This window comes from Rhinolophus hipposideros, assembly GCF_964194185.1.
Source record: "Rhinolophus hipposideros genome assembly, chromosome: 18".
Classification (NCBI taxonomy): Eukaryota; Metazoa; Chordata; class Mammalia; order Chiroptera; family Rhinolophidae; genus Rhinolophus; species Rhinolophus hipposideros.
Genome location: NC_138064.1, coordinates 4,633,171 through 4,775,789, shown reverse-complemented (window position 1 = coordinate 4,775,789; position 142,619 = coordinate 4,633,171). Strand labels below are relative to the sequence as shown.

Below are 142,619 nucleotides of genomic sequence, written 5' to 3'. Positions count from 1 at the left end.
TCTTTTTCATTCAAAGCCTTCCTTTTTCTCAACTGCTTTTGACGAGTCCTTGCCAACCACATTTACGTTGTAAAATCCCTCCCTGGAACTATGTCTCCTAACCCAAAGCACCATGAAAAATCTCAGATGACGTCATGTTTGGGACAACACATGCCCCGCACAGCTTAGGAGGGTTCCACAGAGCAGCTGGTTCACAATCTTACATTAGATGCTGAGGAAGTTGTAGGGAACATTCCGTCCAGGAAAGGAGCGGTGACAGACCAAGGCATGTATTTCAGCAAAGTGCAGCCTGACTGCAAAGCCTGCTTCTGGCAGTTAGTCCTGACTTGCTGTGACTTAACAATAGTAGAGTATCTTTGATTCATGGGCACATTTTACACCGTGCTTTAGGCAGATGTGAATGTGCACATGGCTACGCACCACTTTCTACACCGGAATAAACTACCCATTGCTTCTTTTTCTAGGAGGCATACCATGCTGTGCTGAACAGGGCCACACATTTCTGCAGGACATGAAAATTCCACAGTAGGTACTCATTACCGTGTCATTGGACTGCCTTTCCCCACAACAAATACCGCCAATTTTGTTTATGAGGCTGGTTGGGAAGGTAGCCATCGGCTCAAAGATTTTGGCTCATTAAGCCACAGTAAAGCAACCAAAAAAAAAATCATAAGCAATGGGGAATAAAAACAATTTCTAAGTCCAGCCAAAAAGAGGCTGGGAAAGCGATAGGGTAGAACGATTTTTCTCATCATGATGGATCTATTTACTTCTTATGCAGGCATTTCATGGTTTAAGGAATCAACAACTAATCTGTGAGAAATAGTCCTTGAATTCTAGAGTTATCAAACCCTGTCCTAAATATATGGCAGAGAGTGTAGCATGGTAAAGGGGGCTTGTAGTAAAAACAACATCAAGGGCACGTGGCTTTTAGTGAGAAACAAATGAAACTGTGAATGGCAAATAATATTGCAAACTTTCAACTGTTCTACCAATGTTACTTTAATTATCATCTTCTTTGTCTCATGGCTCCAACCCAGATGTTAGTATTTACCCAGCAGGGGTTCTATGTATTAGTCTGATATAATTATTAGGTTCCAGGGACCCCTGGGTTATTAGTCCCAAAGGTGCTGTCTTGGCCAGATGGCACAGGATTGTTACAGTTCTACTCAGTGGGAGAATCAGGGAGTCATCCAGTCATGCTACCCATTTGTGTGGGCAGAAAGTTGTTTAACTTGAACCCAGCATTAACAATCAAAGCTATCTCTCTGGAACACCTTTTTCAAAAAACCTAGTAATCCTCTAAGATTATTAAATGGTAACAAGAGACGGAGAATTTAGGAAGTGTTCCTTTGGTAAACTCTGTCCTCTGATCCATGTTGCTCATTGGTGACAATAGTTGAATATATCATGGTGCCAGATTATTACAGATTTTGAATCTCCATGTAGTCACTGGCCACGTGTTGACTTGTTTGCTGATCCAGGAACATTACCTTGTGGTACACAAAGTAGCCAGTAGAATTATTTTCTTCTCTATTACATAGAATTTCAGAATCTCTTCATGAATAAGATACTTGAACTGCTGAATAACAGCTGGATGAGTTGCCCACTGCTCTGGAACAAAGTACTCCAACCTGTAAAGATTGAAAAGAATCTGAGCACAGCTCTGGCTCAAAGCTCTCAGGAGGTTGCAATCAAGCCATCGACTGTGGTTGTGCTCTTATCCGATAGACGCACTGCTGATCGTGCTGGCTTCGCTCCAAGCTCAGTCACATGGTCACCTTGCCAGTGGGCTTTGCCACAGGGTTGCCTCATGACATGGCAACTGCCTTTACATAGGGCCAATGATGAGAGAGAGAGAGAGAGACCTCAGACAGAAGCTGGTTTTTTAATATAAAAATCTCAAAAGTAACACGTTATCACTTCTGCCATATTCTATTCATTTGAAGTGAGCCAATGGGTCCAGCCTACACTCCAGGGGAGGAGAATACACAACTATCAGACCGTGGGATCATTAGCGATCACCAGAGGGGCCTCCTACGACAATGGCATTGGAGTTTTATAGTTTTGAAATAATTGTTTGGCAGATGATCTTAAATAATAATTAAAATAAATCAATGTGTTTTTACACAGTGGTTAATATTGGATATTTGTTCATGAAATGAGGCTCTTTGAGGTTAGGCATCTGCTGAGCTCTGAGAAGGTGCTTGATGTTAGGTTAAGTTTTATGATCGGCTTCCTGGCACTGAGCCTGTAAAATCTACATACTATTTCTTGTAGGCTCAGTATATTTCATCTAGTAAATTCTCTTTCAGTAAATTGAGTAATAAACTAATTTATACTTCTCTCATTTTTTTTTAAATGAAAGTTTTAAAATGGTGAGAATTTCGGTTTAGTTTATACTTGGCATGACTGAGCTAAACTTATGTACACATCCTAAACCATAAGATAAGTTTGTGTGTGTGTGTGTGTGTGTGTTCATGACTTTAATCTCTAGGAATTTATATCAATTAGCAGAAAATGTGCTATAATAAAACCAACCACTATCATTTTCTTTTTGCCCAAAGAACTTTATTTGCTATTTCTTCAGTGCAGGTCTGCTGACAATGAATCTTCTCAGATTTTAGTTTATCTGATATTTCCTGTGAGTAAAGCAATCGACCTTGACAGTTTTTTCTTTCCATACTTTAAAGCTATTGCTCCAGTCTCTTCTGGTTTGCGTGGTTTCTGCTGAGAAGTTTGCTGTGATTCTTACCTTTTCTCTGTGTACATAACACTTCATAGTTTGTCTCAGTGTGGTTTTCTTCGTGTATATATTCTGCTTGGAGTTTGTAGAAATTCTTGGATCTGTAGGTTTGTAGTTTCATCAAATTCGTAAAAAGTTTTGGCCATTATATCTGCAAATATCACCCTCACCCCCTTTCTTCTAGGACTCCAATTAACACACATATGTGTTAGAATCCTTGATATTGCTCACAATTACGGATGCTGTATGTTAGCTTTTTTCTCTAGGCTCCCTGGATATTTTTCTATTGCTATGCAACAAATTACCATAAACCTTTAGGCTTTTAAAAAAAACCACCCATTTATTAACTTGCTGTTCTACAGGTCAGACGTCTGGCACAGCCTGTGTAGACCTTCTCCTCACGAATCCACAAGGCTGAAATTACGGTGCTGACTGAGGATGAAATTCTCATCTGAGGTTCAGCGTCTTCTTCCAAGCTCAGTGGTTGGTGACCGTTTATTTCCTTATTGCATGGGCGCCGCCATTGTCAAGCCAGTGCTTTGACTATTTCTCTTGCTTTTGATCCCTGACTGTCTCCATGATCAGTCAGAGAAACTCACTGCTTTCAAAGGGGGCATGTACTTAGGTTATGCCCACCTGGGTAGGCCCCCTTTCTTAACAGCATCTGTGTCATGAAACATCACGTAATCATTAGAGTGAAATCCATCACATTCACAGTCCTGTGGATTGTGTGGGAAATATACACCATGGACACAAGACCTTAGGTGAACATCTTGGGATTCTGCCCACCGCAGATAGTTCACTGCTATTCTTCAAGGTCAGGGATATTTTCTTCTGCAGCATTATACTTGTTATTAATCCCATCTAGGGGATCAATAGACATTGTGTTTTTCATCTCTAAAAATCCCATTTGGGTCTTTTCAATGTTTTCTGTTTCTCCCTTCATAGTGGTCATGTTTTCCTCTGCTGTTTTGGATATAGAACATATTTATAATAACTGTCTCAACATCTTTGCTCATTCCATCGTGTTTTTCATTTCTAGTTCTGGGTTTGTTTGGTTTTTTTTTTAAATCAGAATTTCTCCAGGTTATAAATAATATTCCCTGCTTCTTTGCATTCATGGTAATTTATTATTGGATCCTAAACATTATGAATTTTACATTTTTGAACACTTGATTTTGTTGTATTCCTTTCAATAGTGTTGGATTTTGTTCTGGCATGCGGGTAAGTTACTTGAAATCAGCTGGACCCTTTCAACTTTGCCCTTTAAGCTTTGTCAGGCAGGTTTAGAGCTGCCTTCATTAAAGGGATAATTTAGTCCTATTGCTCAGTTTGCACACATTTGAGGGTTCTACCCAGACCCTCATGTATTCCAAATCATTTCGGCTCAGGCTCATCCCACACAAACCATCCCCAGCCCTGTGTGAGCTCTGAGAAGTGAATTGTCATGCTTTCTCATTTCCAGTGGTTCCTTTGCTTTCACACACAAAGAGTAGTACTCAGCCAAATACTTGAGAGTATTCCTCTGCAGATCTCCAGTACTTCCTGTCTCTCTCTCTCTCTCTCTCAGCAGATGCCACCTTTCTGGTAATTTGCCTTGAAAATTCGACTTGCCTTATTCAATATCTGCTTCTCAACTCAGCAAGACTTCTGGGGTCTGTATGGGTTTCCCACTCTTTGTACTGCAGCCTGGGAACTACCTCCAGGCAGCAGACTGATACCATCGTGGGGCTGACTGTTTATTTCCTTTCCTTTCAGAGATCACGGACCTGCTCTACCTGTTCTCCAACATGTGAAAGGAGTTGTTTCAGACATTTTGTCCATTTTTATTGTTTAAGATGAGAGAATAAATATGGTCCCTGTTACTCCATCTTGACGGGTGAAACAAAAATAAATATACAATGGTCCTTTTAAGAACCTTTATGAATATAAAAATAATCTTCATTTTAAGTCTAATTGACTGTGATCAGTCCACCTCTCAAATTTAAATCAAGTGTTAAGTATTAGGGTGCAGTTGCTTTCTACTTCTTAAATAGAAAAGGGTTCACATGGAAAGAGGGATTATAGGAGGTTTTCAAAAGTAGAAAAAGTGCCAAGGAAAGCGTGGAAGAAGATACCTTGTCAGGGGACGTGTTGGACTGGCGGGCTTCATTGATTCAGCAAGTATTCCTTCAACAACCATTTTTGCCAAGTCCTTGTCACCCTGGCTTTCCCACAGGCTGGAGCCAGCTAAGGAGCAGGTGCAGCTAAGAGCAGCTGGAAACTTTTGATTACCAGGTGTTCCCCTGTGCCCAGGAGCTGCTGTGGCTGCCTCCCTCTTCTAGTCCATTGGACGCCATTTTCAAGTGTCAGCACCATCCTTACATTCAGGCAAGACGGCTCCGTCCTGAGCTCTGTGCTTTAGACACCTGCAGTTCACAAACACAGAAAGCATACATTTATCGAAGAATGCACAAGGTCCTCTCTCACTGGGACCCACAGCATGGCTGTGGTGTAGGGTAGCGTGTGACTCACACATCTCCTCTCAGGCCGACAACTGCTCGGGGCCCAGGGAAACATGCATATGCATCTTTTGCCCCAAAGTCCTTTAAAACAACAGGTGACAGCATCTGAATGCCTTAAAGGTCAGTGTCTCTTAACCACTGCAGACGCTGGACATGGACATGGCTTTGGCATGAGGATTTGAGTAGCGGAAGTGTTCAGTAAAGAGAAGACAAATGAATTGTCGAATGCCTCCTTTCCTATAACTGGAATGCAACAGATTCTCACACCATGAAATACCATTGATCAGTGGCACCAAGAGTCTGCGGTCTTGCTTCTACTCATGTTCCCATCTGTGGTGACAGAGCACCGTGTTCACAACAATTGCATATGGTGGCCGAAGAAGAGCGGGCTATAGGAATTCACATTGTTTTTACATTTGTATGTACGTGGGCCTAGATGCAACAAGAGTGAAACACGATCCCCGTTCTTTATGCTGTCAACTCGGCAGACACCAAACGCCAGAACCGGTTTGGGTTTTGCAGGAAGCAGACGCCAAGACAGAGTCAGAGGGCAAGAGATTCCTCTGTGAAATGCCTGCGAAAGGTACAGGGAAGAGGGAACAGAAGTGGACGCGAGACGCCTCCGACCACAAAGGGGTCCAACCTTGTGAAAGGAGAGAGGAAAGGAAGGAAGTTTGGACCGCCGATACAGCTAGGAGAAACTCCCGAGCGGCCCACTGGGAATTGAGGCACACAGACGGCCAGTAGAAGGGTCTCGTGTGGAGCCCACGTCCCCTGCCTGGCAGCCCCTGACTGAGAGCCTGCGGGGCAGGCACAGCCTAAGCTCGAACACAGGCAAAGGGGCAGGCGCTGTAGCCAGAGGCCGCAGACAAATGTGTGCTTCGTGGTCACTGTTCCTTTTGGAGGGAGGGAGTTCTGAGGGGCTCGCTCACATGGCAGATAAACGTTGTGAGTAATTTTATTGTTATAAAAAATGTAATGATATTTAGTAATATTTTCAAACAATGAAATTATCATCTTACTTGCATCATTCTGATTTAAACTGTTGATAATCATGCTACAACATGGACGAACCCTGAGGACATCATTCTACTGGAAATAAGTCAGTCACCAAAAGACAAGTGCCGCATTATTCTACTTACCCAAGGCCCCTAGAACGGTCCAACTCTTAGAAACGGAAAGTACGGAGATGGTTGCCAAGGGCTGGGGGAACGGGAAAGCGGGAGCTGTTCAGTGCGTGTACAGTCTCGGTTTTGCCAGATGAAAACGTTCTAGAGAGCTGTTGTACAAGGTGCATATAATCAGCTGTGTTATACTGTACACTTAAAAACAGTTAAGATGGTAAATTTTATATTGTGCTTTCTACCACCATAAACACATTTTGATAATCATTCATTATAACTAGGGTTTTGCCTTTTCATTGTAATAGAACATTTTGAAACAAGAATAAAGAATCATTTGCAGTTTTACTCTGTCCCTAGGCCCCACAAACACTAAGGCCGGCCAAGCTTCCTTTTCTTTCGCACCTAGACCTCTCGGCCCTACGTGTAGCTATCTCAGCCTAACGGCCTGTTTTTCAGCTCACTTTGTGCAGAAATGTGATTCTGAACTCTGACTTGTCCCCTGATGATTTAAAACAGTTCCAGAACCGTTTCCCCTGGCCTGAGCTGGATCAAATGGCCAGAGGGAGGGGTGAAGGCACAGAGCGCGGAGACCGGTGCAGTATTTGCTGTAAATGCAGCCAAGATGAAAACCAGTGATGGACAGTGGGCATTATGAGGCAGAAAAAGTCCATCCTCTTCAGAGGAAATTGAACAGTGAGCTTGATTACAGCCCATAACTGCCATATCTGGACTTGCTATTTGTCTTAAAGAGAAAAATCACATAACTGACCCACTCTTTTTTTTTTTTTTTTTTTTTTTTTTTTTTAAGGAGGGCGCAGCTCACAGTGGCCCATACGGGGATCGAACCGGCAACCTTGGTGCTACCAGCACAGTGCTCTAACCAACTAAGCCAACCAGCCACCCATGACCTAGTCTTAAGACACAGTTTCAGCTGTCACTTTAAGAAGTCAAACAGAACACTGCACGCCTGGAAATATTAACTGGCAACCTTGAACTCATTCTCAGGATTTTCATGCCATCAGAACTGGCTCTGTTAAGCTGTTTTCAAAAGGCTAAATGCCTGGCAGGAGATGCAGGTATTGGGGGAAATTCTAGAATCGCATATATCAGAGCTAACTGGTTGTGTCCAGAAAGTGCTGTTGTGGGAAGCATTGAACTGTTAGGTTATTGTGCGAATGGGTGCAAAGTAACAGGCCTTGCTGGGTAGCTTGTAGATGGCAGCGCTGACAAGCTGTCGGTTACGGAATAGTTACTGGACCTCTCTGTGCCTTGGGCTCCTCATTCATCGCAAGAAGGGCTAATAATATTTCTTATCTCATTAGACGACTGGGATCATTAAATGAGGTCATGCATGGGAATCAAATACTAGAACAGGGCCTGGCACATACTAAGCATTCAACAAACATTGTTTACAATTATTGTTTCTCTGTCTGTGTGTCTTTGCTCCCCTGCATGGGTTGATTACCCTTCAGCTTAGCTGGCTGCCTGGCAAAATGTGCTTGGTAGGCAAGTGTTGAGTGGATCAGTTGAAGCTCATTACCACTACAAGTTATTGACATACAACCGCGAAGGGCTCCTGTGATAATGGTGGGGGGCCATCGCGGCACCAAACGACCAGCATGAGATTTGGGTGGCTGCTCTGTTTTCAATCACTGCCATAAATCTACCACGCAGGTTTTGAAATGATTCTTCTAAGCAGCACAGGAGTTTATTTTTCATGCCTGCTCTTGAAATAAGCTACAGATGCTATAAAAAATGAAGAGAAGAAGTGGGAGGCAAGAGTTCTTAGATGAATGTGAGATTTAAGGTATTACTCACCAAACACTTTGGGTCTTGTTTTCTTATATTTCAAAATTGTATCCCACAGGCCTCAGTTATGACATCCTGAAGTTGGTTGAGGGGCTGATGAGAAAAGCAAATGGTTCTTGCCCTCTGGCACTGCAGGGTCTCCAATCTGCTTTGTCCACCATTCACCCCAAAGCCAAGGAGCCCTGGAACCAGAAACCCCATATCCCGTTGGAATTCTGAATTGGTGCTATCAACTGGGGATTTGGGGGCATTGAAAAGAACTTGAAATCATCAAATCAAATTCTATTTGACCTGTTTAGGTTTGCTGAGATTTCTTTCTTCCATTCTAGCCAACCTCAGTATGTACTTGAAGCTGGAATCCCTCCCATTCCCTTCCCCGTCAGGAATCAATTCTGAACATTTTTGTTTGTTTGTTTGTTTGTTTTTGTTTTGTTTTGTTTTGTTTGTTTGCCTTGAGATGCAGACCTAGGAGAACAAGACCTAAGATATGCAATCACATCCTCTCCTGCTTCTCAGCCCACCTTCCAGTTCCAGTTCCATGTCTGAGGAATTATTCCCTCCTTCACGCTGGGCATCTCAAAGGAGAGGTATCTATTCAGAAAGGAATGCCCTGACCCAGTAGGTCTGAAGCTCACCATCGCCCATGGTGATCCTATAGGAGTCATGTTGACATAAGGGATCCTAAGACAAAACGCTCCACCCTTTATCACTCACACAGCGGCTGGTGTGCTGTCTGGAGACTCCCATGATGGCTGCCACCAGGAAGCAGGTCACAGCTCTCAAAATGGATCCCTTTGGTCTCTTTCAGACTCAACATCCGGGGTTCCTTCCACTTGCGCCTTTGTCGGGGCTCTGAATGTCCTGCCTCTTCTGTTTACAATTCTTATATGACTTTTGGGCCACATGCCTCTGAAAGTGATGTCCCTGCAACGACCTATTTGACTCCAGGTATGGTGTGACAGGTCCAGGTAGGTAAGTGATAACCAGGGAAGCAGATTACTTCCACTTAAGAAGCTTCTGGAGAAAACCTAGACTTTACTCAATAAATACTGTTGTCGTCTCTTAGGATGGGTAAATGTCCAAGCTGTCATTTTACTCTTTCCTGCTTTGAAATTCCAGGGAGAACTTGATGTGTCCCCGCTCTTACCCTCTGATCTTAATGAAAAGGTTTCTCCACCTGAAATCCTACCTAAGAATCCAAACACCTCCAGGCTGCGTATCAGCCTGCTGATAGCTAGCAGACAGTTTTCGTCCATTGGCTACAGACGTTCAAACTTACGTAACCAGCATATGGAATGAGCAGTCCTCCGACACACATTTGGATTTTCTTTTCTGGCTCTGTGGGCATTTGGGGCACATGCCATCTGTTTCTGGTCTCTTTCAGCCACGACAACAGTCTTATTTTCAGGTATTGGAAACTCTAGTCCTGATTAAGTCAAAAGGTTCCCTGGTATCCCTGTGCCCACCCTCTGCGCTCAGCCCAGGCCTTACCTGCAGCCACCCAGAGCAGCTGTGGGAGGGTCTGTCCTTTCCCTCCCCTACTCCCCACCTCTGTCTCCTCTAGAGGAAGGAGGACAGAAAGCGAACAGTCTACCCATTGACTTAGCTGGCGCCGTTGGCAGTTCTCTCCTGGTTAGCAACAGCCCTTTGTTCTAGAGGAGATCCAAACGCAGAGCTTTCTCCCCTAACACCTTTCTGAGGACACCCCCTCCCCTCCATCCCACCAGGGGCCTCCTGGATCATATGTTCTGGCCCCAGTATTGTGCTGTCTGTCTGCTTTCTTATGCCTCACCCAGGTCCTGTTCCAAGGTCCTCACCTGGGTTCTCCTCATCCTAACAGGCATCCTGGGGATTCCCATGGGCACCCTGGGGGGGGGGGGTCTCATGAAGACGATGATCCACTGTGATGTCTATGGGGCTATGGGAAACCAGCTCCTTGTCCGCCGTTGGTAGAGGTGCTGCCTGCTGTCCCCATACTTCTCTTTTTGCTCATGCCAGTTCCCCAGCTCATGCCCTTTCAGATAAGAATCAAGCGCCAATTTCTCTGTTCTTCCAATTCTGGGGGACGCATGTCAAGCCTTCTTTGGTGTCATGGCAGTCCCTTCACGGGCCTCTCCTGCCCCTAAAACATCTAATTATGTGGGCTGTTGTTTCCTTCAGTCAAGTTCTCTTTGGTCAGCCTCCTCACTATTAATAGCAATTCTTCATTGAGCTGTACTCTTCATATTTTTGTCGTTTTCTGCATGTATGCTAAACTTCAATAAAAACATTTATTTAAACATTTTAACATTAGCCTTGCACTGACAGCTCCATCTCATCTTAGCTTCAAGTTGCTTAGCCGCAACTTCGGACAAGTTTAAGAATACTCGCATGCATGCAGGGGCATCGTGACCTGAGTGAGGTCCTAACACAGGGTTTCTATAAAGCAGTGGTGAGCTTACTCCTGTGACCCGGGGTGCATTTGCAATCACCATTAACCAGAAGAAGGAGGCAACGTCTGTGTAACCTGAGGGGTCTAACAGAGGAATCAGAAGTTTTCCAGGGCTGCAAGCTGCCTGGGAAAGAACTCTAGCAGCTAAGAGGCTCTTAATTTGATAATGAGAATAGTCTTGTTTTGTAACTTCAGACTTGTTGAACAGGTTCTTAAAAACTGACGTATTTATGAACTCTTTTGCTGAAATCCAGAAGAGTCAGTTGGACTGAAGAGTGAGCTAGGTGACTGAAAGAGACCAGAAACAGAAGACAAATTACATATATGTGTGTGTGTGTGTGTGTGTGTGTGTATATATATATATATATATATATGTATATATATATATATATATATGCCTTACTACTTAAATACTGTACTCAAAATAGTGAGTGATATCTCACACCTTTTTTATCTCGCCTCTCATTAATCATTGCTTCAGAGAAGTGTCTTTTCTCAATAGAAATCAAAACTTCCCTTTGTGGAGATGATTCTGTATTTCCAGATATTAGCAGTTGTCCTAGCAGTTGTTCTGCAAACACTGTAGTCTGACTGTTCTGGGTACCAGTGGTGCTACCCTGCTTTGGTTGGACGTCTCTGCCTTAACTCAGAACAACTGTTTTTATCTCATTAGATGACCTTGAAAGTCAAGCCGCGTCCTTGTTGTCTTTGGGTGTCTCTTTTTGAAGCTCTCTGTTAAAGAAGACGACCTTTTGCTAAGCAGTGCCTAGTTGAGCATGAGGAGTAACAGCTGTGCTTGGTGAGATAAGCAACTTCTGCGAACAGTGACCCTTAGTCATCATTAAGGGCTTTACAAGGAGGTAAAAATCACCACTTGAAGTTAAAAATATATTAACCAAATTTGCAGACCACTCATTTTAGTGTATTATATTACTGTGCATTCCAAAAGGAAGCAAGACACAGTCTAATGGCTTATAGAGGAGAAAATAAGAAGTTGCTCATAGATGGAAGTTTTTGTTTTTGTTTTTGTTTTTTAGGGGGGAGTTGTGTTTTGTTTTCTTTTGTTTTGTTTTGATGTGTTACAAATTGGATTTCACTCACAGGGACAAATCTCTCTTGTAATCTCGGAGGCATTGTTTTTTAAAAAATGCACAGGTACTTTCTACACAATAGTGATGACAGTTAATCAGCATGCATCGAAATCCCTTTGTCTAAGGTTCTGGCTCCAAAGTCTTGAACAGACAGAAGCCCAGAATGAACTGTGTGATACATTTCAGAAAGCGGAAATTAGTTTGACAATCGATACAGTTCTGGCCCAGAAGGGAATAAGCAGTGGAGGGCTGCACTCTGTCAGGCTGTTGCAGAAACTTCCAGATTGCATGAAGTTGTTCTGCCAAGAAAGTCTTCCCCAGGAAATGTCTCTAATCACTTCCTTGGGAATAATCTGGCTGCTGATTCAACACACACTTCTTTCAACGAAGAGCAAAAGACACACAGCAAGCTAAGCCATAGAGCAGAAAACGCAATGTGTTCCAACTCCTCTGGTGAGCACTGAATGTCTGTGTGTCCCCCTCAAATCTAGATGTTGAAGCCCTCATCCCCAGTGTGATGGTCTTTAGAGTGGGGTCTTTGGGAGGAAACCAGGTCACAAGGATGAGGCCCTCATGAGTGGGATTAGTGCCCTGAGAAAAGAAATGCTGTTTTTGCACCCATTGAGATGGTCAGGTGATTTCCATCCTTAATTGTGTTACTGTGACGTAACACATGTGTGGATTTGTGTTTGCTGAACCATCCTTGTATCCCAGGGCTGAATCCCACTTCATCATGGTGTCTGATCCTTTTCTATGCTGTTGCATTTTGTTTGCTGGTATTTTGTTGAGACTTTTGCATTTGGCTGGCACCGTGGTCTTGGACTTCCCAGCCTCCAGAATTGTGGGAGACAAACCTGATCTAGTTCTGACCAATGAAATATATCAGCTGGAGGAAATATTTTCCTCCCTGATGAGGGCCAAAGCTGCAGGGGCAGAGTTAAGAGTTACATCTACCTCCTCAGCCCTCCCTGCTGATGGAGCTATTGTGTGAGGTGGGGCTGCCTGGGAGCTGGCAGCCCTCTGGTAACCATGACGTGGTAATTCTGTGGAATTAACTGAGCTGCTGACCATCCCCAGAAGAGCCTCGCTCTGAACTTCTTGTTCTTTGTGGTTGAATATTCTTTCACTTAGAGCTGGATGCCTTTCAGCCGCTACAGATTGTCTGGTCTGGGTTGGAGGTAATGCTTCTTCACACGGCTTCCTGAGAGGCTATGATAACAGGCCATGCTGCCTTCTGTATTCATTCTCTTAATTGCTACTTTGATTGCTCAGTGACTTAAGAGCCCTGAGTATTATGGCTCAGTAAGTCTCAGGGATGTGTAAAAGCAGCCTGTATTCCCAACCCAAACCCAGCCTCTCAAAGTGTGGTTTGAGTGGCACCAAAACCCTCCACACCAAGATATAAAATAAGATAAAATAATTTCCTTACATCCTGCTTTCAGGTCTGAAATTCTATCGGTAGAGATTAATTTTCCCAGAGTCTTCAAGAGTTCTTCCTTAAATTACATACGGTCAGCCCTCTACATCCACAGGTCCCACATCTGTGGATTCAACCAATTGTGGATCGAAAGTATTTTTTAAAAAGTTACATTGTTGCTGACGTACACTATGTACTTAGGCCTCCAATGTTGCATATGTACTGAACACGTACAGACTTTTTTTCTTGTCTTAACTCCCTAAACAGCATAGTATCATAACTGTTTACATACCACTCACATTGTGTTAGGTCACAAGAAATCAAGAGTCGATTTCAAGTATATTGGAGGATGTATGTAGGTTCTGTGTAAATACTCCGTTTTATAAAGGAGACTTGAGCGTCATAGGATTTTGGTATTCCCAGAGAGTCCTGGACCCAATCCCACAAGGATACCAAGGGACAACTGTACTTTCTTGAGCAGAGACTGACATCCTATACTCGGATGAAATGGAGAACTGTAAGGTGGGGACAAAAGGAACAGAACCGTGACGTCTATGAGTTGTTAGGAATCTGTGCGATCCCCTAGCTTCACACCTTTATTTTGTAGATGAAAAACAGTGTGCACAGAGAGGCTCACACTCTACCCAGAGAAAGCCCACCTTTGAGCCAGAACCCTGCTTTCCAGACTCCAGCCCAGCAGATTTTATACTCTGTGCCACCCCCCAATGAAGTGTGTGAACTGCAGAATTGGAATGCCTGGAGGAACTGGGTTATAATGTTTCCATCGGGGCCTGGAGCCTGTGGGCTGGAAGCTTCATTTGAATAGTAAGTATACCTTTGGCAGTTGTGGCGGGGCTGGGGTGAGCAGCATGAAGCGGGTACTGACGGACCCTGGAGGGACCAGACGCCTGGCCCTGGCTCAGCGCTTTGCTGAAGTCTAAGCCTGCTCTTACGCTCTACACATCGGAATGGGCGGTTCCTTCTCTCACTCTTCCCACCTCCACCCTTACTTACCTGGTAGACCAAATGCGTGTTTGTTTCTCATAAACAACCCATTTAACATTTTGACATTTGTTAGTCCATTTAATAAACGTTGTTACATGCTATATTTACAATAGCATCACATTCTTTAAAGAAATCTATTTCTGAGATTTATAAAACCAGTCACTGCAGAGACTGTATTTCTGTGAATTCTTCAAATAAAAGTATTTCTTAAAGTGTTAGGTTAAATTATGGAGACATAGTCTCATATTTTTTGTCGCGTATTAGGGATCCATAAAGAAATGCAAGCAGCATTTGAAGAAATTCCAACTTTTTATTAAAGAGCAACAATTTGTTGCAGTGCCCACAGTAGTCAGTCTCTGCTTTAGACATGCAGCTTCTAAATATATTCTTTCAAAAGAGCCACATTCGTAACTATTAGTTTTTATTAGTTTCAGGTGTACAAAACCATGTAATAGTTAGACATTTACACCCCTCACAAGGTGCTAACCCCCCCCCCAATCTATTACCCCTGTGACATCGTATACAGCTGTCACAATTCCATTGACTCTGTTCCCTGTGCTGTGCTCCACACCCTGGGACCACATATATATTAAATTATAGTTGACATTCATTGTTATCCAGCTTCTCCTTCAGGTGAGCAGTGCAGTGGGCAGGCACCTACACCGTCCCTGAAGTGGTCTCCCTAATGAGACAAGTGCCCATCTGACACCCTACAAAATCTTTACAACATTATTGATTATAGTTCCCAAACTGTCTTTCGTATCCCCGTGGCAATCTTGTGCTTACCAATTTGTGCTTTCTAATCCCCTCTCCTTCTCCCTCATCGTACTCATTTTTGTTGTTATTTTTGCAGACAGCTATCCAGTGCTTCCATCTCAGACATTCCTAAAACCATAAATCTTGCAGTGGTTTCTGTTTCTCTTGCCTTCTACTGGCTAAGTTGAGACCTTCCTAAGAAACATACCTCTGAATCTCTCCTGCTCATTTCTAGGTCCATTTAGCCAAAGTCTCCTTAACAATTGAAGGGGTTCAGAAGAGGCCTTCCCAAGATGTGACACTTGGGCATGGGAATTATTTTGAGCTGAAGGCATTTGAGACCTTGCAGACGCACAAGAAATGTTTACCTCTCCTTTCAAGAATGTAAATTAGGGACTTTTCCCATAATAAGAGTTATCACCAGAAAGAACTCTTTATGACTCTTTATACAGTAGGGCAAATTTCTAGTTACTGAATATCTGCTCTTCTTCCCATCCTGCAGTGACCCTCTTCCACTCTAAAGCCCCAGGAGCCTCACGTCATCCTTGGCTCAGGATGTCACATACCCCTCATCTGCCCTTTCTGTCCCTGAACCGCTCCTGTTTGGGGGGCTCCCATACATACACCTGTAATTAAATTTGTTTATTTTCTCTTGTTAATCTGTCTCATGTCGATTTGATTTTTAGCCCAACAGGAAGAACCTAAAGGGTAGAGGAAGGTTCTGCCTCTCCCACACAACCTTTATGCCAAAGATTTAAAAAAATCTAGCTTTAGATCCCTGCTTCCCATCAAGATATCTACGACCTTAGGGCTCCAGCTCATGAGATCCAACCATTCTCAAACATCTTTTGTGCTTCTTCCCTGCATCCTATGATTAGCACCTTATTATATACTGTACTATTCCCAAATTGTCTCTACTGCATAATTTAGTAGCTATATCAGCATGTAAATATAAGCTGTGTCATTCTGTTTGGGTTATTAATCGGTTGGTGTTTGTCTTGTTTGCCCAATTCTGTGGGCCTTCAACCTCATTGCCTGGATTCAGAAGAGGCCTCAGACATGGAAGCTAAGCCCTCACACATCCCCTGGACCTTGATGGGGTGATGCGGGGGCCTCATTCTTGCTGTGCCCCTGGCATTCCTGGGCACCCTCCGGTCGACCCGCAGTGGTCAAGATGGAGCACACACACGTGGGTAAGGTCAGCCCTTCCCGGGTGGGCCCAGTGGTGGAGCGTGAAGCACTCACAGTCTCAGCCCTGTGACCCCCCATCCTCCTGCTGGTGGTGAACTCGAGCTGATGTTATTTAGGTTCCACAACCACAGACCCCACTGCTCTGTCCTCTCTTCCATGGAATTCTCCCAAGTCTGGAGTTCTGGGGTCGGCTCTGGAGGGAATGCTGCTCTTGGATTTCTACTTTCCCATTTACATATAACTTGAAATCTGTATTGTTCTCTGTCTCCTAGTTATTTTGAAGGTTCAGAATTTCTCTCTCTCTCCCTCCTATCCTCCCTCTGTTTATAAATTTGTACTTTTTTTCCCCAAGTTGAGGGTGTGCGCATGGATTTTAATTTGGGTGGCTGGCATTATTATCTTATGGGACAACTGCAGAAGTTCTCTTCTGGGATTTTGTTCTTGTGGTGTTTTCTTAGTGAGGTATAAACAAGACAATCAGCTGAATGGGAGGAGAAACGAGAAGGTGTAAATAGCTATCTGGGGGGCTGGAGACAGATGGACGGACAGGCAGTATGACTGCCTAAAAGCAGGAAGGTGCCCCTGTGGTTTGTGGTAATAAATGTACAGTAAGACCAGTCAGCATGACCACGGGCTTTTCTCCATCCATGTTCAGCTGCATCCTGTTGTGGTTTTACCAACTGAGCACAAAGAAATGTGCAGAGAGGTAGGAGGGAAACTTGAAAGCCCTCCCGTGTCATACAAATGAAGACTTGAGGCTCATAACACCAGCATGGGCCAGGGAGCTGTGTCCTACACAACTAGACTGAGAAACAACGGCTTGAACCGGCATGGGGGTGGAGGGAGGCAGAAGAAGGGAGGAAAAGTATTTTAATTGAATTGTTTTGGGTTTTTTTGTTGAGTTGCACAGGTTCGTTATATATTTTGAATACTAGCCCCTTATCAGAAGTGTTGTTTGCAAAAATCTTCTCCCATGCGTTGGTTGTCTCTTTGTTTTGTCGATGGTTTCTTTTGCTGTGCAGAACCTTTGTAGTTTGATATAGTCCCATTCATTTACTTTAGCTTTTACTTTCCTTGCTTTTGAGGTCAAATTCATAAACTGCTCTTTGAACCCAAGGTCCATAAGTTTAGTACCTATGCTTTCTTCTATGCAGTTTATTGTGTCAGGTCTTATGTTTAGGTCTTTGATCCATTTTCAGTTAATTTTGGTACATGGTGACAGATAGCATATGATTGCTCACGTATCTGATTGGCAAAACTCAAGACATTTGAAAATAGCCTCTGTTGGGGGAGGCTGTGCAGAAATAGGGACTGTCATCATTGTTGAGAGTATAAAATGGTAGCCTCTCTGAAGGGTACTTTGGAATTAACTAACAAGTTTACCTTTGCAGTCACCTGTTCACTTAGCAATTCTACCTTTAAGAACCTCTAGAAATTCAAAATAATATTCATTGCAATATTATTTTTAATAGCAAAAGATTATAAACAATCCAAATATCCATCGATAGGGGACTTGTTATATAAAATAAACTAGAAGACAGGGTAGCTGTTAAAAAAAAAAAAGGAAAAGAGGAACTCTTTAAAAATGAGATTCAGAACCAAAGGTTAGCTAGATAAAAGATATGTATAGAATACTATCTTTTGTGTAGGAAAGGAGGAGAGAGACAATGTTTGCTTACTTTTGCCAAAAACTAAAGCCTTGGGAGGATAAATCAAAAATGGTTTCCTAGAAAAGGCAGGAAACAGGGCTGGGGAGCTAGAGGTGCAGGTGATATTTTTCTAAATATACTGAGTAATGTAAATATCCTACAAATTAATAAAAATAATAACATTAAAATAAAATGAAAAAGGAAAAAGAAAAACGAACCCTCCCAGTGGAGACTAATAAATTTCCACTGAGTAGCAGCAGATGGAGAGACCTGTGCCCCTTTTCGTTGCCCCCACTCGTGAGCTTCCTCAGTAACTAACACCTGCTTTTCACGCCCAAACTGGGGGACGGCGTGCAGTTTGCACAGCTTGCCCTGCTTCTGTTTGTCTCTTGTCTGTCTGTCTGTCTTCCCTGCTGCACAGTCAGCTCCACGGGGCAGGGATCTTGATTTGTTGTGTTTGCTGATACGTCCAAACAGCCTACAGTAAACAGCGTCTGTCACAGTGTAGTTGCCGAAACGGATGGAACTCCTTGAGAGGCGAGGAAGCCACTTTTTGTGTGTACGTATCGTTATGCCCTGCAGCTTGTACAGGGCTAGCACCGGAATTGCTTAACACATATTTTTTGTATGAGCTCAGATTTTTTTTTGTAGCACAACTCCAACTCCATTTCTGTCCTAACTGTCATTTAGTCACGTCTGGCCAACAGCCCCGGCCCCTGCTGCTGGGACTTTATCTGAAGCTGGCAGTCCCTGGCAGCTAAGACGTTGGCCCAGCTCCTGCTATGCTGCATGTGGCCCAAACTACCAAAGGTGTACTCTCCTTTCTCGTGCGTGGTACTTCCGGCCGAGCTGCTGTGTTGATGTTTCAGAGGTAGCTCTCTCCCTTTCTTTCTAGTCAGCCTATATGACAAGCGGTGGTAGTTTGAATTCAGGGAGGAATAAATCTCTCTTAAAGATGGCAATCTACAGATGAAGAAATTTCTTTCAGTAGGTCGGATTTAATAACCTAGATAGATAGGCCTGACTCTCACTAAGAATAGCATCAAGCTTCCCACATTCCTCTCCTCATTTCATTCTCTCCACAACATCCTCTGCAAGGCTTCAGTTTGGAGCCCACTCCTTTAAAAGTTTTGCCCTGGGAGTGAGACACGTGGATTTGACTCTTTGTTCAGACTACTTACGAACTCACGTTCCTGGGACTCAGTTTCCACAATTTCACGAACATCTCTTTCCAAGTCGTTGGAAACACTGCCTGACGTATGCCACACCCTTAGTACAGCTCCAGTTCTTCACTGAACGGTGCCAGTAATACAAATAGGATTACTATTCCTGTTAAAAATTGCAGGAAAAAAAGACTGGAAGAAATATACCAAAAAGAGGACAGTTGAGTCATTGCCGTGGGGCAGTAAGATGGGTGTGCTTTTTATCTTGGTGATTTCAAGTTTCCTGTCATGTTAAATGATTATGCAGTAGTTTTATAATCAGAAACTATTAAGAAAAATTATAATTTGTAGAACCCTTAATAGTTAAAAAATTATCTGTTCTCCATGATTCTGTCCTGTTTCTCAATAATTCACAACAAAAATCAAACTAAATAGCAGAAGTTGTGTTGATTCATTGCATTAACAGCCAGGAAAATTAATATGACCTAGGCCCTGGGAAGAAAAAAAAAAATCAGCCTGCAAACAGATAGGAATAAGAAGGAACACCGAGGACTTGATCTCAGCACAAAAGTTGAAGTGAGAACCTTTCGCACCTGGTGAGCAGATGGCAAGTCTCTCAGGGTGCCAAGAGGGAGCGCCTGGAGAAGGGGGCGTGGCTCCACAGGGCGCCCGTGTGTGGCCCAGAGAGCAGAGTGGGGGCCTTGCTCCTGTCTCTGCTGAGAAGGCATCCTCTCCAATACCCTTCCGGAAGGTCAAGCGTGGAGCCGCCAGCAAGAAGCACCCGCGCTGCCGCCGCCGTGGGTGGTCCGTGCCGAGGGCCACCCACAGCCAAGATGTGTGTTCAGTCTGCCATGGATGGATGGGTTTGAACCCCTGGGTGACGCAGACTCCCCTGGGGGAGTTATCAGAGACTAGAACCCAAAAGGGAAGGAGTGGCATAAATGGTGACTGCTCCTCTTTGGACCTGCCAGCCGCTCCCACCTCCTGTCACCTGCAGGGCTGTGGTCAGGGTGGCAAGAGAAGGAACACTGGGGACAGAGGAGGCATTTGTGTACACTCAGCCCTCACGCCTGAGACTTCTAACCACTCTGCATTTCACAACTGGGGAAACAGGAAGTGGGGGCTTAGAAGGTAACATGGGGCAGCAGCGGTATTCTCAAAACTGAAGTGTTTTTGCCAGTACAGGTTCCCCTGTGAATGAAGACGCTGAAGTGCATTTCTCGTGTGGCTTCTTCTAAAAGGCGAAAGATTTACACGATCTGAAGAGAAACCAGAGTACACTGTGGCTTCTTCTAGAGTGTTGACCAGCTCTAGAACCCAGGACATCTGCCGTCTGTCACAGAGCCCTGCAGCCTGAAAATCAGAGCACACCATTCACTGCACAGAGCAAGGGTTAATTAGTGACCAAAAGTGGTACTTATTGTGGGGAGAATTTATTAATATAACAGTGAATAAACGGCAGGCCATTTTTATAACTCTGGCAGAGCTCTCAGGTAGCACCGATAAGATTGGGAAATAGTGGCCTTCTGGAAAACACATCCAAGGTTTTTTTCTTGGCTTCACTTTCATCCATTTCCACTGTGAACAGTTCTTTTGGTTGCTTCCTCCTCTCATTGAACTCTTTTTCAAAAAGGACCAGAGCAACGTTTCCAGAAAGCAAGTTAGCACCTTCTTCTGCTCAGGGCATCCCCTGATTTCCAGATGGAAACTTCCAGGTGTCAGTAAGAGCACCTGCCCTTAGGGGTAGTTCAGGAAGCTCCTGCCCAGAGAAGGAAAATAACCAGTTGGATCAGTGGGTGAGAGAAGAGAGCGAAAATAAGGCTGAGACAAAGAGAAGGTCAACTGTAAGTGGGTCAGGAGATCGGAGTGGAGTGGACAAGCCTGCCCTGGAATGCTCTGCTGGGAGGCCTGCCGCTGAGGGTTTCAGTCCCCGCCCACCCAGGAGCAGGATGACTCAGCGTTTCCTGTTAGTATGAAGGCCAACCCAGAGGCCCTAGCAAGGCTGACTGCTGTTAAAAGGTGCTGTGCTCCTTCTGGCGCCTGGCTCCTCCTAGGTCTCTTAGGAAAAGTTGGTTCTGGAAGGGCTGTGTAATTCATCCCAGTGTTTAATGCTCTTTTATTACTTTTCTACACTTAGGCCAACAGCCTGAACTGGTCAGGCTTTGGGCTGACGCCAACTGCTTTGTTTGGTCACACTGTCACCTAATAAGAAGGAAGCATTACTGGTGGTCACTAGGTGCCGACATTGTGTGGAGAACTTTATAGGGACTCCCTTTTCATTCTCAGACGCAGGACACAAGGTAGATATTATCTCCCTCTGCAGATGAGAAAACTGAGACAGAGAGATGTTAATGAAATTGCTCAAGGACCAAGAATCTAACTCAGGCCTTTTCACGTCCACGTCCATGCTCTTAATCTGTACCCTCTACTGCCCAGCAGAGACTATAAATGGTTCATTGAGCTGAAACAAAAATCAGAAGGTGATCATATACAGGAGAAAATTAAAAGCAAACCAAGAATGTGATGAGAAGGGAAGGGTAGAGGGAGGAGAGCCTGTGCTGTTGGTAGAAAATCAAAGTGGTAAAACCACGAGCCCTTTTTTACCTTGTTAAGATGGGCGTGTTTTGTTATCTCCATTGGCCATGTATGCATTCCATGGATTCATTATTTAGGCCAGTATTCTTCCAGCCCCCAGGGGACAGCTGTGTCTTCAGTGTGACTGGAGAGGGATTTATCATCCTATCACCACATCTCCTACCCTCTCTGAAAATTTCACTGTTAAAGTAACTGGGTAGGACAGCAAAGCTGGGGCATTGTCTTCAGGTAATGTTACAATGCACACATTGTCCTGAAAGTCAGACTCCATGAAGGCAGGGATTCTGTCTTGTCTGCCGCCATGTTAGCTATGGGAATGTACAAAGAGATCTTATGTATTGAATTAAGAATGTGCAAATAAATGGATTAAAGAGGTGAACAGGAGGCAGTGTCCTTTGAATCCTTTGTTGATATTCCTGTCTAGCTGATTCATTGACTTCGCAAAGTAGAGAATGGGGAGGAATGGGTCACAGGTAATATTTTGGGGGGATGTGCTTGGGTAGAATGAGGGGAGGGAACGTTTGGAGCGTGGGGCTCTGTAGTGAAGACCCTGGAGACCTGCTGGGTAGTGTGAATTTCACCATCCACCTTCCTCTCCACTTCAAGATCAAAGTCTCCGTCCTGTCCTCTTATCCTTCCTCAATTTCAGGACAGATGTCCTTCTGTAACAAGGATAAAATCTCTCATTTGGGGCCTGCTCGAGCAATGTTGATATTTCTCTCACCTTCAGACAAACACAAGTGTTCCTCCTTCAGGAAAAACAAAACAAACAAATGCAAAACCTGATTTGACTCTGAAGTTCTTTCTAGTCATCACCCTATTTCTCTTCTTCCACTTACTGTTAAATGTTTTTAAATGGTCTGCACTTAATCTTCATTTGTCCACTACCCAATAACTCTCCATCCCTTGAAATGTGGCTTCTGCTTCTACTGCTTTACTAAAACCTTCATTCATTCTCATTCTCTCTCTCTCTCTCTCTCTCTCTCTCTCTCTCTCTCTCTCTCTCTCTCTCTCTCTCTCTGTAGAAAACAAACAGAACAGAACATTTTACATCAGACCACTAGTGATGGCTGGTATTTCTTTCCCCTTCTTCCTTTCATGAATAAAACTCTCTAGAGTTGAAGCTGGTCATATGGAATCCCAAGTAGAGACTACATTTCCCAACCTCTTTTGCAGCTGGCTGTGGACATCTGGCCAGGAGCTGGGGCAACTTCCTGCTTCCCTAAAAGTCACTGCTTGTTCTGTCCTTCCTCTTTGGTTCTTGCTGTTGATTACAAGCAGCCTTGGAAATTGATGGTCAAGCTGGCAGGGCTGGCATGCCAGCCCAAGGACTGATCACCTCTGGATCTTTACATGAGAGAATAAACCTTGACTGTATTTTAATCATTCTATTTTAGGGTGTCTTGTTATATCAGCTTACCATGTACCCTAATAATCTCCCTCATTTTTTATTAAGTGTAGAAACCCCATAACTTAACGATAAGTAGAAAGATGACACAATTCCTGTTCGTCCTTCTGTTTTCCATTGATGATTCTCTGTTGCCTGTGCCTCACTGCCTTCTTTCTCCCACCTACCATCTTGGGCAGAGCCCAGAACTAAGTTCTCTACTCTCTTGTCTCTCTATACTTTGTCACAGAGACTGACTCAGACAGTGATTGATTTAGTCATTGCTTTGTGCATTCATTAAAGAATATCTAGTGAAGACCGACATTCTGCTCAGTGCTAGGGGTACAAAAAGTAATCCGACGTGGCTGCTGCTGCCAAAGGGATCACAGGCTGGAGAGGCGAGGGAACGGCAGACATAGACGAATCATTTAGCATGGTGTGCTGAGTACCTGGATGGAGCCCCGCATGTGGGATTGCAGGCAGAGGAGCACACTGCGCCCAGCATGGTGGTGGAGGGGTGGGGATTGATGAAGGCCTCCAGGAGAAGGTGAGGCTGGTAAAGGAAGGTTGAAAGGAGGGGGAATGCGGAAAAAGGGAGGAGATTCCCAGCTAAGAGGAGAGCCAGGAACTAAAACCTGGAAGTGAAACCTTTCCAGGTGTTTGTAAGGACCTACAGACAATGTGGTGTTGCTACTGTGAAAAGTGGAGAGCTGAGGATGGAGAGGTACAAAGGGTAAGCTCATGAAGACTTTGCTTGTCATGCGAAGGAGGCTTGGGGCTTTCTCTTGATGAAGGTTTAATGACCTGTACTCAATAGAAATGTGAAATTGTAGATCTACCTTTTAGATAAAGTATTTGTGGTAGTTGGCTAAAGGATAGATTTCTGGGAGGTCAACAAAAGTGGACACGGGGAACCAGTTAGGAGGCTATTTGCAATGTAGTAGGTGAGAGGTGGTGACGGCTCCCTCCAAGGTATTGGCATGAAGAATGGAGAGTGAAAAAAGAAAGAAATTTGAGAAATATTTAGAAAATAAAATGGGCTTAATATGGTGACTGAAGAGGAAACAAGGAAGGATTAAAGATGACTCCTTGGGTTTCTAGCCTGGGAGGCTGGGTACATGGGAATGACAGTATTGATGGCTTTAGCTGTCACTTACCCATGAGGTAGCTTATTATGAAGGCTAAGGAAGCTTAACTGTGGGCCCTCTTCCTTGCACGGGCCTATTCAAAGGCTCTGGATGGGCCGTAGCAATTTGTATTCTTAACTCTGTATTCTTTCTCTTAAAGAGGGCCCATCCCCTCTTGAAGCTGGTATTAGCTTCAGACACACAAAACCTGAATCCAGCCCCGCCCACCCCCTTTCAATTAATTCACTCTTCTCACCGCTAGATTAATCTTCCTACAAAGAAAGAAACATTGCCAGCATGTCAATCCTCCCTCTAAAGCTATTGTCATCATGTCAACGGCCTTTTACCAACTTGACAATTTTACCTGGGGATGGTTTTTGCCTCCTCTCTCTAAAATCATCTCCCGACAAATGTTTACAGTTTTAGAAAGATAACTTTGATCTGTCCGTCAAAGAGCAGGAAGGTCACTTACAAATGTCCATAGTCTTTGGCCCTCGGAGACCTATCTATTATACTAACTGGTAGGTGCCATTAATCTGTCCGACTTTCTTGTTTACTACCAAGCTTCCTGCTTTGTTTTCATACCAAGGATGTCTTTTCTACTTGAAACACTGGTCTCATCTCAGACTTGGCCATTCAGTGAGGACTGGTGTTTAGGATGTCTCGTACCTATGGAAGCCTCTGGCATAAGCACACATTATCACTCTTTATTGTGGTTATGATGTGCGTCCAACATGTGATTACGCTTTAAAATTCTGTTTTTGAAAATGCTGAGTCAAAGGCAATCTGTACTCTAAACTGTTCATTCTGGGCTATAAGCCTCTGACCATTAGTTATTCAATAGTTCCAATATCTGGGAGAAAGTAAGCCGTCACCTGCAGGCAGGTACAGAGCTGTCCTGGGCCATTCTCTCATCTGAAAGAAGAGTTGTCTTCATTGCCGTTTTCTGCATTGCCACCTGCTAAATTACTTCTGAGGATGTTTCTGCTATCTGAGCAGCTGGTACTCCGTGTATGAAAAATCTAATTTCACTTCCTAAGCTTTTCCCCCCCTAAGCTTTTCCCCCATAATGTCCCTTCTGCTTCAACAGATTCTCACTCAGACACAATAAACTGGGACTCCTAACATCAATTTATGAGTTTAGCAATCTCAATAAACGAGGCAGTCTTACCGTGTTCTTTTTTCTTTAGGGATAAGGCCGTTCTTGCATTTTCTATAAAAACACATACTGTATGGCCACATGTGATAAAAATTGCAGCTTGGTTAAATTTTCCTCTAGTTGTTGTTGTTGTTGTTGTCGTTAAATGATAACTTATGGAGAATAATTACATGCATAAAATAAAGATAGAATATTACCTACCATTAGAAGACAGTTCTGAGGCATAGAGCACAGTGCTGATATTTCAGACCAGATCTTTCTCATCTCCCTTCTCAGCTTCTTCGTACTTCTTCAGTCTCTCCATCTGTCTATTGTATGTGCACAGGTACAAGTTAGAGGTGTGGTGAGCTTGATAGCACCTGCAGAGCCCCAAGGACTTACCTTGATAGAGAGATTTGGGTCTTCCCACCACAATTCTACAGAAGGAGCTATGCGCTAAGGAAAGCAAAAAAGTATCATCCTAAGCAACATAGAACAGACGCAACCTGGGGCAGGTGGAGAGGAATTGGGGAGTCCAGTTGTTCTTTGGGAAAATACCACTTTCTGCACCATCATTCTCTTTTGCTAGCTCAAGCCCGCTGGCCTTTGTGGTGCTTTGGGGATTCAGGAATGGGCGTGTGGGTGCCTGGGGCCAAGCAGACAGGGGAGCCTGGCGACAGCCCGGGGAGCAGGGTTAGGAGACCGTGAGAGGGGACCTGCTGCCAGCCGAGCAGTCCACCTGGCTGCTCACTGGAGACAGGCAGCGGCCACACAGGTGTATGGAGCAGCCAGCTGTGCTTGAGGACTCTTGGAAGAACCTGGGAGAAGACCTTGGTCAAAGATGAACTCCCCTATTGTCACGCGTGAGCTCTCACCTTGTTGCCCAGGGAAGCCTGGAGCAGTCTTCAACCCAATCAACACTGATGAGCCCATGGCCAGAACGGGGCCAACTTCCCACGCCCTTCCACACACACTCACTCCTAACAGCTTTCAATGTGTCACTTCCCGGGAGGGGACGACAGGAAGGTACCCTACACAAAGGGAGCAAGAAAAACGTCCGAGACGCGCGTCACCTCTTTGGGGCTTGGTGTCCGCAGAAGTGGCCCTGGGCACTCACGTAGCGGGTGTCCGAGATAGAGGACAGTCTTGGCTGCCCTTTCAGCATCGTGCTCTTCAGCTAATTGAAACCAATGCCCCCTCCCCACCCCCAAAGGCCAGTGGCGGTGGGAGGGCCATTGCTCAGAGCTCCTTCAGCTCAGCGTTTTCCATAATGAATCCTTGAGCTGGATGGAACTTGTGAGGTTCATTTATTCTTTCTTTCCTTTCTCCCTCTTTGGTCATTCTTCTGCTCCCCTCCCCCCTCCCTGCTGTCCTTTCTTTCCTTCTTGCATCCCTGGTCCTAGGAAGTTTTCCACTCATTATTTTTCAAGCAGTGTTGCTGCTGCTCTCAGTGTCTCGTGTTCCCTGCTGTGGCCACAAATCGCCATCAATAATGTCTCACTCAGGCAGCTGAACAAGCCTGAGGCTAAGCCTGAAGTTTACTGCGTAGAGCTTTTTGCCTAGAAATGGTTATATGAAGACGCAGAACACTGTTTTAATTATATGTCCTATTATGTGTTTTGAGTTAAGAATCTCGGTGTATAAATGTGTGAGAACAAAATTCAAATTGATCATTCAGCATATCAGCCCTGCTCTTCCACCTCTTTGATCAGTCGAGCTCCAATAGCACCTGTGGAGTGTACTTTCTGCTCAAGGAGAACAGGGACACACATCCATTTGGAATGTGTTAGGTGAGATCACCTGGCAGCCAGGTTCCAGATGAGGTGTAATCATTTATTTTTAGACTCACAGCTGTGACTTCTCCTCCCCGCACCCAGCCCTCATCTCCGCACGGCCCTCCTCCCCATCTTGGTGGCATCGTGGGAGGGTGGCGTCCAGGGCAGCAGGAAACGCCCTGGCTCTGACCTCGTCATCTGTGTTTTATACCATCTGTATTGCAGATAATGGTCAGCAGGGCTAACGCTCTGTCTAAATTGGTGGGAGCCAAAGGGCCACAGTTATGGAAAGGAAAGGGCCTTCCAAGTAGCCTGTCTGTTCATTAGGATCCTTTTAAGTGTCCGTCACATGACAACTCCAGTCACCAGAGGTCTCAGATTCTTGCAAAGCAAGCGCTTCCACGTTTTTCTGTCCTTGACGTGGACACGGTCGTTCCCAAATATGGATCCATTTTGGTGTCCTCCACATCCTAAGTGCTCAATACCAGTTCCTGAACAAACAAGTGGTTCTTGCTGCCTAGAATAGCGCCATGTCGGAGGTGTGAACGCCATTGAATAGCAGACAGCACTAGTCATGAGCCCAGCCATTTAGCTGTGTCCTCCTACTGCCTACCTGTAATTACATGATGAATGCGTGGGGGTGGAGACGCAGCGTTCGTTGCCTGCTGTTTTCCGTATCGATTTATTTGACGATCTGAAATTAGTCATGTGTCTTACTACGTCCCGGTACGGTGGCTGTGACTGGCATTTTATGTACCTTCTTGGTAATGCTTGCGATAGTGCTGTAAGGAATTCCTTTCGTATTCATTCGTTGGTCTAGTCACCACTTGCCGGGCTCTATGTTGAGATGCTAAGGACAGGACAGTGAATGAAACAGCCAAGATCCTGAGCTCCCTGGTGCATAGAAGCTGAGGCTGAGAGAAGTCACTTGTGGTGAGGGGGTGCACCAAGGGGCAGTCTAGGACCTGAGTCAGCTTCCAAAAGTCGTGCCGCCTCCGCAAGCGGTGATCGTTAGAAAGACACTGCCACGTGCCGGTCCTTCACCACTTGGCTCACTGCTGAAGGCTAAGGCCCTTGCTCACGACCTTGCAACCAGTGGACGGCAGGGCCACCATCTGGACACAGGTCGGCCAGGCTCCAGAGCCCACTCTGCTTCCACTTCACTGTGCGCTGCCCCCGCAGGCCTGAGAAGGCACCGGGCAGCAGCAGAGGAAATAAAACACGATTCAGTACACAGCGGAATGCAGCGACGCCACAAGAGTGGACACAAGGGCTCTGGGCTAGAGGAGGGATACCTTCAGTCCTTGGACTCCTGAACGCAGAGGACGAGGCCAAGTGCTCTATTTGACAGGGTGTCAGCTTCCCAGTGGGAAACGATTCGCTAGTCTGAGTACAAACAGTAAACACAAGTTACATTATTTTACTTCCTGTTTTTTCCCTAACAAACGCATTGCTTGTATTTGAGTGGCCGACTGGGTGTAGCCCTGGAAGACACATTTCAGTTTCAGAGATGTTAAATTGTTAAACACTGTGGCCCTTAGAATCGATTAAATACAGTGTAGTTTTGTTTTGTTTTTTAAGTAAGAGTATATCTTGGTCTCTGTTCAATGGACTTTAAGTAGAGGAAGCACTAACGAGTCACAGTGTGTCTTGACTTCCTTGGGGGTCCCCGAGGCTACTGTGTGTTACACAGAGGTGCCCAGCTGGGCGGGTGAGGTGAGGTTGAAGTCTGGTCTGCATTTTCCATGCCAAACACGGCTGCCCGTGGTGGGACTGCCCTCTCTCGCGAGGAAGGGCGTCTTGGCGCCTTTTCACATTTTGTGGGAGTTAGAAAAGATTCTCTGTGGTCGGACCATGACCCTGGGTCCCGCAGTGACAAGGTGCTTCAGCAGTCGGGCGGGGGGGGGGCACGGTGTGCTGCTATCACATTCTAATAGACACATTGTAATATGGGATAAAATTAAATAATTTCAACTGTCAAATATACATTTTCGCATATAAGTTAGGGGTTTCACAGACCACCTACATCTCTTGTTTGGACCTCAGATTAGCACACTCATGACTAATCAGTGTACAGAGTGATTGACAAAGAATTGACAAACGTAACATGTGTTTATAACATTTGTTTATAACAAGTATAAACCCGGGGCCAAAACCTAATACTTTCCCTATGGCTGGACACTTAAAAGGGCACCCACAGTCTGGCACACACAGCGTCGTGTGTGTACTTGGTCACCAAGTGGTCCATTTTGGATGGGTTCAACTCTTTATGAATCACCCTGTATCATTTAACCTCTTCCTCTGCAAAGGTTTAAATGCCAACTCGGCAGTCCTCACTTTGGGTGAAGACGCATTTATCAGGGCTCACTTTGCAAGGTGCCTTTCATATTAGGTTAACGACTAACAGGGTAATACTTTATAGGATGACAATAATTTTACTCTAAATTCCAACGAGTGGTGGCGGCATGACCTCCCCACTACAACACCTCCTTAAGATCAGATCCACCTTATAAACTGCGTCCAATCCAGAGCATCCCTGAAAGGTTAGAGTTGTCAGAGGACCCATGATATTCTGAGCTCCTCCAGGGTTCACGCTCATAGAACGTGAGGTTTCCCAGAACAAGGCGTCCTTATTAAAATAGAGAGAGGCTCTACCTGGTTCCGTCGTTAGACCAGCCAGTGGACAACTGCAAAACATGCATCTGACAATTGGCTCATTGTCACTAGCTAGGGGCCGTCTTCCACTTCACAGACTATGCCATGAAACTGGCATGTTCAGTGTTTATTTTTCTGGGCAATTGTCATCTTTAAGAAGTATTTCTTTGGAGGGTTTGCTGAGAGGAAGACTGGCTCTGGCTTTTACAATGAGCAGATGAAATCTGCAGGTAGAGGGGGTGGGGGTGCCCTGGTCCACTGGGTGACAACGCCACGTGGTCTGACTAGAACCACCTCCATGGGCTCCACCAGCAAATGGAAACTAAGGTGGTCATTAACAGCGGTACACTGACCCGGTCAGTTTAGACAACAGCTCTTCCTAAAGCTATAACTGAGTCACTGTCATGAACACCCATTCGTGAATGTGTCATTACTTTTGAAATGTTTTATTCCTTTGATGCTCTAACAGTGTTTCCCCCCCCAAAGGTATTAAATGGTGACTAGTTAAAATAGAACATATTTTCTTAATGTTTTGCTTTGTGAAAAAAAAAAGGGGGGAACATTTATTCAAAGACACACGTTTTAACCATGAATGACAGCTGAACGCAGGAAATGCAGCATGAGCTCGCCAGGGCGCACAGCAAGTATTGTGCTTCGCCACCCAGAGCAGGGATAAAAGTGACTGCAGGGCGTGTGTGGGTCTAAGTGCTGTTCACGAGCAGTGATTCCGTGCATGGCAGCTTTCCTTGCCTTACACACAGATGATTCATAAATATGTGTTGACATTACTCATAACAAATATTTGCTACATGACTCACCTGTGTCAATCGTGGAGGGGAGCAGCTAGGATTCAAAGATGAAGAAGGCAGAGCACCTGTGTGCCGTGTCCTGGGTGATCAGTGCCTCATAAAAGAGGCAAAGGGTACCACGGGGGCACGGAGCAGGGAGGGGTCAGTGGTGGCTACGGGACGGCCACGCAGCCTGAAAATATCGGCATGGTCATTTATCCTGTATTGTGATATATAATACCAACAAGCCATGTTTTATGCCTTTGCCTATGTTTCTAGACTTGGTGGCCAACTGTAAACGGGTCAGGAAGGATTTTACAGGAAAAGGTGCTTGGTTTGGGTATTGACCGTCAAAAGATGCCCAGCAGGTTGGAGGAAAGGGCCTGGAAGGACATTCCTGGTTGGTGGAGATGTCCGTTGGGGGAACTGCAAGCGATCTCACTTAGGCTGCTTAGATGTACAGAAGATGAAGTGGAATCCTGGGTATGAGCCAATTTAAGAGGCTTTGTAAACCATGCGGCAGAGTATGGATTTTATACTGCAAGCAACTAGGAACCCATGGAGGCAGAAACGTAGTCGTTCAGTCAGAAAGTGTTCATGGAATGTCTACTGCTTTTCAGGCCCACTAGGCACCGAGCTACAAAGATGAATTAGACACAAGGATCTCAAAGCCCAGCAAAGAGAAATACAAACAAAAGTGAGTGCAATGGAAGTCATAGGTTTTCTGTGCTGATAACAATGGCTTACATTCCTTGAGTACCATATGCCTGTCACGTGCTATGTGCTAGCATGTGTTGCCTGATGTAAGTCTCCCAATAATGCTAAGAAGCACCATTGAGTAGTGCCATTTTATGGAAGAGAAAACTGAGGTACAGAGACGCAGTAACTTACCTCTGTTGTGGTGGAGCTAGGATTCACATCCTGACAGTCACATTCCACAAAATGCCCTTTTTAGCACTCAGGGCAATGCTGCTGCCCCGTGGCAGAAATCTCTCCAGAGCACTAGGGACCACCCTGGCGAGGACGATCCATTCTGCAGGGACAGAGCTGAGGTTTAGAAAGTCCTCCTGGAGACAGCGATGGGATTTGTCTTACAGAAGATCACTCTGACAGCTTGGAGCTGGGCCAGACTGGAAGGGAAAAGGTGAGGTAGGAGGCTGAGTAATGGTAGTATCCGCGGGAATGAGGGCAGAGCACGGAGTCCTCTCTCACATTTCAGATGTGACATGGTTTAGCGTGCTGGCTAAGGCTCGATTTCTGACTTGGATGTCAACATGGACGGCAGAGCCATTAATCGGAACGCATAATGTAAAGGAGAGACAGGTCATGGTCGAGGAAGGGAGAGAAGGTCTATTTAGTTTGTTAAACTCCAAAGAGTCTATGGGCCAGCGCATGTCAGTAAGTCAGTGATGGGATATAGGGTTCTGGAGTTTAGGGGGAACGTCAAAACTAGAGATTGTGTTGAGTGTCATCTTTGAAGATTTAAAAACTAATACATTAGTTAGTTGATTGTATCTCTCTAAGTGTCAAAATAACAATTGATTCCATCCAAAAAAAAAACACAGAAAACCTGGGTCAAATATAACGTGGATAATACCACAAAAAAAGCAAATAGTGAAGCTGGCAAAACGTACGACCTCATGGTAAAGAAAGCATGCAGGCAGGTATTCTAGCTTACAGGGCTGAGAAAAAGCTATTGTGCACTGTGCACAGCTTTTGGGGAGATACTGGGGATGGGGAGAGAGTGGATGATGACAGAAGAGGTAAAACTTGGGAGAACAGGGTGGGAAAAGGACGTTTCTGAATATGGTCTTAAGCGGTTGGTTCGCTTCCTTATTTGAGAGTTCCTGGATCAGCCTGGGGCTTCTTAAAATGCATCCTAAGAAACAGAACCAGAAGACAAAGCCAAATTTGTTTCAATGGACACATAAATGGAAATAATAGGAGACTAGAAGATACCACCTTCCTTCAGAAAAAAGACTCGGCTATGGAAATCAAGCCAACAAATAAATAACTTTCAAAGAAATGACAGTCATGACGTATATGTTTAGAATCAAATTAACCCTTTTATCTTGTGGGTATAGTACATTTTCCTCCCTCCGTCTTGGGAATATAGAGACGGCACCATTGCTCCCCATCAGCAGTCCTTGTTTGGAAGGAGAACTACCACTCATGAATTATGGGCCTTAGCATGATGGAAGACAGCCACTGGGCATTCCATTGACAGAAAAATGGATTCTTACCATTGAAACATGTTTCAGTTACAAAAATTCTGATGCCAATTAACAACAAACAACCCGATAAAGACCATACATTAGAAATGCCAACAATGGAGAAAGAAAAGGGGACTGAAAAAAATGCCCACAAGCACTCATACACAATAATAGTGGGTGTGGAAGGAAGGAAATTCTCCAAATAGAGTTTTCACACGGTGTCCTTGGCCAGAATTGTGTGGAGGCGGCATGAGGTGGGCAGTGGACTGTTGGTACAGTCTGCACAAAACAGCAGATGTGACAGCTCTGAGGATTCAGAGACATTTTCTTTCCTGGAACATATGGGACTTTTAAGGGTTGTAGGGGAATAGTTGGGGGATTATTTTTACTCAACTCACTTTTGAACACGTATGAGAATGTTAGAAATTGCCAAATGCTACCATCGTTTTAAAGGGATTGTTAAATATAACAGCATCTGTTGGGATGCTTTCAGCCCCAAGTCACAGAAACCTCCAGTAAAAATTGACTTAAATATTCAAGGCCTCTATTAATTCACTTGATGAGTAGTCTAGAGGTGGTAGGTGGTGCAGGTTGGTTAATTATGTGACTCAAAAATATCATCCAGGTTCCCTACCATTCTCTTCTGTCATTCCTGGTGTGCTAGCTGTATTTGCCCTCATGGTCATATCCAGAGAAAGCAAAAGACCATCTCTTCATTTGTGGTTCTCTTGGGAAGCAGAAATCTTTCAGCAAAACCTCTCATTGGCTAGAATTGTGGGGCATGGCCAGGACTAAACCAACCATGTGTAAGAGGAAGCAAGTATGGGATCAGTCATAACCCCACCCCTGGAGCTGGGTCTTGGTCCAGCTTTCCTTGAAGCACATGGTCACTCAAAGGAGACTGGAAATCTGGATGAAATTGGGCTTCTGTGAATGAGGAAGTAGGAGAGTCAGATGGATTTGGGGCAGGCACTCAGTGGTGTTTGTTATAAATTAATTACAAATGCTTTTATCAATGGAATGAAAAAATGTTTACTAAGTGTATCTTAATAAATTTTTCAGTCTTTTAGCAATGCATTCGATGGCCAATTTTCTCTCTTATTTTTAATAAAATGATAATGATTTTAGAACTATTTAATATAAATATTTCAATGTGATAAACCTGGTATGGTCGGTTCAGTTTGGCTTAGGTTTTTAAAGTGTCTTTTCAGAATTTGTTTGGCTGGGATTGTTTGCAATAAATATCACCGATGATGACTAAAATTTGGCAGTTCACTCATTTTCCATAATTTAGAAAAATGCTAACATGCCTCCAAAGTTGGATAATCTGTTCCTTCTTCCTACTGCCTTTCATGTAAAAGATAGGCTTTACAAATCCCAGCTCCCTGGACAATTTCTTGGGTCTCCAACAGATGCTAGACTCAAGGAAACAGGGGAGTACCGACAAGAAATGATCAGCTATTTCTTACTCTGGCTTGTAAGAAATACAAACTGACTGGACCAAACGTAAGCCTAATGAAAGAGTTTATTTGTACAATTCAGGGGTGTCCTTTGGAACCCCTAAGGCAGGACTTCAGTGGAGTCTTAGGAAGTTCTGCTACCTTGAAGTAAAAGCCCATCAGGAACCAGGCAGTTCTAGCTCTCGCCTCTGCTTCTCTCCACAGTCCTGTCTCATTCTTTTCTCTCTGCAAACTGGCTTTCTTGTTTTTGCGTGTCTGTGGTGGGCAGACGATAGCCACTTTTTATTCTTTTACATGACATCTCCTCTGCTCAAAAGACTAGTTCAGACGCTGATTGTCTCTCCGTTCTAATTCTGGATTCCCAGGAGAGAGAATCTGATTTATAAATGAGTAAACTCCGGCTTAGACTAAGTATCTCGCACAAGGCCACCAATGAGGAAGTGGTCGAGAAGGCGTTTTGAGTTGAAGTCTGTCTGAATCTAGAACCTGGTGACCTTCCAGCACAATGTGTGGTCACCAATGAGATTTTGAGGAGCAATGCTGGATGCCTTGTTGGTGTAGTCCGGTCTCATCCTCGTAGGGAAGCCTGATGTGGGAGTCAGTTTGGTTCTTCCTCTCACCCACTCTATCCATCCCCAACCAAAAGATCTTCCCTTGCTGACTGATGTCTAAAATTCCATCATTTCTTTCTTTGGCTTAACACAAGGAGTATCACATTATTTTAGAGCACCTTACAAGTTATAAAGACCTTCACGTAATGATCTCATTTTATTTTTACGACACAGTACAGTGACATAGTAGGGCAGGGGTTATTCACTCATACTTACAGATCAGGAAATGCAGGTTCACAGAGCCAAGATGACTTGCTCCACAAAGAACTGGGTATCTCGGGGAACCTGTGGATTAGTCACTTAGGGTCACTTGCCAGGAGGACACAAGAATCATTCCCAAGGGCACTGAGAAGGCCGGACAGCCACGGGCCTCTTGGTGCTAAGCTTTCTTGCTGGACTGGGCACTTCGTGAGGCCAGATACCCTGTTCTCATTCCGCTTTTAGTTTTCAAGGCCTAGCACAGGACTTGGTCCACAGCAGATACTTGATAAATGTTGAAGGAATATGAGACAATCCAATATTGGAATGACCTGCCTTGAAAAGTTCTGTGATTCCTGACCGAGTTGAAGAAAAGAGATAAACATCTTTTTGCCAATATTAAAGGCTAATATTTATTGAGTACTATGTGCTGAGTGCTGGGCTAAGTATTCCACGTGTATTATTTCACCTGTTCTTCACTCCAACCCCATGAAATAGATTCTATTACTGTCCTCACTGAAACCAAGGCACAGAGGTGAAGGGACTAGGTCAAGAATCCATTACAATTGGTGAGGCCGAGACATGCACCTTGGAAAATGGAGTTAGAGATCTGGGTCTTAGTCATGTTGTCACAGGGTTTCCTGGATGAGACAGGAGTTTGGAGTAGATGGCCTCCCAAGTCTCTTTCAGCTCTAAGATTCTCTGGTTATTTGGCCAGAAGATTGCCGCCACCACACAGCAAGCTGAGAAAGAGAACGGTTGTAGGATGGATGGAGGGTAGAAGGATCGGTAAAGAACAAGTTGATTTTGATTATGTTTGTTATGAAGTGTCAGAGGATATCCAGATGAAAAGGTCCAGTGATAGTCTCTGTCTTCAAAGAAAAGAGAATTCATGTGTGGGCTGTTGCCATGAGAAGCTTTTCCAACACAATACATCATGAAGCTCATTGTCGGGCTGTGCTTATTCTGGTACTCAGAGCTCACATACACTTCTAACACGGCCTCGTGCTGGCTTATTGGCAATCCCGCAATGTCGTGAGATAAGCAACAGTCTCTTTGTAGAAAACAACTGAACATTACTCTGTTGTCTTTTATTTGTCAGAAATTTCATTAGCGAACGTGTATGCAATTTCAAAACTAGAAATGACAAAGAAATGTCTCCTGTACAACAAAAAGGCACACAAAATATATTTTAAGACTTAAAGAATTCTAACTAAATCTGCCACTATATACTTTCTTAGAAGAAACAAACCAACAGGGATCTCAAGTATAGCATGTGGCATTATCACCAATCTTGGCAATAAAACAAAATTTGCAAACATGTTAAGAAAGCAAAGTAAGCTAAAACGGAATAAGTGATAATCCATTTTTTAAAGCTATTTGATGAAATCACATTGCTATTTGATAACACAGTTCTGCTACAGCCTTAGGAATATTGAAGACATCTAAGTCTGACAAACAAGTAGGCAGTCAACAGCACTAGAGGTCAAGGGACACTAACAAATAGGGAAACAAGGCCAGATTTTGCCCAGATGGGCTGGTCCTAGCAGGAGCACACACAGAACCCAGGACTCCTGGGAACAAGCAGTCATGTTCCATATGGCCGAGGGCAGCCAGGGACAACTTTGGAATCAGGTAAACCTGGGTTGTAATCACAGACTCACTGTTTACCGACAGTATGAGCTTGAGGAAGTTGCAAAACTGCTGAGCCCATTTCTTCATCCTTTCTTTCATAGAGGTGTTGTGAGGAGGACGTGAGATGTGTGGAAAGAACTGAGAATTAAGTGTTCATACACACACTCACACACATACACACACACAAGGGCGGGAGGAAACATTTAGAGGTGATGGATATGTTTATGACATTAGTTGTAGTGATGGTTTTACAGGTATATGCTCACCTCTAAACTCACAAGTTACATAGCTGTTCCTATGTCAATCATACCTCAATAAAGTGGGTTTTAAAAAAGAAACAGAATAATCTAGAACAGTGCCAGTGACAGAACAGACTTTCAATAATTCTCATTCTCCCCCCAACCTTAGTTTCTTTGCCTTTAAGAAAACTGCTCAAATACAGAGGAAATATACTCCCTCTGAACGAAACAATTAGCCTCCCGGAGCCACAGTGGACAGACGTATGGATTGTTCCATCCTGAAGGGAGGGCTGGGGGAATTCCAGCCCACTACACTCATTGAGCTGGGTGCCCTGGTCTCTCTGTGCCACATGTGCTTGTAAAGCCTGGCGTCTGATTCAGAGATGACAAACTGGGACTTTGCCCACTCAGCGTCTGATGGGGAAACAGACACGTAATCAAGATGTGCAGTACTGATCTGGGGAAGGCGCACAAGAGAGAGACACCTAAATCAGACGGGGCAAGGCTTGGGTGTTCAGGGTCTGTGACCTAAAGGATGAGGGGAAACCATAGAGGAGGGTGTGCCCGGCGGAGGAGTGACATTCGTTATTTACCCATTTATTTATTCAGTTAGAATGACTTGAGAATCTACTGTGTTCCAGCACTGAAGATACAGCAGCGAAAAAGCAATCTTGCTTTCTTATAATTCTAACATCCTAATAGAGCAGAGACATTACTAATTGAACTAGAAAAATATCAGGTAAATGTGCTTCAGGAAAGTAGTATAGGTGGGTGGTGGGGGTGGGTGGGTAAGGGGGCTACATTAGAGCCGAGCGTGGGGGAGGCCTCATCAGGAACATGTCACCAGCTGAGACCTGAATGGCACTTGGGGGAAGCTCAGGAGATGATCTCATCAGGAAGAGGAAGGAGCCGGTACAAAGTCTTAGGGGGAATGTCTTTTGACTAGGCAAAGACGACTGGAGTGCCTGAAATGCAGTGGATGAGAAGAGGCACAGGAGATGAGAGGGAGAGTGAGGCAGGTACCAAAGCTGTGCGAGGCCCAGAGCTTGAGCATGAAACTCGGAGGCCTAGGGTTCCACCTGGCAGAAGGGAGGGAACTGAATTGTCCCGGTGATGAGCGTGAGAGGCAGGAAGCAGAGTACGACGAGTCTTAGACGAGGATCTGGGAGACATTCACTTCTGCTTACTGCTATGCCAACAATCCCAAGGAAGCCACGACCCAAGTAGTTCATAGAAATCCTTTCATGTTTATGTCTTCCAGGGAGGTTCCAATACCAAGTCGTATCTGTGTTACTTGTCTTTGAACCAAAGTCCTCAATAAACAGACCCCATGAGAGGTTAGAACTCTTCTCACGTGTGTCCACAAATTCAGATTCATGTAAAACCTTTTTGCAACATTGGAATGTACTTACCATGAGGGCAATAACCGTTAGGCGGAATGTCAATCTGAGTAGGTTCCACGTGGCAGACACTGCTAGCTGCCTGCCTTATTCCCCTGGTCTTCCTTCCATCTTCTCCACCTCAGATTTGATTATCGGGGAGCTTAACTACAAATATTTGTCTTCTAGACTCCTGGTGCTAGGAATCACCATGTGACAAAAGTGTGGCCAATGTGTTGTGGGCAGAAGTCCCTGGGGAAGGTGTTCTTTCCTGAATAAAAAGGCAAAGTCTGGCTGGGACCCCTTTTCACCTGTTCCGCTTTCCTTCAGGGATTTCTAGTTATTTGGTGACTCACTTATTGTTGTCAGGAGCCTTCTAATTTCTTTATCTCTGATGCAAAACCTGACCACCATGTAAAGAGGTCTATGCAGGTTAGCTCAGTGGGTTAGAGAGGGGAGCTAATAACACCAACGCTGCCGGTTTGATCCCTGCATGGGCCACTGTGAGCTGCGCCCTCCTTACAAAAAATAAAAATAAAAAAATACACAGACAGGCAATAAAAATTATTTAAAAAAAGAAGAGGTCTATGGCTAAATCTTTCTGGTATCTGTACTGATCAGTTCAACTGCCGACATTAAAATACAGTAAGATGATGTTATCAGAAGCACCCCTCAGAGTTCATTAAACTGAAAGTAACACTCATGTATGTAGTATTGTTCCCTCTTCATGACCCAGAAAAATCTAGTCAACAACTATTTCTTAAACATTCATTTAACGTATACTGTCTGTAATTACAAAGATAGCTTATACTCCTTTATTCCATGAGTGGAGAGGTAATGAAAACAAGGTTCTTATTCTTGGGGACCTAACCATTTCATGAGGTGACAGATGTGTTTACAAGGGAATGTGTCTGATTTCGCAGGGTGAAGCCTGCCTCTCGACGGCTGTGACTGGATGAAGAGAAATGGAGTGTGGCCCAAATGCAGGCAAACACGAGTTCCAAGGCCCAGAAGCCCGCCAGGAAGCCTGGATAATGATGCTCACAGAATAACAAAATTGTTACCTAAGCTGTTTCTGAATGATAAAGAGCCTGGGATGATAAAGGGTTATAGTCTCATCCTCCTCCCACCTGGGGTCATCTCACTCAATGGGAGCCAAGGCCACGGGCCTCAGATTCACAGCCATCTGAAGGGGTGGTACAGGGGAACAGGTACAGGCCGTGCCCACCAACCTGCATCTTTATCTACTTTACTTCCTCGGTGTAGTTGACTTGCCCTTTGAAAAGCATTGTGGGGACAGAGCCAGGAGAGCAGTTTCCAGGCTCTCGGCCTCACATAGAAAGGTGCTGGCTCAGGTAGTAAATGGCCATCAGCTGTGACTGGATGGCCATCAGCTGTGGCTAGTTGGCCGTCAGCTGTAACCCGTGAGCCATTGGCCACTAATATAACTGCCGTGGCTACGCTAGCAGAAAAATGGGGGGCTAGCAAGAAGATGGTGGCTGACAAACACAGATTGCAGTCAGCAAGGGGTTGGTTAGTTGGCAGAGAAGAGGCCGGTGGATTGCAGATCATGTGGCTCCTGCTTTCTGTGTCTCCAACCCAGCCGCCAGCGAGACTATAGTGGTGTGACTCCCCTACCTATGGCTCTGTGGGTGTTCCTTTTTGGCCTCACCATGTCCTGCGTTCTTGTGAGGGAAGTGGGACCAGAGACTCTACAGGACACACTGCATAACATATGGCGCTGTGAGTAAGGTACGGTGCCGGCCAAAGCTCCCCAAAGGGCGGTGGAGCAGTTTGTGCGTATGAACACTCAGTCTCAGGAAGACCAGGAGGAGCAGCTGCCAGAGAGCTGGACCCCGTGGAGGGGTGGGAAGACGTGGACGGTTCTCCAACCAGCAGAGGCCGGAGAAAGCGAAGGTTGTTGGGGCCCTGTGCGCTGGGAAGGGCTTGCTGAGGCCCTCACCCCCAGGTTGGGGAGGACTAGGAGCCCTCGCCCTGCGGAGAGGACACACATTGTGAGCCTAACGCACAGCCCTGGCAAATGACTGTGGACTATGGGGAATGGGCTCCATCCCTAATTTGATGGACGGCTTGACTGTTTGTTTGGGATCATACCACCATGTAGTGGAACGAACTGGTGGATGTTTGCTTTTGTGTTTTGACCGACCGCCATCAAGAATATGTAAGCCCCTTGACTGTGAGTCGCTGTTGTTCCAACACGGTACCCTGAGAGGCCCAGAGAGAGTGGCAGTGCCCTGAGAGCCCTGGCTGTGCCCAGGAAGTCTGGCTGTGCCCAGAGTGGTGGTGCCCTGAGAGGCCTGGCTGTGTCCAGGAAGTCTGGCTGTGCCCAGAGTGGTGGTGCCCTGAGAGGCCTGGCTGTGTTCAGAAGTCTGGCTGTGCCCAGAGGGAATGGCAGTGTCCAGGATATTGCATTCACCTCCAGGCTCCTTGCACAGGGCCCCTCGCAGAAGACACTTGTCACGTAGATTGTGAGGCGAGAACCTATAGGAGTGGAGTGTGGGGACAGAGCCAGGAGTGCAGTTTCCAGGCTCTCGGCCTCACATGGAAAGGTGCTGGCTCAGGTAGTAAATGGCCATCAACTGTGATTGCATGGCCATCAGCTGTGGCTAGTTGGCCGTCAGCTGTAACCAGTGAGCCATTGGCCACTAATATAACTGCTGTAGCTTCGCTAGCAGCAAATGGGGGGCTAGCAAGATGGTGGCTGGCAAGCGCGGATTACAGTTAGCATGGCGGGTTGCAATTAGCAAGGGGTTGGTTGGTTGGTTGTTGGTTGGCAGAGAAGCGGCCGGCGGATTGCAGATCATGTGGCTCCTGCTTCTTGTGTCTCCAACCCAGCCACCAGAGAGAATATAGTGGTATGACTCCCCTATCTGTGGGTCTGTTGCTGTTCCTTTTTGGCGTTGCCATATCTTGTGTTCTTGTGCAGGGAGCAGGAGCAGAAACCATGAGTGACAAGCATCTCTCTCTTTTTTTTTTTTAATAAATTTTATTGGGGAACAGTGTGTTTCTCCAGGGCCCACAGCTCTAAGTAGTTGTCCTTTAATCCAGTTGTAGAGGGCGCAGCTCAGCTCCCAGTGCAATCGCAGTTGTCAGTCTTTAGTTACAGGGGGCACAGCTCACCATCCCATGTGGGAATCGAACCGGCAGCCCTGTTGTTCAGAGCTCAAGCTGTAATCAACTGAGCCATCCGGCTGCCCGTGAATAGCATCTTTGAATAGGCTGTGTGGCCCGTGGGGATGTAATAAGTGCCATTAGAGCTTTACAGAGAGTTTTAAGAATTGTGAGGAGTAAGAAACAATTCTGGTTGGAGGCTTCATGAAGGAGGTGGCATTTGGACTAGATCTTAAAAAGTGGATAAAATTTTGTAAGGTGAAGATGGGAGGAAGGGCATTACAAGGACATGGGACAACGTGAGGGATAAAACGGAGGGAGGAGAGCAGCACTGCGTACTGGGAATGGAGAGCAGTGCAGGTGGCGGAAACACTGGTGTGTACCACCCAGCAGTGAAAGGTGGGTCTGGAAAGAGAGGCCCGGCCGGGCCAGGCCAGGAGGCCCGGCGTTCCATATACAGACAGTGGGAACCAAGGAATGTTTTTGAGCAACTGTCAAAGCGTGTGAATTAGTCAAGTAAATCTGGCAACATCATCATACATGCAACGTTGGTGAAGTGACTATCCCTTAAATTGTCCAGGCACAAGCTGAGGCCGTCTGAGGCTGGAGACTGGGCCGTGGATTGACGTTTTACTGTAGAACTGACTGCTCTAGGGGGGCACGAAACAGAGAGCGCAACCGTGTATGGATTTGCGATTTTGAATTTGGGCGTGTGGGGGGATGGTCGTGCCGTGAACACCCAGAGGGGAGACGGGGAGAGGGAGACAGCCTCAGGGGTGCTGGGCTGCGACGATGGAAACGTGCTACGGGAGGGAAGGCGAGCGGAAGGGGAGAGGAGGCACTCAGGAGGAGGGTGGGGGTGGGACCTACACTCGGTGAGTCAGCGACTCTGGGCTGTCACAGCCGCGTAGGGAATGTAATCCAGGTGCTACGTAGGTGACAAACGTAACAAGGACAACAGAGATGGAGGGGGGGGGGGTCACAACCTGTGATTCCTGGTATGCACAGCTCTCGTCTGTCTGTTTTACCAGCTCTTAAGTTCTCGGAAACCACCCCTCACCCCAGGCTGACCGGCCTACCGGCAGGTGGATTGTCACAGGACCTATTCCCGCGCAGGAACCGGTGACGCCGACGTCCCAGACCTTTGGAGTCCAGAACGGGAGACATGCACGCACCTCACTAGGCCGGCTACACCCACCATCTGGAGGTGGGGGGCTCGCAGCCCCGAACCCCAGTTGTGTTACAGATCCTGGGAATCGCTGAACTGATTCAACACGTGAGACCATCGTGGGAAAACGTTCCCAAGGAGGGGCAGAGGCCGCGGGGAAGCGGGGGTGAACACTAAAGAGGGGAAGGACAGGAGCTGTCGGAGAAAGCGAAGCACAGCTGGTTACGTAAGGCCCGGTCATCGGCATGGCCGCCCCACTGCTCATCCCCCGTGACTTCAAGTCCATTCCAAGCCCGGGCGCCCGGAAGCGGGGGAGGGGTCACGAGAAGGGAGACAAGGGCACGCCAGAGCCCGTGGGGAGGAGGGGCGAGGACTCGGCGGAGCCTACTACATTTCCCAGAATCCAGTGAGGCTACGAAGACTCACGCCCTGAGCGCGGCTGGAAGACCCGCGGCCTGGGATTGGTCCACGGCATCCAGCGCCCGCGCGGAATGGGGCTCCGGTGGGGAGATCCACAAGGATTGGCTAACGCGCGTTCCAGCCCCGCCCACACATGGTGACGACAGGCGGCGGCCCTGCTACTTAAGGCGTCGTGGCCGCGTCCGCCCCGCCTTAGCTCCCGCGCTAAAGAGAAACATGTATCGTTTCCGATCACAGCTCTTCACGGGGATTTCTGCTGCCGCCACCGCCCGCTCTCACCCCCGCCACTCCTCGCCTCTGTTGTTAGCCGAAGCCTCGCCTCTCAGCCGCCCGCCGCACAGACCCACGAGTAAAAAGTGCAGCTCCATCGGCTGATCCTCGCTAAGTTCCGAGTCTGAGCGGCACCGGGCGTCCCACGATGCCGAAGAATAAGAAGCGGAACACGCCCCACCGCGGTGGCAGTGGTGGCGGCGGCTCAGGGGCAGCTGCGGCGACGGCGGCGACAGCAGGTAAGCGGGTATGCCCGCCGCCGGGGTACCGGTTGCCGGCCGGGCTAGCTCGTCTCTGCAGCTGTGGGCACGGTGGGAGTTGTAGTCCTTTTCCTCCGGACATTGGCGTCGGCGGGGCGCCTGGCGGGGCTGGCGGACTACACTTCCCGGCGTGCGCTGCGGGCCGTGCCTCGCGCGATTTGCTTCTGGCGTGCGAGCCGAGCTCTTGAGCACCGGCCGTGGGGGCGGGGAGGAGGCACATGGGTCCTTGGGCCCGAGGGCGGCGGGGGGCCGAGGGTGACCGGCGCCGGGCCGCAGGGGAGCTGTTCTCCGAGGCCGTGCTGGCGCTAGAGCTCTCCCAGACGGAGGGCCCGAGCTCCGAGCCGTGTCCGTGCTGTCGGCGGTCGCCTTGGAGCCCTCTGCTCCCACATGGAGAGCTGGGGAAAGCCGGACGTTTGCGGGGCGTGGAGCTGGTGTCACGCGGCCGGGCCGGGCGCGGTGGGCCGGGTGACGCAGAGGCCCTGTCCCGCCTCGGCTTTGCCCCGTCCCCTGGCCGGCGCCCGCCGGGCGAGCTCCCCGCGCCCCGGGCGGGACACGTTGTGTCCCCTGCGCTGGCTCCGCGGGCCGCCCCCCGAGCCCGTGGGAGGTGTGGGGACCTCGGGCTGCCTTAGGCAGGTGCGGGGTTTCGTCCCGCGCCGCAGAGACGCGGCGTTCCGGGTGCGCGGGCGCGGAGCCGGGTGCGGGACCCCGGTGCCGGGGGCGTCGGGGGAAAGGCCTCCCGCGCGTGGGAAGCGGCCCGGAAGGCGGTCTCCGGGGTCCGCGCCGGGTGTCCGCAGGCGTCGTCACCCCGAGCCGCCGCTGCCGCTCGCACCCCACCCGCCACCCCCGCGGGACGGCGCGTCTCGTGGCGGGAATCGGTGCGCGCGCGGAGCTTTGTGTTAAAGGTGAGCGCGCCGGCGCTCGGGACGCCCTGCGGGGGCTCCACGGGGGATTGTGCCCGGCCCGGGACGTTCGGTGCCGGCCTGGGCCGTGGGAGCTCGGCTTTATCCCTGCCCTTGCTGGGCTCGGCTGTGGGCGGCGGCCCCGAGCTTCGCGGCCTCCAGCTGCTCTGCGAAGGGCGCGTCCTCGTCACCGTTCTCTGTCTCTGTCACCTTGTCACTTTCCGTCCGAAGTAAACGTTTGTATCTGTCCACGAGGTCCTCAATAATTTGATTCTTTCACTTCTGTGAATGAAACGAGTTAGCAGCGAGCCAGAGCCACTGCGAAAACGTCTGTGACGTGGCCGTGGCCTCCTGGCAGCGGCTGTCTTCGTCCCCTCCGGGCTTCCCGCGTGGCGCCTTCCCGCGCGGCGCCTCCTCCGGGTCTGACACTTACACCATGAGGCTCACCTCCCAGTCCCACCTTGAGCACATTTCTGACCTTTCACCGGCCTTCTGCTGCTGCCCTTTTGATTGTTTTCGGTAAAAAAGGTACATGTAAACCCTGCACTTTTGGCATCTACGATGGTGCCTCGGTTTTCAAACGTCTCCTGGACGAACATCCCGGTTGATGAACGCGGTAAACCCGGAACCCGACTCAGGAGCCGGACACGGCCGGGCCTCCGCGGAGCCAGACCCGAGGCCCCGCTGTCGCCGCTGGGAGCGTTTCCGAGCTCGTGGGTGACGTTCGCAAACCGAGGCACCGCTGTGTATGCGACAGACTGCGAAAGGATTCTCTGATTAGCTTCTAAAACCATACGCGCTTTCAGTATCTTTGGGACTTTACACTAGAACTTGACTAACTCTGCCTCTGGAAAGTGGAGGCTGGGGTGACATTTACTTTGTTAAAACCTTAATTTGGTTCCATGTAAATGTACTACTTATTCAACGAATAAATAATAGTTGAGAAGAAGAGATGGAAAACTGTCAGACACTTGTACTTACGAGCCACTTACCTTATTGGTCTTTTAAAATGACATCTGGAAGAAATGGGATTCCAATCAGGTCTTCACATGTGTAGCCAAAAGATAACCAACTTTTATTTCTTTAATGGGTCTTACATTTGAATTACTTGTTTTTAAGTTAATGGAAGGTCCTAGGAGCTAATGAAATTGACCTCTTATACAAGTATGTATACTTGTCCTGGCACTTAATTTGAAGAGAGCATTTTTAAGGAAGAATAAAGCCTTGTTAATAAGTAAGTAAGCCCTCTAAGGAATAAGGACTCTGTGTCTGGAGTTCCACGTCATAGATGGGCCTCAGGATCACAAGGTGAGTGGATGTGACTTAGCCAATTTTTTTATCTCTCCCCTGAGTCTTGGGAAATTGTTGAAATTTAGAGAAGGGAGCTGAGCAAAGCCTACATAGGAATACTCTTCTTGACAGTTTAGAAGTAGGCTGAATATGAAAAATGTAAATTGGTTGGTGAATAAACATTAGTAAAAGTTAATCGGATTACTCAACTATTGCCATGACTTCAAATCATGAAAACAAATGAAAATAGATCCAGAAATAGAGTATGATGTCATAGGTCTTTGTTTATTTGTTTACTCTGGTCCTAAGCACTCTGATTAAGAAGTGCTTAGGCTTTGGGATCTTGGCTTCATTGCTTATTCTTTATTTTTTACTACTTAAATTGGCACAGTTCATTCCCTTTAGGATAACAAGCAAATTTGAAGGCTGCTTGCTTTTGTTGAGTTAAAAACCTTGTAAATTCTCTTCTCTGTTTTGATTTAAAAAAAAAAAAAAAGACAACCTTCATTTAAAAAAAACACACAACCGAAAAGAAACAGGTGTAAACTTAAGAGGATTTTTTAAAAACTTACCTTATGATAGTGAATGTCACAAATTTCCTGAACATAGGGACCTAGTGATATTTGCCAACGTTCGATTTTACTGATAAGAAATTTGGGTTCAGAGGTGAATCAGGTTAACTCAAGGTCTCTTTTGGAGCAAAATTTAGGACCTACTTTAATGCATTGCTCAGGTAATCCTGTTAGTAATATGAAACTCCTGCAAAAAACAGTGACTAGGAATATGGATTTATTACTTAGCTTAATGAAGTTGAGAGAAAGAGTAGTTTAAAAAAGATTTTATTTTTCAGTATTGATATTTTTAAACTATTGAATACGTTAGACCCGTTCTTTTTAAAGGTAATTTGTCTAACAGGCCTTTATGCTGTATCAAATACCAAAACTTTTATGTTAAGCCTTGTTTCCTTTCAATTCGACTCATCTTTAAAACTACCATCCTCTAACTCCTTAAATTCCCCTTCACATAAGATATACGTAACATCAAAACTAACCCATTCACCAGTTAATGTTTACCAAGCCCAGTCATTTTCTGTGGAAAATATATTTGTCTTATTCTTATGATCTGTGACATCCTACTTGATTTGTGGATCTAGTTTTATTGTGTTCATGATTTGAAGTTATGGTTTGGAAGTAGTGTTTTCATGTGTAATACAGTTTTTGTAAACTGGTGCTGCCTGGTAGATGCTCTGTATATTTCGGAAGTTGATATACATTGTAAATTGTTGGTGCTGTGAAGTACATGTTAGGTGAATTGACTTGGGAATATTGAAGTGTGTTCTTTTGTAATATAATCATCTGTTTTCTTAAATAAGTTAGGGTTTTTATTACTGAATTTCTCAAGTAAATTTTAAAATTCCCAAGTTAAATACGTGGCAACAAAAGCATTGACCTCCACCTCCTTTTACTGAACAGGTGGCCAGCATCGCAGTGTGCAGCCGTTCAGTGATGAGGACGCATCCATTGAAACAATGAGCCATTGCAGTGGGTACAGCGATCCTTCCAGTTTTCCTGAAGATGGTATGCGTTCTAAATTGCAACTTGCAACTTTAGCTAAAAGGATGTTTTAGCTAAGGTGTACTAGTAGTGTGCCCTGTCTGCTTTTTTCCTACTTGGATCACAGTGGTTGGTTGGTTTATATTATTCCTTAGGACCAGAAGTCCTTGATGAGGAAGGAACTCAAGAAGACTTGGAATACAAGTTGAAGGGATTCATTGACCTGACCCTGGATAAGAAGTAGGAAACACTGGAAACTCTTCCTTCTGGGTTATTCTGTCAGCCACCTTCTCTATTATATAATACGTGCAGTTCTCTGATTTAACAATTTGTTTTTCTAAAGCTTGCTTTGTTTACTTTGGGTGTTTTAATGTTTCTTGTTCCTTTGGACTTTTAATGTGGATAGAAACGTGCCATAGAATTTAGATTAATTGACTCAGATTAGTCATTGTTCTAGCATAATAGCATATAACATTTGATTATAACTGAGTTGGATTTGTTGAATTAAAAGTTAATTTTAACTAGAAAGCACAACTAAACTTTGCCTTAAACCTCTTGCTCACTAATTTTATCATAGACATGAAAAATACCAAAGCTAAATTTTTTTCTTACTTCCCAGTAGCTCTAGAACTGACTTAAAACAAATGGAATTAAAAGGCCCAGAAGATGCAAATATGAACTCTAGGCTTTTGTAGTGTTAAACCAAAAAAATGTGAGTTTACTTTCCGTATATAATACAGGAGAACATGTCTTGTACATTGAAACTAGAAAATAGTATGTAGTCATTTAAAGTTGTGGTTATTAAACTAATAAACAAAGATGCTGTGATATAAAGCAGCTTATAATCTTTTGTGTAATAAGGTGAGTTGTAGATGAAAATTATATTATTGAAAAAATGTTTAGAGCTTGATGAAAATTAGATTAAAAAATTATAAACAAAAAATTGAGAGGGGAACTAAGCTGTTTTTAAAGGTCGTTGACGGTACACTTGTCCAGCTGGGTCTTCTTTTTCTTACATTTTATTTTAAATAGTGCGAAGACAAGGCAGGCCGCCCTTGAAAGTATTAAAAATGCACTGGCTTCAAAAATGCTTTATGAATTCATTCTGGAACGAAGAATGACTCTGACTGACAGCATTGAACGCTGCCTGAAAAAAGGTAATTTCCTTGTTTTTGAGCTACAGGCACAAAACTCAAAAGGAATTTGCTCCCTTCTTTGCAACAAGATTGGCTCACCCTTATAACTGTCATTGTCAAGGAATACTCTGCTTGTTAAAACTCAAAATCAGACTTGTGAGAAGCTTTGTCTTTGTTCATGTAATAAGCGGCTTGAAACTAAGAGTGGCAGTGGGTGATTGTCGTCCTTTGTGTAGCACACAGGTGATCTCCATTCTCATGCATATAAGAAAGGCTTGAGAGCTCGTGTCAGATGTCAACAAAAAGTATTATTTAAAAAGCCATTCCAGTTCACTTTTCTGGATTTGATAAGGTATAATTCTCTAGCTCATTTTCTCTTGCACTTATTTAAAACATCAATTATGTTGTCACCTTTGGATGACATCATTTTCAGGATATCCTTTGGAATATTTAAATTCTAGAACTTTGCATTGGAAATCCTGGAATTAGTATTGTTAGAATCATAGAACTTTTAAGAATAAAGGAAGGCCTTAAAGATTAAGGTATTACCCGACTTTTCAGTCTGAGGAACTACCACAATTAGGCAGATTTGGGGCTGCCACCTTAATTATTTTGCCATGAAAATAATTATCTTCTACTGTCATTATCACTTTATTAACAAAATATTTCTAGCACCAAAAATGTAGGAAGCACACCCACCGTTTCTTTAAATTGAATGAGATTAGCTTTATGTCCCTATTCACCTTCATGAAGTTTTGTCACGAATGGTGTTGGGACGCCTTTCACCCGCCCGCCTCTCTGGATGTACAGAATAAGAAAGGCCCGGGGCCCAGACCTGTCTGTTATGTGACTGGTAGGGTATAGCTGAGAGCAGAGCCAGCTGGTTTGACATATTCCGTTGGCTTTGCTAAAGTTATTCACATTGAAACTATCGCATAAGATAGTTGGACTAAGTGACCTTTAAAAATTCCATTCCAACCTGCATGTTTTATAAAATTTTAATTTATCAGGTAACAACTGAAGTTCAAAATTTGCCAACATGCTTCTGTGTATACAGTACTCAAAAGAGTTAATTTACATTTCCCTCTATATTAATGTATTTTCTGTGGTGGTAAAGAATCCTCTATCTTTGATCTCTTATTTAAAAGCCTTGGTGGGAGCGGTGGGGCTGAAGGTTTAGATTACCCCCTGGGCCGTGTGCATCTGAAGGGCCTCAAAGGGTAACCCGAGGGCTGCCGGAGCATTCTGACCCCCGGGAGGCTTTGGGAGGTCACGTGGGCCTAAAACCGACTTTGCTGCACTGTTCCAGTGCTCCCTTAAGGCGGTGGTGGCCTCCACTTGACAGGTGAGGAAGCCAGTTTGGAGCACACGAGTAAGTAGTTGGAGACCATTTGGCTTGTAAGTGGTGGGCTTAGGATTGAGTGAGGTCTTTCCAGAGTTTGGGCTCTAACCTCACTAGGTTTATGGCTCGTGTCAAAGCCCGGAGCATGTATCTTACGGGTTTCGTAAGTGGTAGGACATATTTGGAAACTGAACAAATCTGGGGAATTGCCGCCGTAGTCAGTCACTCTGCTGAGAACACTTGGTCATGGCTGCACCTGGCTTCTCTTCCAGGGAAAGGTGACGAGCGGCGTGCAGCGGCAGCATTAGCGTCTGTTCTGTGCATTCAGCTGGGCCCCGGGATCGAAAGTGAAGAGGTTCTGAAAACGCTCGGACCAATCCTGAAGAAAATCATTTGTGACAGCACAGCTAGTCTCCAGGCTAGGCAGGCTGTAAGTGTCAGACTGAATGGCTTGACCTGTCCGGCCGTGACCTCTGGGCACGGGAATGGTGACATTAAAGACTGAAGCGCTAGTGGCCCTTGGGACAACATGAGGGAATTTTAGTGAGGTCGTATGGAGAAAAGGGACATGGGTATAATGTAATCTCACCAACTTGATGTTCTGTTTTCATATGATTGATTTGTGAGAGCGCTGATCTGAAAATTGATGGCTCGTGTGTATCGCAACCAGATTGTTTGTACATAAATATTGTTTTCTGAGTCTTTATTAGGTACGCTGTACCTTGGTAATCTTGTGTACTCGCTTATTTATCCCCTTTTTCCCTAACAAAGGGCATTCCCAGTCTGGTTTCAGCATATTCCAAAGAAGGTACAATCTGAATTCATGAGATCTTTCTTTAGGTGGGAAGCTTGAGGACAGTTATTTTAATTTAGGAGATTTCTGCTCCCGTATTCATTTTTGGAAGCTAATTTTTTTTAGAAGTTTTCATAGTAGAGTTTACAGTAAAACAAATGAATATAAATGATTCTAAAAGGTTAAAAACCTGCAGCTAACTTGATTTTTTAAAGGTTTTTAGTGGGGAAAGTAGGTTTCTTTATCTCAGATGTCCAAATGTCACCTGTCTTGGAGCTATTTGAAATGAATGAAGGAGGGCCCAAGAGAGATGGAATGTTTCCTGAAGTCGTACTTGGAGTTTGACAGCAGAACTGGGGCCGAAACCCACCGCCCTTGTGCTCTAGGAAACCCGGTTTCTCAGTTTCTCTCTCTAATACTGTGCTTGGGACCTGATGTAGTCATGTAGCTGAGAAAATTTTCAAATTGAATTATAAAAGTAGGAAGATACAGAATTCCTAAGAAAATGACAAACAGTAATATCTGTATTTTCTTTTTGTCCTTTAGTGTGCAACTTGCTTTGGTGTTTGCTGTTTTATTGCCACAGATGACATTACTGTGAGTAGAAAACCTCTTGACTCCACTTACCTTCCCATTTCCCTCTTGAGATGGTGATTTTACTTCATGTTCTTGTGCCTTAGGAGCTGTACTCAACTCTGGAATGCTTGGAAAACCTTTTCACCAAGTCCTATGTCAAAGAGAAAGACACTGCTGTTTGTAGCGCCCCCAGCACAGCGCTTCACATCAGCTCCCTGCTCGCGTGGACCCTGTTACTGACCATATGCCCCATCAACGAAGTGAAGAAAAAGCTTGAGATGTATGTGTTTTCACTTTCATAGCTTATAAAAACACTTATTGACCTAATTGTTTGTGTTCACACAGTAATGACTATTTTCTAGGCATTTCCATAAACTGCCAAGCCTGCTGTCTTCTGATGATGTAAACATGAGAATAGCTGCTGGTGAATCTTTGGCACTTCTGTTTGAATTGGCCAGAGGAATGGAGAGTGTGAGTATCTGATGCGCAGAGGAAAAAGCTTTCGTCACAGGGACCGTTGTTCTGTCATCTCCTTCACAGTTAAGAATTGGACGGTGGCCAGTTGGAGAACATAGTGGTTGATTGCCGGCTTCTTGGCAGTGGGACATAACACTTTCCAGAACATAAATCAATAATTAGGGGTTGGTCGAGCAGCATTTGTATGAAGTTCGTTATACTTGATTGTTGCTATCTATAGAACCAAAGTTTCAGAGTGCTCTCCACGACTCATGAGAGAGTTGTGTGTGGTATATTCTGTGTGGGTCTGCTTGGATTCTTAAACATGGAACACGTGAAGGTAATTCAGCCATGGACGCTGTAGAATGTCAGACAAATAGAGGGAGTACTAAGGGTACGTTTGGGATCAGATGAGTTTAGTTGCTGTTGTGTAACCTTTTGAAGCCAGGGGTGCAGATGAGCAGGGTCCTTTAGACTGGGACCCCTCCTTTGAAGTTCCCCACCCACAGGACACTCGTGGATGTTCCTTCCCACAGTTTGGCTTTCGAAGGTGTTTCAGTTGGTGATAGGTGCTCCCAGGTTAGCACTCAAAGTCCTGTGTTCTGGAAAAGCCCGTGTCTCAGTCGAGCTGGGCCATTGGTCACCCTGATTTGTGACCTCTGTTGTGAACTGGGTGTACTTACTAGGTGCTTTATAATGTAAGGAGAAAGATTTTCCAGAATGAAACTTTTCTGCAATTAAATGACTAAACTGAATAATTTCAACCAGATCAGCCTGTGTTCTGGGTTGCCTTAGTGTTCACATTCGGTTCTAGGACTGTGTTCAAAAAATGTGTATGTAGGCTTTTAAAATTTGTATCTAGCCCACCCCTCTCCCCCTTTTTGTTTGAAGGATAGCAGGTCGATGAAAAGGATGTTGTTAAAGCTGTTGGTAGCTACGATTCTCATTATGTGAGAAACTGGACTCAAGTTTAGCGATCAGTTTAATTTTATTGAGCTAGTTAATGACTCCTTGACCTCAAGGCATACAAACCAGATGTCGCAGTTTTTATCTTGTGTTCTCCTGGCTGGAAATGGTCATTTCCTTGCTTTTTCCCTTGAAATGCATCTTAAAAGTGAACTGATAATGTACTTTAAATTATGCATGTTGAATTCAGTTATTTAAATTTGTGTAAACGTAATATATTACCACCCACACATTTTATGTTCTCTGGCTTAACAAATCATATGAGATAGCCAGGAGACCTCACCCAAATGGGCTTCATTTGACCTAAGTTCTTGTCAAGGACAAAAATGAATTGGGTTATAAAATAGAACCTAGTGTTTCTTTGCTATTTTTGTTGAGGAAATAAGCTTTCTGAAAGGAGTGAGTGGGTGGGGATAGTAGTTACAGGGTGTTCAGAAAATGAAGCCGTGTTGATGAATACGTAGGTTGATTTAAATTGGGTTCCTTGTAGCAGACGTGGCATTGAGTTATTCAGTCGTTTACTAACAGAATTATTTTGTGATATCATTTACCGGGAATGGAGCAGTGGGATGAATTCTGCCTGGGAGACTTAGAAAAAGACCTCTGCAGGGCTGACTTCTAGGTTGGGCTTTAAAGAAGGAGTTAGTGAAAGGTCAGTAATAGGGACTTGCTGAGAGTGGGCTGGAGGAATTGGCTCTCCTTCGTGGGCGCTCCTCGTTTCCGAGGCGTGTTTGCCACTTAACCAGGGATGGGGTACACACTGGAGACTCGCTGCCTGCCAGGTTCACGCCTGTCCCCTCACGAGTTGGGTGATATTGGGCAGTTTCTTCTCTGCTTCAGCACCCTTATCTTTACAATGGACACAGTAGTACTGTGTTTCCCCGAAAATAAGACCGGGTCTTATATTAATTTTTGCTCCGAAAGATGCATTAGGGCTTATGTTCAGGGGAACATCCTGAAAAATCATTCTAGGGCTTATTTTCCGGTTAGGTCTTACTTTGGGGGAAACACAGCAGCAGCTGCCTCACAAGTTATTGAGAACACGCGCCATCGTGCATGTAAGTGGCAGCTGTCACTACAATTGCTAATTGAATTGACTATTATCCCGCAGGCAGCAGTCTAGTAGTGGCCTTTTCAGAGCTCACGAGGGTAAATGCAAATAAGACTGAAGACAGTTTAGTGGGCAGAATTACAGATCTTGGGGCCATATGATGTGCTGACTCAGGAACATACACTGAAATACAGTACCATCAGACCTTCCCAATTCTCCCCATTCCACACACCCCCCCACACACACACCTAATCTGACAGACGTGTTGCAGGTGAGACAGACAGATATCTACATCTGTACGTCATAGAGACAGACAGACACGTACACCTGTTGTGTGATAAGGCTCATGCTGTTTTCTCATTAGATGAATTAAGGCTGTTTATTTCTTTGTACCTCCAGGAGCCTAGTTTAAATTTGTTCCTGAATGTACAGTGTTTCTAGTTATCCTAAACTCTAGTTATCCTAAATTCTAATAGATTGGTTTGGATGTTATTTATGGACTATTTTTGTTCTATTTTATATTTTCTTTTTAAGCCCCAAGCAATTTATGGAGACATTTCCCTACAACATTTAACATTTATTTTTCCAAGTTAATACTGTATCGACCTCAGTGATTCAGACTGTGAGCTGGAGGAGGTTCTGTTGGTGGCTGAGCTTAGTTGGGCGGTATCTCGCCCTCAGCACTGGGTGCCGAGACTGGGCAGTTGGATGTTGCTGGACGGCGGCACTGCCCTGGGCACTGCGGTGGGGTGGCAGTGCCCCTGGCCTCTGCCCGCCAGGTGCCAGGAGCATTCTCTCTCCTAGGTGTGACAAGAAAAACGTCTCCAGTCACATGTCCCCTGGGGGAACCACTGGTGGTGGTTCCCACTTCTCAGAACAAATTAAGATAATGTGTAGTTTTTTTCTTCATTTTTGGTTTATTCCATATGTATTTTTAAGTCTTCCATACATTTTTTTGACAATACTATAAAAAAATCAGTAGCCAATGGAATGAGTAGGAAACTGCCTGTAGGAAAGTGCCTGAAGGTACTGGTCTCTACAAGTAAAATTATTCCCATCTTGTTATGGTAGAATCAGATTTATCATTGGAACTTAAATATCGAGATCAACATAACTTTGGTGTTTACTACCTCATCAGCTTTGGTAACTGCTTTTCAAGATGCAAATCTGAACAAGATTGGAACATTTAAAGAAAACATTATTTAGAACAGTTGATATTAATAATAGTTAATTTCTAAAATATTGACAATAAGAAAATATTTATGTACTTAGAAGAGTATCTGTTGTGTTGATTTCAAGCTCATTTTCCACCAGTGTAATAATCTTTTTCATTTCATTTCTGAGGTGAAACAACTGTACATACAATTTGAAGAATGCCTGGAATAAGAGCTACTTATTTTAATAGCATAAGTTAAATGATTGTTTTCCCTAATGAAAAAAGAAACAAAAACAAGTTAAACAGGCATTAATAACTACAACTGGAAATTGCTTGCTTTCAGGTTTCTGTAAGTGTCTGCTCTAGTTTGGGGCAACTATTGGGTTGGTGCAGAAGTAATTGCGGTTTAAAAGGTTAAAAACAATTGCAAAAACTGCAGTTGCTTTTGCACCAACCTAATAAATAAGTTTGAATCATCTTTTAGTTTTGAACGTGGTTGTAAAATGTGGTTAGGAAATAAAAACACCCCAAACACAGAGACTTCATAGAAGTGAGCCACTTGAACTGTTAAAAGGAAGCCCGTAGACAACTCAAAGTAATAGCAAATAGTAATACGACTTCCCTCCAGAAGGGATTAAAATATTTTAAGTAGTGTAATCACTTGAGTTGTGCACATGATGTAAATGCTGTATTGCTCATTTGAAATATGGCCAGTAAATTAGAAATGAGGTGCTTTAAACAGCATTGCTGACAGCTTGCACTCTTGGAATGAGAGTATTTGGAATTCTGGGAATGTGTGCTTTGGGGATTGGGAGCCAAAGGATGGTAGAAGCTGTATTGGTACAGTGTGTCTGACGCACTGAAGGGCTTTGAAAGCCGGGTAGGTCGTGACTACACTAGGGGCGCAGCAAGCATTTGGTGAATGCATCTGGATGTGCTTAGAAGGGGAATGTTCATTGTTTAGTGGTAGCCTGTCATCTTGTAGTCAGGATTTCTGGATTCAATTTGTGCGTGATAAACAAACATGTTCGTGTGTGCCAGTGTGCCAAGACCTCTCAAACAGCTCAAAGGTTTATGTTGCTCTGTGCAGTGCCCTGGGTATTGTCCAAGGTGGGCTATTGTTTGTTAACTGTAGAAGAGGTTGGGGCGGGGGAAAAACCAGTCACAAACTGAACCAAATTGTTTTTTTCCTCACCAGGACTTCTTTTACGAAGACATGGAGTCTTTGACTCAGATGCTTAGGGCTTTGGCTACAGATGGAAACAAGCACCGAGCCAAAGTGGACAAGAGAAAGCAGCGCTCAGTGTTTCGAGACGTCCTGCGGGCAGTGGAGGTAGGGCCCGAGCACTGTCATGGCCACAGCCACGCGTTTGGAAATGAGTGTCACAGGCCAGACTACACAGTGGTCGTTTTGTTGATTGAACTTCACCTTGGGCCAAATAATTATCTCATCTTCAGACTTAGTGTATTTGTAACAACAGAAGTGAAGGACTTTTTTTTTCGACAGAGGAAAATTTAATTCTGATGTGTAAAAGTACTCTTTTATTAGGTTAAAAAAATTAAAAAATAGTGATAGAATTGTATTTCACCTTGGTGGTCTTGCCATCCTTTAGGTATCGGAGCATAGCACATACATAACGTAGTATAGTGCTTTTTGTGACTAGTAAGTCATTGCCTACCCCTCGGTGCCTTGAAGCAAAAACCTCTGATCTTTCTGGGAAGGCTAGGGTTACATTAGCATAGATCTTCGGGGGCCTAATTTTTGGTTAATGCTGACTAACCGCATTATAGTAATATTTTTTATTTACTCTGGATTTTATAATCTAAAAAACAAAAATCCTTAACTTGAGCAGACATCATATTAAGAATTGGTATTACTAGTCTTCTGATTGGTGTGGTAGTATCCCCAAATTAAGCCAGGCTTTTTCTTGAGTATCTGAACTGTTCCTAGGTTTGGACCCCGTAGCCAGAGGAGCCAAATACAGGAATAGTTTATCATTACTCAAGAAAATGCGTTACTATAAAAACAAGAGATGTGTCCTAGGTTTTCTGAATTAGTCCTGATTTCAGATTTTCCGTCTTGATGCCTCCTCTATGGGCAATGGATTTTAAGAGCCAGCAGGACCTGACAAGACTGTATAAGCCCCTCGGCCCAGCCAGCTGCAGCACGGACTGATTGTCCTGAGAAGAACATGGGCCATGTCAGTGTACACCACCGCCATTACCTCCCCTTCAGTCACTGCTAAAAATGGAAGCCCTGTGTTTGCCTCATACTCTGCTATCTCCCTCCCCGGCCTGACCCCCATGTCTTCATCTCACGCTTTCAGTTCCGTGACTGGGTCCCCTGCCAAAGAAGGACCTGTCCTCAGAGCCTTGTGAAGCATGCTTGTCTCTTTTCTTGCATCAGAACCAGCTTTCTCTCAGGCCCTACTTTATTGACGGGTCTTTGAAACGAGGGACGTTCAGCTGCCACAGAGAAGTACCTATTTGAGGTGTGGTTGCTGCTGCCACACCATTTCTTTTCAGCCAGAAACCCTTCTTGAAATCCTCACACTTTCTCGTGAACCTCCTCGTAGACCTGGGAGTCCCCAAGACGCTGGCCGCTCTTTCTTGGACGGTCTGCTAACTCCCTTCCCTTCACTTATCTAGACCCCTGCTTCCCCTCGGTTCCCCTGGCTTGTGGTGCAGTTTGTTCTTCTGACTTGTCCTGCAACCGGCTGTCCCACCCCTCAGTTCTAGACCAGTAGAGGTTTCTAACTTTTTCTTTGTTGAGTGCTATTAAAATTGTTAACCTTTCACAACAGTGTGGTTCTGCCATTACTATTTATCCAAACTGAATTGTGCCTTCAAGTCTATCACAACCGGACAAATCCTATACCCTTATATGTAGAGTAGGACTTTTTAGTCTTCACATCTCAGGGATGGAGGTAACAGTTTAAACCATATTGTTCACTTATTGCAACATGTATATGTCTATTGAGAAATTGTGTTTATGCAGGATATCTTGAGACCATTTTAGTTCTTACAGTTTTGGTTCTTCTGTTGGTTAGGAACGGGATTTTCCAACAGAAACTGTTAAGTTTGGTCCTGAACGCATGTATATTGATTGCTGGGTCAAAAAACATACCTACGACACCTTTAAGGAGGTCCTCGGATCGGGGATGCAGTACCACTTACAGGTGAGAGGGGCATCTTTTCTGTTTGTTTGCTTTTAAATTAGGGAGCAGATTTGAGTATAGCTCACTTACTTGGCTTTTGAAGTTGATACAAATGTATTTTTAAAAGTGAAATTAAACAAAAATGCAATTCCTTTTTTGGTTTTGTATTTTTTAAGTCTGGTGGTGCACTGTTGATATCCTTGTATGAAAACACATAGTTGCACTGGAAAACAATTTGGTCACATGATGAGAAACAGAAAGAAGATAAATGACCTAAGTTCATATTTATAAGCGCCAAAGGACTTCTGTTAATCAATTTCACTTTACGTAGTAAAAGCGAGCTGCTGTTTAATACCAAGCTGTACCACTTTTTTCTCCTACCGAAGTCAAATGAATTCCTTCGTAATGTGTTTGAACTTGGGCCGCCAGTGATGCTTGATGCTGCAACACTTAAATCAATGAAGATTCCGCGTTTTGAAAGGGTGAGTTTTATTTTTGTGTTTAACAGACCTAAATGCACCAAAGATAAGCAGAGCCCAAGCTTTGCTTCTGCTGGATGACGGGTGTTCAGCTGTGTGTGGGGTTTTAGTTCCTCAAGATTCAGACACAATAGCGGCAGTAAACGCATAGGGGCTGACTGCATTTAGGGGGAGGGGCTTCAACGCCAACTGCTTACCCATAGTCTTAGTATCTTAGCATAGACATATTTTCATTTTTTGTTTTCTTTTATTGTTTGATGCGTTTATATTTAAGAATAAATATTTACTCAGTGCTGCTTTTGTACCAGATAACTGAGTTAGTACACATGAGGAAACTGAAGGGCTCAGAGAGTGTGTGTCATTGAAAAGTGATTCATATCATCTCACTTAATGTTTCAAAATTCCTTAGTTACATAATTTTTTTTGTATTGAGGTAAAGTTTACTAACAAAATAAACTTAGAAAGTGTACAGTTCAGTGGCATTTTGTACATTTGCAATGTTGCACAATCGTCATCTTCGTCTAGTTCCAAAACATTTTCATCTCAAAAGGAAGCTTCTGTCCATTGAGCGTTCGTTCTCCCAGCTGCTGGCATCCACTATGCCCTTTCTGTCTCTGGATTTTCTTCTCTGGGTATTTCATATAAGTGGAATCATACAGCGTGTGTGTGACCTTTTGTGTCTGGCTTTTTTCACCTCGCGTCACTTTGCTGAGGTTTGTGTTCTGTTCTGTGGCTGGATGTTACTCCATTGCCCGAGTACGTTCCAAGTGGGGCGACACCGTGGTTCCCATTCAGCAGATGCTGACACTCAGCTTGTTGCCACTTTCTGTCCCTCGTGAATGGTGCTGCTGTGAATATTTGTGTACAAGTTCTTGTTAGAGGGTCTGTTTTCAGAGCTTTTACGTGTATACTTAGGAGTAGAATTGCTGGGTCATACTAATTCTCAGTGTAGCTTTTTAAGGAATTACCAAACATTTTTACAGCGGCTGCACCCTCTTTACGTTCTCACCAGCAGTGTAAGAGGGTTCCGCTGCCTACATTCTTACCAACACTTGTTCTCTCTTTTTTGCTTTAAATTATAGCCCTCATAATAGGTGGGAAGTGCTTAATGTATTTGTTAATAGAATCTATAAATTTAATCATTTTTATGACCATGTCATTGATTGTTGGGTTTTTAATAACTATTAATATTTTCACACACTTTTCTCTCCTGGACTATTTTTTGAAACAAATCCTTGCATGGGAATACAAGGCTGGAATTATGACTTTTTGATACATAGTTGAATTACCTTCCAAAGTTATTCTGTCATTTCTAATTGTTTCCAGCAATGAATGAAAGCGTGTGACTATTACACGCGTATTTGACAGCATTAGGTTTTCTAATTTAAAAAATTGTTTAACGAGTATTAAAATGGAACTTCATATTTTTGTTATTGATAGCATGGTTGGATTTTGTTTTCCACATTAGTTCATGATTTGACTTTTCCTTGATCAGATGCAATGTTGATGTACCATTTTTTTTTTTTTCAATTTTTTTCACTGGAATTTTCTTACTATAGATAGCCATTAGCTATTATATGTGTTAAATTTCCCCCTTGTCCTTTATCTTTTTGTATGTCTTTTACAAACATTTAAAACATTTATAGTGTTGAATTAGTTCATTTCTCCCTTTTGTGATTTTTATTTATATTATTTTAAATCTTACGAGACTCTTAAGCCTGTGTGGCTCACATATATTTTCCTTTTCTTCAATTCAGCATTTACATAATTCTGCAGCCTTCAAAGCTCGAACCAAAGCTCGAAGCAAATGTCGCGATAAGAGAGCAGATGTTGGAGAATTCTTCTAGATTTTCAGCGTTTGAAGACTACTTTCTAAGTTCTGATTTTTTTATTTGTAACTTCTAATGTATTTAAACTCTGGAGACAGTTTTTATCTCGTCAACATAGATAGCTTTTGTAGCAGGGGTTATATTACTTATAATTTAATGTATAGTATTGCAAATGGTAAGTTCTGATTATTGAGTATTTTCTGTAAATAGGATCAGTAAACATGAATAAAGTGTTTGTAATGTTTGGTCATTTTCTATTTATGAAGAGAGTAAGCATATGGTATTTCACGGTAAGAAAACTATAAGCCAAGGTTAAGTACCTTATACTGTGGTTGTCAGATATGTTGATTATAATGCAGATGATAGAAGCTATTTAAGATCTTAGACAAACGAGTTCTGGATATAGTTTGGGGAGCTAGTTCTTCTGGAAAAGCTGCTATGGTTTTAATTTTAAATGGAACCGAATAATTCTGTCACTGGGATCAACAAAGGTGAATTCAATTATACCGTAGACCTCACAGCTACACTTCGAGGCCGTCCGGTCCAGCTCTGGGAGTTCAGGATGAATTAGGATAGCCAGGACGGCCGCGCACCTGCACGTCTGAGGGCAGCAACATTAATTTCATCTGTTGTGTAAGCCTGTGCTCTTTATTTTGAAATAAAGATCTTTTCACACTAAAAGTGCTTCTTTTCTAATAGAAGAAACATCACTTATGGGTTTGAGGTTCAGAGTGCAAAACCACCAAGTTGGGGAGGGAAGGAGGGAGACAAAACTTACTTTGTATGTTTGGAAACCCGAAAGTAGATGAAAAAATACAGCAGTGAATCATTGGGGTTCTGGTTACTTAGTTGTCACTGTGAGTTAGTTTTCACTCCATGACAAGTTGCAGGTATTGTGACTGCATTAAGAATTTATTATTAAGCTTTATGTTAAAACGACATTGCACAAGCAACATCTGCAGTATAGAGTTCATACGCTTGCTTCTTTGCTATCAGTGCGGAAACCGGTGACGAGGCGTGAGGGGTGAAAGAGGGCTCACACTAGAGAAGAACCGGAGTCACCCAGGGCACTTTCCCAAGGCAGCGTCCCTCCTACAGCCCCGCAGCTGAGCCGTCTGATGTGCCTCTTGCTGGAAATGATTGGCCCCGTGGAGTTGCTGTTTTTAGTGGGGTGTGAGTCCCACCCTTGGGTGCAGTGCAAGGAAAAACATGCAATCTAGGGCTGGGGTTTGCATGGTGGGTTCCCAGTAGGTTAGAACCATGGAAAGATAGCAAGCAGTGTTTTCCTCTAAATTTTCCATTTCATGTATGCATCTTGTTAAATAAAAATGACTTTTTATTTATCACTAACGTATACATAGGTTCATGGTACTTCCAGGCTGAAAAACACCCGCTCCCTGCTCCATCCTTTTCCGTTCTCCTCATCACAGACCCGCCATTCAGCCTTAGTGTTTCCCTAGCACCTGGTTTCCGCTTTCCAAGTAATAAGCTCCAACAGCTGCTGCTTAGTTTATTTTTTCCGATCTGACAACTTCCTATTCAATAGGTGAAGGTGTTTGCCTTTTTATTTCACCTTCCCAATTTTTTTTTTCTTTTTGGTTGTTAAATCCGCATTGTCACTTGCGTTGTAGTGACCATGTTTCTGTGTTCATTCTTGAACTAGAGTTTACTCTGCTTACATTTCCATACTCACACCACAGTCAGCAGGGAGTCAGCTTCTTTGTTTTATGTTCACATCACTGATCCTTCCTAGAGAGTCCCAAACATGTCTATGGAATGCTAGTCTATTTTCCACGTGGTCAAAGCCCAGCAGAATGCCCGTTTCAGTGTAGACTGATTGCCCTCATCTGAGTATATGTACAGCTGTTTCCCGACTTCATTGTCCCTGGATTGGTTTTCCTTTTGGGTTGGATTCCACACCTCCGGGCCCCCATGGCTTCAGTGTTAGATTCCTTTCTTGTTCAAGTGGGACTTCCTTCAGCAACTTCTGGAAATGGTGCATGGGGAGGTCAGGTATTTTGAGACTACCGTGTTTCCTTGAAAAGAAGACCTAGCTGGACAATCAGCTCATGCGTCTTTTAGAGCAAAAATTAATACAAGATCCAGATACTATTATGTTTATTATATTATAAAGACCCTGTGTTATATCAGGTCTTACAGTAAAATAAGACCAGCTCTTACATTAATTTTTGCTCCAAATACATTAGATACATTAGAGCTGATTGTCCGGCTAGGTCTTATTTTCGGGGTAACAGTACATGTTTGAAAGGCAGTTTGGGTTGGGATATAAAATTCTAGGGAGAAAATCCAGAATTTTGAAGACCTTGTTCTACTGCCTATTTATCAAGTGTTACAATATCTGGTGCAATTCTATTTCTGATTTGTTTCTTTGGTTTGTTTTGCTCTTAAGAGTTGTTCTAAAATCACGTGATGCTGTGCTTTGGTGGGCTCTGGCAAGCTGGAAAGCTCTTTCAGTTCTTGGTCCTGGGCACACCCCCTCCTACACACACACTTTTCATTTTGGACACTCCATGAGGTGCTAGAGCTGCTGGATGGAGCCTCTGGCCTAGTCCTCCTTTCTCTTTCTTGGAGATTTCTCTAACATGGTTTTTCACCCTTTCTATTGCATTTTATTTGGGGCTAACGTGAAGTCACCTGCCTGTATTTAGCTCCATAGTTCACTGCTGCCTCCAACCCCTGCCTGAATTCTGCAGGGTCAGTCACCTCACTCACTGACCATCCTCCCGAGTCTGCTAAGACAGGTAGGTCCCAACCACCTTCTCCTTTCCTTAGTCAATGCTTTGGTTGCAGTCCTCTTCAGTATTGTTTCCTCCAGTTTTCATATAGTTGTGTCATGTTTATTCCTATTCTGCCTTCGTACTGGGGTTTGAGGAAGGAAAGGGGAAGGTGTGTTAACGTGCATATTAGATTTCTAGATAGGTAGTTGGTAGGGTTCCTGGGGTTTCCATGTATCAGAATGCTGGAATTTTCTTGAAAGTAGTAAAACGGTATATGGTAGACCAGTTCATTCCTTGCATCGCGCTATTTTAAAGGAAACTAAAATGGTCCCTGCTTACTATTTATTTTGAGGCTTAAGCATTATTAATTTGGGGACAATTAGTATCTGTGACGAGTCTTTGATGCCATTTACAGAATTTTCTGGGAGTTGAATCTAGATACAGTGAGATACATTTGAAAGAAAAGGCAAGAAATATGTGAAAATGTGTCCAGATTAAAACAGTTCATGTAAGACTACCTCTTCTCGCGACCCGTAATAACACTTCTTGATGTGGCCTTTCAGGTACATAACAGGTAAAACCAGGTAGGTTATCAGGCTTTGCTCTTAATTGGTTCTCTAGACATCTAACTGGCCATAAAAATCTCAGCCGCCTCACTGGTGTAAAAGATGGTTCATTTCAGACTTGCGTGTGAGGAACTGTGTGTCTCCATTCTCCATGCTTGAGGGAGGAGTAATACTTCACGGGGTTCCCAGTTTATAGGAAAGAGCAAAACAGTAAGTGCTTAAAATTATTTAGCCAGTTATTTCTGGCTGTTTCTGGCTGAGACTATTATTTCTTCAAGAGATAGATTGTTTAAGACAGTTCAGGAAGTTTGGAGATAATTTTTAAAACAGCATGATTAACAGCTAACATTTTCATTTTTCAAGAAATTTGGCATAGCTTTGTCAAGTATAATGTGCTTTTGAGAAGACACTAGTTACATGGTCTTCATTGAATTGGTCCTCTAGTATAGAGGCAGCTTAAGAAAATGACATCCATTTTCCCCCAAAGGAGAGTGAGGTCCAAACTAAATATAGATGTAAGGGGGTTTTGTGGAGCACATGTTTTTCAATTGACCTGAAATACGTTTCAGGGATGACCAATGTTTGTCTTGTCACTGCAATGGGAGGTAGGATGAGGAAAGGACTACGTATCAGGTTAGAACCCACCCTTAGGCTCCTGTGGGGTGGGTAGGTCGTCCTGTGGTCTGGGACCAGGGTGTGTTGGATGGCTGTTCTCCTTCTCACTGTAGTTTCTTGAACACACACCAGAGGGCACAAAATGCTTGGCATATGTATGAGGGACCCACAGAAGAGAAAGGCTGACATTCCTGAGAAGGGAGAATGCATGAAAACTCAGACCAAAGCCCTTGGAAAGGCAAGGAAGTTGCGACAAAGTGCTGCCGTGGGTCTGAGGCATGCAGTGTCCCACTCACCATCTTGTTTTGCAGCTCCCGGAAGCCTGAGGGGTCCTCTGACCTGCCGTCATCCTAGTTAGAATGCCACGACCTTGTACTGTCCCCGTTCACTGTAGTCTGCCGGTTGATCTGGAGTCCTGTGCAAGCTGGTTGTCAGCTGCAGCTGGGTGGCAGCTCCAGCCTGCTGCCGGGTATTTATACGTGGGGCATTCCGTGGCAGACATGCTGGCAGTATGCCAGCTCACACAGCCACTTCACCCAGACAAGGAAGTCACTTCAGTCCAGTAAGAATCTCGTCAGTTACCAGCTGTACCTGGAGTGGTGGTTTTTTTCTTTTTAAAGTGTAGTTTCAGTAATATATTTGCCAGAAATCTTAGACATTATGAAAAAAAGTCAGTATTTGGAATCTTACACTGCTCGGCTAAATGAACACTAAATACAGACCCACCATTTCGTGCCGGGGTATATGGACCTCGCAGGAGCACCCGGGCGCTGAAGGAAGGCAAGAAAGAACTCCAGAATTAGTAGACAGTTTTATTGTAGTTGCTTCTGAATAATTAGTGTGGGGTTTTTTTGGTTTTGTTTTTGTTTTCTGGTAACCTAGCAGTCAAAGCTCACATTTTTGTAAGTAATTTTCATGCTATTGCTCTACTGAGACTGATTTATGACTCTGAAGGCTGGCATGTTTCTTGATGCATGTGCTGTGTGCTTTTAACTTTTGATAGAAATGATTTAGACTTGATTTTAAAAATTACTTCCTGAATGTGAAGAGGCACTGACTCTGAAACGGAATTAAAGAACAAATCACCATGACCCACTCAATAAAGCGTCCTGTTAGCTTTGAATTAAGCCCTATTACAACAATTCTAATACTATGGCAAGCAATGCTAGCTAGTGTGTGTTATTTCTGTGGTTTGATACCAAGGACCTGTGGGGAAAAAAGAGCAAAGCAATTTTTCATCAACAACTGTCTTTATTTGTCAGAATATTTATCTGTAGGTCGTCAAAGAATTCCTAAATGACGAAGAATAAGCTGTTACCGTGTTTCCCCAAAAATAAGACCTACCCGGAAAATAAGCCGTAGCATGATTTTTCAGGATGCTCGTAATATAAAATAAGCCCTAATGCATCTTTTGGAGCAAAAAATTCATATAAGACCCGGTCTTATTTTCAGGGAAATACATTAGGGATTATTTTATATTACCAGCATCCTGAAAAATCATGCTATGGCTTATTTTTTGGTCAGGTCTTATTTTCGGGGAAACACGGTAGCATTGATCTAAGCCAGAGGAAGATGAAATTACTTACGTTTCAGCTCAGGGTATTAGAAAGGGTCCCATGAAAAAGGATACTGCTTTGGTCTTATTTAATGAGCAAATTTGCGCACCGAGTCGGGAAGGAGGGTTGAGTGAGTGCGGAGCAGAGTTGAGAACATTCTGGCTTCTCCGGCCCTGCTGGTTGTTCCCAGGTGGCCTCAGATGGAGAAACCAAAAATAGCAACAAGAGGGTGTCAAACAGCTGTGGGTCCTGGGTGTAGGGCCATGTGACCTTGTATCCATTTACTCAGCGTCATTTGCAGGAACTTGGTGGCCACACACCCCCAACTCGGTTTTCTCTGCTGGCTCTTAATTTTGTATTTGCATGTTGCAGTTAATTTTAAAAAATACACTGAAGTAGTATCTCTCTACCTTGTGACGTTTTCTTTCGGAACACTTCACAGATCACTCTCAGTTGTTTTAGTGCTTTTGGATTTCGTGTTGCTTTGAGTCGGTAGCAAGGCTGATAATTTGGAGATTTTTATTAGCTGCATGTGTCAGTTTTGTGGTTATAATTTTCTAGCCAGTCCTGTACTTTGTAAACATCGATTAAGCCTCAGCATGAGATTTAAGCAAGAGTAATTACATTCCTACAGGGGAAGCTAAGGCTCAGGATATTAAGTCACATCCAGAAATGAGCCCTGCCTCTGTCACCAAGCCTAAAATAGAAGCCATGTTTGGAACGACGATACTGTGGTGATTCATCCAACCTCATTCCTCATCAAATATTAGCATTTGGGATAAAAAAGTAGAAAGAGGAGGTGATAAAGTGTAAAACATTTCTAGAAAAATAGTTTAGAAATCTGTGACCCTGCCATCAGTCAACACTGGGTTTTATCTGTAAAAGGATAAGATTTAATTGATCTCTAAGGCCCCTTTAGTCTATATGCTGCTACTTTTTTTTCTGTCACTTCACGTCACTCCCTGAGGAATGCTTCATGAAGTATATTTATTCATATTTAGAATTATATTTAGAATAGTTAAAGTGCTTCAGTCATATCTTACCTAAAACACTCAGGGAATTTTGTGTTCTTGTCAATTAAAATTTCAGGATAACTGAAACACCCTGTTTTAGTTTGTAACTTTTATTGGGGAAAAAAAAAAATTAGTCCAGCACTGCAGCTACCAGATAAATGTATAATCTGGGGCGTGTACCTACTGAGCGTCAATTTCCTCATTTGTGGAAAGGATGGGGGCTAGACTGGACATGTATAAAATTCTTTCCAGATTAAAACAATCCTGTCCTACTCACTCTTAGACTCATTGTATGAAAAGAGAAAGCTCTGATGGTAACTGGAATTTGCCTTCCTGGACCCTTCTTTTCACGTGAGTAAAAAGGCCACAAGTTCTCTGTCATGCTGGAGAGACATCTTAAAATAGAACTTTTTAATCCATTCAGGCTTTCCAGTGCTGCTTCAAATTGTGCTGTCATTAGAGAATATTACTTTAAATGTAAACCTCAATTTAAAAATGATTTATTATGGAAGTGACCTCAATCTAAGGAAACTCAAGAGGGGAGACACCTGAGAGGTCCTGGAGTCTCGCCTCCCACAGCTGCAGGATTCCTCCTTGTGGCATCTAAGCTTGTTCAGATCTTGTCTTGAGGACCGCCAGCATCTACTGGCTGAAGGACACATTTGAAGGTAGAGACTCATGTCACACTGAAGAAGTATAAAAATTACAGCTTCGCATTAAAGCCTCATACAATAACAATGGTTTGCAGTAATGTTCTCTTCTTCTCTCAGCATCTTTATGGCCACAGGCTGACTGGCTTAAAGGCATCTTTCTATCTGGTCATACTGTCTTTTGCACAAAAGACTTGAGACATCTCACCAGGATGTGAACACTGTAACAAAAGAGAAATATGTAAAAACCAATTACAAAATAAACAGGAGGCCCAGGAAAGTGCAGGCAGAATTGAGAAATCTGAGGAGGAGGAAAGAGCATATGCAGATAGGGAGGATATAAGGCATTGCACAATTCTTAAAATTGGGCCACTCATAGGACTCCAAGCTTCCTGGCAGGCAAAGCAGAAAGTACAAAGTTGTCCCCGAAAGGAAACGTTCTTTTCTGGACAGGACTTCGGTTGGAGACAGTCTATGTGGCTGGTTCCGTATGTGTGTGTCCCGCTTCCCATGGGTGGTGATTCTTGGGAAGTCACGCTCCCCAGGCCAGCCTCGTGTTTAACAGCAGTGTACTCTTGCAGGGACAATGAATCGTTCTTCCCAGGACACTGGCTCGCAGGGCATTCTCGGAGACGGGAAGCTTTATGCTGTGGATTCCATAAACGACTTACACAGACTGAACCTCTGTCCTGCTGGATCTCAGCGCCTGTTCCGTACGTGTGCCCTCCAAGGCCCAGCGGCCCCCCAGCTTCTAAGCTGCCTACAACTAGCGGGTGCTAATCTGCTCCTGAGGGTGTGGGGGCGGTGGGGGGATAATAACAGTTCGGCCCCAGAATGCTATTGATCATTCGCCAATATCTGCTTTGGTTCTCTGAGTAGAGAACCAAAATGCCCACGGGCTCCGGGCATTTGGGGCTCCTAAGTAAGATTTGAACTCTTGTCTTCAAAAGTTCTGAGAAGTCCCCATGGGGTTTCTCTCCCTGGAAAGCAGAGGAGGCTGCAGAGCTGGTCTCCCAGAGTCTTGCTCTTCCCGCTGGGCAGCTGTTTGCCTTGGAGTGACCACAGCCAAGTCACCAATGGTGCCCACGTCCCTAGAGCGGTCTCACTTCATAGCGAGTTGCTGGGAATATAAATGTTCCACACATTGATCAAGTTTAAAAAAAAAATCATTAAAATTTTGTTGGGCAAAAAAGCCAACTTTGTTTTCTACTAACAAATGACAATTGCCCCAATTAAATGGCTAGAAAAAAAAGGGGTGGGGGAGAGCAAAACAAAACTTCTGCTAAATACTAAATGTGTGTCTTGTCCCCTAAATGTTGTAAATGAGTTCTGTCCCTTCTTACACGCTGACATTCAATTCCAGGTGTTGCCAATGTGGCATTTGTTTCACGTGCACTCTAAAGTCTTACTGTCCCAATTTTATATCTATTATTCTCTTTCTGACCTTGCTTTTCTCTTTATTTGAAGGTATTCGGATTTTCACCTGTTTCTTTATTGCAGTCAGTCTCAATTAAAGTAGGTGTTTGGGTGCGAGCTTATGTTGTTGCTTGGATCAGGAAGCAAAAGCTATTGAGGGGGTGACATAGGGTGTCTGGGACGTAAGCCACCCATCTCTCTATAATCAAATAGCACAGTGTGTGGGACTGATGCAAAGTAGGAGAGAATATGGAAATAACTTAAGTCTCTCAACTACCCCAAGTTTCTATATTTCTGATTTGATTGAATGTGGGTGTTATTAGGCAGGTCTTACAAAGTGATGACCAAATGCACAGTTTATGGTCTGGGTGAACCACATTGTTTTATAAGCACGGCTGCCCTCTCAGTTCAACAGCAAAACATTGAAAAGAACCTTGTTTCCAGAGCACTTCCATCCTGGAAACAGCTTTAAGAAACCAAAGCACATCCGGGCCATTTTTTGTTTGTATAGGTATAGACTGAACTGATTTTTCTTATAGTGAAAGTAGTTTCCTGGGACACAGCCCAGAGTATTCCGCCTTCCACCCAGCAGAGATGTCCCACAGCCAGCTGTTTTTACTCCTGGGTCACTTTGGGGGAAAGGACAGTAGAGTCTCCATCACTCTGAACCCTTAACTTCTTTATTTCCGCCATTCCTTCTCCCCTCCCCCAACCCCTGCCAAAAAAGAAAAATGCATGTTCTGCTAGTTCAGTATTAAGAGATCTTCAAAGAACTTTCCAAACAGGGATAAGGAGATAGCTTGACCCTGCTTGTTCTTTGAATACCAATATAGAAGAAGGTAAAACATTCACAAAGGGCACCGAGCCCAAAGCCATGCCTTTCATGAAAGTCCCTTTCCAGAATGACGAGAGGGGAAGTGGGCATGTCCCTTACTCACATCCCTGATGGCGGGGACTGTTCAGCTCTGCTGAGAAGCTGTCGGCTGAGGAGCTTTGTCACTGTTGGTGCTTGTTTGCTTTACGTTAGCCCTAGAGGAGAAAATCCCAGCTGTTGACACGCGCTCGGGACATGGACGCTACGGTCTGCTTTTTATGGCGCTAATCGTCGTGCTCATTGTCAGTCTGCTGCTGGTTTCCTTCGTGATAATCGTCATAGGTAAGCACCCCGGACACGGTTCCATCGCCTCATGCACTGACTTCTCAGCTGGTGCGTCAGCTTTGCTCCTGTAACAAGTCAATGCTTTCTGGCAGTCGGTGCTGACACTGAGACAGGGCGAACGCAGGCACACAGGGTCACTTTGTGCCCACTGCATGAGCCCACAATGCCAGAAGCTCACAAACATGTACAGTCAACAGTTCTCTAACGCTTGAATGTCTCACGTGGAGTCTCTCCGGTCAAGTGGGAGGCAGCGTCTTCCAGTGAATTCCATGTTGTCTTCATCCAATGCATAGATTTTTCCATTAATTCAGGTGTATAACATATAGTCACATTCAGTTTCCAACTCCTTCATGTGTATCACTCTTCTGACATGTTACACCAACATAAACTGATGCTCCCAATATCATTCTGCCACACGCATCCGGGACAATGACTGAACTATTGGGAAATTGTAGGGATGCCTACTGACATGGGAGCAACCCTGTGGGATGATGAAGTAGTAAGATGAAGGGTAATGATAATAAAAAGATGCTTTACGGTGGGTGCTCGCTCTTTCCCACACACTGTGCTAAGCACGTGATGTTCACTTGCTCTATCGTGTAGGATCTGGTATTATCCTGTTTTTACCGATGCTGAAACGGAAACACAGAAAGGTTAATTAACATGCCCAGCGTCACACAGCTAATAAGTGCCAAACGGGGGCTCAGAGACTCTCCTGCCTGACATCGAACACCATGCACTTTAGTCCTATTGTTATATTCCTTTTGTATAAATAGGATTTATTTTATATTTGCTCCTAGTGGTTTCTATTCAGGGCAAAGTCATATTAAGAAACAGAAGACCTGAATAAAGAAGAGTGTCTTTTTATTGGAAAATTACTCTGTGCCAGACACATACATTCATTATCTTAAATCCTTACCCTACCCCTCAAGGTAGCGTCTAATATTTCAGTTTTACTGATGACAGATTACGGCACAGGAAGTTCAACTCTCCACATTTACCCAGCTAATAATCAGAGGCAGAACTCGGATTCAAACCCAGGCCTGTCTGGCTCCAGAGACACTGCAGCTCTGTTGAAGTAATAATAAAGGCTCCCCGTGGCCTTCAGATAGACCTTAACCAAATCTACGGCCAGAGTTGGCACAGGCATCTGCCAGTGAATGTGCTCGTCTTTAATAAGAAAACTTTTTGCTTTCTGTGTAAGAGCTTGTGTTCTTCATAACTGTGGCATTTTTACTCAAAAGAAATAAGACGATTTTATATTGATGACATTCGTATGGGACTTATATTTTTGTCACAATCTCTGTCCTAAAGAGGAATGATGGACAGCAAGAATAGATTACTACGGATGTCCTCAGGGCCCTGGTAGGAGTTTCTAGTGGCCAAGCAGTGTGCTCCAGAGAATATGGTTCTAGGTGCGTGGGATATTATTAAATGTTGCCTTAAAGAAAGTCTATTGTCAAATGAGTTTGCAAATTGCTGGGTTCGGTAATGCTCAAGGTGTTTCCGCTTGTGAATTTCCAATTCCCAACTTGTTTGCGCATGGAAGCCTTTTTCTCTTTCGGAATTTCATTTGGAACCAGTGCCCCCAGGAACAGACTTAGGCCAACATGGATGTTATTTTTTTCTGTGTTTGATTCATGTAGGAGGCTTCCAAGTGGGGAACGGTGTCACGTGTTATGGATTTACTTCAGCTTCATGTTTTCCCCAGAAGCAAGTGACGTCTCTGCCTTGCTGTGAGGCAAAGCTCAGTTAAAACCCTTCCCTCATGATGAATTGGACCACAATTCATCCAAAATCAATTTTCAGACATGGGGGAGAAGCAGCTTCTGGGCAATAATTTGTCCCAAGGTCGGAAGGTGACACTCTGTCATCGAGTTTACCTTCCCACGTTAGTTATTGGCATGTTACCAACATCTTTAGTTTCTGAAACATACCTTGGAAAAAAACTTGCCTGAAATGATTAGATTCTCCAATATTAAGTACTGATTTTGTGCTGCATTTCTTGGAAAATTGAACTCTGATAAACAGACCTCGGAGTGTTCCATTCCCTCGCTTACTCTACTGCCAGGAATTCTGCTTATTTTGAAAATTTTGTCTGTCTGCTACCAGGGTGGTCTGCGAGGAATTATTACACATGCATTATGGGCTGGCAATTCAGAACGAGCAGAGCTAGGTCAAATAGGCTGGAACCCCCTGAAAAATCTCGTTTCCCAAATTAGGGAGCGAAACACCTTTTCTGAGAATGGGTCTCAACGTGAGACAACGTAACAATCACTTACCTGGGGATAATCAGGTACGCTGGCAGTTTTTCTGGTCTTTCTCAGCCAGAATCTGTGTGGAGTTGCCAAAGGTCATTCAGGCTGGTTGTAAAAATAATTCACTTGATCGCTAACTTCAGTCTCCAGCAATCTCTCTCCTGGGCTTCTGGGCTGCGTGGGGTACTGAGGCAGGGGGTTTGCCAACAGTCCCCATGGAACGTGCTGGAAACTGATGTAACACACTCTGTTTTCCATTTTGAAGTTCAAACCGGAAACAAGATGGACGATGTGTCAAGAAGACTCACAGCTGAGGGAAAGGACATACGTGATCTGAAGAAAATCAACAGCATGATCGTAAAGCGACTCAGCCAGCTGGACTCGGCACAGAACTAGAGATCGTCCCAACGCACCTGCCCAGCCCTGAGCTGCTGGCTTTGCTGGGTGCCCGCTGGGCTGAGAAGTGGCGCCAGCACTTCAGCTGGCAGCGGGTTGTGTGCTCGGTGAACCCGCCCCGGGGCCAGCTCTCTGCTGCAGGGATGGGGGCAGCTCCAAGGCCACGGGTGTGGGGATTGGGGCCCAAAGGGCTCACTTTGTGGTCGGGTCCTCTGGCTTTAATGGGTGACAGGTGGCTGGCATGCAGGAGAACCAACAGTAAGCACAGAATTCGGCTCTGTACACACAGCTTCCCTTTCAAAAGGTTCTGTGTCCCCAGAACAAGGTCACTGTGCCAGGGAGGCTCCTGGCCCCACACACCTTCATAAACTCCCGCAAAAGCCTAGGGATGCATTGCATGACAGCATTTGTGTTCAGGGGACCCGGATGATAGACTATCTTTTCAATTAAAGAGATTTGGCTTTGGTGATTAAACTTGGACTCTTATTTCACCAGGGATGGGATGGGTGGGCTTCAGAGCTGGTTGCCTTCCGGTATTGGGTAATACTAGTCGTGTGTATATGGTGTGGCAGAGGTCAAAAGAGAGAGCCCAGTTTACTCAGCCCGTGTTTAGTGAGCTCTTTCTGCAAACTACACTATTTAGAGACGCTTCCAAGTGGAGGGGCAGAGGAGATGCATCGTTCTATACAATTATAGAAGTTTTGTTGGCATTTTTACTCATGAAAAAAACAAAACCCTTCAGTACCCCGCTTATTAATTTGCAAGAAATCTGATTGGTTTGTGGTCTTTATTAAACTACAATAGGAAATTGTGCATTTGGAATATTTGGAACCTGCACAAAAGGTGAGGCACACAGTTTATAATACCACAAGATACGATGTGATATGAATGAGCTTTAAAAGCATCTGAGTCATAGACAATCTTTAATATAAATGTGTTGTGCAAGTCTATTGAAGAATGTATTATGATTCTGTCATTTTGGGTTGGTCAAAAACATTTGGGTTACCTTATAATGAAACACATGTACACAAACACACAGTTTATAACACAAAATACTTAGTAAAATAAACACAAGAGGTTTTCCTTATCCATTTTTGCACTCGAAAACATTTGTACTACATACTCATTTTCTTAACATTGATAGGTAACATTCAAAATATTTTAAAAATCTAAAAATTGTGTTCACCAGAAAATTCTTATTGACCTGTAGATGGGGAATGGCAAAATAACTATCAGGATTTGTTGTGACATCATGTCAGAAACCACAGAGGAGCTGATGCAAGAACTCTTTTAAAAAGTACCCATTTCTTTCCTAGAACCTATTTGCCCTTCTTTGCTTTTTTAAAAAATCTTTCTATCTGCACAGCAGATGTATCTCATGCTCAGTAATAAATGATTTTCATCCCAAGAAATGTTTGACTTTTACAGCATAAAGTAACCATTTCATGCACCTTTCCAGATCCATCCTTTTCGATGTGCACTGTCCTACCTTTGCCTGTGTGACGTAGTTGGAGTCGTGGACACACAGCCTGGAGATCTCCTGACATTTGGGTTCACAGATAACACCCTCCCCTGAGCCTGTTTGAAAGTATTGACTGGCTGTGGGTAGACTTTTTTTTTTTTTTTCCCAACAACAGCCTGTGGGAAAGGGAAGAATTTTGGTATGCATGTCATTTGGACTAATGAGGTGCCTTGGAAACTATTGCACAAGCCATTGTGTTATATTTTTATTGCTTAGAAAGATCATTTTCGCAGAAACAAGATCTCTGATTCAGGGTGTATAAAATAATTTTATTCCAGCTGAAAAGAATGACTCCAATTAAAGCATGTTACCCTTTAACGTTAAATTTCTGTTACCCCTGAGTTTCCCTCTCCACCAAAGAGAAATCAAACCGGACCTATAAGAAGTCACACCATTGGTCATAAAGAAATTCAAAGAAGCTTTTACTTTTGTTTATCTTCTTCATTCTCTCCTTTTTACCCACAAGGTTGGTTTTGCCAGTAAAATACCTAGAGAGTTTTCTGTAGACATTTGTTTTGAGGCCAGGAACGTGGGGAGTAGAATGTGAAGGGCAGAGAAAGCAGCCATGCAGTGAGATGCCCATGTGTGGGGCTGTAGCGTTTGAAGTCTTCCCAGGTGGCGGAACACACGAGACATTCCATGTCCTGCCGGGTAGATGAAGAATGAATGGTCTGTAGAAGAGGAAGTCGTGATCCTAATTTTTCTTTGTTTCTTGGCCTCCTCTGACTCTCATGTTCCCTTTTAAATTTTGAAGTGTGATTCATAATTCATGCATGAATCCTCAAAGAAATGGATTGTACCAAGCTTATTCCCTCAGGAATATCCTTCCTGGACGTGGAGTGTTGCTGCCGCAGAGCAGTTATTGTCTGATGAAGAAATGGAGCGAGCCAAACAATCGAAACAACAGTTAACAGTTTAATTATGTCTTCTCAAACTCTAAAAATGTCTAATTTCACATACCCTAAAATGGTTTAAAATATGGCCATAACCAGACTAAATGAGAATTCTACCCCACACCTCCCCCCACCCTCAACCTAGCAAACTTCTTTAATATTGATGAGTTGGTGTCAACTTCTGAATTATTGTTAAGTTGATTTAGGGGCTCAAAAACAGTTTCTTGGAGACTCAGAAAAAACAATAAGGGAGAAGACATTAGGCAGCCTTTGAGGTGTAATCTAGGACCTGTTTTTAAACCTTCGTTTACTATGGATGATAGAAACCCAGGTTTTTTTTTTTTTTTTTTGCATTTTTTGCATTTTACTTGCAGATAGATGTCACAAAAGAATCTTTTATATTAGGATCCCTGATCGACGTGAGCCTAGGACTTCATTTGACTCTCTCAGATTGTGTTTGTTATTGTGTCCTTGTATTGTGGCCTCTGTATGACTTTCTCCTCTGAGCACCCTTAAGGTTTATTGCTCAATAACGTGAATTTATGCAATTGAATTAAGCTAGGAAGGGTTTCCAGGGTGTCTGCATTGCCTCTGCTTTGCAATGAGAGCAATGTGGTGCTCACAAACAGGAGAGGAGGGACACCTGGTGGCAATTGGTTATTTAAGGGGAAGGAGGCCCATTTAAAAGGAAGAAAGACGCAAGAGTTAAAATCAGTGTGTGATACTAGAGGGAGAGCAAACAGTTGCATCAGACACAGGACAGCTGGGGGCTACATCTGGGGAAAGTGGCCACCAGGTTAGAAGGTCACCTAGACAGTGGTGAAGCCAGTGGGCTTTGGAGTTGAAGGACCTACCTTTGAACCTGGGCCTGCTGCTCACAAGCTGTGTGGCCTTGGCTAAGTTATGGAACTTTTCTGAACCTTGGTCATCACATCCAGAGAATGGGAATAATACCTACGTCACAGGGTTGCTGTAAAGACTGAACAAAATAATGCTTAGCACTTGATAAGCACTTGATTAATGAGAGTGGCTATTATTTTTATTATTCACAGTAAGAAGATGAGAGGAGGGTTTAAGGCCACAGACAAGTTTTCTGCTGGTTCTAGTGAAGGGCTGATAGTTCTTTTGGATTTGGGGGGAATTTCCTGGAAGGGGCTGCCCTGATCTCACTTTTAGGAAGGTCTATACCTGGTAGATAACCTTATTGTCCAGTCTCTGTTGGGAAGTACTAGAAATTTATTAAGCACCAGTGTCTTTTAACTATGGAGACTCTGTGGCCCAGCTTATACCATGTGACTGACTGTTTCTGGTCTATGCACATGTGGCTGAATCAGGGTGTGGGCCATATTGTACAAATGAGGCTTTTGAGGGGTAGTTCTCAGAGAAAGGGTTTTATTATGAGCTGGATATACTACCTAAAGATGACTACTCAAGCGTTCAGCTGCTTTATGCCCCATGCTTCTGTGGAACTCATCCTGGAAACATCTCTACCTGAAAAAAAATCTATTGAGCTAAAACAATGCTAGGAGTCATCACCATCGGTATTTAATGACCAAAGCTGATGGCAGAAGGAGAGAGGAAAGAGATAATATTAATTTGGACTCAGACTTTCTAGAAGCAAGGACATAAATTCTGAATGTGGGTAGACAATGGTGTTGGTGACTCAGAGTGTGGTATGACATGAACTTCAGAAGATGGGAGTTGAAGAGAAAAGAGGACATTTGTGACTCAGCTCCTCATTAAGACAAGATAACCCAGAAAAGATTAAAGCTCCCTTTAAAAAGACAAAGAAGGAGCCTGTCGACAGGATGCATGCAGAATTTTCATTGACTGAGGAAAAGGGAAGACATACATTTAAGATGTAGGGCATTCATATATGAGTAGGAATTTGAGGTAGATGATTTCTAGAGTATGAAATGTGAATGTAGGCGATGATCTGAGGAAATAGGACACTCTATTTTACAGTGCAGGAATTCCAAAGTGAATGAATCAAATACCAAGAAAGTTATGCAAGCACCTGGCTGTTCTAACAGATAAGCAGACAAGGCATAACACATATAAGGCAGGACCTCATACTACGGGACATGTTATTCCTGTGTTCCTATGGGCAGATGTTGTTTTCTTCTGCCCTGTCTGGGGCCAGTGATGGAATGAACTGAAACCAAGAGTCCACCTGGGATAAAGACAGAAATGTAGAAAAGTGCAAAGATCTTATTTTGCTTTCAATGTCAACTCATGTTGATTTAGTGCTGGATGAAGACGGATGAGACGATGAAGCCCCTCTTGACTGCTTGGAACTGACATCACCTCCTGACTCCTCTGGGTGGTTTGCAGGAGACTCCTTTAGGTAAAGCTGATTTCTCATTGTTTGCAATTTAAAAGATGAAAATGGTACGTAGTGTGCTAGTTATGCAATTGTAAGGCCTTTTGAAGTTGTCCGGGGAGCATTTTAATCTTCGGCTACTTCAGTCCACCAGGCTGACGTGAGTATATGCTCTCACCTGGGTTTGCAGTTTAGCCAAGGGCAAAACTGCCAACGTTTATACTGATAGGAGATGGGTGTCTTTGGAGTAGGTCATGACTTTGGAATGTTATGGAAACAACGAGGCATCTTTACTTCCTGTGGAAATAAAATTTAAAGTAGCCCCACGTTCAGGAGTTGTTGGACACTGTACTTTTACCTGCTGCTTTTACTGTTACTAAGATCTCAGAACATTTTAAACTTGACTCTCTGGAAGCGAAAGGAAGTCACCTTGTTGACACTTCCACAAAGAATGTTGCTCTTAAAGGTCAAACCTCTGTCACGGTCCAAGGGGATATTTCCCCAGCTGGTAATTTGAAAATCGGGCCAGAGAAGCCCAACAGTTGACTCCAGAGAAAGAAAACCATAAATGAAAAACTAACAGTTGCTGTTTTGATAAAAGAGAAAGCTCTGGTTCGGACCAAATAACAACCATCCTACCAGAGTCTGAACTTTGCACTGTGGACGATCGAGGGGCCACCTAGCAGACTGACAAGCCCAGCAACTGAAAGTAACCACACAGGGTGATCTGGTGATGAATTCCTACTGGGCAGATCATAGTGGGTGTTCACACACCAGGCCTGTAGCTTCCTTAGTAAAAGGTTATCTTTGCCGTAAGCCAACCCTGTCCATGCTTCTAGAATAGCACACCTTTGAGAGGTCAGAGTCATTTTCTTTTCCAGACCCCTCAGAGGCATGACCACAGGCAGTGGAGCATGATGACCACAGAACTTCTCATTGTTATCTCCTTGCCCGCATACCATCTCTATGTCCTGTAAATGTTAAATGTCAACAATCCTGCACCCACCAGTGTAAACCTATGTTTCTCTCCATTTTGCTTTTTACACAATTCCTTGCTTTGCCGTCTCCTGCCTCCTTAATCTACCACCAATGGACTTCATGTACCCTTCCCTCCGCTTTCTCCTTTGCCTCTAAATGTATAGAAAGAACTGAAAAACTGCTATTTTCTGGAGCATTTTCTCAATCTGTGGAGATCTTGTTTCCAGTCAGGTCCTCAGATACTGGTTCAAATAAACGTTTAAAAAATTATTCTGTAGGTTTGGGCTTTCAGTGACGTCCCCCCTGAATGACTAGACATGCATTAAATCATTGGTCCACTGATAACATAATACAATTTATGAATCAACATTGGTGAGAAAATGCTGGCAGTTTTGCTGTGCAAAGCGCCTACCTCACCTGTCCCACCTGGCCAAGGTACAACGCAGGGAGTCTGTCCACACTGCTCCCAGGCATTTGTCAAATGGATTTCATACTGCTTTTCCAGTCTCATGGATATAAATATGTTTTAGTCATGGTCTGTATGTTTTCTCACTGAACGGAAGCTTTTCCTTGTAGACAAGCTAATGCCCCCTCCGTGGCTAATGCCCTCCTGGAGGAGATTATCCCAACCTGGGAACTCCGCATGAATTCTGTAGTGAATGAGGAACCCGTTGTACTGGCCTGTGCTGTTTGGCCAGTTGTATATTTTCACTGTGCTTACACCCTCCATCCTCAGGTTTAGTCAAATGCACTAATGTCACGATTAAGATTCAACTGGCAAAATTTGTAGAAACCCTCCAGGTACTCTGGCCAAAAGCACTGTTGCTGGTCCTTTTAAATCTCAGATCCACCCCCTTTGGGGCTCACAAATGCTCCCCCTTTGAGACAATTACAGGACGCCCCATGCATCTGGATCCCGCTTCTTTCGACCCAAAGTTGATAAAGGGAGACATGCTTTAATACTGGAAAGGCCTAATTGCTTCTATTGAACAGAGCACTCTTTTCACAGTGCGCTGCAAGGAGATGAAAGCCCCCAAACCCACACTCTGCAACCTGGAGTTTTGTTTACTGGAAAAGACACCTCCATAAAGACTTCCTCCAGCCTCAATGACACTGTTGTCTAGCCCCTGTGATGCCTCACTCCAGGGAGCAGACTCTGGATTCATGTGTCACACTTTGAGAAGGCACCACACCCTGACTTGAGCGGTGCTCAGTCTGGTGACCTGAAACTAAAGCTGTCAAAATTTAAAGCAGGTGGAACTCTGAAGGAGACAGCTTTCCCAAAGCAACCAGATCAGGCTTGTACACTTCTTTCCTTACTATTAATTCTTAACTTTCTCTCTCTTGTTTGGAAGGAAAACACCCTTGTTTACATGTCTTAATCTACTGTGAAAGGGGTTAACGTGTCCAGGTATTGGCTTTGTCATCAAGAACTGGATCTGCCCAAGATAATCATGATCTTTGTTTCACCATGTACAGGTTTGAGCCCCTGGATTAAATTCATCATATAGACTAAGTTTCTTATGTTGTTTTAATTCTGCTGTGTATTCTTGTTGTCAGCTCTGCACCATTGCTTGTTAACCCCCGGACACGAGCTGTTTCCTGATCCATGCACCTTCCCTCTGCTGTGAGAGACGATATCCAGAAGTCCTTCGGGATATGGAAGGACAAAAGGTTGCTGAAATCAGAAGGCCGGACTGTTGATCAGGGATGCTTTCAGAGAAAAATCTCGATTAAAGAGGGGGGATATGGTAAAATTTTGATAACGACGTAACCTGGACATAGCCATCCAACAGGAGCTAGGGCTCATGGGAAGAGTTCTTGCACTCTATGTCATTGCCATATGTTTACAGCTGAGTAGTATGATTGTAACAGCCCCTCCACTTACCTTCTTCCCCTCTGTAAGTTCCTCCTCCATCTTTGTTCTGTTCAGTGTGTGTACATGTGGCTCACCAGGTCTGCATGGGGAGCCATGCAGATTACTAGATTGCAACTCTTTCTTTTTCCCAAATAAATCCTTTTGGTGACAGAATACCTAGTCCGTGCCAGTTTTTGTTTGTTTGTTTTTGATTTTTTTTAGTATCAGTTTCAGGTTAGTCGATTCTGTTTTTCCAGTCGATACCGTACATGTCAATACACGTGTTACATAGTGAACACATATCAAACTTGTATTTTAATCCATTAATGAGGGAATCGTTAGAATGACCAACTTGCTTCAACTGATCTGTCATAGCCAGTGAGGAAGGGGGGCGGGGAAAAGAAACAGGATGAAACTGACAGATGAGATAGAAAACTGGTTCAGCTTCGGACCCTAGCAGAGGTCATTTGTATTTTTACAGGATGAGATCATTTACATCACCGGTGGAAAAAACCATTTCCATCTCATTATACAACAAGGCGAGCAGCTTAGTTTCTTACAGGTTGACTTCTGCATTTAAAATGCCCTAATTATAAATAGTACGTCCAAGTTACTGGAGTCCACCGACCCTTGGTGGGCTTCTTTGATGGTGCCTTATCACAATGAAGGCCACAGACTCTTGTGCTTCACTTGCACGTTCTGGTTCTAACAGGTGTAGGCGGCCGGTGGATGCTGTGTAGTCATGAGATGAGTACATGCACTGAGGCTGGAAAGTGTTTGGGACTCACCTTAGGTGACATCTGTGTTCATGACCCCTCCGCCAACGTCACCATAGGCAGGCTCTGTCCTTTCTGCGCCTTTATTATTTTGCACCCTCCGGTCTTTGCACTCAGCACTCTGTATCACAGTGTGTCGGTGACTATCCCCCCCTTTACAATCCAGGCATGGTTTTCTTATACACCTCCACACACGGGCCCTCCAGCTCCGGCTGTGGCACAACTTGCAGGTTCAATAAAGGTTTGCACGAATGAGGTGGGATCTGAGCCGTGTGGTGACCAAAATATGGTGGGCGCGAGGTAGTGGGGGTGGAAAGGTGGTTCAGCAGAGGTGAAGGACCCCGCATGCTCAGTAACGGGAAGGTGGACTTCACTGTGGGGCAAGTTTTGGTGAAGCCCAGGCGAGGCCAGGGCAGGGGGTGCTGGCCTAAAGGCGCCCGCCATCTAAGTGAGAGGTGGGTGCAGGGAGCCTTCTGGGCGCGGCCTGCCTCCCCGTCCTTCGGTTGCCCTCGCAATCACATGCGGGTAGGGTGCATGGGCCCCTCCGGTCGCAGGAATCCGAGACGGGGAAGGCCACGGAGCACAAGATGCAAGGCGGAGCAATGGGTTAACTACAGGCCCTGCCTCCAGAACAAGCCTCACCCCGCGGACACTTTGCTCCTTCGAAAAGCCTGCCCGGGCTATTGAGGGGTGACAGGACGGGCTCCCCCGACGGAGGAGACAGCTGGCAGCTGCCCTCCCGAATCGCCGGGCCCTGGCGCGCGCACCCAGGCGACGCGGACCCCGCTGCCCAGCAGCTGCGCCCCTCGGCCCGGATTCCAGGTGTTCGCGGGCGCGCGCTCCGGCCGGGCGGGGGGCGGGGCGGGGGGCGGGGCGGGGCCAGGGGAGGGCGGGGCTCGGCGGGGGCGGGGCTCGCGAGGGCGGAGCCGCGCCGCCCGGCTCCCCGCCCGCCCCCCGCCGCCCGCGGCCCCAGCGCTCGCCGCCGGCGGCTGCAGCCCGCTGGCCTCTGGCCCGGCGCGCGGCGGACGTGCCGCTGACCCGCGCCTGCGACGCGAGAGCCGGGCGCGCCCCGCCAGGACGTGGAGCCATGAACCGCCTGCCCGGGAGGGTGGCGGCGCTGCTGCTCGCGCTGCTCGTGGAGGTAGGGGCCGAGGCCGGGGCCGGGCCGGGGCCGCGCCGCCCCGGGTGCCGCCCGAGGAGCCCGTGCAGTGCGAACAATGCGGAGGCGGAGCGGGGCGCAGCACAGGCGCCCGGGGACCCTCTGCGAGGGGCCGAAAGGTCGCGAGGCCGAGTGGCAGCCTGCGGTCCCGCAGACGTCCCGGTGCTGGAACGTGCGGGGGCCCCGGTGACAGGGAGGCTCGCGGCCGCTCCCCTGCGCTCTGTCCTCCCCTGCGGTCCCCCGGCCCCGCCCCCCACCCTGCGCGGGGTGCCTGTTTCTCTAGCTCCCAGCCCCCGTCTGGAGGACTCCACAGTGACCTTTCCGCGCTGTACTTCCCTTTTCACCTCCCCCGAGGAGGCCCGGGATCCCGCGGCGGGGGGCTGCGGGGGGGCGTCCCGGGAGCGACGCAGGCGCAGAGAGTGCGGGCCGCCCGGCGGTCTGGGGTCGGAGTGGGTGGGCCGCGGGGGGGGCGCGTGCGAGCGCGCGGGGAGGTAGTGGTGAGAAAACGTCACGCGGTGCCGGGGAAATAGCGGAGAGGAGCGCGAGGAAGCATTCCCGCGCGTGAAAAGGAAGCGCGGGGTCTTCAGGTGCGTGGGGAGCTCGGGTGGTGGGTGTGAGGCAGGAACCGAGAGAGGAAACGTGTGGAAGCGATGGAGGCTGGAGGCGCCTGGTGACCGCAACCCTCGTGGGGACCCCGTCTGCCCCGGGCTGCCAAGTTACATCCTCTGATGGGTTCTGTAACATGGGAGGTAGTGGGAGTCCGGGGTAGAGGCTGAATTAGAGCTTCTTCGACTCCCTGCTCTGCTCCTTTATTTTCAAGGAAATTTGCATTAAATTAATGAAGTCAGGATAAATGGGTAATGAGTAACTTCTGTCTCTTTCTTTTCTATTTTGGAGGTTGTAAAACTCTCACAGTTGGGTGTCTGCTAAAAACCACTACTTGGTTTCCTGAATTTACCGAGAAATAAATGTTATAGGATGTTGAGAGGGGAAGTCTTAGCTCTCTTGAAAGCAAGGTTGATGGAAAGCCCCCGTGTTTTTGTCCTTAATATCCCCCTGGCTGGGTATTGAATGTATTGGTCATTCATGCATTTCTTTCCGTTTGTTCAGAATTTTAAAACCTAGGAATGCGATCCCCTCCTTGACTCACCGGACATAACAAAAGAGAAATGAATCTGAGGCCATTGTTTATGAAAAACACGTACATCTGTACCTACCATGCAATACCCACCCCCACCGGACCCCACCCCTCCCCCCTCACAATCGGTGCGTGATGAAATTAGCCAGCATTCCCTTGGTTCTGCTTCTCCGGTCTTCAGTGCTGTGCCCTAGGACCACTCAGGGCTTCCGTTCTTCCCCAAATAGCTGTTGTATTGCATAGGAATTTCTCAGTAGAGTTCAGACCATGTCTGAAAGGTTGAAAGATCTGAAAGGCACCGCTGTGAGGACACTAAAACCTAACTGACTAAGCCGGGGTTTTCACAAAGTCGACTATCCAGCCGATGGGTAATTTCTATTTTCCGCAGGATGGTGTGATGTAGCTCACTTTTATGCTGGTGCTAAGGTGTCTCTGAGGCACTAAGGAGATTTCTTTATAATTCATCACATGGAATTTGATACATGAGATATATATCTGAGATGGTTTCATCTTAAATGGGCTGCTCTGAAATTCAACTAAAATGTATTGTTGTCAGAACACCTTTGGAGTCCCAGTCACACGCACACATGTGCAATGACAGTTGCTGAGTGTGAGCAGGCAAAGGTCGCTGTGAGAGAGGTATCTGATGGCTTCTGACAGCCAGAGGCAAGCTGGGGTATTTGCCTTTGTTTCTTTGTTCTGCTTGAGCTGGTTTCCTTGTAGTTGCGTAGTTGATCATAAAACACCTGGAAAAAGGGAGCCCTCTGGCAGTGGTTATTCTGGGCCTCTAGCACCCTGTTCCAAGCCAGCACCAGCCAGCACCACGCAGAGGGAGGGGTGTATGCTAGCCAGAAGCCCAGGAGTAGGGAGGGGACCTCAAAGCTGTTTTGGAGAAGGGCTGTCCTCCCCGGCTTCACCATCCCTTACCTGTTGGACATAAAGACTGCATACTTGTTTGTTACTCAGCAAACACTTGTGGAGAGCTTACCCTGTGTCAGGCAGGCATTGTTCTAAGCACCTTACAAATATTAACTCGTGAATCCTCTTGGCAATTACTTTTCTGCCCACTTTTATTTGCAGTGAGAGATGATACAGAACTTGTCCACGTTCTCACTGCTGGTTAGCGGGAGGGGCTGGAGGTGGAAGCCCAGCGGGCGCCCTCACACTGTGCCGCGTCTCTGCCTCCCCCACAGCTGCAGGTACAGACGTGGAGAGGATTTGCACGTGCTCTGTCTGGAGGCTGATATGGACTTGGGCCGGTATGCATCCCATGAAACAGGGAAACCAACAAAAGAGCCTTTAGGAATGCAGTCGCATGTGTTTCGGGGACATCCATGATTTGGCATCCAAATGAGACACCTTGGAGAGTGAAATCTGGGAATTACTGTGCCTTCCCGAGGTGGGGGGGCAGGGGGGGGCAACTCACATCAACTGCGCCGTTGTGGGAACCGCTGGTTGCGTGCTCATCCTAAAGCCCAGGCAGGGTTTGAAGTAGGAACAGGCTGCTGGCAGCACCCTCCCTTCCCTGGGGAGTCTTCTTGGGAGCTCATTCCTGCAGTGTGACCTTTCCTTTCTGCTAACTCGGAGTTTCCTGTGACTTGCACGTGAAGCCAGCGACCCCTTATCTCATCTCTCCACTCCTTCAGGCACTGTGGACCTGCTGCTTCGCTCCCAGGCACCTGGGCCATGAATCTGGCCATGGCGTGGGGGAACCCCAAAGCTCTTTTGGGGTCATTAGGTTCCATGCTTCTGTTGTGCCCACGACTCATGGGAGGCCCCAGGAATGGGCTGCAGGTGCTAGGCCAGTTCCCAGGACCCTGTGAAGGAATTCCCCACGGCCTTCCCTGGGCTGCAGCTGCTCCTCAGAAGGGAAAGAGAAAGAGGTTTCAAGCCTGACTGTGCTTTATTTGAACCTGGGGAGTAATTAGGCCCTGAGCATGAGCTTTCCCCGAGTGTGTTGTTTTTCTTCCCTCTGACAATAGCTGTTGCCATTGCAGTCTCCTTCTGGAGGTTAGGTTGTTGACACCTTTGTAATAGACTTATAAGGATTTGTTCTAAGGGCTTTGATCACTGAAGTGAGCCCAGAAATGTGTCCTATATGATTCAGTGTAAAATTCCCCAGTGCCAGTGCTGGGGGTTTGCTGCACCCCCTCCTGGGGGGTGAACGCTGTGCTGGGTTATTTTATGCAAATGACTGGTGTCAGTATCTCTCTGATCCCCAACCCCCACCCTGAACCAAACACTGAAAGCCTTTAAATGAGGCTGCCATGTGTTTCAAAGTTATCTGGCAAAAGGACAGCCCTTCTTGGGCTAGAAAAAGCAGTGGTCTTCCCTTAGAGAGAGGGTTGGAAAGTGAACATTCTCTTTTGAAACTAGGGAAAACAAGAGGATTACTGAGTATTTTTCTGAAGTCCTGTGTCTTTTGATGCCCAGGAGTGTTGAAATTAGAACTAAGTCATATTTAAGAGTGTGGTGGGTTTTGTTTCGTTTTTTGTTTTATTTTTTTTTTTGCCTTGTGCCAAATGTTTTTCGTGCCCCGGAATTCCAATGACTATGGCAGCCTCCTGGTGCCAATTTTCTGAAATAAACCCTTTCAACCCTCCCACTCTTTAGAGTTTTTAGAATCTGAGCAACATGCAATTTGAACGAAAAAGAAGACTGTCGGGAGTTTGTTATCTCTGGAAGCTCCACGGGAGGCCGGCTGCCTGTGGATGGGAGGTGACAGTGCTGAATAAACAGGTGGCAGGCAGGTGCTCTGAAGTGGGGAGAACCTGGCTCCAGGTGTGCCAGGAGGGCCCGGGGCCTTGGGCCCACACTTGGGGCTCTAATCGGCCCTTGCTTTCTCTTGGGTTAAGTGACGCTAGAACCACATAGATTAATCTAGTGGCCACTTGAGTCATCAGGCCACAGGATGGCAGGTAATTTCCCTAAGATTCACCGTTGTTATCATTTCTCGATGAGGCCTCTCAAATGTCACCCTCTCAACGAGGCCTCTCTTGACCACCCTGTATAAAATTCCAACCCGGGCCCCTCCCAGCCCCCTTGCTGTCACCAGTTCCCTCCCTCCTCTGTGTCTGTTACCTTCACAGTATGATGGAATTTCTGTCCCACCATCTAAGCATTGTAAGGGCAAAGGTTTTGCTCTGTTGTGTTAACTGAAATACCCTGCTCCTAGAACAGTACCTGACACAGAGTAGGGACTCAGTAAGTATTTGATTGAGTAGATCAGTGGGGAATGACCCTGGGAGAAGGAGCTGAGTAGTCCGATGGTAGGAGAGGGGAAGGCAATTAAGTAGCTATGGTTGCTGAAGTGGGGGCCCCTGTACTAGGACTAATAGGTAACCATTGTTTGAACACCTCTAGTGACAGAAACACACTAGCTCTCAAAACAAAGCATCAACATTTTGGACAACTTCAATTGTTCAAGTTTTCGGTGACATTGAGGAGAAATGACTCTTTTTACCTGGTCCTAAGTTTTTCTTCTTGGGCTTTTCAGAGGAAACATAATTGCAATGACAGTCCCTCGGTATTTGAACACAAGAACTGTGGTCCCCACTGTGCTCTTCTCCAGGCTTTACCTCCTTCCTGCATTCTCCTGAAACGTGTTTTGGAATAATCTCTGCATCCTCACAGCTGCCCTTTGATAGCTGCTGACCAGCCAGTGCTCAGGAAATCCTCACTGTCCGAACATACTTGGTCCTAGAATAAGGCCCCTCAAAGTGAGTTCACCCGAAACAGGGTCACATTTTCATGGTTAATAGTGGAAGGGAAGTTTGATTCAGACTTTAATTTGAAAAAGCAAAGCCCAAATTATAGAAATGAGTTAAGTTTATCCTAAGTACATATTTTTAGAATTATGAATCAGCGCGGGGAGGGGAGAGATGCATTTTTCTGGCAAAAGTCTGTGACGCATAATCGGACAGTCTCCATTTGGCATTGGAATTTAGTGACATGATCATAGTAGGGTTCGATTTTCTCCTTCTCCAGAATGATTTGCTCTAGTAACCCAACCCTCCCCCCACCGCCCACCTCCAGCTTCTGGTCTTTTTCACTCCTGTCATTCTCCTTTGGGCACCGCTTGGATCGTTATGAGTGGCTTTACTGCCAGATTCCTTTGTCTGTCATCGACTTCATGAGATGCTCCATGTTTGTGAGCCACGGAAGTCATCGTGCCATCCGTTCGTAGGATACCTGTGTTGTATTCTCCTGGGGTCCTGTCAGCAGAGACTGGTTACGGAGTTGCTAGTGTTCAGTGGGCGAGGGCTAGGGTGTCGGTGCACTCTTGTAGAAGAAGTGCGTTCAGTGGTGCGTGCAATTTGTCGTGAAGCCTCTGCCTCCCATCTCTTCTCCACTGGGACTTAATTTGAAGGGACCCTCTGTTCTCTAGGTGTGGTCTCACTGTCACTGTCAGAGCCCTTGTGTGGACCTCTCCATTATGCAGATAAGATGACCCAGCAGACTCACACTGAATTTGCAGTGACCCTTACGTTGTTTTAAACACGCGCTGCTGGGAACCCACCAATCCTCACAGCAGCTGTAGAGAGGTTCATTATAATTTTTAAAACCTATGTTGAGGACTGTATATTGATTTTAATTATATTTCACATTACTTCCTTCATCTTCTTAAGCCTGTAAACATCTGTCCGAATACTATTTTTTTAAAAAAATCTGGTATCCTTTATGGTTTTCTGTCATACACAGATTTGATCATCATGCCATTGTCGACTTGAATCCAACTGATTCATAAAAATGTTGAACAGAGCCGAGTCAAAGATGGAGACATACACCTGGGTTGGTTGAGAGAGGTGATGGAGATTTTGCTTTGGAGACCACTGATGTCCTTAATTTTTACAAGTCAGAATGCAGCTTTCTGTATGAAGTGTTTTGGCGTGTTTGATCGTTTGCCCTTGGTGAGGAGAGATCCAACAGAATGAGAGTCTAGAATGCAAGGAGCAAGACATCTAAGTTTGGGAGTTTTTGCACTCATGTTGCAGTCATCCAGCGGGAGCCTTAGGCAAGGCCATTTTGTTTGGTGAGTAGGGAACGGTGACCTTCTCTCATTGTGGTTAAGGAGTCAAGTGTCCCGACCGGCAGGACAATGCAACGTGGGACGAGGGGAAGAAACCTGTTGAGGATGAAAAAAAAGGGGAGACAGGAGACGCGAAGAATGGAGGCAAGACAGGGATCTGATCAAGCCTCAAAATTTTATTACGATGGCGGGTTATATATATAGCTATGTCAGATGGGGGTGGGATATGCTATGTCATAGGGTGGCGAGGTATTTGTCGCGGGCTGATAGGCTAGGACAGGGCGATGCCATATGAGGTACAAGGAAATGGGCAGGCTCTGGGTTTGGCGCGCGCGGGCTCTGGGTTTGGCGCGCGCGGGCTCTGGGTTTGGCGCGCGCGGGCTTTGGGTTTTGTGACCAGGAAGTTCTGCCTAGGCAAGGCCTGGGGATTTCTATGGCTTCCGACATCTCCTCCCTTTTTGTTTGTTTTAAGGAGGTGGGCCTTGACCGAGTGAGGGAACAGAGGCCTGGTTCCTCCAACGAGCAGAGCTCGTTATTGGATGGTTTTGGGTATCTTTTGTGGAGGAGAGGTAGAGATTTTTTGATACCAACCTCTATGCAAACCAGGTATGTTCTCAGGAAAGTTAAAGGGAGCCGACCGTTGTGAGTCGAGCCCTTTCCTTGCAAATGCTTTGCTTTGCACTCACCTCGGTGCCCATACCCCTCCCCAACTCGTGGGGGGAGTAGACATACCCTTAGTATTATGTCGTCCCCGTGGGGAGGAAGCCAAGATAGCCTTCTTCGAGGCCGTCCCCTGTTGCTAGCCGCTGATAATGGATTTGGATTGGTTTGGCCAAAACAGCATCGATTTGGTTTTTAATGAGGTCAGTAATGCGCCTAAAAGCCCATGGTCCGAAGGCTATTAAGAGAAGGATGCATAGGAGGGGGCCAAGGGTGGGGAGCAGGTAGGGGAGAAGTCCGTTGAGACCCGTCCAGAGTGGGTTTTCGAAGAGTTCTTTGCGTCTTTTTACTAGGTCCTCTTGTAGTTTTTTGATCTTGTCTCGGACGATCCCGGACTTGTTAGCATAGAAGCAGCAGCGTTCCTGTAAAGCTGTCCTTGTGGGGCTGGCTCCTCGGTGTGGGCACGGAGGTATCCACTGGGCACTGTGCCTCCCGGGCAGTCACATGGGTTGCCATAGAGCTGTCTGTATAGCTGCTCGCGGCTTACGGGGGGCCCAAACCCTCCGTAAACGGGGATGATGAGGAATGTGAAGAGTGTCAAAGTGAAGGGCTCCATGAAGAACTTTATGTCCTGTGAAAAGAGAGAGAGATTTTCTCAGGGAAGATATCCCTGGAGTCTTTATGTGTTATTTGGATTTGGGGTGTTGACAGGCTTAACGAGACGCTCTGGCAGCCATCGTGCGCCGCCTTCCTGAGAATCATAAATGCAGGCTGACCCACGTCCCCAAATGAGGACTGGATCGGGGCCGTTCCATTTGGAGGTTAATGGATCTTTCCACATAACTGTAGCATATTGATTTTTTGTTTCTTGGTGCCAGAAGCGATCGGCAGCCGATTTTCCCTGAGCGTCAAGTTGTAGGAAATTAAGGGTAAACAATGCATGGCTGAGAACGTTACGAGGAGATCCTTTGGTCGGATAGGCAGTGGTGGTTTTTAACTTGTTGATGGTGTTTTTGAGTGTCTGGTGGGCTCGCTCTACAATGCCCTGGCCTTGGGGATTGTAAGGGATGCCAGTGACGTGTTTGATTTGGAATTGAGCACAAAAGGCTTGAAATGCCTGGGAGGTATACCCTGGTCCATTGTCTGTTTTTATAGTTTGAGGTTTTCCTAGTGTGGTAAGGCATTGGAGGGTATGGGCTATGATGTTTTTTGTAGCCTCGCCCCCATGAAGGGTGGCAACCATGAAGCCGCTGAAGGTATCTATAGTTACGTGTACATACTTTAAATGGCCGAATTCAGGAATATGTGTAATGTCCATCTGCCAGATTTGTCCAGGGAGTAAGCCCCTTGGGTTAACTCCTAGGTGAGGAAGAGGCAGAAAGGTTATGCACCCTGAGCAACTTTTAACAATGTGTCTAGCCTGATCTCGGGTAATTTTGAATAACAAGCGAAGTGTGTGGGCATTGACATGATGTAAGTTGTGGAATTGGGTGGCTCGCGTTATAGGATCTAAGGTTAAGGGACATACTAAGCGGGTATGATTGTCTGCTATAGCATTGCCCTGTGAAAGGGGTCCAGGGAGGTCAGTATGAGCCCGAAGATGACTAAGGAAAAATGGGGTCTGTCTTTGTAGTATGAGATGTTGTAGTTGTTGAAAAAGTTTGGCAGCGCTGGTAGAGGGCTTGATATATGGCACTGTTTCTAGTTGGGGCACAGACAGGGCGATATAGGCACTATCAGTGTACAAGTTAAAGGGTGACTCCTGTAGTTTTTTAAACACTTTTATAACGGCATAAAGTTCAACAAGTTGGGCAGACTGAAATGGAGACTGCACCTGAAATCTTTGTGAGTTAATGACATATGCTGCTACGCCAGAAGAAGACCCATCCGTGAAAACCAAGGCGGCATTTTGTAATGGTTTAGTGGCTGTTATCTTTGGAAAAACAAAGGGATGTAGTCTGGCGAACTGTAGGAGTTTATTAGGGGGATAATGATTATCTATCTTGCCCTGAAATGATGTAAGGGAAATGATCCAGTCATCGTTATTTTGGGTTAGCCAATTAAGCTGTTCTTTAGTGTAGGGGAGAATGAGCTGATCAGGGTCCCTGCCAAAGTGTTGTCGGCTTTTTTCTCTTCCTATCTTAATAAGTTTGACTACCAGGGATGGGTATGTGACTAGGACCTTAGACGGGGAGGAGGGTAAATGAACCCAGAAGAGGGGATTATCTTGCCATAAGACCCCAGTAGGTGTATGAGGGGTTGCACAAATAATGAGGGAGAAGGGCTGTTTGTAGGATAGAAAGGTGACTTGTTGTTGTTGAATTGCCTTTTCTAGTAATTGAAGAGAGCCCTTTGCCTCAGGCGACAGCTCTCGAGGGGAGAGAGGGTCTGAGTCTCCCTGAAGAATATCAAAGAGGGGCTTGAGGTCTCCTGTAGTGAGCCTTAAGTATGGTCGAAGCCAGTTAATATCTCCCAAAAATTTTTGAAAGTCATGTAAAGTGTATAAATGACTAGTTTTAAGTTGGACTTTTTGGGTGGTTATGGACTGATTATGTAGCTCAAATCCCAGATAGTAGTAGGGGTCTTTGAGCTGGATCTTATTGGGGGCAAGTTGGAGTCCATAAGTGGTAAGATTGTGAGTTAAGTGTTGGCAGCATTGGAGTACCTCTGTGGTGGTCTTTCCTGCTAGAAGAATATCGTCCATATAATGAATAATGTAAATAGTGGGCCATTGTGTTCTAACAGGATCCACAGCTTGTGCCACAAATTTTTGGCATAGGGTGGGACTATTGGCCATGCCTTGTGGGAGGACTTTCCACTGAAAGCGCTGCATAGGACCCTTGAAGTTGGTTACAGGCAGGCTAAATGCGAAACGCTCTCTGTCCAGGGGGTGTAAAGGAATGGTAAAGAAACAATCTTTAAGGTCTATAATAATCTTGTGATAGTTAGCTGGGATAGCTGTCGGGGAAGGGAGGCCTGGTTGGAGGGCTCCCATGGAGAACATGGTTTTAGTAATTTCTCTGAGATCCTGAAGGAGGCGCCAAGACCCAGACTTTTTTTTAATAACAAAAATGGGTGTATTCCATGGCGAAGTAGTTGGTTCTATATGTCCTGCCGCTAATTGTTCCTGCACTAACCGAGAAGCTGTGGACAACTTTTCCTCAGGTAGTGGCCATTGGTCCACCCAAACGGGGGAATTATCTTTAAGGCATTGGTCTGGAGGGTGTCGGTGGGGGCTGTGATGAATTTTGGGGTTGTGGACCTCTATTTTTTATTGGGCAATCTCGACTAAAGTGTCCAGGTTGTTTACAGGAGAAACATAATCTAGATTGTTGATTAGGAGGCTTGTTTGAGGCAAAGTCTCGGAGGGCGGCTCCGATAGCGAGTCCCAAGGTATGGGAGGCTCCAACCCCTGAGCATAGTTTAATGTAGTCAGCAAGGTTGCCTCCACGGTGGGGGCGAATGGTTGCCTGGCAAGTGGGGTTAGCATTTTCATAGGCTAAATGTTTAACAAAGGCGCTGTCGTTCTCGCCTTCTCCGACCAACCGTTCGGCGGCGTCGGTGAGTCTGCTGATAAACTCACAATATGGCTCCTCGGGGCCCTGACGAATCTTTGCCAGGGAGGTGGTAGCGGAGCCTTTTGGGGGTAGGCGGCGCCACGCCTTGAGACCAGCGTTCTGAATTTGAGCTAACAGCCCCGGGGGAAAAGTTGCCTGGATTTCATTGGTATGATAGGGTTTTTCTCCTAGTAATTTATCCCGAGTCCATGATCTTGTTGTTCTATTTTCACTATTGCGCTGTGCTATCTCTCGGCAGTTTTCTTTAAACTCTGTGTGCCAGAGGACGTGGTCCCCCCCAGAAAGGGTGGCACGAGCTAATTTAAACCAGTCATTGGGTGTGAGCCAACGGTCACTGAGACCTTCAAGAATTGCCAAGGTGTAGGGCGCTGTCGGGCCATAAGAGCTTACTGCACCTTTTAAATCTTTAATATGTTTGATGCCTAGCCGGTGATATTTTTGGCCAGTGGGACCATTGGAGTTGGGAGTGTTATCTTCTGGGTCTTCTGTGTCAGAGGCCTCATCGGCCGAGGGGGGATTATGAGAGTCGGGGGGTTCATTGTCAGTCTCTTCCATTGTATCCTCTTGAGAGGGTGGGCCACGGTTTTGGCTGCGGGTAACTGGAAAGGTCATTAGGGTCTTTTTATTAAGTATTGGGCCTTTTTGAGGTTTTTCAGGGCTTTGGTTAGGCATTAAGGTTTTAAGTTCTTTTTCAAGGGCATGCAGCTCCTTTAGGAGTTGCATATGTTCGCGTTTTTGTTGGAGTGTCTCTCTAAGAGAAGAAATTTCTTGGGTTAAAGATATTTTTGCCTGCCTAATGGGATCGGTTAAGGATGGGGTGTTTTGAACTAGGGTGTCTTGAGGGAATAGGGGTGGGTTTGGGTTTAAGACTGGTTCATAGAATGCTGGGAGTTCCTGAGGGGGGACATAAGGGGGAGGGGTATGTATTTTTTGTGAAGGGGCGCGCAAGGTTGGCGCGGCGAGGCCCCAGGGATCTTCTTTTTTATTATAGCGGGCAGCTTGTTCCTCTAAATCTATCTGGTCTCTTGGGGAGAGCTGGTCCTGATTATTAAAGGCCAAAAGGGAAGGGTAGATTTTAGGGGGGTCTTTTAATGGGTGATTCTCTAAGGCAGAGGCTTCCTGATTATCAGCTTGTTTTTTAGGTTCCTCTGGCATGTCTATTGAAACAGATTGGCAGACAGAAGGGGGGCGGGAACTCTCTTTTAGGACTGTTTCCCCTGTCTGTAAGATCTCTCTAACATCTGGGTCTGAGGAATGTATTTTTAGGATATCATTAATCAGATTCCAATATGAGAATGCCGATACAGGGACCTTGTTGGGTCCAAAAACCCGATAGTAATCATTAAAACAGTCTCCAACTCTCTTCCAATATTTTTGATCAATCGTTCCTTCTTGGGGGAACCAGGGGCAGATATCAGAGACAAAACTGAAAAACTCACGTAAATCTTTTTTTCTAGCCTTAACTCTCCGCATCTTGAGAGAGTCCTTAATACCCTTAAGGAAGAGTTCATGTGAACTCAACTCCTGTCCCATGTCAATCACCTACTCACCAATCTCTCGTCCTTCGCTGGGCGGCTACTCCAACGTCGGGCAAACTTGGAGTCTTTTCTTACGGGTGAATACCTCGTGAACTCCAAACGAGCCTTTTTACTGCCGAGGGGGCTGTCGAGTCTTGTCCCTTACGGGCTCGAAACAAGCCACACTCGCGCCGGGGAGGCCCTCGAGTCTTGTCCCACGAGTGAAAACTGCGTGGGCTCGAAAGAAGCCAGCCCGTGGAGGCTCAGGGAGGGGGGGGGGGCCGCGGCGGTTTCCAGAGTAGGTGTCCTCATAGAATCTTCGTACCTCGTGCCCCACGTTGGGCGCCAAAATGTCCCGACCGGCAGGACAATGCAACGTGGGACGAGGGGAAGAAACCTGTTGAGGATGAAAAAAAGGGGGAGACAGGAGACGCGAAGAATGGAGGCAAGACAGGGATCTGATCAAGCCTCAAAATTTTATTACGATGGCGGGTTATATATATAGCTATGTCAGATGGGGGTGGGATATGCTATGTCATAGGGTGGCGAGGTATTTGTCGCGGGCTGATAGGCTAGGACAGGGCGATGCCATATGAGGTACAAGGAAATGGGCAGGCTCTGGGTTTGGCGCGCGCGGGCTCTGGGTTTGGCGCGCGCGGGCTCTGGGTTTGGCGCGCGCGGGCTCTGGGTTTGGCGCGCGCGGGCTTTGGGTTTTGTGACCAGGAAGTTCTGCCTAGGCAAGGCCTGGGGATTTCTATGGCTTCCGACAGTCAAGTGCTCAGCGAAGACAAGGAGGCAATGAATATATAGAGAGATTATCTCAGGAAGTGCAGCTGCACGCTTCAAAGCTCTTGACAAGAGAACAACGACCTGCGACCAGAACAAAGAGGAAGTATCTTATAAATCAGTTTTGAAATTGATCAACCATGGGTTTGAAGCACAGGGGAGGGCTGGATGGGTCAAGTTTCATGTTTGGATGGTGTCTTAGTTGGTTTGGACTGCTGTAACAGAATACCACATACTGAGTAGCTTATAAACAACAGGAATTCATTTCTCACAGTCCTGAGGTTGGGAAGTCCAAGATCAAGGTACGAGCATGGTCCGGTGGGGGCCTCCTCCTGGCTCATAGCCAACATCTTCTGTCTGTGTGTGTCCTCACACTGTTGTATTTGTAGAGCTCATTGCAAGAATTTCATTACAAGCAGCATTTATATCCATAGGGTTATAGTCCCTGGAAGGCCTTTGTAAGTAGGAATTATGTGAGTGAAAACATTTTTTTTCAAACTTATAAAGTATTATGTTCTCAGCCAAGGGCATGCTGCTCGTGTGAAAATAATTGGCCATTACTACTATAATAATGAGGTGTGGGGCAGGGAAATGAGGAGGAGCTCATACCTACAGAGCTTTCCATACTTTGAAACTTAGCAAGAGTGCCATCTAGAACAATATATACTGACCTCAAATGGCACCATTAAGAACTGGATATTATTTGGCACCTAACATGTGCTGGGCGCTGTTCTAGATGTACCCTGTGGACCCTGAAGAAGACGAGAATGACCAAGAAGGGCTCTGATGGCTCACTGGGCTCAAAGGTGAAAGCAGAGCCTAGCAGCCGTTTCTACACAAGGGCCTCTCACCGAGCGTCTCACGGCTCTGCCTGCCTGCACTGTGCACCTGCGGCCGAGCCAGCCCTTATAAAGGAGGTCGTGGAATTGTGTTTCAACCAATAGGACTGAGACTTGCCCCATCTAATCGGAGTTGTGCAGCTATGTCTCCATCAGCGTCTTCACTGACTAATCAATCAGAGCAGCTCCATTCTGACCAATCAGGACAGTGCCTTTCGAACCAATCAAACTGTGAGGATTTGTAGTCCTCATTTGCATGAGGGTGGACCAATCAGGGACCAGGGGTGGGGACTTCTCTCTATATCAGTCAGCTCCCCTCTGGCTCAAGGAGCACATTTTCCCTTTCCACTGAAGACTGTGTTTCCCTGGAAACAAAACTCTGAAGGTGTCTTGCCAGACCAGAATGGAGAAGAGCAGGCGGGGCATAGCAAGGTGGAGAGACTGGTGCAGAGCAGAGCGTTTCTAGCTGGAGGGAGGCCTCACCCAAGGACCACCCCACCAGGGTCTCCTCACAGCTGTGCTGCTTCATAATTGAGCTGTAACACTACTAAGCTGTAACACTGCTGTACATACCACAGCCATGCTGTTTGTACCACAGCTGAGCTGTTTGCACTGAATAAAGTTTCCTTCTTCTCCACACCCCAAATTAGGGATTCCTTTGGGCATTGAATTGGCACCGGCAGGCATCGGTTGACAATACCATACTTGTGTTCCTCACAGTAACTGTAAGTATTGTCACTCCACTGTACAGATGTGCAAACTGAGGCTGAGAAGTTATTTATCAAAGGTCCCGAGTGCAGTAAAAAGTGATAAGAGTTGTTCTTTCTAGTGTTTATGTGTGGGGAAACTGAGACACTAAAGATTAGGGATTGTCACAAGTCAACATCTTAACTTTTATGCAGTTTCATCCCTCAGGGGCAGGTGTTTGAGCTGGGGAGAAGGGAGGGAGCTGCGGTACCAACCAGTAGGCTATGGGGGCATTTCAGCAGCTGGATGTGAACACAGAGCCCCTGCCCCCTCCATCCCCTCCCTGCCTTCCATTCCCAGTTTCCTCGTTTTGCTGCTTTCCTTTTCTTTCTACTGCTTCTCCAAAGTCTGCAGACAAATCAATAATTTTTAAAAGTATGTTTCTCTGTGTAACTTACATTTCAGCTGGATTTGTCCTTTGGCTTCAAAGCACGTTTGAATGAATGGTTTAACTTGAAAATAGCACTTCGTTTGGAAGATAACCTTTGGCCGGCTTTTCTCCTGCCCAGCACACAGCAGAACGTCCCCTTCTCAGTGGCCCTGCCTTCTTCGGCACTCGCCATCGCCGTCTCAGGCCCCTTGTTTGCACCTTAGCTGTTTGACATGTCCTAAGCCTGCTTGAGGACTTCCTCCTCTCCTCATTTTCTGAAAGATTCTGGGGAATCTCATGCACATCTAAATCTTCATTGGCAGTGTTTATGCTAATGTCTCCATTTCTAGCCCAAGAATTCCCTGCTGAGCTCCAGCCCTTATTGACCCAGTTGTCTAATAGAAATGTCCGCCAGGGTAGCATAGAGGTCTCTCAGATCCTGTATCTGTAGCAGAGTGACCTTTCACCAAACGCCCCCCGTTGGATTCTGTCTCAGTCAGTGGCCCCCCCCCCAGAACACTACTGCAGTAACCTGGGGCCCCTCCAGCCCCACCCTTTCTGCATCCTCTGTAGTCCCCAAGTCCTGTTGATTCTCCCTGCTTTACGTTTCTAGAATGCTCCTCTCCCAGGCCTCCATGTTCTCTATACCTGCTTCAGTCCTCCTGCCGACATACAACCTTCCTCCATCTGCCTGTGTGACATTTTGAAACCCTAACCAACCTGTCACTTCCCTACTTGAAATACATCCATGGGCCTAAAATTCCAACCACCCTTAGCTTAGTCACAGCACTCACCCGTGCCCTGTTAGTTCCTGAGGGGGTACGTGGTGGAGCTGTCCCATCCCAGCCTTTCTGACGCCACGCCCTTTCCCTAACCAGGTGCCAGACACAAGATGTTTTAAGTGTGAGAATTAAGTAATCACTGTACACATCTGAGAGCCTGTCTTGTCAGCAGTAAGTGGGCGAGGAGGAGGCTTTGCACGAACAGGTCTCTGCCCTTCCTCTTGACCAGTGATCACAGTTCTGGATAAGCTTTTGTGTTTTGGAAATCACAGTGGGTATGAGGGAAAGACAGCCAAGACTGTGACTTCTTCTTTTTTTTTTTTTTTTTTTTTTTTTAGATATTTTTACTGGGGAAGGGGAACAGGACTTTATTGGGGAACAGTGTGTACTTCCAGGACTTTTTTCCAAGTCAAGTTGTTGTCCTTTCAGTCTTAGTTGTGGAGGGCGCAGCTCAGCTCCAGGTCCAGTTGCCGTTGCTAGTTGCAGGGGGCACAGCCCACCATCCCTTGCGGGAGTCGAACCTGCAACCTTGTGGTTGAGAGCCCAGTGGCCCATGTGGGAATCGAACCGGCAGCCTTCGGAGTTAGGAACACGGAGCTCTAACCGTCTGAGCCACCGGGCCGGCCCAAGACTGTGACCTCTGACCAGAGTACGTAGCGGCCAGGGTTGCCAACACACATCCCTCCAGGACATGCCTGTCACAGGGTAGTCGTTCTAGATGATGTACCCTGAGTTGTGCAGTGTGTAACCTGTGATGCTGAACTGGGTGGAGTCAGGAACAGCCCTGCTCTGGGTTCCAGGGTCTGGAAGGAAATGATGCCTGGCTGCCAGGCCTAGGAAGAGTGTGAGTGAAGAGAGAGAGAGAGAGAGAGAGAGAGAGAGAGAGAGAGAGAGAGAGAGAGAGAGAGAGAGAGAGAGTGTGTGTGTGTGTGTGTGTGTGTGTGTGTGTAGGACGGAGAAGAAGGGAGCAGAGTGATACCACTGCCGTCAAACGGACTCGGGGCCTTTTACTGTGGTGATGTATGACATAGCCGTGGTGTGAGGGGCAGTGGGTGGCTGGGGAGGGGACGGGCTGGGGGCTCCTGATAGGGACGAGGGAAGTATCTACTTTTGACCCCCCAGTTTGTCTCATTGGTTTCTTTAAAGGAACTATGTAAACCCAACCAAAGCTGTTAGACCTAGATCTGTGATCTAAACGTTATTTGTTTTGCTGTAGATAAATTGGAGTTCACAGCCAAACAGTGTGGGTGTATATTCATGGTAAGCACCCTGTGGCCCCCAGGCTAGTTTGACATCCCCCATTTTGGAAGCAGGCCCCTTACAAAGGTTTTACTGGTGAGAATTCCACTAGCCAGCCCTGACTCCTCCCAACTGCTGCAAAAGTGGAAATGAAAATACATCCCCATTGCATTCTGCTGGGCATGGGACTAATCGCTAGGGACTGCATTAGGAACTGTCCCCAAACCCCTCCTTTCTGGGAAAAAAAAATTCTCGAATCCCAAATTTACAGCTCATCAGTATACAAGATGTAATTGCTTTCTAACAAAGCCTCCTGGTCGTGTGACCCAGTCAGACATTGTGAGCGAGGTTATGAGACATCATTAACTCGTATGCCTGGACGGTTAACTCCCAGAATTTTTCCAAGTCTGAGTTATCTGGGGAAGATTGGCAGGTGTAATTATGCGGTTAAGCTTTGTCATGTTTACTGCAGCAGCAACATTGAAACGTAGACAAAAGGCTGCCGGCCTGGCCTAGAGCGTGTGCACATTCATCAGCAGTTTGCAATCAGCAGCGTGCATCATGTTTAACTTGGCTTCAGTGGTGCAGTCGAGGGAATCCTGTGTCTTGTCTCCGTAAGGTTCTGTCACCTCTCTGGGCTTAGGACAGTCGAATGAGTCAGGCTCTGGGAGGTCTCTTGGGGGAGCAGGGCTCCACCAGCCACCTTTCCACTTTTTTCCGTAAATGAAGACCCTCTGGCAGTGACCTGGTGGGTCAGACACTGCCTTAGGAGGGAGCGGGGCCGTCACCACCTGGGCGTCACCGAATGTTTGGAGGTGATGCAATGTGGTAGGAAAAGGGCAACTTTGGAGCCTTTGGAGACCTGATCCCAGCATTTCCTTTTTGGTCGTGTCACTTAGCTTTCCTGGGCTTGTTGATGGCACTGGGGAAATCATGCTTGGCTTGCGGAAGGTATGTGAGCTTGGAGCTCCTGTGTGAGTGCGGAGTCTGTCAAATGATAAATGTCTGTAAACGGTGGCTGCTGTTCTTACTATGTGTCATTCGCTTTCTGGTAAGGACAACCACTGAATTTAAGATGGGAGATACTTGCCACCCCCTTCTGAGAGACAGTGTGAAGAGAACAGCCTTTTAAGGCTTTTAGCTCTGGGGCGGACAGGCATTTTGTGCAGAGCTTTTGTATCCCTTCTCTCGCCGCCGTTTTTAAGTCGAGAAGGTGCTTGCCTTGTCCGCCTTTCTTGTCCTTTAATGGACGGCCTCACCCCTGGGATGCAAGCTAAAACCAGCAGAAGGCACAGACCCCACAGTCACGGTCCCACTGCTTCCTTTCCTGCCATTTCACGGGTCCCTAACCTGGCTCCCAGAGCTGCCTGCCCACCTCTCCACCCTTTGTCAGTCCAACACCCGTTTTGTATTTGTTCTCCTGCTTCAACTTTCATTTTGGCCTTCAGTGGGGTCTCTGTTTGCCCTCCTGTTGCATGAAAAGGACAGCCAGGGCCCTCCCTCAGTCTAGTTGACTCCCCTCCCCACCACTCAATGTTTTCCTAAGAGAAAGGACTCGGACCTTCCTCCCTCTGTGCATTTAGACATTCGCTTGGATGGCATAATCGCCCTTTGGTATATGCTTGGGGAGTGCTCAGAGTCCGATGTGGTACTGCACACATTTGGGGCTGTTTCAGCCAGGTCGGTGACTGGCCGACGAGACCGGCAGTTTCCCTACGAGAATGTGCGTGTGCCCCTTTGCATTTGGTCATACTGTCTGTCCTCTGGAATGCCCCCGCCCCAACTTTCCGTTCTCATTTCAAACACAGCCTTCGCCAGGAAGCCTATCATGATCCTTCCAGCCAATGTAATCTCTGACTTTCAAATGTCGGGCAAACGTTAGCTTTATTTACTTTGACACAAAATGAATGCATTCTAATCGTGCAATAATTACAAAGTGGAGACATACACAAAAAAAACCCCAAAAATGTGGCGCTCCTAATTCACCACTTAGAGCTGCTCACAAGTTGCTAACCTGTTGCTAAATTCAGTCAAGGCCAAGTCTTAAACATCCTGGACAAACAACTGCTACATGTTTTTGTCCCCTCATTTGCATATTGAAACTAACCAATCCCTGTGAACCTGGCCAGAATCCTGCATTTGCATGAGATAATTATACTTTGTGGGGTTTGCCTTTCTGAACCCTGCCTTTCTTTGTTTTCCCCACAGTGCAGTGGGTTGCTACTGTGTGAATCTGTCACCTCCTTTTGCTCAAATAAATGCTTTTTATCCTTACTCAAAGTCTAAAATTAATTTTGGTTGACAGATTTTTATTTTCACAAAAAATCTGGACCTCTAGATTTTTCTGTAACATTTCCTTATCTTAAAGCTATTGTGGACCCCAAAAAAGAAAATATCACCACCAACAAAAAAAGCTATTGTGGATCAAACAAAACACGTCCCTGGGTGGCCGGTTGGAGATGAACATTCTCAACTCAGTTTCTAGTAAGAGTTCCAATGAGTGGTGCACTCATTTCTGTGCGTTCAGAGGTCTCTCTAAAGGTATTTTCCTGCTGTTTCTGGAATTTACATGATTCTGTAACTCCCAAGATGCTGGCAGGAATTATTGGTATAAAGAGATGTAAGTTTAAATTATAGACCCCTATACTTGAATGTCAGAGAACAGGACTTCACTACAAAATTAGCCAAAATGTCCTGCCTAGCTTCAGTCTTTATGTGGCATCATAGATAAAAGAGCCACACATGTCACCTGGCTGCTGCTCTTCAGAAGTCACCCACCTTCGATAAGGGATGCCACCTTGGCCTTGCTGGGATTCTGTTACCTGTGAAATCCTTGGGGTCTTTTGTCTTTGTCCCCAGTCTGAGAGATGGGACAGTGTTTGACTGGACGTTAGTAGGCCTTTGGTGAGAGCATTGGAATAACATCCAAACAGCCACTACTTCCTGGAGCTATACCTGCATCCTTCCAGCTGACCTGGGGCTGCTGACATCCCCAGATAAAGGCCGCAGCCCTTCCAACTTGGCCTGGAGGCCCTCTGCCACCTTCTCCATCACTCCCACTTCTGTCCTCTGTATTTCAAATCTGGGGGCCTTAATTTAGGTTTTTATTGTTGTTTTGTTTTTGTATAGTATATTCATTTTTAATTCAAGCTTTAATTTTGGAATAATTTTAGATTTATAGAAAAGTTGCAAAGCTAATATATAGAGTCCCTGTGTACCTCTTACCCAATCTACACTAACTTAACATCCTATACTTCCAGGCTACATTTGTTAAAAAAGAAATCTACATTGATATAATTATGTTAATTATACTTTAGGCTTTATTTGAATTTCACCATTTTTTTCTACTAATGTCTTTTTCTGTTCTAGGATCCAATCCCAGATACCATATTGAATTCAGGGTTAATTCAGTTTCTCACTTAATTCAGTGAGAAAAAGCATCCTAAATTCTAAATCATCAATTTAGATATAGTCTTTTGAAATATGATCTTTTTCTAAGGTGGGATGTACCTGCATTAATTCATTAGTGATCTTTTCAATAGCTATTCCATTACATGGGGGGGGGCGGTGCTGTGTGTGTGTGCGTCCAATTTTACGTGCGCATACACACACACACACACACACAGGCACACACAAACACACACACAGTATTTTGCCATATATAATGTGCAGCCACATTTTTGACCCAAACTTTCAGGGGAAGAAAATCTTTCATTTTAATTTTTTAATTCAATTTTTTATTTGTTTACATTTAGGTACTTGTTTTTTGTATTATAAAAGAATGTTAGCATTTTTTAACATATTATGATACAAGGAATTTTATGTAACAAAAGTAATTACAAAACACAATAGATACAAGGTACAAGAAATTTTATGTACCAGTAACAAATTTACGATATTTACACATCATAAAAGGCCAAGAACTCTTTGTCGTTGCAAGTTCCTCATGAGTTCATCAAAACTGACTATTGTATTCCAGCGTATTATTTTGCATATGGATATTGTTATTGATTTCTAGAGTTACATTTTTAACTCATACACATAAATAAAGGAATTAAAAACATTCATGTAGATACGGAATCAGTACTACCCATGAATAATGTGTATCCTTAGTTTTCCCTCACAAATTTGGGCAAAAAAGTAGGCATTATACACGGCGAAATACAGTATATATAAAGTATACTTTGCCCCATGTTGACCCTGAGAAGACTATACCTACTGAAAAGGATTACTCATGGTTAATTGGACTCAAATTTATAACCAGAGCCTAGTGGCCATTGTTTGAAGAGGTCTCTCACACATGCTGCATTTCGGGGAAAAGCCGTAGAGTAGAGTGGGTGGCCAAGCCTCCTGCACTGTGCTCCTGCCAGCTGAGTCAACCCTTTTAAGTGAGCTCCTAGGATTGAAATTCAACCAATAGGACTGAGACTTTTCCCATCCAATTGGAGCTGTGCCACTATAGCCCCATTTGCGTCTTCACCAACCAATCAGAGTACCTCCATTCCAACCAGTCAGGATGGTACTATTTGGACCAATCACACTGAGGACTTGCTTAGAAATGGACCGATCGGAATGGGGGCAGGCACTTCTCTATATAAGCCGGCTTCACCACTGCTTCCACTGAGCACACTTTCAGTTGCCAAGGGAGACTGCATTTCCCTTTTTGGAGCTGCGGTATGGGCTGGGGGTGAACCACCAGATGAGCTGCAACACTTAAGCTGAGCTGTAATACGGGGGCTTCTCTGCCCAGGCTGCCTCACAGCCCAGCTGTCTCAGCCTCACGGTTCCACCCGCCTAGGTGTTTCACAATTGAGCTGTTTTCACTGAAAAAATCTCTCCCCTCGCCACACCTCAAATTGGGAACTCCTGTTGGTGTTGAATCAGTGACAGCGACCTTTAGTTGACACCTGGTTGTTCTGTATAGCTGTATGTGTAGTAGGTTCAGCAACCATTTCTTGAGCCCGTCTATGGCCATTGTGGTCCTAGGACCAGGGCTGGAAGGGAGAATACCTGGGAACCTGTCCTCCTTCAAGACCTCACATTCTGTTAGGAAAGAACATGAACTCCATCCATGGCCGGGTCTGTGTAGGCTGTGGCTCTTGCTCATGGAAAAGCTGATTATCCCGTATGAATTATTCAGGGCCTTTGTTTCTCTTCTTTTGGGCTTCACATTTGGCCATTTCACAGCTCATTAGTTTTGCTTTAAGGACGGGCAGGGAGAGAGAGGAGTAGGGAGAAACTGAATGCAGTGTGCTTGAAGCTTTGTTGTAAAGGAGTGAATACCAAATGGAATGGCATTCTTAAATTTCTGAGGATTTCATCTATCTTGACCTTGCTACCTAGTTTCATAGATAATTGATTTGATGGTTTTAATTTTTTAAACAAAATAAATGCATGTATTTGCCTTAAAAAGTTACGAAACAGAATGTGAAGGCCTCTCCCCTCCCCTTTACCTTCTAACCTTAGACCCTCTCTGTAAAGGGAGCTACTGTTAAGTTTCTTTTGCAGCACAATGAATTTTTTAAAAAAAATATATACTCAGATACTTCGTTAAAAATACACAGATGGGATCATGTTATACACAATGTTCCGCATCTTCTTTTTTTTTTTTTTTTTTTGGTAAGAGATATTTCTTGGAGATCTTTCCCCAAACCCACTGCATTCCCCTGAGAATTACAGAGTGTTCTTCTGTAGGAATGATCATGATTCATTAATCAGCTCTCTTTTGATGGACATTTAGTTAGTTTCTAGCTTTTTGCTGTTAAACAATGGTGTCGAAACTCTTGGGCAAGTAACTGTCTTACACTCTTCTGCAAGTTTGCACACAGTTGGATTGTTACGTTTGTCATTAAACTGTGAAAGGTCACAATTTACTGTGATTCTCAGCTGGGCTGTGGAATCATGAGGCTTTCGATTGTACATGATTCCCTGTGAGTGGCTTGGGTGCAGCTCAGCAGGAAAGGCTCAGGTTCTGATTTTGAGATGATCCTTGAGAATTAAGTTAGAAAAGGTCCCAAACATATTACTCCTTTCAGGGTACTGAATTTATTCTTTGCATCTTTGTATTACTTCGGAGGCTGGAAGGACAGTGGTTAAATCTTTGATTGGGCTTGGAGACAGACAGAGGGAATAGCTTGGTTAGAGACGGCTGTTCCAAGCGGAAAACCCGTAGCTAGCTGTCCACAGTGCAGCTTGCTTGTGTAAGGGATGGCATTTGTGCATACCACCTACCCGTTCTGGTTTGTGGTAATAGACTTGGCACTATTCCGAGTTCCAGAAACACTTTCAGTGAGATGGGCCGGGAGACATGCTCTCTAGCGTGGATTAGTAATACATGTTCTCCACCATGTCAGCCGGTGAAGAGAGGTGTTTTACAGCCCAGAGTTAGTTCTGGGAGCAGTGGTGAGGGTAAGACGCAGTTTGGTGGGACTGAGCCAGGCTGGAGCCGGACCTTTGGGTCTGGCTGTGTGAGCCTCCCCACTCGGAGCTGTAGTTTTCCTAGTGGGGCACTTGCGGCCTTCTCACTGGCTGGTGGAAAGGCGCTAAGGAGAGAGATGAAGGAGGTACGGGAAATGGCAATGTGGGCAGATGAGGGCCCTGGTTCATCCAGGCCTCTGCCCAGTGCCAGGTGGAGCCCACAGCAGTTAGTACTCACTCACTAAGTGCGTTTGGGGAGAATGAAGTTTCGGGTGGTTTGAGAGCTGGGTTTTCATTTAAATGGTTGGGACTAGTTGGAGTGGGAGGAGCTGGTGTTTCTTAATGGCCTTGGGGGGAGCAGTCCCATTTTTTGTACTTTTACACACATTAGCACATTGAATCATTATGGTACCCTCAGTGAGGAAGATGTTGTTACCTACTTTTTTGGGGGGGGGAAATCTTTTTATTTATTATTTATTTTTTAATTTATTGGGGTGACAATTGTTAGTGAAATTACATAGATTTCAGGTGTACAATTCTGTACTACATCATCTATATACCGCATTGTGTGTTCACCACCCAGAGTCAGTTCTCCTTCCATCACCGTATATTTGTGTTGTTACCTACTTTTAACAGATGGACGAGGACATCAGCTGAGCCAGGAAGTGAAATCGGGCCTCAGCGTTTTATTTAGGGTCATTCTGTAGTTGGTTGTATTCGTGCGACCTAGTCAAAGGCAGGTCACTGGGGCTTTGCTGCGTCTTTCCTGACTCCCAGCGCGACGCCGAACTGCACACAGGATATTCTCATGGGTTCTGGCCGTTGGTTGGCTGATGGTTGACCTTGCTGCTTCCGGGCCCAAAGTGTGGGCTTCAGAAAGAAGAGTGTCACTGGGGGGTGGTATGTTATCTTCCCGAAAACTGGAGTGCGAAGTGACTTTGTCTGACTTGCTCAAAAGCCGATGGCTTGGTAGCTGTGATCTGCTGGGGTTAGTTCCAGTAGACTCTCTGGGAGTAAAATCACCCCCGGGTGTAACGTGTGAGCTAACCACCTGGCCGACTTACCTGACGGGGACTTGGAATGACATGCTTGGCTCCATCTTTGCTGACATTGCTGAGTCCTCCGGTCGCTCAGGATACAAACGTTGGTGTGGCCTAAGGAAGGCAGCAGAAGCAAGTGGGAGCTGCCAACAGAGTGTCAGGGCCCATTAGTGGGGGCAAGCGCAGGCCAAGAGCACAAGTTCCTGGGAGCAGCCTTCCCATGTAGGTCCAGCTCGGTCCGGAATGGGGGTTCTTACAGCCCTTCCCAGTCAGGGCGGCTAACAGGTCAGGCCAGAGGAGCCTTGATTCCCTATCAGCATTCCGGCTACTGTCAGGAAATGGCCAGTCCTTTCCCTCCAGAAGCTTCTGACTACTTAGCATTTCTAGTAAACCCTCCAAACTTCTCAGATCTAACTAGAAATCCATTTTTGCTGGTGGGCAGGCCCCACCTGCCTCCTTCCCCCAGTGCTGCTGGAAGAGTTGGGGGATTCTACACTGTCTGAACTCCATTCGGTTCACTTCCTATTACAATTCTGGGCACTTAGGGATATTTCTGTCTTGCTGAGAATGAAACTGGGTGCCTGCGTGAACCCAAGTGGGGAAAGGGTGCCCTTTCTCTGTGGCTGACGTGACACCTGCCTGAACAGTGGTCAGAACGGCTGCCTGTCACCACTCTTCCCCTGCACCCAGGCCAGTCGGTGTTCCTCGACGGACAGCGTGTTGTTTTTATATCACTTTTACCCTTAAGTCTTGCCACATGTCACATGCTTTCCCATTCTCTCCCTCTTCCTCCCCCCCATAAAAATTTTTGGGGAGACATGTGACATTTTGTCAGTCCTTGTTTCTCTCAGCCCCTCCCACAGCATGTGTACTTCTGAGTTCTCTGTCCTCCGTGTCAAATTTTGCCTGGATTTAATTGGAAAGCAAAGCAGGGCCCGTCTCCAAACTGCAGTGCGTTTAGTCAAATCCAGTAAGAACTTTAGAGCAGGCAGAGGAGGAAGAAGGTATGTGAACATTTCTGCAAAAGCATTTCCTCAACACCTGCCCTCGGCCAGACACTGGGGGCGAACCTAGGTTCGAGATTTTGTGTCATCTGCTTGTGTTTCCCTTTTTAACGGTGCTGCCACATCCTGTCTTCTCTCTCCTCATCCCCCACTCCCTTAAGAAAATGCAAAAGCACAAAACGATTTCCGTCCTACAGTTTTAAAAGCAGGATACAGTGACAGCTATTAGAAATGATAGCTGACAGAGCTAAGAGACAGAGCTCTAGAACGTTTGCTGATAATTCTTCCAGAAATGTGTCATTTTGGGTGAAAAGCCAGGGCTGTCTACAACATTTAAAATAAAGAATTGTTTTCCTCTCAGACCCGAGTTCTGCCATTATCATCCGTCCTCCACCCCAGGCCACATACTCAGGATAAGAGATAGGGGAGGGGGGAGCGTGGAGGGTGAGAGGTCCCCGAACAGCATCAAGAGGGCGAGATAACAAAGCCCCAGCCAGCCACGAAGTCAGTGGAGTGTAACCATAGTACATGGAGAGTGAAGCTGGTCCCTCAGACCACATGCCCAAGCCCTGTCTCGGGGCATATTTCTTGTCATTCTTTAAACAAACGTATTAGGCCCCCTCTACACACAAGGCAGAGTGGTAGCATGAGGGACCCAAATGTGAGTGAGGCTGCTCTGTCCCCGCCTTCCTGTTGGGGAGAATCAGGGAAGGGGAGCGGCAGTTGACACCCAGCCCTGAACTCACTGTAATTACAAAGGGCGCACATGGCTGTGTTGGGAGTGGTCAGCAGAGACCTCCTTGGTCTAATTTTTTGTTTTTGAATGAATGAAGTTTTGTGGCATTAGGAAAATGTGTTCCATGAACCTTTTTGGCTGCAGCCCATGCATTCATTTCCTGTCAGCCTGTGCCCTGAAGTTTCACCTCTGAGTATTCTTAGCAGCTGAGGACTCTCATTGGAGTGTGAAAGAGGCTGGTTTCCCGGGTTGGCCCTGGCTGGGCTGTGGGCTCCTTTGCTGTGATTTTTCCTGGTGCGTTAGCCATTCTGAGCAGAGATAACAGTCTTCTTGGCAAAACTGCTAACTAAGTACGTTTGTCCTTTATTTGTTCTTGGAGAGCCAGTAAATGATAATGCTAAGAGTTGCGGGGTGCTTTACGGTATAACCCCTAACAATTCATAAAAGGCTATTTTAGGAGGCTGGAGGAAGGGTCTTTCCTGTGGTTTCAGTCATCATTGTAGTTTCCTCTGGACAGTGAAATAATACCTACAATAATCTAATTCTGGCTTCCTGTGAGAGGTGTGACAGGCGTTCCAAAGAGTGGGGATTATGGAATATGGGGGCACCGGAAATCACAGCATCTACACTCTACCAGAGAAAGTGCACAGATGTTAGAAACTGGCAGACTTTATTCAAATCCCAGCTTTCTGCTTGCTTCCTGTGTTGCCTTGGCCAAGTTCATTCACCTCTCTGAGACCTTGGTTTACTCATTTGTAAGTATATATTCTGCCTGACTCCCGGGTGTCATGCTGTGAGGTGAGATTTCATACGAAGAGGCACTCCAAAACTGGCAGCTACTATTTTTACCTTATGATTGAGCAGGAATGAAGAGAGACACTCCTCCTCATTAGTCATTAGGGAAATGCCACTAAAAACCACCTGGATACGAGTACAGCATCAGGTGGTTAATATAGACATACTTTCCATCTCTTTATTGGACCATAAGTGATCTGCTTTTTAAAGTAAAATTTAATAGAAAATTTAAAACAAAGTGTTACGAGTTCCATAAAGAAAACTTGGAGACTGATTACCAAGATGTACCATGAAAAAAAGAATCATCTCTAATACCACCCACAAGACAATTTATTGTCAGTGTTTTGGTACCTGTCTTTCCATATTATTTTCTCTCTCCTATGATGTGAAATATACTCTCCTAGACACACTGTTTTATTGGCTTTATTTTTTCTTAGCAAAATATTCTCATATTATATGTTTCTTTACAATCTGATAGCATCTGCCTACTCATGTATTTTGGATATATTATTATTTTGTTAAACCCATATTTTGAAAATTTTGGTTATTTCCAGTTTTTCTTAATAACACCTATTCACATTTGTTACTGTTATTTTCTTGGGTTAAGTGTGTAAACCCTGTTTAAGTTATGTACATTTTAAAGTTTTTTTGATATGTATTGAAACATTGTTCTCTTGACATTACATGTATATTCCCCACACATTATATGCTGTTTTTTCTCTCATGCTCTCATCATCAGTGGCTATTTGGATTTTGATAGCTAAAACCATGTCATTATAAATTACATTTATTTGATTACTAATAAATTTTATCTTTCGAAGTAGGTTTCCTGACCTTTTGTGTTTCTTCTTTGGAGAATTATCTATTTTATTTTTTTTCCTATTGGGGCTTTTATCTTACTGAATTATATAAGCTCTTTATTATTTAAAGACATTAACCTTATTATATTTCAAAATGTGCCTCTATTGTTTGCCTTTTAATTTTGGTTATTGACTAATTTTCTTGTCCTGGAGATGAGGATTTTTACCTCCTCGAAGTAAGGACCTTGAAGGAATCTGTTTCCCTACCCTTCCTCTCTTAAAAACTGAAGCAGATAAAGCAAACTAAGGGACTTTCTTCGGAGTAAGTTATGAGAGTTCGCAGAATTTTCCCAGGGATATGCAGCCAGAACTAATTATGTCTGGTTGCCTGCATGTCTCCAGAATCTTCAAGATATTAGTAGACAACGCTGCATCTCTGATGGTTATTTGGTGGCAGTATATGCTCTGCTGATGTGGTTTCTTCTGTAAGATACTGGAAGATCTTTGATTTCTTTTTTCTTAAGAATTTCTCTGCTTTTTTTTTCCCTTTGGTAAATGATGGTTGTGAGAAGCCTCATACTCTGATTTCTAAAATAATCAAGGTTCCTTAGAGTTAGCCGTTCCTGAAAAACAGAGGTCCATAAGCCCAAGGATTAACTAATTAGCTCGTAGGGAATTGATTAAAATTCCAACACAGGAATTTAAAGCATGATCATTCCTATTATTTGAAATTCCGAGACCTTGAGATAATTACCTGTCAGTCCTACGTGTGTTTTTGCGGTGATTCCCGGCCCTGCCCGCTGCCTCTGTCCGCGGTCCTGAGCGCCGAACCTGCCAGCATCCGAGAGGCTGCCTTTGTTCAGAGTCTGTCTGTGTGGAGTGTAAATGCCCACTCTAATTGGGCTGGAGCGCAGCGCAGCCAGAGCTCACGGCGCGGGTGTCAAGCTCAGCTTTTGATGAATGTGGAAGCAGCACCGAGGCACAGCAGGGGGCTGTCCCCTTTGACAAAGAGTCATCAGGCTGATCCCCCCGGGACTTCCCACCATTTTGAGACATATGGTGGACTTGTGGCCCCAGGACGGGGTGGCTAATGCTATCACCACAATAAGGAAAATAAGGATCTTTACCTTCCAGGTGTTGGTGGGATGAGTTCTTTTAGTGCAGCGTTAGTTTTGCAGTTTGCTGTTTATTCATTTAAATAGGATCTTTAAGTGAATAAATAGCACCCGCCCCCCCCCACACACACTCAAACAGTAGGAGAAGGGGTGAAATTGAGATAAAACCTATCATGTTTTGACTCTCTTAGGCCCTTGCTCTTAACTACCATGTACCCCAAAGTCACAGATGGCTTCCGTTCTCTCAAAGTCCACCGCATGTTATTGTGATACGACTGTTCATTTAACTTGGAGTAGAAAAAGGACGTGCCTTTTATCAAACAGTAGCACCCTGGGTCCTCCTGGACTGCGTATGGAGAGGTGTAGAATAATAACATGTCGGTAAGAGGGTTACTGTTGGAGGTTGTTCTTTGGGGTTTGTTTTAGATCCCGGCTAAAGATGGATAACTATATTTAGGAGGCATTACCTACATGGACTAATGTCAAGGACGTTAACTAGTCCTTGAATGATAGACCACCAGGATTCTTCCCTGAGTCCACATGTCTTACAACGCCTTTCCGATTTACATTTTAGATTCTCTCAGTTGAATTGCCCCTGACAGTAGACATTTTTCTCACAGTCCTGCACATTCTGCTTTGTTAATGGTTTATAAATTGTGCGTTGCCTCTCTTTATGCTCTCTTCAAGAAATAGATGGCCACGTTTATTATTGCTTCCATTATACACATGGAAGGAATATTGCATTATGAGCTCACTGAGGGCCTGTTGTTCGTGCAGCACCTTGGACAGCACCCCACTCATTGAGGATATTGGTGTAAACACCCCTCTGCCTGCGGGTTGTATAGAAGTAGAGCACATACAGGTATGCACAGTACATAGTTTTGATAAGATAATCAGTGAATATGTTTTAGTTTGTGTATTTACTATGCTATACGTTTCATTGTTATTTTAGAGTGTACTCTTTCTACTTATTAAAAAAGAAGTCTGCTGTAAAAAGCATGCTGCCCATTGCCGGCAGCAGCCTCACACATCTCGTGTTTACTGCGTCTCTCGATTGCCTCATTCCCGCTTGTGCTCGATCGAATCTTCTGTTGTTTTATAAATTTAGTGCAGCCTAAGTGCCCAGTGTTTACAAAGTCTCCAGTCGTGCACAGTCATGTCCTGGGTCTTCACACTCACTCCCCACTCACTCACTGACTCCCCCAGAGTAACTTCCAGTCCTGCAGGCTCCGTTTGTGGTCAGTGCCCTCTCCAGTTGTACTGTTTTTAATCTTTTCTTGCTGTATTTCCACTGTACTTTTTCTGTGTGTAGATACACAAATGCTTACCATTGTGTTACAGTTGCCTTCGGTATTCAATGCAGTAACACGCTGTACAGGCTCGTAGCCCTGGAGCACTAGGCTCCACCACAGCCTGGGAGTGTAGTGGGCTAGGCCATCCAGGTGTGTGGGTGTGCGCTCTGGGATGTTCACACGACGATGAACTCGCCCAGCGGTGCATTTCTCAGAACGTACCCTGGTCGTTAAGTGGCACATGACTGTTGCTTTTTCAGGTGGCACTGCATCTTGGAAATCCTTTCATACTGGTTCTGACAGAGCTCATGCTCATTGGCCGCTTAGTATTGCGCTGTGTGGATGCAGTGTCGTTTATTTCACCAGTCTGCTAAGGGTGGGCATTTTTATCATTCCCGGGATTTTGCTATGAGAATTAATGCCACGATAAATAACCTTATGCCTTATGGCATTCCGTATTTGTGGAAAGAGAATGGTGGTTACAGAGAAATGCATCCGTAGTTTTCCAGATATTGCCAAATTTCCTTCCCAACAGCTATACATGAGTGTCTGGGAGGGGCGCTGTGCTAACAGTTCAGTGCCTTTGTTACTCTGCCCCTTAGATTCTCACACACACACACAACACACACACACCTGTCCGTGCACACACACACACCTGTCCGTGTACACACACACACACCTGTGTATGTGCACACGCACACACACCTGTCCGTGTACACACACACACACCTGTGCATGTGCACATACACACACCTGTCCGTGTACACACACACACCTGTGCATGTGCACATACACACACCTGTCCGTGTACACACACACACCTGTGTATATGCACACGCACACACACCTGTCCGTGTACACACACACACACCTGTCCGTGCACACACACACCTGTCCGTGTGCACACACACACCTGTCCGTGTACACACACACCTGTCCGTGCACACACACACACACCTGTGCATGTGCACACTCACCCCTGATGTGGGCAGCTGAGCGCTGAGGACGTCCAAGCTGAGAGAGCTGCCTTCCCCTGAGTTTGCTAACTGCAGAGGCAGCAGTGGGTTCCTGATGTCTCGTCTGGTCCTCTTCCGCCATCCTGTAGTCACAGGACATACAGGGGAGCTGGAGGTGGGCAAAGACGGTTCCTCAAAGTGATGTTGAGCAGTCTAGGAGAAAACACCCAGGGCTGTTCATTTTGCCCCCATAAAGAAACCTTGTGACTTTGAGCAAGACACCCATTTGGGGCCCCAGCTTTTTAATCTATAAAATGGTATTCCAAATATTCACCAAGGAAAAAAACCCCTAAAAGTCCATGCTTCATGTTATTTTAAGAGTGAGGAGATGTGGTACTGGGGTCTCAAACGAGTGGTGCTTCAGATTAGGGAACCGTAAACTAAAGGAAATCCCGTGGTAGCGGCTGTGGGTAGGGCGGGACTTCCCTCCTGCACCACCCGCGCCACCGGCCTCGCCTTGGGTCTGTGTCCTGGGTCTGTGTGACTGCCTTTGTTGTGATGTCTGTAGCAGTGGCCAAGGCAGCAGAAGGGGAAAGGGTTTCAGGTTGAGTTCTGGTGTTCCCTGAGCTTCAAAAGCAGCATTAGAGGAGGCTGATTGTTGATTTGTGGAGCTTCAGTGTCAAGTTTCAAGAGAATGTGCCTGTCTCTAGCAGTGATGGGGAGTAAAGAGGAAACCTCTAAAATGCCACCTTGAAGAAACACCCAGTTTATCAGCTTATCATAGCAGACTAGTGAAATGAATTGTTATTGGGGGACAGAGACCTGAAGTTCCTATTCCTTGCCAAAATAAATCGATTCCCTTGGCTGTCTGAACTTCATTTCTTGAGCCCGACAGGAGCAAACACAGTCTAAATTAAACTCATCTTCCACAGATAAACCTGGGTCACTTTATACTGCTACATGTGCTTCCGAGAGCCTTTAAAGCACGTAAAAACAAAACAAAACTTTTTCTCACGCTTTTCTTAACCCATCCACTGTAGCCAGCGTAACACATAACACTTGCACTCACCTCTCCCTGGGCGCCCTGCTATAGATGTGGGGTCCTTTCTGGGCAGGAGGGCATTGCCGTACCCCTGCTAGAAACACTGAGGAGCTAGCAGCCCTGGCCACGTCCCAGGGAGCTGGGGTGGGAAAAAGGGCGGTGCTTGGGCAGGACAGTTAGCCCTGCCTTGCTCCAAGAAAGCTTTGTCGTCACTGTGCCTTTCCCTGTCGTCCTGCTGCTGGTGGCTTTGTACCGTGCTATTTCACAGGCGTTATATACACTCACGCCGGTGCGCTCGCTCATGGAGGTAGGGAGTTGCGCAGTTGTAGAACAACGATGGCATGAGTGGAATAATTTTAGAAGACGAGGTCAGACAGGGCAGAGCGTTTCTGCTTAGCAGTCTCACACAGTGGCTGGCGCCTGTGGCTTGCTCGCACCCGTGTGAGTTGTCCAGCCAGTGGGATGGCTTCACTCCTGCTCTGCCCTCCCCTCGGAATGTCCAGTGTCTGACTTCCTTGGAAAGCACAGAGGAGGCTGCCATTGCCTTTCTTTGCCCCCCTCCTTCCACTTTCTCATCCCTGGGAATGAGAGCGGGCAAGGGACACCACCACGCTGACGACTGATCCCTGGCTTAGGGTCTGGCAGACACAGGTCTCCACTGGGGATCAGTGATTTGAATAGGGCTTTTACAATATTCTGAAATATAAAGATCTAGGAAGGTTAAAACGCGGGGAAATGTCTTTCAGAAATGAAAATCGGGGGGAAGTGGAAATCTTTGTAATAGTTTGTTTCTAACATTCTTTGGATATCGGAATATCATGTGCATTTAAAAAAATGGATTGTCTTTAATTTACCTTTTAAATAAATTGGTCACACCAGTGTATTCAGAGATATGAAAGGCTAGAAATAGATGGCCTTTCCCTAATAGGGAAATAGATGTTTTCCTATTTTTTTCCCCTTTTATAAAACAACTACAAAATCACAATGGGGTGAATCTCCTAATTAATCGTTGCTCCCAAGTCCCCTACTTTTCACACTTTAAGTTCTATCCACTCGTCCTTCTTTGTTCCTTTTTGTGAGATCGTCTCAACAATGTGCAGATAACATACCACTGATCAGGTTTTTCTTCTTCTCTTTGCAGAGTACGGAGGCTAAAAAACATTGCTGGTATTTTGAAGGACTCTACCCAACATATTATATGTAAGTGTTTGCACTTTTCTGTTGGTCACGTCTTTCTCTGGGAACTGTTTCTTTTGTGGTTAATAGGGCTGGTTATGGGATGGAGAACGCCCTGTCTCGGGAGGCCTTCACCCTTGGTTTTCCCCACTTCTGCTCACTGTCCTCCCTACGGACACTCAGCCTGCTCAGGCACGAGACGTTGAGGACACTGTGAAATACTGGGTGCCGTCTCTGGTGATGTGTGTTAGCTCCTAGGTGATGGGGCACAGGGACAAGATATGCGAGCAAGGCCAACATTGTGTTGGGTTACTTAGGTCTTCCTGGGCCAAGGAGCAAGAGAAATAAGTGGGCGTAGAATTTTGAACTTGAGCAGGAAAACGTCCCTGCTGAGCTGCTGTGAGTGTGTGTGTGTGTGTGTGTGTGTGAGTGTGTGTGTGTGAGTGTGTGTGTGTGTGTGTGTGAGTGTGTGTGTGTGAGTGTGAGTGTGTGTGTGTGTGTGAGTGTGAGTGTGTGTGTGTGTGTGTATGCGCACGTGCACTGTCTCTGATTGCCTGGCTCTGGGTCCTCTCACCAAACAGGTGCGGTCACAGCCTTGCGTGGCTCTTTCTGTGCCCTCAGTGCCGGCCAGTCTTGCTCTGACTAAAGCATTGGTACATTCCCCTCCATTTGTACATGTTTTTAATACCTGCTGTGTTCATCACTGGCTGTTCTTGAGCCACCTGCCCAGGTGGCCAGATTAATTTTCCAGGTTACCAATTGTTATTTTTAATTGTGTTTTGAAGCCCCATAGGTTTTACATGGAATGTCTTGAACCAATTTCCCCCCCATACTCTGTTATTTTTAGTGTTGAAGTTCGCAAAATATGAGATTTTTTTTTCCATAGGCATCTAATCATGTCACAGCAGAAACACTGTATATTCTAGCATGTAGGGAGATTGGACAGGAAATATGTAATAGTAGCCAAGAGGGTGATTATTTAATTGGCCAATACATACATTTTTCTTACGTGTCACTCTTGGGGAGTTTCTAACCTTGATGAGACAAGTGTAGCAGGAGCAGGTGGCTTGGCTGCGAGTGGGGACAAAGCACAGGGCAATGGGCAGTTTTCCTGCCTTGGTTTTGCGTTATTATTAAACAGGAGTCCTGAACGCCCACATAGTGGAAGTCTCGGCAGAACACCTCTGCTGCTGCGAAAAGACAGAACCCCCTTGGAAAATGAAGACTGACTCTAATTACAGGGTTGTCAGGTTGAAGAAAAACAAGTATGGGCCAACAGGGAGATGAAATCGTTTCGTTCTTCTCAGCATGACACATTCATTGCCTTGGTACCTGTAGTTCCTCGGTTCCACTTCTGCTGCCACTGGGGCTCAACCGTGTCTTCTGTGCACACGGGTCTTTCTCGGGTTGGTTTGCAGGTCAGCTGATGAACCACGTCGGGGTTTTCAGAGGCTGGGGAGGAGGAGGAGGTCGTTGCTGGTCCCTGATTCCTTGGTCACTGGTTCCTTTATTTACTGATTCATGACTTACTTTGAAAGTCTCTTTGCATTGACAGAGAAGACAAAGGCAGACCCTGTCCTTCTCAGGCTTGCTGGTTTGGAGTCCCTTCATCTCTCTTCTCTACCGATAAGGAGGGGAAGGGTCCTTAAAACTAAAATGTACGGTCACTCTCTTATCAGAATACTGAAAAAATCAGTGCCACGCTGCCAGTGTTGAGGAGCTTCTTCCTTATGTTTATTTTTCCAGGAGTCTTGTGGTATCGGGTCTTATGTTTAAGTCTTGGATCCATTTTCAGTTGATTTTTATGAGTGGTGTGAGACGGGGCCCTGTTTCATTTTTCTGCATGTGGTGATCCGGTTTTCCCAACACCATTTGTTGAAGAGACTGTCCTTTCTGCCTTGGGTGTTCTTGGCTCCCTTGTCAACTACTAGTTGACCATACACGTGGGGGTTTATTTCTGGGCTCTCTGTTCTATCCCATTGGTCAATGTGTCTGTATGTATGCCAGTACCACACTGTTTTTATTACTGTAGCATGGAAATCACGAACTGTGATATTCTTTGTTCTGCTTTCTCAAGATGGCTTTGGTTATTTGGGGTCTTTTGTGGTTCTATACAAATTTTAGGATTTTTCTTTCTTGCTCTTGGTGATTCTGAGAAGGCCCCTTCCCAGCTTGTCTGCGGTACCCAGAGGTTACGGGGGCTCTGTGGTGCCTAAGTGGGCACTGCCATGACCATACCCGACCCCTTCGTGGGCATTGGGGGCCTCTCAGATCAGGAGCAGTGTCTCTTCTGTGTATAAAAAATGTCACCCTTTCTGCTGAGATCTGTGGCCCGCGACTCTGCAGCTTGTCCCGAAGGCTCTCCTGCCCACAGCCACCATCCACGGAAGGACATGTGTCTTCCAGAGTGGAGTGGGAGGCTTGGGAGGCAAAAGCAGGAGACAGGTGACCCGGTGCCAAGTCTGTGCTGGGCGTGTGGTCTCAGTGAGTTTCCAGCTGTGGGGGACCAGGAACCTCAGGCCTCTGCGAAGCTGACAGAGGTGGAAGAACCTCCCACGGACGGCCTCTCAGCCCTGGCTCAGCCTGGGCCGGTGGCTGCTTCAGGGGTCTTGTTCATAACTGGGTCACGTCTCTGGGTGCCATATGGATGGAACAGCGGCTGGGCATTTGGCTTCTGGGTGTTTTTGTTGGCTCACTTCTTGTAGTTATTGGTTCAGATCTAAGTACCAGTGGAGGCGAGAATGTGGGGGAATTCTGACGTCAGCTGCACTGAGACCCAAGGAAACCCACACACTGCCTGGCTTAAAGGAGAGAACAGATGGGAACAGACGTGTGGAAAGCATTTGGTCAGGTGTGAAAGGAAGCGGGGGCACATGAAACAGAAGTAAGGCATATACCCAGCAGGGTCATGCATTATTCCTCCGGCACTTTTGGAGTACCGGTTACTTCCACACCCCCACTGAAGGAGGAGGGAGCGAGCGTGTAGGGATGGTAAGTAAAGGTGATGGAGTGGGGCCTGCCCTGCGGGAACCCCTGGTCCAAGGCTTATCCAGCAGCAGTGTGTGCCCAGCTCTGGGCAGAGGCCATTCCGTCCAGTACTGCCCTTCTCTGGCTGTTGATTTTGACCAGGTCCTTTCCAGACCTTATTCCCAAGTCTCCCACTGGAGTGTGAAGCTTCTTGTAATGTACTCACGTTACCCTGGTTGATTGTGTCTCTCTGGGCTCATTTCTCTGCTATGAATAATTAACGGTGTGAGTAGATGAAGTGTTGTTTGCAGGTGTCAGAGCGAGATCCCAGAAACAGGCTTCGTACAGCCAGTGCCTGGCGGGGCTGCCCTACGTGGCTGCTAGAGTCAGGGGCCCTGAGACACAGGCCACCTCTGCCGCTCAGCAGACACTGTGTGACCCCCCTGCCCCCGCCCGGCCCTGTGTTCAGACCGTGGGCCTGAAGGAGCATTCCGTCTGTGTGAGGTCCGCTGTCTCTGGGTGCCCAGCTCTCCTCCACATGTGCCGGGTGGAAGGGGGTGATGGGTGGGCAGGGTCCTTCACTGTGCATTACCCCCCATAGCCTTCTTCCTAACCCTTGCTCCTTTGCCGTGATGGATGCCTGGCAGATGGCAGGAGGTGAGATGGAAAAAGGAGGTGAGGCTCGCTGACAAGGGTCTTGAATGGATTTCTGAGGAGCTGAGACCTCCCACTGCAGAGGGAGCCTATGGCATCAGCCTGCCCTTCAAAGGCTGGCAGGGCCCTACTTGGAGGGGACGTGTAGGCTGGAGGTGAAGAGGTCGTGGCCGTAGTAAGGGCAGAGTGTGCAGGGTCTGACTGTTGGCATGGGGATGGGGCTGAGGAACGAGGCGGTGGGCAGGCACAGTATTTCACAGGAAGACCATTGTGCGGGAGAGGGAGTCAGTAGTTCAGGGGGTTCTGGCCGGCCAGACAATGAGACAGACCACGAGAAGAGCATTCAGGGAGGGGTGAGCCAAAGAGGGAGTGGAGAAGCGTCAGCTGTGTGCGTGTTGAGCTTGAAGTTCTTTACAGAACAGCCAGGAAGTATGGGCACTGGGGGCTTCGCTTTTGCAGGAGCAAGTCCAGAGACAGAATGTAGATTTAAGAGTTCTGAGTGTGCAAATAATAATAGTTAATCAACTCAGTAAAAGTAAAATTCAGAAAGTAAGCCAGGTATCAACAAGAATCTAATTTTCCAGATTTTTGAGCTCATGGGTACCAGAATCTGTCTGCTTTCCAGACCTCATGGCCAAATTCATATCATTCCATTTGTATTTGCCAGGTTTAGGAGCACAGAGGTGTCTGAGGTTGGGGTGTGTAGACCAGATTAAAGTAACAAGGTCATCAAAATATGAGCAAATGTCTCAATAGACAGGTGGGGAAACCAAGTCAGACCAGGAAGGAGAAGGTTCTGACATTGGAATTGTCGACTGAAGTTGATAGAACAAACCATCAATTCACCCTCAGGTCTGAAGCGTTTGACTTGACAGACAGATCAAAGGTCTAAACCCTGTTACTGGAGAGATGAATGTTCTTTTTTGCAAAAGTCTTTTTCTCACAGGTCTACAACATTGAAACTATTCAGACTATGTCTGTTACCTTGATTGTGATGAAAGTCTCACAGGTGTTTGCATATGTCCAAACGCATCAAATTGTACATATTAAATATATGCAGTTCTTGTATATCAATTATATTTCAATAAAACTTTAAAAAAATGATCAGAAGTCAAAACGTAGCCCCATCCCCAAAAGGTCTCTGCTGGGTGCCAAGAGAAGGATAACAGGCAGGAGCACTCCAAATTTAGGTCTTAGTTTCCGAAGCTGGCTGTGCACGAGAGCTATCTGAGCAGTGGCTCCCAACCAGCAGGCATAGGTAGTTTTTAAAAACTGCCCAGTAATTCTGTTGGGAACCACTGCTTTCCAGAGGGCTTATCTCCGAGGGTGACCACTCGAAGGGACAGGGCTTCTTCCTGCTTGCCTGTTTGAGTTTTGTTCACAGGTAAAGGGTTTTGGGTGGGGCGGGAGGGGGGAGGCTCTTGTTGCCTCACTCAAATGGGGAGCTTTTCCATGGCAGGTTAGAAACATACAGGCAAGGCTAAATATATGATCTGCCAAGTTATGCCATAATAAGGCAGAAAATAAATAATTACATTAGATAATAGAATAGAAAAGCTTGTTCTAGGAAGGTGGATGTGACCTTGGTGATGTGTAAGAGATTTTAGGATGATAGATTCCATATCAGTACAGAGATTGCTGTGACTCACTGACATCCATCTGGAAAGGAAGAGTGCTTCAGGGACTTAGTGGTATTAAAAAACAAAATTCAACTGAGTGAATTTAACCAATTGGCTTTATGCGATGAATGGTGAATTGGGCAACATCCCATCTAGCAAATAGAAAGGAGCTCCAAGGAGCTGTACAGAATGGAAGGCTCTTATAGGCAGAAGGGGGCGGAAAAAAGGAAGTTTCTAGCCAAGAGTGGAGTAGTTCGGGCAAGGTCACCTTTCTTTGGGGAAAGGGGTGGATCTGCCAGCCCGATTACCTCACAAGTGCTGCCCAGGACATTCCAGATTAATGGGTTCAGACTGCTTTCTGGGACAGGCTGAAGCTGCAGTCAGGTGAGGTGTTAAGTTTCAGGTTGGTGACATGGGCTTAACACAAGTGACTCCAGTTGGGGCTCCTTTTTAACAGCAGAAAGTCTGAAATGTTACAAAGGTCACAGATGACCTGGTTTAGAGGGAAGAGGAGGGAATACCCAGGACGTGGATATGCTTAGGAAGCAAGTAGCTCACCAAGCTGAGGTTTGTAAAGGACATGTGGGAACCCTAGGCTCATCACTTAGGGAATTCGCCAGAGGGGTGGGACCTCTGAAGGCTTCAGGGGCTCCTGTAGAGGAGGTTATTGAAGGGCTGTTTTGTGACCATCTGGAACTAATTTGGGTTTGCCCTTCTAATGCCCTGTGACGTTGGGCTTATTTTTTTTCAACAGGACCATAGGATTGGAAGATCTGTGACTTGGCAGTGTGTCTTGAGTTTCGGGGAGACATTTGATATCATCTCACTCAATATCTCAGCTGATAAGACAGGGAATTCTGGTCTAAATAAACAGGCCACTTAGGTGGATTTGTAACTGCTGTGATAGCTGTACCTATAAAATTGCGGTTGATAAAATAGCAACATGGAAGGAAGGCCTCTAGTGGAATTCACCATTGGCTCCGTCATCAATACGCTGTTATTCATTTTGGATAAAATATGATGGGCATGCTGTAGCAACCATATTCACAAGTTATAGCAAGAGGGGGTCTTGGATCCATTTCTTCTTTCTTTTTCTTTTTAAATCAATGTATAATTCAAATGCCATAGGGTTCATTTGCCCTCTCTTTTCATCCAGGCGGTGAACTGAGCTGATTGATCAGTCTAGGCCACTGATTGGGCGCCACCGAGTGGTGGGTGGGGTCACGTGCCTACGCGTGGGCACACCTCTCTTCCTGCCTCGCCTGTCCCTTTCAGTCTGGTACCCTCCTGGTCTCTCTGACATCCCATGCAGCCACGTCGGGACTCACTTTGTTGGGTGGCCTCTCTTTCTCTTCCTTTGATTTTCTTACTCCAGGCAGCTTACGGGACGTGGGGAAGATCTTGGGTTTGGGCTTACAGCTTTAGGGCACAGGACTCTTTGTGTTCAGACCCAGGCTTCATGTCTACCTGACAATAACTGTGGAGGTTCGGGACGTTGCCGGGCTGAGTGAGCTGCCGTGGGATCACTGAAGGAGGAGGACTGGTGGGTAATATTCAGCATTCCTGGGTTCAACAAAACTTGACTCAGATTCTTCATTTAAATGACAGAAACCTAGAAGAAATAGTGAATGACTTGAGTGACAGAATGAGGCTCCAAAAAGCCCTGACCGGCTAAAGTGATGGGCCAGGTTTCATACACTTCAATCTTACGATGGGTAGCTGTCAGATCCTGTATTAGGTTCCCCAGCCCGACTGTACCCGTAGAGGATGGGAAGACAGAACTGACCGGGAATAGCTTGGAAGGTTTAGTTGATGGAAACTTCATTAGGATTCAGTCCTGTTCTGGTTGCTACAAATGTTAACTCTCTGAGGCTGCAGTACATGTGGAAACGAGAGTGAAGGAAACCAAGATTGTTCCCAGGCTGGGCCTGTTTTCCTGGAGAAGAGAAAATGCAGGAAGCCATGAGAACCCTTCAGACATTGAAAGGGCAGGCTTATTTTGTGGTGGCCCTGTGAGGAGAGCATAGGACCTGTGTGGCCAGGTTACGTTCTGCATACGGAAGAATGCCCCATAACCCAGAGGGCATGCACCATGGCCCGAGGGTGTAGTTGACCTGTGCTTTGGCCCCCAGTTTCACTTCTCCAAATCTTGTAGGGCTGTGTTTATTTTTCCAACTTCTCACAGGTGAATGGGAGGTCTCTGATAACCTGAATGTTTTCCGTGATTCTAACTCAGGAAGCCCTCTTCAAGCTTCGGCCATGTGCTTTGCTCTGTGGGAAAACATAGGTGATAATACAAGTCATGTAAGGAACCGGTCCAGATACCAAGGTATATATATATGGTAGTATGTAATTGAGGAGCCCAGACCAACTGTTAAGCTCAGACACTTGGGATTGGACAGGAAAACAAAGATTTGTACTGGCAGATACTTAGAACATCGAGACTGGTCTGCTGAAACTTGATTCAGCGGGTGGCCTTTGAAATGAAATGGTGCTGATAGGAATTTACTTAAAATGCTGGTTTTTATTTAGCCGTGCCCTACCTTTATTTAACACCAAAAGAAATCACAGTCCCTGCAAACTCCATCTCCAGAGCTCCGCCCTGAATACTTGACTCATATTTTATTTCGTTTCTGTTTTTTATCTCTTTTGTTTTTTGTTTACTCATATTTCAGTTGCTCCAATAGATGCTGAGATGATTTTCCCCAAACCAGTTTAAATATAAATGACCATTTTACACCCTGTGAAAAGTTTACATGTGAATATTTGTCCATTTTTCTTTAATTGGAAGATTTCGTGACTTTACATTGAACATGCCAACCGAATATGCTGTCCTTTTCTCCTGTTGAGACTTGTGTGGCTCAAAGGCTAAAATGTGTCCGATGGCCAGGACAAGCTAAGTGTGACATGTTCTTACTTCTTAGGAATCTGAAACCCCCAGAGGGACCATCCTGTTATATTTGTATCCAATCGCTGCTATGACACATTTCTAACTTGTGGCAGACACACTTCCAGACATATGCTTCTTTTCACATTATTCACCCCCAGGACTGCATCGTCTATCATTGACTGGGGGAGAGAGGCGAGATACCCTGATGTTATCTCTGCAATGTACTTCATTACAAGCTAACACCCGCTCAGAGCGCACCATCCCATTCGCTGACCTTATCGGAAGTTTGCGTTTGGATCCTGTTTCCAACCGGTGTTTCCAATTGGTGTTCCCTTTGGTAAATCACTCCGTGAGAGTTGTACCTTCTTGAATTTGTAGAATAGTTGGCTAACAGGAAACCATTCCTGGGGCCTGTTTCTCCAGTGAATATGCTCTTTTCACTCTTTTGAAGCAATCATGTGTGTTTTGGAGTCCTAGACTTGTAATTAGAGAGCGGTGAGGAGTAGATTTAATTAAAAGTGACATGGGTGCCTTGCTCCTGCAAGTTGGAGAACCTGGCACACAGAGCAGAGTGAGGAGGAACATTCTGTTATGTTGTCTCCTTCCTGATTCGTTCGGCCCCCAGCACCGTGAAGGTAATAGGCTCAGTGAGGCCTCAGCTGTCCTCGGAACAGCTGTGCCATTTCAAGGTGTAGACGTTAGGAAGACTGGACCTGAGGCAGCAGGGATGGCACGTTTAGCATCCCAGACTGCCTGCTAACGTCTGCTTTTCACTAAGCTCAGTCTTACATTGAATGCTCTTTGTATAATCACCGCTGTTTGGAATGGCCGCAGGTATGTGCTTAGGGCCCCGATGTACTAGCTGGTTCACTGGGAAGAGAGCAGCACAGGGAAAAGGGGTCAGAGTGTTACCGTGTAGGGAACTGCAGGCTCCATCATGCGGCTGGCACTCGCCAGCACCCACATGGGAGCCGGGCCAGGGCAGCCCATGAGCCATAAAGATGCTGAGTGAGTGAGTGGTCGTTGGCTACACAAGGGAGTATAAAGGACACTATATTTTGAGAGAAGAAGGCAGATAATCTGTTAACCACATGTGTTAGCTGCTGGCATTCCAAATTTGGATCCTGAAAAGTGAGAGCTAGAGCCCTGCGGTGTTGAGTCGTGCCAACAGAGAGTAATTTGATTTAGGAACTTGGAAGTGATCATACTCAAATCTTCTAAGATTCTGTTCTCGGGCTGAGGGATGTGTGTGTGTGCGTGTCCCCGACTTCTAGACAAGGGGCTCTACATGTGTCTAAAAACCTGTAGAGATTCTTGTCCGGTGGCGTCCTCTAACACGGACACAAGATACCATATGGGCTTAGGTTTCAAAGCAGCAAATGCTTCCTTGTAAGTGTAACTGAAGCAGAAGCATTTTCTCCACTGAGCTCCTGCCACATGACCCACTCACTGCATTTTTATCCCTATACCTGTTTTCCTCTTTATTGCCAAGTTCATGGTTACCGGAGTTGGATATGCTCCAGGTACCCCTTCAGCCCTGGCTCTGCCCCAGGCTGAGGCAGCTCTAGGTAGCACTGGGGGAGACCCAGGGGGAAAGACACAGCCGGCATCATGGTGGCAAAGATGGGACAGCAGTGGAAGAAATGGCTGTGAGCTTGGGGATCGGGGTCTTGTTCCCCCTCAGCTGCTATCACTGGATTCCCACCCCTTCCCTCTGCTTCCTTTGGAGTCGCCCTCTGGGAACGGTTCCTGCCACATTCAGCGTCAGCTCCCCTCCTACATCTCCTTAGCCTCTTTCGCTTTCTTGGCGTCTCTCCACTGTCCTGCTTCTCTTGGTCTTTTGCAGTTGGCTCATTGGCGTGAGCCAAATGGGTACGGAGTCTGACACAGTCCCCACACAGCATCACTGCGATGGCTTTGCCCAGAGCAGCTCATAAAAGCAGGGCCAGGGAAGAACAGGACAATCAAGTGAGGACTGAGAAGGGGGCCTTCGGGTAATGTAAGACTCAGTATCGCTGAAGAGGCAGCGTCTGTGCGAAATGCCTGCCTGAAACACTGGCCCATCGATTCTTGGCTTTAGCACAGTGAGCTGCGCTGAGTGGAGGCATGACATCGGAATGCCTTGTTTTCTGAGCTTACTTCAAGCCTGGGGCTAATAATACTTACCTTGTATACGGATGTCTTGAGTGTTAAAGGAGACATTTGTGAAGCACTTGCCCTGGTCTCTAGAATGTAGGAAGTGCCCATACCCTGTAACCTTTGTCCTTATTTGTATTAGTATTCTATTGCTACCTAATAAATTACTACAAACTTAGCAGCGTAAAACAACATACCTTTGTTATCTTACAATTCCTGTTGGTCACACATCTGGGCACAACATCACTTTGTTCTTGGGGCTTACAGAGCTGAAATCAAGGGGTTGGCTGGTTTGTGTCCTCACCTGGATCCTGGGGTTCTCCTGCAAGGTCATTCAGGTTGTAGCAGAATTCAGTTCCTTGTGGTTGTAGGACCAAGGTCCCTGGTTTCCTGAGTGGCTGTTGGGGATCACACTCAGCTCGTGGAGACCTCCGTCAGTCTCAGTCACGTGGCCCCTCTTACAACGCAGCACCCACTTCTTCAGCATCAATAGGAGAGCTCCCAGTCGGGCACGTCAGAGTCTCATAGAACATACCACTGTGTGTAAGCTTCTATAATCAACGTCGTGGCCTTCTCGTCATCTTCACAGGACCTTCCACACTCAAGGGGAGGGGACCACGCGGGCTGTGTACACTGGTGGGTGAGAATCTTGGAGCCCTCTCTGAATCCTGCCTGCCACATTCTCACTTTTGTTGTCACTCTAATATAATTGCTGAGGACTCTTTGCAACTTCATGATAGGAAACAGTCCTATCTCCTTTGGTTTGCAATTAATTGTCTGAACTCCACCTACCCTAAAAGCAGGAAGTCCTTCCTCTCCCTTGAATTCTCCCACTCCCTACACGCACATACACACGCACACACGCCCACATGGAAACACGCATTGATTACTGAAGATGATGGAGCTTCTTGGGGAGGAGGGCACCGAGGCCGGCCTTGCAGTGGACAGTGCCCCCTGTCACATTACCGGACAGTGGTGCTTGTGCAGTCCTGGGCCCTTGCTGGTCCAACCCAGACCCAGACTCCTGGGCCCTCCACACTAGCATTTCCTTTTCTCTCACATTCTGTGCTTAACCATTCTCCTCCACAGTGTGGCCACCGTGCCTGTGGAGCTGGGACTGGGGGAGCCCTGGAGCCAGCACTCGTCCCCCAGTATGAGGCCTCTGTTGGCCCAGGGTGTTGCCAGGCTGGATTTCTGCATGGTCTCTGCTCAGATGTCAGCTTCTGAGTGAGCTGCTTTATTTTTTACCATAGTGGAACCTGTTGCCATCTAACACAGTGCCTATTTTTCTTGCTTATTGTTTGCCTCCCTCATCTAGAAATAAAGCTCCTCCACGGCAGGGACTTCTGTCTGCGTTTCCATTGCTCCACCCTAGGACTCAGCGCAGAGCTGACTTTCACCTCGGTGGCTGGTAGTTGGGTGCCTGGGTTGTGAGCACCGGCAGCATTTTTAAGCTTGCATTTTGGTGGTTCTGCTACATGTGGGTTGGTTAAAGCAAGTTAAATGGATTAGCTTATGTGACCAGCTTATGGGAACCTCTCCTGATATCATGACAATTTGGGGTTCTGAACAGAAGTTGACATTCATGGACCATGGGAGGACAGGATGTGAAAACGTCTGTGGTCCATGTCCTGTGGAGAATGGTGTGTGTGTGAGAGTTTGTGTTTGTGTGTGTGGTGGTTGGGCAGGGCTCTCACAGCTCACTTTGACATCACAGAGGGTTTAGCAGCAGACGGGTGCTGGGTGTTTCATGAGGGAGAAGGGAGCCCTGGGTCTCAGGCCTGGCCAGAATGGAACGCCCAGAAACAAACTCTATCTGAACTCATAACTCTCCATCCTCATTCCTTTCTTTCCATCTTAATTGATATTTTCTAGGGAGTTTTTTTCCCTACATAAAACAAGCCAATTTGTTCTAGAATTATCTACAAACTCTATGTCCAAGATCTTGGATCAAATTTGCATGTCTCCCAACTCCTTTTCTTTTTAAAGAAGAAAACCAGCAGGAACCTAGGTCACAGTTATGTGATTATTTAGTATTGAGAACTGGCCCGGCCCTCGCTGCACGCCACCCATTGCCACTTGGACTGGAATCGCTCCTGTGAGGGTTCTCTGTAAAAGCCAAGGGCACAAGCAAGGGCCTTGAGTTTTCACAGCCTTTTCTCTTCTCAGAACCACAAGGTGGGAGGAGTTAGGGAAGGGCAGAGATAGTGAAGGAGGCCAAGTTGACTCCTAGGGCCTGTGAGGGGTCCCTTCCTCATCCTCAGGACGAGGTGGCTCTTCTGGAGGTGGAACAGCCCCTGGGTGTGTCCAGGGGAACCTGCACTGGGCTGGGACCCGAAGCCTCAGGCAAGGGGTGTGGGCAGCAGGGTTGGCAAGAGCAAGGACAGTCCTTGTTGGTACTTCATGTAAGGGTGACGGCCTTGGACCTTAAAGCAGCACCGCGAAGGGGTCCTGCCCTCCCCCCATTTGGTTCCTGAGGAAACAGGATCAGAGGTTGAATAACTTGCCCAGCGTCCCGCTGCTAGGGAGTGGCAAGACTGGGACTCAGCCTTCTCGTGTGATTCCCTAACCTGTGTCTCCAACCTCACAGGACTTGTCAGGGCAACGGGGTCCCCATCTCTTGCACATCGTGGGGGATCGGGCACGGAGCAGGTGCCACAGCACGCTGACACCCGTCGTCATCAGGCTTCCTTCTGGTGGCAGAGCTGGCAGGTTTCATCCAGTCTTTGGTCATGGCGCCTCCCAGAAGGAAACCGTTGTGACTTGGGACACGGGGGTGTGTGGTGAACATGGTGCTTTGAATCACGTTGACCGTGTCCATCTCCGCTGTGCAGGACCAACCGCGGGCCGACCGAGGTGTGCGTGGCGAGCTCTGTGGAAGGCCGCGGCACCCCTGTCCTTTGCACTGACACCTGCCTGGATCTCATGCCTGGTCCGGCCCTTCCTCTGACCCAGGACACTGACCAGCTTGTGTACTTTGTCCCGCAGATGCCGCCCCTACGAGGATTGCTGTGGCTCCAGGTGCTGCGTGCGGGCTCTCTCCGTACAGAGGCTGTGGTACTTCTGGTAGGTCACAACTCCTCCTGGTCTGCGGGGCCTTCCTCCCCCACCCAGGGGTTCTGCCCACAGGCAGCATCGTCACAGGCAAACGTACATCGCCTTTGCCTGGCATCGTGGTCTCTGGGGCTGTCTGGTCACGAAGACAGGTAATGTGGGGGTTGCCTTCACAATTAGCGGTGCTGCTCACAGAGCCTGCAGAAAGCTCATCCCCATTTCCAGAGGCCCGGGGCTGGGGAAGGAGAGGTAACCTTTTGGAAGGAGGGCTGGAAAGCAGCCTCATTCCCTAGCAGCTCCTTTGCCATTTTCTGAGGTGATGCCAAGAGACCAGTTGTCTTAAAGAATGACAGAATCAGCAAATCTTATGATAAAATTGCAGCTCCTTCCACATCTTCCCCTTTCTCACTGTGTCAGCTGAATCCTGACTTTGAAGACAGAAGGCCTGCATTCTGCTCCATCTTCCACCTCTGCTGAGGGAAGTTGGAAGAACCGTGTGAAGTCTGTAAAATTGTACCTTGAGAGGGAGCTAGGGAGTGATGCCCACAGAGCGCCCCAGAAGACGGGGTGCAGAGTCTCCGTTAACGAGAGGAATCTCCTGTGCATTGCCATCTCAGAGGCTGCCCGTTTGGGGGCATGTATGAGAACGTACGTGACTGTAGATAAGAGCTGTCGCTGCAGAGGCCAGGGTTGGTACAGTGTGTGTGGAAAAGGAATTGCCTAAGGCCACAAGAGCACTTCTTGTAACCCCCGCCCCCCAACCCCCCACACAGCAGTGATACTGTCATCAAGGCAGACTCCACAAAGGGTTAAGACGTCACTTCAAGACTTCAGCCTCTTTCTGACTCTTTTTTTAAGATTCTGACATTAGTGACCTCTGAAGTCTGTAAGACCTTTACTGAGCCTGTTACAGAAACCACTTGAGTTTTTTGGGAGGCTTTGTCTTTCCCTCTTGACAGGTGTTCCCAATATTTGATTTAGGGACACCGCCACAAAGTGGGCACTCCACATGCCACGTTTTCTGTAATCGGAGAGCCTCCTTTCATTAGCGCCATCACCACCTCCTTGCTGGGGCATTGACCATATGGGGGCTGGACTTCCCTGTCACATTGGGCTCTGGTCTGGCCTCCCATGGGGCTGGCTCGAGCACGCCCTCCTTGATGTCACGGCGTGTGGCAAGCCCTCCCAAACAGTGGCAGGCTGGTGCCGACTTCTCCCCACCTCGTAGTTGCTAGTGCCTAAGCCTCTATAATAGAAGGTGAATAATTTTTAGCCTCAGATTTTCCAAATGTAAACACATCTGTGTACATTTCAGGGTGGAAGGGACTGGTACCAAAGCTGGGGAGAGGAGGACAGGAGGTGGTGGCATTTCAGAGGTTCGTCTAGCTTCACTCATGCTTCCACTCAGAGTTTTCCTCCACGGGACCTTGTGGTAGAAGGAGGGAGTAGCATCCAGGGCATAAATCCCGAAAGGGTTCATCAGCTTGGTCTGAAGCAGCAGATGAATGATGACGATGAGGTTGTGGGAATGCTCCTAAAAAAAATGAAGAAACCTGTGAAAGTCTAGGTATTAAATGATTCAAAAGGAAAAATAATGAGAGTGCAGAACTGTGAGGGCCTGGCAGCGAGGGCAGCTCATTGGCCGTCCCCAGAAGCTGTCCCTGAGTCGGCAGCCAGGTGCTTTTAAGCTGTTGGCCGGGGTCACTTGTCGGAGTCGAGGCGACTTGCACATGGTGAGTTTAGTGGGATCCCTACAGAGACGTCTCGTGAGCCCCATAGGATACGGGCAAGTCTCACGAGGTCGAGTGCCAGATGCCAGAAGATTTGGTCGAATTATTAGAGTTGATGTTCTGACACTAGGTCCTAAACTGGGGGTGCAGCCAGAGAACACCTTGAGATGGGCGCCTGGGGTGCCCCAACAGAAGTAAAAGGGTGCTTGGGTTCTACTCCATGCAGTCCTTCTGTCAGTAAGCATGAACTGTCATTAGTATGTGCCAGGGTCCCATGGAGAGGCCCTTAGGCCCTAAAGGAGAAAGATGTCTAAACAGGTAATTACATGTGGAACGTGTTAAACCAGTGCTCTGGAAACATGGAGCCGCTGACGTCAGAAGAGGTGGGAAAAGCTGTGCAGCTGCTGACTGGGTCTCACAGAGGGCGTTCCACGCAAAGGGACCGGCACATCACAGAGAGAGGGACGTAAGAAGAATGGACCTGGTTGAGAGCGTGGTGGAAAACTCTGTGCTGGGCTGGTGTGAGGGGGAGAAGATGCAGCTAGACATGGAGGGAAGGAAGGGCTTCCACCTGACTTTGCAGGACTTCTGCTTATTATTACCAGGGAACTGAAGTTTTGGAGGAGAAGGCGTTCACAAGTCCCTGCCAGCTCTATAAAGTCTTGAGTAATCTTGAACCAAGAAGGTCCATATGGAACCCTCAGGCTTGGAAGGGCAGAGCGGCAGCTACCCTTCCCTGAGTAGAGTTAGGGAACGCACTGCCGCCCGCAGTGGAGACTGGCATGGTTAGCACTGTGCGTGAGCAGGAGGCAGTGCTGGGGTCTGAGACCCGGTCTGCATAGCAGCACCACCACTGCCTGGCACGTGCATTTATGACTCGAGAACTGCTATGCCAGGGCAGGGAGGGATTAAAACAAAAAACGAATTGAAGGAACCAGATTACTTTTGGTGACAGAAAAGACACAAATGTCCTTAATTCTTGGAAAGCTCCCCAGACCTGCTCAGCTGTGAAAGAGGACATCTCGAGATCAACCTGAAGCTCAGAACTGCTTTTCCTCCTCTCTCTCTCCATTCCCCTAACTCATATCCTGCTTCGTCTCTTTCCTTGTTCCTGCAGGCTCATTCCTGCCCCCTTGTCAGTTGCTCTCTTAAAATAAGTTCTTTTCAGATCACTGTTTCGGTAAGGAACGAATCTGGTGAGGTTGACACCTGAGCAGGTCATTGGTCTCCTGCACGTAACTCTGTTCTGTCCTTGGCTTATTTGCTCTCTCAGTCTAAGGTGTGAAGGGCAATATCATTTTTCTTTGTCTGGGGTGGGGGGAAGTTACATTTGACAGTGTCACTAATGTTTTGGCTTTTCTCCTGGAAGAGACCCAGATCTTGGGTGGCTGCTTCATTTTTCATTCAGGGAGGTTGGTCTGTTGGAGGTGAGCAGTCGTGTTATTTGAGAAAACAAACCCTTGTGTACATTCCAGCCTCTCTCTGCTCTGTATTTCCACTCATATCTTGATAGTTGGACCGGGTGTGGAATGTAACATGATCTCTGAGCGTGCCCGAGGGAGGTTAGTTGTAAGAACTAGAGCTGTTCCCTTTGTGATCCCACTAGCTCACTGCTGAGATTGCCTCACTTTGCCTCTGCACAGCCGGGATTCCATTGGCATCCCTGGACGCCCCCCCCCATTGGCCCCCGCCCACCTGCACCTCGCCCACTCAGCTCTCCCTGCCGCAGTACCTGTGTTACCCTGACCATGCGGAATGCCCCTTTCCTTCCTCACCTTGTCTCCTTCTTTCCATCCTCCGGGTCTCTCAGCTCCCATGCTGCTTTGAAGGAGAAGCAGCTTTCTTCATCTTCCTTACTGTGACAGACACCCTTGTTAAAACCGCTTGTTGCACTGAATTGTACACTTAAAAACAACAGAAGTGGCCAATTATGTGTCAGTTATTTTGCCACATACACACAAACGTATGGTTGCACCCTTGGTTTTCTCTCTTAGCACTTACTGCCAGAATTGTAAGTAAGTGACTTTGTCAATTCTTTGTTCACTATCCCCCTTCCCTGTCAGAACTCAAGTTCGCTGGTGCGGGAAGGACCTCACCTGTCTTACTCCCTGTAACGCACAGTATGTGCGGGCAGCACAGCAGGTGCTTAAAACTTACTTGTTGACTGAACACTGAATTAGGAGACAGACCAGAAAACCGCCACTGCAGCCCTCTCCTCAGTCATTCCCTGCCTCGTGCCTCCGACCTTCCCGCTCAGCGTTCCGAGATTGTCCAGTAAATAGTCACTGGCTGACTGCACGACAGACCTACACTAGTGTGTTAATATTCTCAAAGCCTTTCTCATCTGCTCTTTCTCTAAAAATTTTGTGTTTATGTGTGGACATGAGCCTGTGACCACGACACGGTTGGCTGGGCTGTGTGTTTATTTTTCACAAGGCAATGTGTTGTCCGCACAGCGTGGGGGTACATTGTGTGAGGCTCTGGAAGTTTCCACGAGTCCCATCATAATACCAGTTCAGAGGTGGGCAAGTTTCCCAGTTAATGTCTGTGCAGGACAGACAACTTGGCCATTCTCAGAATGACTCCCCTTGTTCTTGACACACAAAGTGTAGTGCAGACCGGGAAGACAAAAAAGTCATTCGTTCAGTTATCCATCCATCCATCCATCCATCCATCCATCCATCCATCCATCCATCCATCATTCGCCAGTGATGCGATAGTCACTGGGAATCCTTAGATGAGTTGGACAAAGGTCCTGTTCTTAAAGCAGTCGGCTCCACTGTCCCTTAGACTTTGGGGGTTGTGGTAGGAAAATGTGTGACCAAACTTAGAACCTAGAGACTTTAAATCTGCAGCTTTTTCATTGCTGGTGCGTGGTTTCTCTGTTGCTATAGTTTTTTTTAATAATTAAGGTGTACTCTAGGAAGGGCACTATTTAAACTTTCTTTATGGAGGTTTATATAATAATGGAGAGAAAACTGCTAGGAAGGGTAACGTGCTTATTACCCTTGTTGCTTGCACGTAAAGAAGGAAAAATGGGGCGGGGGGGTGGTGGTGGTGTTGGTGGAATGGACAGTGAGGCAAAGGCTGGACCAGCTGCAGTGCTCCATCAGGTTTGAGAAGGGGTTTCCTGTTTTGATTAAAACATTGAGCGGAGGTCACAAGCATGGACAGGAAAGGAACGCCTCCTGACCCTTTGGAGCTAGAATACGTGACACAGAAAGCTCGCTTAGCTCAGTGTGAGTGGCCGCCGTCCAGTGGCGTCCCAGAGGTCTGCAGGCCAAGTGTCGCCCTGGTGTCGTCCAAGCAGAAACGTCCTGGGGAAGCAGCCCGGGGAGCTGCAGGCCCAGCGCCGCGCTCCGATCCGCCCGCGCGCCTGCGAGCGGGTGTTGTTCGCGGGCCCCTGGTCCCCGGTCCCCTGGTGCCCGGGTCCCCTGGTCCCCGGGTCCCCTGGTGCCCGGTCCCCTGGTGCCCGGGCCGCAGCCTCACCCTCACCGCTGTGCTCTCGTGCAGGTTCCTCCTGATGGTTGGCGTCCTCTTCTGCTGCGGAGCCGGCTTCTTCATCCGCAGGCGCATGTACCCCCCAGCGCTGATCGAGGAGCCCGCCTTCAACGTGTCCTACACCCGGCAGCCCCCGAACCCCGCGCCAGGTCAGCCTTCCCCTGTCCTGTGGCTCCTCCCCTCCGGCGTCCTCGCCTGCATTTGAAAAGGGCGCTGCCCCGGACACGCTGGCAGAAAACATGTCAGGCCACGTGTGTTCATTGAGGTTGCAGTGGTCAGCCTCACTCGTGCTGGTACAGCGTGCAGCGCCTGTCGTCCCACGTGCCACCCAGTTGTCAGCGCATCCCTGGTGCATGGCCACGCGGGGCACATGTGTGCAGTGTATGTTCCCTTGTCTTTTTCCGGAGCAGTTGTTCCGAGCATCCACTGCGGTGTAGAAACACCAAGAACCTGCCATTCTTAATACCTCTGCACTGATTATGTTCCTGGATGGTAATGTGCTTAGATAGTCTGTCATGGCTGATCATTTGTTTTGCTTTTCATTCATTCAACAAATACTTGTTGTGCATTCACTGTTACTCTGAGTACTTACAAATCGTGCTGCTTGTCGACATTTTTGCACATGTTACCTTTGGTCTATTTAGGAAATATTACCCAGAATGACGTCCCAGGGCCAAAAAGTGGTTTCTTCTTATAAAACACTGCTTTACCCATCTCAGACTCTCACCACTGTGCGGGGTGACTTCCAGCCCCTCTCAGGACACAGGCTCGTCCCCAGTTTTTGACATTATATGTGAGATGTTTTCCTTCCTTTTAAGAGAACCTTCTGAGGAGGGACGGGCCCTGGAAGGAGGGCTGCTCAGGCTGCTCCTGAGAGTCAGGAGGGGTGAGGCTGGGTGGCGGGCGTCATACACGTGCACTCTGCCCTGCGTCCCATCACAGTTCACCTGGGGTGTGTGGGGGGTTCTGTAGTCATTGCAGAGTTCTAGGAGCAGTTCCTGCCTTGGTTTCTACAAAGTTCCAGTTATGCTACACAGCGTGGGGCCTCTACTTAATAATTCTGGATTGTATCCTTAAAAATTTGCTAGGAGGGTAGAGATCTGATGTTAAGTGTTCTTAGAATACTACTCATTCTAACACTAATACCACTACTAATAAAAGTTCACAGGGCAGTAGGAAACATTTGGAGGTGATGGGTAGGTTTATGCCATAAATTGTGGGGATGGCCTCACAGTGTATATTTATTTACAAACTCATCAAGTTGTGTACAGTAAATATATTCAGCTTTTTGTATGTCAGTCATACCTCAAAAAAGTGGTTTTCAAAAGAGGAAAGAAGTAGAGGATTGATTATAAGAAGAATTTTCTGTCTTCTGTTCTCACGAGCACACGGGGATCTCAAGCTGCACAGAGAGCAGATGTGATCACGTGTCGATTTGTTCTTTCACAGTTTTCTTCCACTAGATACTCCCCAGGATTTTCTTTAAAAAAAGAAAAATCATTATTTTTTTGAAACGTTCCTCAAAGATCTGTATTTGTATTTTGTTCAGAGGTTGCTGTATCGTAAACTTTCACTCAGGGTTTGTACTACATTTCATACGTAAGCGGATTTTTATTCTTTCATATTTAGAAATATTTGAATAGTTTCAAATTTGTGCTCCAGTGTAGGGTGAAGGGTAAATTTTCAGTTGAAATGGGAGACCAAAACTACACTTCATCTGGATTAATCCGCATTTTCAGTGCTTTGATTTTTTTTTCCCCCCCAAGGACACAGTAGACAAGAGAGATGGGTTAAAGATGTGAATTTCTTCTTCTTATCGTCACTACGTGGATTTCTAGTATAGGGAAAAGCACCCCGTGTCCCACATGTCCACAGATGCAAGCTGCCACGTGTCCATGGCCACAGTGCTGATCGAGGTCAGGTCTGTTGCTTGTTTACAGGGTGGGGCGAAAGTGGTGAGCAGTAGCTGGCCATGCAGCCCCCCGTAAACATCGGTGCCATCTAGGTATTTCCAAACAAGAATGCTGTGCATCGCAGAGCTCCCTCTTTCCCCATGTCATCTCTTCTGCAGCACAGCGCACACCTCTTTCTAACTGGAACCATCAGTTCCCTTATAAATAGGTCATTAGCTCCTACCAGGTCTTACGTCAGACTCTGATCTCACCCTGAGTAATGCTTGCTAAGTTTTCCCAGTCCCTGATCTCCTCCAGCTCTTTTGTCTTTCACGTTGCCACTAGAAAGTTCTTTGAAAAACAAAAAGCAGCACAGAGGTCATGTTATTGTTCTGCTGAAGGGTCTCTGCCAGCTCACTTTGCTCCCAGCAGGTCCAGACTCCGTAACCACGGACCAGGGCCCTGCACAACCCATTTTTGCCCCTGAAGCGTCTGCAGCTCATGTCCTTGGCACATGTCCTTCAGCTCCTCGAAGAGCTGCCTTGGTTTACCACACGGGCTTCGGATTAGCGAGGTCCAAGCCTCCGCCCGATTCCACGCCTGATCCTGTCAATGTCCTTTTGATCACTTCTCCGTCCTGTGAGTTTGTGTGTGTCCTCAGGTTGTCTGCACGCAGGAGTCTAGAAGCTCCAGGAGGCCAGGGAGCCGCTCTGGCTCATTACCTCATGCCAGGTGCCCCACTGTGTTTGGGGGTGTTAGCTGTCTCACCTGTCGCCGGGTGAATGACTGGGGCAGCGGCCTTCATGGCCCCTGCAGCCTGGCTGTGCTCTGGTGTGATGGGCGGTCGGTTTTCTCTGCTGTGCTCACTTGGCTCGTCTGTCTTTCAGGAGCCCAGCAGCCGGGGCTGTCATATTACACCGACCCTGGAGGACCGGGGATGAATCTTGCCGGGAACCCCACAGCGATGGCTTTCCAGGTCCAACCCAACTCACCCCTGGGAAGTGCGGCCTACCCACCACCCCCTTCCTACTGCAACACGCCCCCACCCCCGTACGAACAGGTGGTGAAGGCCAAGTAGCGGGGTGCTGGCCAGAGCCTGCCTGAGCGACGTTGCAGAGGAGACGGGGAGGCTTCTTCAGTCCACCTTGCCTGCCCCCATCAACGTTCGCTTCTAGAATGATCTTATGAGCCACCAAGGGCACATTCCTATTGGATATCTTCAAAGCAAGTATGGCTCCCTTTCAAGTTTTCCGTGATGACCAATATTGGAATTCACCCTGTGTCCTTCTGTCTCTGATGTCATCTGTGCTCTGGCAGAGTGTGGACAGTCCCCAAGGGCTGACACCTTAGGGTGGCATGCCTAGACCCTCAGGAGAGAGACCAAGAGGAGGAGGTGAGGAGGAGGCGAGGCAGGGCCGGTTCGTGTGGGGTGTGCTGGTGAGAGCGCAGAGGGGCCAGGGGCGCCCCCCAGGAGAGCTTCCTCTCCCCTCTGCCAGAAGGAGGCCCCACAGGGTCAGCTGTTTGAGCCCTCGTCCTGTCAGTCTTCCTCTGGAGGAAGCTGCTAGAGAGACGTTTAGTGGAGAAGAAGCCTGTCAGCCCTCTTCTGTCTCCGTCACTTCCGGAAGAGGAGAGAGACACCCCTCCTGCACAGCCAGGGCTGGAAGAGGCCATGGTCGCCTGTCTCCGCGAGAAGATGAGGCTCCCAAAGCAGGCCGAGCTGGGTATCTACAGTTCCCTGAAAATCACTAAGGAAACTTATTTAAGTTCATGGGAAATTGCTTCCTGCTCCAAACTGGGACATTACATTTTATGAGCTCTTGGTCTGACTTAAGGAAAAAAAAATGTTTCCCCCTTTTTAGTGCATTTATGGAAGCGAGTGCAGGGTCCTATCCTTTGAGGTCGGCCTCGAGTGAGTGTCTCTGATCATGACCAGAAGTCTGACACGCTTCGCCGAGGCAGCTCGGGCTGGGACGTCACATCAACCCCTTGGAGAGAGGTAGCTCCGCAGGGCAGGCCAGGGCTGTGGTCTGTGTGAGCTCAGCCGGTGGGGGCTGGGCTCTGAAGAGAAGTTTGCTACGAAAACGACAAGACGCGAAATGCCAGAGCTGCAGGTAGACCTCTTCCAGAAGACTGAATAGATTTCTGACAACTTAATCACAACGAGAATGAAGAAGTGGTGGAAAGGCAAACCCTGGCTAAGAAAGCATCTCAGCCTGGGGTGCTGGGAGTCGTCCTGTCCTCGGGCTTGTTGACAGTGAGCAGGGAGGGCCTGTTCCTCTGTAGTTAGTAATGCCGATCGTGTAGTATTTAAACCCAGATGGAGACCTAGTGGGTCGTGAAAGCAGCAGCGTAGATCCCTTTATGTGTAGTAGTGGGATGGCGGGAGTCAGGGGTCGGGGTGGGGGGAAGAGGGCGCTTATTTTTAAAACGAACTACTCAGAGCCCTTGAGAAGTTGTTCCTCATTGAACTCGAGCACCAGGACATCTCGCTGGAGTGGATACCGCATTTTTCATGCCCCCTGGCCGGGAGTCTTGCTGTCCCTGCTGTCCTGGGATGTCTCTGTGGGGTAGCAGTGAAGAGTCAGGATGGGGCCCACGGGACCGCTTAGGCACACCTCGCTCTAAGGACAGAGGCTCTGGGAACCTCCCAGGGGACTGCACTGGAAATGCTGGAGCCAAACTCGTGCCCTCGGAAGTAGTTTGTGAGCACAGAAGCTGCTGCCCGCGTCTTTGACCACCCTCGTGTGCCGTCTGAACCCCCTGACTGCGGGACCTCCCCTCCTGGGGGTCCTTGATTGAAATGAGTCGACAAAGCACAATGTTTGCTGTTTACAACCAAGGACAACTTCATGGGTCCAAAAATTCCTCGTACTCCGGGTCATTTGTTTTGCATTTTTCACTCCAATTTCTCCCTTTGGTTTTTTTTAAAATAAAGAACCACACTAAGGGCTGCCTCTGGATTGGCGGCAGCCACATGTCCGTGATGAAACCTGGCTGATCTTTCAGACAGCAAACGATCTCAAGAGACTGAGCCTTTTAGGTGGCACCCAACAATTTTGCATTCCCACGGTTGTGGAAGGTACATTTTGTTTTCCCTTGAACCTGGGAGAGAACCTGCTCCAGCGAACACTGACCTGTGTGTGGAAATTCCAGGCCATTCTCATCTCCTCCGCGCTGCCTGCGGAGAGGCCGCCTCCCCAGTGAGTCCAGCCCCTGGCGTGTTGAAGTCCCGTAAAGTCAGCGGTTGGGAGTGAACTTGGAGCAGATCTGGGCACGTGTTTCCTCTGCCACACTTGGCTCATTTCTCTTTTCTGTTCTCTTTTGATAGGGTCCCGTTTCCTATGTATACAAAATAAAACAAAATTTGGGCATGTGCTTTGATTGTTTTGCTGGGGAGTGGTAAATAGGGGAGAGATGAAGTTTCTAACAAGGAAGCACTATAGTGGGGTCATTACTTCAGCCAGGTGGGGGCGCGGTGGGGTGGGAGATGTACCCCATCCTGGGAGAACCGGAAATGAGATGCTGTCAAAGAATATAAGGAACTTTCGGTTTACCAACGCATTGTAAAAAATCTAGCTAAAGAAAAAAATAATCTGGAGCAAGTATGAAGACAGAAGCATTAATCAGGTAAACTTACAGCTCACACTGACTAGTCACTTATCCTGGGGTCTGGCTGTATTTTCCATAGGAAGGTGAGTCTTGCTTTTAAAATCCAACTCTGCTTGGTCAGAAGCAGTATTTGTTGCACAGATGTACTCAAGGATATAGCAGCTACAGTTCGGCTTCGTTTTCTATCAATCACTAATGGAGGTAACGTTTATAAGGAAGCATTTCATAATTTGTTGTCTTAAAACAGGATGTGAAATAAGCCAGAAAAGGGCCCGCAGCTTGGTGAACTCAGAGGTAATTTACCTTACCTGGACCCATCTGGTCATCAGCTTCCCCCAGTAAAATGGAAGCAGGGTCATTTACAAGTCAAAGGTCATGACTTGAGCTGGCAAACTGAGTGCTCACTTTTATCTGCCCCCGTCACATTGAACTGAACTTCAAAAAACCCATAATGGCTCTCAAAACACAGAAGTGCAAGAAGAAAAATTTTGAGTAGTTGTTTCTGAAATAGAAGAAAACAGATCCGAGAAGATGGAAGCTGAATGTGTGCAGAGAAGGTAAGAAGGCCCAGCAGGTACAGAGAGCAGGAGTGGCCGTGGGAAGGTGCTAGGGCAGTGAACTAACAAGCGTTCTCGAGAACATTCTAGACACCAGCTAGTCCAGAGCTGTCATGTTCTCCACCCCTGTCTCCCACGTAAGGGGAGCGGCTGTCTGCGGGAATTCATGAGGCTGAAGCCCGTTTTCTCACAAAGGGGCATTCTGCGTGGTAAGGTGCTGGGAGATGAGCCGTCGACATCATTGTTTAATTTTGGAACGTGAGCTAGGCATTGTTTGATGTGTTAGTCAATTAAAACACTCATAGTGTGTGCTCCCCTGGCTTTTGCACAGCCCCCGGATCTTGATCCAAGGCCATAGGGAAATCCTGTGCCGAGTGGAAACTCAAGGACCTGGGAGACATCATGACCCAGTCACCAGCTCCATGAGTCCCTCCGTGGGACAGTTTATCTGGCACCAGAGGAGGGAAGCTAAGCCGACTTTTCTCCTGACTTTCACTACATCAGCCTTTCGACCCAAACGTCCACACATCTCTCAGCTAAAATGATTCTTAACAGTTTGAGTCCTCAACTTATAATATTCTCTGAATGCCAAAGGTGAGAGCATAATGTACATGTGAGTGCCATCCTTGTGGCATAGCTCTCCATTGTGGCATCGTGGAAAGACGGCTCTGAAGATGGGCAGCCTTGCTCACATCTCTAATCTGCTGATGGTTAGCTCTGTGTCTTCAGGCAAATGATTTAAGTTTTGATGACTCAAATATGCTCAAGCAAGCCTCAGTTTCCTCAAATATCAAATCGGGATGATACTACCTGTTGCTTATACCAGGTTTGTGTCAGGCACAGTGTGGACAGCCAACAAAACGTTAAAAAGCCCCTGTTCTCCCTCATTCCACATCTCCCTGAGCAAGAGAAACTGAAGCACAGCGGGAGAGAAAATGAGCTCCCACCCACCCAACCCTTTGCCCGTCTGTGAGGAGATGAGAGCCATAGTATAAGGGGAGAGAATCTTAGACTGTGATGGGGTAAAGGTAGACACCGAGGGTGTCCCGTACACCGCTCCCACCCAGCACGTCACCTTACCATGCTCCTCATCTTGCAATGTTGGTATGTTTTACTCAGTGGCAGGAGTTATGCCAAGCAGAGCTAGGAAGGAGAAACCACGGGCAACCATCTTTTCCACTCACCATCTAGGATGATGTCTGTGAGAACAAGTCATCAACTATACACAATATTTTGTATGTTCGCATTACTTCGGGTGTTTCTTTTGCTGTCTGTCCCCTGCCCTCGGCAACTTTTTCCTGTAATTGTCTGCCTTGGATTGACTGTGCTGCAGTGTACAGGAAGCCCTCCGAAGAATGGTGTGGTGGGGGCAGGGATGATTATCAACACCCCTCCCCCGTCACCCACGAAGACGGAAAGGGAGTTAGAGTTGGGTCCTGTTGCATCTCCCTGCTAGGAGGTCCCCCTTCCCACACCAGCCATGAAGATCAGACTCAGCTTCTACAAGTGTAATGAGGACAGGAGCGTCACCCCATCTCTCTCCCAACAGTAACAGGAATGGCGCCCAGTCCTGCTTTCATCTTCCTGGCTGGACTCTGGAAATCACTCCCTCCTGAGGTCCCGAAGCCCCCGGTCATTTGCACACACCTGGTACTCCCTGTACAGAGAAAGCAGATTGGTATTAGGTTTGAAAAGTGGGCACAGACCTTGCAAATCATAACCATCCCTCACGTTTTTGTGGAAGAAAGGAATTTTGCATCTTTCTTTCAAGTTTACAAGGAGAAATGCATCCAATGTATATTCCAGGCCAGCACTATCCACTGAAAACATGTTCAATATGTTATGTTAGATTTTCATTAGCTACATGAAAAAGTGAAACTTATTTTAATAGCACTTCATCCAATATATAAAAATATTATTTCAACATATAACAACATAAAACGTATTACACAGAAATGCGACACTCTTTTTCCATACTGTCTTCAAATCCCAGTCTGGGTTTTATGCCTACTAGCAGTCTCCACGTGGAGCAGCCATAGCTCACATGCAGTAACCCCCACAACAGTGCCAGTAGTGCTGCTTTACTGGGCAGAGTGGGGTGAGAGTTACGTTCTGGCTGTTTCCATACAACTGGAGCCAGTGGGGTTGAAGTCACGTTAACTATTAAAAGGTCGAAGGTCAAATTCAAGCTCCTGTGACATAGTTTACACCTTCTAAGGAGACAACACAATTCTCTAAACATCTGGTAGCGCAGATTCCTGAACAGAGATCAGTCTTAAGGTTACGAGTCAATAGTCTTGGGAGTCAAGAGCGTGAGTTCTTCCGGGCGTTTGTCAGGCTGAGCGTGAGGGTTGCTTTCCTCCACCGCAGCTCTGCATTTCATTGCAGTGTCCAGCTGGACGGTCCATCCTGAAACGGCGTCCAGGTGCTGCTAAGAAACACCCAAAGGTGACAGCAGGTCTCAGGGACCTCTGGCGTGCTCCCAAGATCACACACGCTCGGTCTGGCAGAGGACGCTAGTACCAGCGCTGTCCCAAATGTCTCCTCAGCCACAAATCTCACTCCTTTGGTTCTCGCAAAGTTCTCCAAGGAAACTCAGATGTCCCTGAAGGAGCGAACAACTCTCAGCCACCCAGGGGCGGACAAGGCAGAGGTTCTGTATCTTCACGCCTGCCATTGTCATGAACTTGCCAGCGTGACTCGGTGCACAAAGAAGTCGGAGGTACACATTGTAGAAATCACGTCCTCTTATCAGTCCTCGTCCCCCAAATCTGCTGACCACTTGAGTGCCCTTGAAGAAGACTTTCCTTTCGAAAGTGACACAGTTGTACTCAAAGATGTCGAGGATCTTCTCCACCTGCCATCTGTGATGGCCCTAGGATGCAGGTACAGAATTGTGTGTGGGGGGGGTAAGGTTTGGAGGGGCCGGAGGAGGGTGACGGGCTCTCCTGAGGGTGTGTCTGGTGGGTGGTGCGGGCTCCTGTCTCCTCAGGAGGCCAGGCTGCTGGTCTCGCTGGCTGCCACTTGCTCCCCCTTGCCAGGAAGGGCCCCACGCC

The 142,619-nt window shown here is 46.3% G+C and overlaps 4 protein-coding genes across 5 annotated transcripts; all 4 read left to right on the top strand.

The window, feature by feature from the left end:
* Positions 1 to 43,022: 43,022 nt before the first annotated feature.
* On the top strand, positions 43,023 to 43,181 carry LOC308510574 (uncharacterized protein; the record flags this gene model as incomplete). The annotated part of the gene is made up of 1 exon (XM_081080063.1): positions 43,023 to 43,181. The coding sequence occupies one exon, from the start codon at positions 43,023 to 43,025 to the stop codon at positions 43,179 to 43,181; it is 159 nt and encodes a 52-aa protein (XP_080936189.1).
* Positions 43,179 to 60,701, top strand: IFRD1 (interferon related developmental regulator 1). The gene is made up of 13 exons (XM_081080062.1): positions 43,179 to 43,315; positions 46,998 to 47,102; positions 47,234 to 47,318; positions 48,111 to 48,235; positions 49,829 to 49,986; positions 50,896 to 50,946; positions 51,030 to 51,205; positions 51,288 to 51,396; positions 55,753 to 55,887; positions 57,605 to 57,733; positions 58,099 to 58,194; positions 59,949 to 60,067; positions 60,533 to 60,701. The coding sequence occupies exons 1-12, from the start codon at positions 43,225 to 43,227 to the stop codon at positions 60,036 to 60,038; spliced, it is 1,350 nt and encodes a 449-aa protein (XP_080936188.1). The 5' UTR covers positions 43,179 to 43,224; the 3' UTR covers positions 60,039 to 60,067; positions 60,533 to 60,701.
* A 3,776-nt stretch (positions 60,702 to 64,477) lies between these two features.
* On the top strand, positions 64,478 to 72,857 carry LSMEM1 (leucine rich single-pass membrane protein 1). Its single transcript, XM_081080061.1, has 5 exons — positions 64,478 to 64,841; positions 66,792 to 66,859; positions 67,740 to 67,871; positions 69,602 to 69,730; positions 72,257 to 72,857. Exons 2-5 carry the CDS (start codon positions 66,820 to 66,822, stop codon positions 72,385 to 72,387), a joined length of 432 nt encoding a protein of 143 aa, XP_080936187.1. The 5' UTR covers positions 64,478 to 64,841; positions 66,792 to 66,819; the 3' UTR covers positions 72,388 to 72,857.
* An 8,845-nt stretch (positions 72,858 to 81,702) lies between these two features.
* Positions 81,703 to 138,768, top strand: VOPP1 (VOPP1 WW domain binding protein). 2 transcript variants are annotated; one of them, XM_081079761.1, is made up of 5 exons: positions 81,703 to 81,878; positions 114,920 to 114,978; positions 128,209 to 128,286; positions 133,518 to 133,654; positions 136,285 to 138,768. In XM_081079761.1, the coding sequence occupies exons 1-5, from the start codon at positions 81,825 to 81,827 to the stop codon at positions 136,473 to 136,475; spliced, it is 519 nt and encodes a 172-aa protein (XP_080935887.1). In that variant the 5' UTR covers positions 81,703 to 81,824; the 3' UTR covers positions 136,476 to 138,768. The 2 variants fall into 2 exon arrangements, with proteins under 2 accessions (XP_080935887.1, XP_080935888.1); XM_081079762.1 differs by lacking the exon at positions 81,703 to 81,878 and adding an exon at positions 82,433 to 82,483.
* The last annotated feature ends 3,851 nt before the right edge of the window (positions 138,769 to 142,619 follow it).

Coding starts and splice junctions, on each gene's coding strand:
- IFRD1 (XM_081080062.1), top strand. CDS start 43,225: ATGCCGAAGAATAAGAAGCGGAACACGCCCCACCGCGGTGGCAGTGGT. Junction 43,316..46,997: donor GGCGACGGCGGCGACAGCAG/GTAAGCGGGTAT, acceptor TTTACTGAACAG/GTGGCCAGCATCGCAGTGTG. Junction 55,888..57,604: donor ACGTCCTGCGGGCAGTGGAG/GTAGGGCCCGAG, acceptor TCTGTTGGTTAG/GAACGGGATTTTCCAACAGA.
- LSMEM1 (XM_081080061.1), top strand. CDS start 66,820: ATGGTAACTGGAATTTGCCTTCCTGGACCCTTCTTTTCAC. Junction 66,860..67,739: donor TCCTGGACCCTTCTTTTCAC/GTGAGTAAAAAG, acceptor GTACTCTTGCAG/GGACAATGAATCGTTCTTCC. Junction 69,731..72,256: donor CTTCGTGATAATCGTCATAG/GTAAGCACCCCG, acceptor TCCATTTTGAAG/TTCAAACCGGAAACAAGATG.
- VOPP1 (XM_081079761.1), top strand. CDS start 81,825: ATGAACCGCCTGCCCGGGAGGGTGGCGGCGCTGCTGCTCGCGCTGCTC. Junction 128,287..133,517: donor CAGAGGCTGTGGTACTTCTG/GTAGGTCACAAC, acceptor GCTCTCGTGCAG/GTTCCTCCTGATGGTTGGCG. Junction 133,655..136,284: donor GCCCCCGAACCCCGCGCCAG/GTCAGCCTTCCC, acceptor TCTGTCTTTCAG/GAGCCCAGCAGCCGGGGCTG.